Source organism: Dasypus novemcinctus, chromosome 3 (assembly GCF_030445035.2).
Source record: "Dasypus novemcinctus isolate mDasNov1 chromosome 3, mDasNov1.1.hap2, whole genome shotgun sequence".
NCBI classification, from domain to species: domain Eukaryota; kingdom Metazoa; phylum Chordata; class Mammalia; order Cingulata; family Dasypodidae; genus Dasypus; species Dasypus novemcinctus.
This window is the reverse complement of record NC_080675.1, coordinates 109472355-109616533: the sequence shown is the minus strand read 5'-3', so window position 1 is coordinate 109616533 and position 144179 is coordinate 109472355. Positions and strand designations below refer to the sequence as shown.

General features: G+C 40.1%; 1 long non-coding RNA gene across 5 annotated transcripts; it reads right to left on the bottom strand.

The window, feature by feature from the left end:
- Positions 1–64453: 64453 nt before the first annotated feature.
- Positions 64454–135002, bottom strand: LOC111766206 (uncharacterized). Of its 5 annotated transcripts, XR_009185063.2 has the most exons (7): positions 134421–135002; positions 115841–115963; positions 83839–84189; positions 82021–82162; positions 72950–73092; positions 68704–69006; positions 64454–65481 (listed from the first exon to the last, which is right to left on the bottom strand). It is a non-coding gene; the product is annotated as an uncharacterized lncRNA (long non-coding RNA). The 5 variants fall into 5 exon arrangements; XR_009185064.2 differs by lacking the exon at positions 82021–82162; XR_009185065.2 differs by lacking the exons at positions 115841–115963; positions 134421–135002 and adding an exon at positions 106183–106320.
- Between the last annotated feature and the right edge of the window lie 9177 nt (positions 135003–144179).

The window sequence follows — 144179 nt, the reverse complement described above, 5'->3', positions numbered from 1 at the left end:
CTACAACTTATTTAATGCCTTCCTTTGGTTCTCCATTTTAAACCAGTTTGCCTACAAGCCCCCACACAACATAATTCTGAAAGGGAAGGTGCCAGGGCACTAGAACTCTCTGTATCCATGTCACATGCCCAGACTTGTTATATCTGACCCCAGTTGGGAGGGCTGGGGCACAGGACAGGAACTCATTAAGCCACTCTTTCAAGCCCTTTTAGCAGCCATCAGCTCTGCCCTCGGTGCTGGCAGCCTTTGCCTTCTCCTGCCCTCTCCCCTAGGGAGTGCATGGCAGTGACAGAGAGCTAGAGAGCTGGGAGCTTCCCGGGTCTGCACCTCTGCAAGCAGCATTCCTATCTGACCACACCCAGCTACTTGGGGGATGAAGAAAGAAGGCAGTGGGCAGAGCCAAGATAGATGCCATGGGAGTACCCTTCCTGAGGGTGGTCACAGGCCAGGATACCCTTGCATAATTAACCTTTACCCATGTTTTTACCTTCCTACTTCTTGCTACTGAATTTCTCTTTACAGGTTTGTGTTAGAATGCTTTGGAATGTCTTAAAAACTGTGAAAATGGAAAGTGCCTTTGTCTAACAAAGAGGTTATTGCCTCAATGTCCCAAGGCCTGTTAGCTAGAACAATTAATCGCTAATCACTTAATGGCCTTTGGTTGGCTGGTTTAACTGGGAGACTATCAGACAGTTAAGTCATATAACTAGGATGGCTTTAAGGATCTCTGTAAGAATAGGAAGAAGCTTTTTTCCCCTTCTCCAAAGAAGGAGCAATATTCAAGGAAGGAGCAATATTTGGCTTGGCAACTTCAGATTGAAATCTATTCAGCCTGTCTCCCGAGTTCAGAACAGCTCCAGAAACACCCAGCAGCAGGGGCTCTGTGATTCCCTGGGGTGGTGGGATTCAGAGAGCAGCCAAATGTTTCCTGAGATTTAACTCAGGAACTTCTGTTTGGATAATCATGTGGTCAGTCTCAGACCCTGAAATGTCTGAGGTGCCAAGAACCAGAGCAGTAAACGAATGGCCCCCATTCCTTGGGCCCATCCATTCAGAGAGCAGCCAAATATCCCCCAAGACAAATGTCTCAGGCACTTTGTCTGAGCCACTGCCCAATCCCCCACCTGCTCGGCTTGGAGACATTGGTCTGATCACCAGAGGAAGCATCAGATATCCCCCAGGACCTAGGTCACCCACAGAAACACCTGTAGGCCAGGCAGGCTCTGAAATTTGAAATTCTCAGGATGCTAGGACAGAGCTTCAGCTCCAAATTACATGGAGTGGTGAACATTTGAGTCAGACTAAGACTCTGGGATGCCAGAATGGTTGACTAAAAGGTGCTTCCTCATTCTTCCTAGAATAATAGACACAGCCTCTAGCATACCAGCAAACTTCCTATCAGCGTCTCTTCTCAGGAATCAGGAAATTCTGCCTACTGTTGGTCCACATGGCCACACCATAGCCAAGAGCAGCCTCTATGAAACCCTGAATTCCAGTTAAACCAGTTTAAGAAAAGAGAACAGATAGAGCTGAGGCCCAGAAACCTCATGTCATGTCTCCTTAAAGAAATAAGGAATATACCTCAAGCTTCTCAGTTTAAACTCAGTTGTGTCTATAAAAGGAATGAATAGTGATCAAGATAAAGAAACCTCATGTGCCATCAATTAACATCCAAGAGTTCCTAGAAATGCTAAAGGTATAAAATTCTCTCTTCTGTTTTACTCTGTGCTTAACTTTGTGTTCAACTTTGAAATCTGTGCTTAACTTTGTCAGTTGCTTGTGCCTAGGAAATCAGATTTGGGGTTCACCTGTTACAAACTGGATAATGGTGAAAGGTAACCTAAAGATGAGTCTTTAAATGTCAATACTGTCTTGTGAGTGGATTTAATGTACAAATCACAAGTGGGATTTATTTAATGGCTAGAAAAGCAGAGAAACTTCACAAAGTTGTTACTAATAAAATTTTTGTGGCTTAGTTAATAAAGGTATCCAGTTCATCTTAAAGTAAACTTACTAGAAACTGTAAGAGTTAAGATCATTTATAGATGTCTTTATATTATAAATATAACTGAAATTATATTTGGGTAGATTTGGCCTAAATCTACTATTGTAAGGGTAAAATCTAAACTGACCTAATCTTTGTTTATGGTTACTTCAAGCCTAGCCTCACCCCTTGCTTTTGCTTATGGTTATTTCATAACAGTTTCTGTCCTTATGGCTCAGAGGAAAGCAAACTTGAGACATCTCTATCACCTGTCCTACTGGTATTAATAACCCTGCTTTCTCTCATGGCTCCAAGTATGGACTAAATTGCTACCTGGTGGAATTCTTGACCCTCAGGGTTGAACGTCCACTATTCCAGTCCAGCAGTTGCTGGAGTCCTGTTATCTCTGAGGACAGGGTAGAGAAGGAGGCCTCCTGCCTTGACTGTCAGTGTTCCTAAAAGTGGCAATTCATGAGAAAAACCCTGAGACTTTGATAGCATGAATATAAATAACATTAGTCTTGCTCATCCAAAGTCTGCTAGAATCAAAGTGAAAAAATAAAGTTCTGAAGCAAAGGAAAATTGTATGAAAGCATTGGGGACATTTTGGTTATAAACCATTAATTAAGGAACAAAATCCTTGTGCAAAATTGCATTGTCACAGTGCAAATTAGAGTAATTAAAAGGGGACTTCAAAAATTTTAAATATTATCTTACAATTAAACTTATTTTGTAAGAGAATGAAGATTATAACAGTGAGTCCTGTTTCTATATCAAACTTTATTCATGCCTGCTTACCTCTTCAGTAGATAAATTCATACATCAAGATGATATCAAATTAACAAATGAAATTCTAAGTTCATATCTAATGATATTAAGTTAAAGAAATGTAGATCTGCCCTCTTTTAAATGCATAAAGTAATTCCATTGGTTGCTAATTGTAATCTAAGGTAAATTAACCAGTCTATGTAGTTGTGGTTAATTATAAAAGTTTGTAAGAGCATTTTCCAAACTAAAGCATTTAAATGGCTACTTCTAAGAAGCCATTATTAAGTAGAAACCTAAATTGATATTAATGGTAAAAAGTAACTTAATAGCAGTGAAATCTATCTGGAAGCCACCTCAATCTGCATATTCAAGTGGTGGCAATGAAAAGTTACCTTGATTCCATTAGGAATCTTCAGTTTTCATTTTAAAAATTAATGTCTTCATGGTAAAAGTGTAAAAGTAAGAAGCAAAGTACTAAAAAGTTCATTTGATATGTAACACATTGCATTGGAAATGTTTAAAAAGTATATAAAAATCAAGAGATAGACTTCAGGATTGTCAGACTCTCTTGTGCCATCAACCCAGGCCTTCAATACACTGCAAGTTGCCTCTCCATTTGAGTTATTGGCTAGGTTGGTCACTGACCCCTAAAACAATAAAGGCATCTAATACATCCGCTGGTTGTGCACTGAAGTCAATGGAGACTATGTTGCAGTTTCAAACTCCTGCAGCAGCCAACAATGGCTCAGTACAGCCAAATGTACAGTGGATATCACTTCCAAACTGGCACTGTTTCATAGTGCCAAAGGGTGCCTTGCACCAGGCCGGTAGAATACTGGAACCCACCTTCCTAGCTTCTCTCTAGGGTCAATGGTACTAGAACTTGCTGGCTGTGTGAAGGCATACCAAGTGGAACAATGACTACCAAAGTACTCTGAGTAGAACTTGAACACAATTGGCATTATGGCCTGCTCCCATGGAGAGATAACATGTAAGGTATTGCAAACCTGGAACTTGAATCTATTAATTGCAGCTCAAAAAGAAATGTATGCATTGAGTAGTATATTAATTAGTATTAAGTACTGTACCTATATCCTATTCTAGATATATGCCTGATGATTATAGTGATATCTTTTCTAAATCATATGCAGAAGGACATTGAACATGTTAAAAGTCCTGTTAAGCTTCCTTTTCTAAATAGTTAATGAATATGCTTAACCCAGGTCTCCCTTCTGGCCTTTATTAAAGTTAAAGGAATTTCCAGTTTGTTGCACTAATCCAGAATGAAGCCAGCTGCCCAAGAAAGTGCCAGCTCACCAGAAGCACCTGATGGGGTGTATGAATGCCAGTCATTGGAAGGCCTGAAATACCACTTCAAGAGAAAAAGTTAAGTAGTGTCTATGTCAAAATCAGTTGTTCCCTCTAATTTTAGCCCAAATGCCTATTGCTAGGGGGAGGGCAAACCAGACATCCCTTTGAGAAACCTTGTCTCTTTTCATCTCTTTAATTTAACTAAAAAGAGCAATGCTTCTTCCATTCCACTGAAGGAAGAATACTGTTTCCCATCAACTTTGAGGAAATGCAGCCTTTACAGGAACCTGACCTTTACTACTTCTGTGGTCGTATCCTCTTAGTGTGACCATATATTTTCAAAATTCTAATTAAGCTTATTTCTTCCAGAATCAACATCTCATTAGCCATATGGGGACTTCATCCAGCTTTGCCCAGGATGCCAGATCCATCTTCCTCCAACTGAGATAGAATAGCAGGAGGGTTTTACGCCATGTCAGATAGGACCTACTGCCCCTAACCAGCAGGAAGTAGCTACAGAAAAATGATCTTCTCCCTTCAGCACCCCTTTAAGATTAAAGGTGTAAACTCTCTGAGAGGCAAATAAAGCAGGCTAGTAAGATAGGGAATCAATAGACAGACCTGGAACCTGGCAGAGAGTCCATGTGGACATCAATAACCCCCAAGATGGCTGCTGGAAGACCCCCCATCCCCAAGATTCTGCCATTCAGAACAAAGGCTTCTTATGGAAACCAGGAGAAGCCCCAGATATTCCCCAAGGACTTTATCATTGGACCCTCATGAGGGATTGATGGGTGGGGTAATCAATCAAAACAGCAAACAGCTGGAACCCCTCCCCTGCCATTAGCAAAGGGGTGGAATAATTAACAGTTCAAAAAGGCAGGCACAGAGCCTAAGTGCACTTGCTCTCTCATGTTCTCGTGCCTCTGGACCCGTTCCTGCCCTCTGCACACCACTCTAACCATTTTTCCCTTGCATGTGGCCACACAAGTAAGACCTGGGCATTTATAACCTATAATGGGAAATTGTAGTCTTTAAATCAGCCCTCTTTATCACTTTTCAGGCCCTTCCTTTCTACCTGGGACCCCTGATTTGTTATTTTCTCCCATTTCTCGTCCCTTCTTACCTGAATAAATTAGTGACCTAACTCACCTAATGTGCACTTAAAATTAATTCCTGTAGCATAGTCAAAAACCTAAATAAAATCCAGTAACATATTCAGACATCTTTGTTCTCTGCATATAAAAGGTAGCAAAGAACATTGTAAATTTGTAGCTCTTATGCCCATCACAACTCCACCCACTGTAACTATACACAGTGGATATCTCTGTAAAACTGTGAGCTGGCAGCAGCTAGAAATACCTTTTTGGATAGCCAACTATATCTGCCGTACTGCCTTACCAACTAGATTGTCCGTTCTACATTGTCCTTAACTTTCACACCCAGCATCGTGCCTGATACAATATTAGGTACACAAGAAATGTAAGTGACAAGGGAATGATTCCATTCTGATTCTTTGATCTACTCTGTTCCCCAAATTTGTAGTTCAGTTCAACCTCTGTTTTTTCAACATGTGAAAGTTTATTGGTCCATATCAGAATCACAGATAGGGGACAAAGATTAAAGAAATATCAGTTATAATCAATAGCAAAACAATAGGCCAAATTGTATGAAAGGATTAGAGTCACTGGAGTTTGTGCTGTGGTATTGTATCCATTGATCAACACCATTTGCGTATGTACAATATTAGTTGACCTTCATAATAGGAATTCTTATTTTAGGTCTTAATAGAATTGGTTTCTCTTAAGAGAAACCAATATGATTTCTCTGACTTAAAATGGTCTTGAAAATTTCCTTATACACACTTTTCAAGGATTGTATACCATAATTGAGGTTTGTGTGTTCAAACAAGTCTAGGAGATATGAGAGATGGGAAAGTAAAACAAAAGAAGGAGGCTCTGCTCAAAAAGATTATAGGATTAAGATCTAGGCAGTGGAGATATTTCTAATAATGACCATGCATGTTGGGAAATGTAGTAGAATGAAAACAAATAATGAAAGGATAAAGCATCATAAAAGTTCCATATAACACCAGGGTATTGGATGGTCAACAGGGTTGCTAAACTCCCCAAGTTAGAAGAATTATCTGGGAATTGGAAAGAGGATGACATATTAAGACATGTGTTCCCAAAGTAGAAAGATTACCTCCTGCTTATGGTAAAACAAAAGCTCAAAAGCAATAATGGAGATTATTTTACTCTTCTATTAATATAAAATATTATACTATAATGTTGAGTCCTCTTTCTTGCCTAGAAAATTCCCTAACAATAGGAAGAATAATAGGGACTAATTAACATTCATTGCATGCTAATTATGTGCCAGACTCTGGACCAATAATTTTTCCCTTTTTTATTTTGTTTTATCAGGGGTTTTTAACAAGGGGTCCATGAGCTTGAATTGAAATTCAAAAAAAACATTCTTGTGGGGACATATTGGTGCAGGTGTGATATATTTATTAAATAATATACAGTATGGTGTGAACCTAGTAAGGAGTCCATGGTTGTCACCTGACTGGCAAAGGGGTCTGTGGAATATTAAAGTGTAAGAACCCCAAGTTTAAATTAAGAAAGTTGGCATAACTACTGCTTAATATTCAGATGTGAATAGGATTTTTTAAATGTGGTGTTTTTAATATGATTTCTTCCCAAAAATTTTAAGTTATTTCTGTCTGAAATTAAGTGATCAAATGTACTAAAGGGAAAAAAGTAAACATGCAATACCAATGCCGACCAAACAACTGTTCTGTTCCTGAGACTGAGTGCATGGTTAATATGCATTTACTTATATAACCTCTCAACAGCCTTTTCAGGTAGGTGGTACTGTCTCCATTTTATAGACCAGGAAACTGAGGCTCAGAGAATAAGAAACTTGTCAGAAGTCACAGAATTCATGAACAGCCGAGGGATTCAAATATATTTCTACTTGATTCCCACCCAAGCTCTTTCTTCACACTACATTTTACATGGACTCAGAAATAGTGATAATGGTGCTGCCTTCAGGTTTAATGGGAAGGTAGGAATGCCTTTTAAAAGAAAAGTTGAAACTGTAGGCTCTAATCCATGATAGAACAGGAGTGGAGTTAGTAGCTCAGAAGGGGAAGGGCTGAAGTGAATAGACATGCTTATTTTCAAGATCAGAAGAAAAAAAAAAAAAAAAACAAGGTTAAGAGGTATTCTGAAAATTCTGAAGGTACATATTTATAATTTGTCATAGAACAAGAAAGAGGGCTTATTTCCAGCATTGCTTATTCCATCTTGTCTATGCTTCTCTAATACCTCTGAACATAGAGATAGATTTTTTTCCAGTTCTTTCATATATGGTTCAAACAAGAAATTAGTTTGTGGTCAGCATATTTAATTGGTAGTTACCTCTGCTAAAAAGTACATAAAACACACATTCTTCAGGTCCCTGAATCTGTCCATCTTCCTTTATTTCAAGACTATTTAGTCTTTTATCACTTGCCCCAGAGCCATTGCCAGGAAAACTGCCTATTTCAGGGCCCGTTCTGGGTCAACCTCCTGGGCTACCTAGGAGGGTTTTCTACCCCAGATGCACATTAGAACAACCTAAAGAATTTTTTAATACCTATTCCCTGGGCCCTATCCCAGAGATTCTGATTCAATTGGTCTTATGGGATATATCCTGGCACTGGATTTTTTAAAATAAAAAAAAACAATTTTTTATTTTAATATGCAGCCTAGATTGAGAATCACTGATCCATTCCCTCTGGTCTCTCCCCACCATAGACACATACTCTCACCATCTAATGTCCAACTTGCTGGGAAATGCTAGAAATTAATGAGGCATCAATTACCCCCTCTACGTGACTATTCCACCTTTCCCTTTTATTCCCCACATCTCTCTCTTTTGCTGAAACACTTCAGTCAAAAACCACACTTAAAAATTCTTACAGGCATCTAGTTCAAAGCACCAAGAAATACATCGCTTACGTGACTCTACTTATACTCCAACTTTTGCCTGTTTTCATAATATTTTTGAGTGGCTTAAAGGAAATTTAAACTCCCAGGTATCTTTGAAACACATATCCAGATCATTTGGAAACTTGTTTGATTGTTCCATGGACTTAATTTCCTGGTGTGGGGATATCGTAGTTAGGAACTTCCATTCAGAGAGGAATGTGATAAACAAAGCTTAACTGCCTCAGCCTGGCAGGATGGACAAGGTGTCATGATGACAAGCCACTAGACATAACCAAAAGGAGAGAAAAAGATATCGCAATTGTCAAAATCACGTCATCCCCACCATCTGTAAGTTCTCTGTGGTAGTCACTGTGCTACATGATGGGATCTGTAGAGTCAGCATAAGACAGAGCCGCCACTGAGAGAAAAATCAGGATCTTGATGGAAAGTCAATATATAGGGGAGCAGATGTGGCTCAACTGATAGAGCATCCACCTACCACATGGAGGGTCCAGGGTTCAGTCCCCAGGGGCCTAGTGATCCGTGTGTTAAGCTCACCCACGTGCAGTGCTGCCTCACTCAAGGAGCGCCGTGCCACACAGGGGAACCCCTGTGTAGGGGTGCCCCACTCACAAGGAGTGTGCCCCACAGGGAGAGGAGCCCTGTGTGAAAAAAGCACAGCCTGAGCAGGAGTGGCACTGTGCACACAGAGAGCTGACACAACAAGATAACGCAACAAAAAAGAGACACAGTTTTCTGGTGCCACCTGATAATGCAAGTGGATGCAGAAGAACACAGCAAATGGACACAGAGAGCAGACAATTGGGGGGGGAGAAAGAGGGGAGAAATAAATCTTTAAAAAAAAGTCAATATATAAACATGAAATGATAAATACCACCATATGCTAAAACCCAAATTAATGAAGAAGGGTGTATTAGTTAACCAAAGCAGTACTGATGCAAAGTACTAGAAATCTGTTGGCTTTTATAAAGGGTATTTATCTGGGGTAAAAGCCCTAAAGAGTCCAACTCAAGGTCACTTCCTTAATAAACTCTGTTGCCACATGTTGAAGCAAGATGGCTGATAACATCTGTGAGGGTTCAGCCTTCCCCTTCCATCTTCAGGCTCTGTGGTCCCAGCTTCTTCAAATCTCAGCTGGAGGCTGGGATAAAGCTGTCTCTCTCCATGGGGCTCATTTCTTTCTGGACTCAGCTGCTCAGTTTTCTTCACAAGGTCAGCTGTAAACTACCAGGCTCATCTCTCTTCCCAGGGCTCCAGCATCAAAACTAAGCTCTTGGGAAGCAGCTGTGGCTCAATCAGTTGGGCTCCTGTCTACCATATGGGAGGTCCTGGGTTCACAACCCAGAGCCTCCTTTTGAAGGCAGGCTCACCCGCACACTGGATGAGAGCTGCCTGGCCCGCAGATGCCATGGAGAGATGACTCAGCAAGGTAAAGCAACAAAAAAAAAGGGAGACAAGCAAAAAAAAAAAACACAGAAGAGCGCACAGCAAATAGACGCAGAGAGCAGACAACACTCAAAAAGTCACAAGGGGGGGGAGATTAAAAAAAAAAAAAGCTCTCTCCTCTGCTGTGTCTTTTCTCTTTGTATACTTCCATGTGAGTCTGCTTTATCAGCCCACCAAGGGGCTGCAGCTCAATACTGAGTTGCACTCTAATGACATGGTTGAATCAAAACCCTAATTTTAACATAATTTAATCAGACATCTCAGCTTTAACTAATACAATCAAAGGGTTATCACACCCACAGGTTTACAAACATAAACTATTTCTCTTTTTGGAATTCATAAATAATACCAAACTGCTACAGTGGGAGAGAAGGGAATATTAATTGAATACATATCTTGATGCCAGCACTTTCAGCTCTTTTTCTTATTGAACCATCTGATGACACAATTTTCATTTCAAAGATAAAAAAACTAAGGTTTAGAGAAGTGAGCCTAGAGTCAACACAACAGAATGGGTAGAAGATCCAGGTTCAAATCCTGTCAGCATTATTACCTACAAGCAAAGTGATTACAGGCAAGTTCTTTTCTTTTCTTTTTTTTCTTTTTAATTCATTTTATTTTTTTAAAATATACTTAAAATTTTTTTCAACATACTTAGATTGCATAAATGTTACATTAAAAATGTAGGGGATTCCCACATACCCTACTTCCTACCCCTCCCACACTTTTCCACATTAGCAACATCCTTCATTAGTGTGGTACATTTGTTACAATTGATGAACACATATTGGAGCATTGACACTAAGTGTGGATTATAGTTTACATTATAGTTTAAACTCTCTCCCTCACAATTTTGTAAGTTATGACAAGATATATAATGGCCTGAATCTGTCATTGCAACATCAGTCAGGGAAATTCCAATGTCCTGAAAATGCCCCCATATTACACCTATTTTTCCCTTTCCCTCCCCTAGGCACTTCCAGTGGCTACAGCCTCCACATCAATGATAAAAGTTCTTCCTTTGCTAGAATCACAATAGGTCTATAGTAGGATAATAGCAAGTCTACTTTAGTTCATCGTTCATTCCCCAATCCTGATGTTTCTGGGATGGTGATGTCTACTCTACCTCTAAATGAGAGAGGGCTTAGATCCCATGGGGAAGATGGATGAGACCACCTTGCTTGCAGTTGTAGATTCTCTCTGTTCCTTGGGAGGGTTGTTGTCCATCATCATCTCCTTAGTTGTCCTATTGAGATTCAGGATGGGTAAGTTGTTTTCCCCATCCTTAAAATGTAAAAGTAATAATAGTCCCTTTATGGTTGTGGTAAGAATTAAACAAAAATGTAAATGTAATATAGCAACCACCAATCATTTAGTAATCTCTATCTAAATAGTTATGGTAACTGGAATTTACACACGATAACATAGCAAGAATCACAGACAAGAAGTGAACTCTAGTCTGTGAAATGATGATTCCCTTTCCACAACACAAGAGACAGAGACCAAAAGAGTTCAAAGGAAACAAAGACGAGATAAACTGAGAAATTCAGAGAAGACTCCAAAACTGAAGAAGTAAGAAGTTAGTTGGGTTTCAAAGAAAGAATTAAGCATAGGATCTTTATGTTCTTTCCTTGGGGGCTGGGCTAAAGACAGAAATATCACTTTTTGGCAGCCAACATTAAAGACAATATCTTAATTATTCTTTGCTATACACCGTAAATCTCAGCATGACATTAAACAGCAATGGGAAAGAGCAGACAACAAAAATTAGGATGGCACATTCACTAACCCCAACCCCAACCCCAAATCCCTCTGCTAGATCCATTAACATACTAGCCCTTTGTTCTTCAAGTTCTGGTCACTCTGAGCCAAACCAAGGCCAAGGACGAGCCTGGCCAAGGCAGAGACCAAAGCCCCTGGAAACTCTTGACATCTGTGAAGTCTTTGAGTGAAAGGGCACATATTGAAGTAAGTCTGCTCTTTCTGCTACCTTCCAAGGTACCTGAACCACTCCTTTCACTTAATGAACTCCACATGCTACTACGGCTATTTATAGTATCAACCCGGTGTGTGTTTTGTTAAAGTGTCTAGATCATATTTCTTAGCTTTGCAAGTTTATTTCCTACAATCAGCCCATTAAATGTCACCTTCCCTTCCTCTTCCAACACATTCTTGGAAATCCACAGTCAACTATACAAACAAATGTAGTGATTATCAAAATATTGTTGAACCATTATTTGCCCTCCCTGTTTTCCTTTTGCTTCCATAAGCATGAATTTCTATAGCATCACTCTTCCTGGAAAATTTACATCTACAGGGTGATCTGACAGATGCCCAAGTATAAAGACAATTCAGCTGAAGGGGCAGGAAAGGAATTGCCCAAGGAGATCAGCAAGGTTACCAGCTAAACCTGCTCCTGCAAAAGTTTAGGCCAAAAAACACAGTGGAAAGGATAAATTTTCTGACCAAATAAAGTAGGAGGGGGCAACATAAAAATGGGAAACAAGGAGAAAACAGGGCAAAGTGGCTAACCAAAAAACAAAAGATTTGCCTGCAGAAAACAGAAACTAAAAATGAAGAGAAGCTAGCCTCTGCTGAAGCAGGAGAGAAAAAGCCATGTTTGACTGATATTGAACTCCATATCTTATCAGCACTCCCTGTACCTCCTTTATGGTACAATCTAGAGGAGAATTTTTATCAACTGTTTTAAAAATGCGAGTTTTTTAGTAATTCTAGAAACACATTTTTGAGGGAATTCCACCTCATCCTGTTTTTTCAAATAAACATATTTAGATAAGTACAATTTTTTTAAGATGTGAAATCTTGTGCCTCTTGTATGTTTTCCTGTACAACCAGAAAATTATGGGATATTGAATTATAGGAATCTTTGACTGTCTTAGGTGTCAACTTACCTTCCATAGATTGGGGTGGGGAAGAGTTTTTAAATATGAAGCATACTAAATGGCAACTTAGAGGCACAGTCATGCATTTAGTATGTCATAAGCATTTGAAATTACTTTTTTAAATTTATTTTTAATTGTATTTTTTTAAGATACATAGATCAAAAAAATGTTACATTAAAAAATATAAGAGGTTCCCATATACCCCACATCCACCCCATCCCTCCCACATCAACAATCTCTTTCATCACTGTGGTACATTCATTGCATTTGGTAAAAACATTTTGGAGCACTGCCGCACCTCATAAATAGTAGCTTACATTATAGTTTACACACTCCTCCAGTACATTCAGTGGATTATGGCAATATATATAATGTCCAGCATCTGTCTCAGCAATATCATTTAGGACAACTCCAAGTTCCAAAAATGCCCCCATATCACATCTCTTCTTCTCTCTTGCTGCCCTCAGCAACTACCATCGCCACTTTCTCCACATCAAAGCTACAATTTCTTACATTACTAGTCACAATAGTTCTATAGTAGAATACCAGTAAGTTCACTGTAGTCCATATTTTATTCCTCCATCCTGTAGACCCTGGGATCGTGATGTCCATTCCACCTCTAAATCGAGAGGGGGCTTAGATCCCACATGGTTGATGGATGAGATTCTCCTGCTTGCAGTTGTAGGCATTCTTGGTTCCCTGGTGTAATGGTTGACCATCTTCACCTCCCTATTAGCCGATCTGGGTAAGTCCAATGAACTGGAGAGTAGGAGTTGCAACTCTGCTGATTCTCAGGAGCCAGCTGGCACATGGACAGTCCAGAAATTCAAATCTGAGTATACACCTGTGGTTGAAATTACTTTGATTCCCATGTTGCTTTAGGTAGAATTGCTTCCTAAAGAAAATTCTCCCTGATGTTGGCTCTCCATGTTAGAATCATGTGCTATATGTGATATCTTTAGTCCTAACAACTTTGCTAATGTGCTGTCTTAAGATGTGTTAGGTAAAATAAAATGGCCACTGGCCTTAGCCATTGTGAGAAAGGAACTGTTCCCAACAAGGAATTTTCCAGAAGAAAACATTTTACCTGCTAGGGTGTTCTGAGTAAATGGAACAATGGAACACCCTGCAGAAATGCATTTAAGGAACACACGATGATAAACCAGTGGAGAGAGCTTATGTGAATGGACAAGCCTACCGTACTAATCAATGCATATCTGCTCCCTACTTTGTAACACCCCAACTTTGTAAAATGGAAACTTAAGTTTAGCCAATCAGAGTATTTCCTTACTTGCCTCCACATTTGCCCTATATTAACTCTTCTCCATATTTAGGTTGGAGGTTGCCTGATTCATGAATTGTAAATGGCTCAAATAAAATCCCGTAATTAATTTCCTGTCTAATATCTTTAACAGATATGACAACTTATCAATATTTGAAGATATTGGTCCTTTGTATCCTCTTAAGGACAATCAACCTCCACATTTTAAGCTGGAAAATCACTGGAGTAACTGTTTAGAAAAGAGTTACAACTGCATGGCATTTTAAATTTGGGTGCTTATATTAAAGATTATGTACAAATGATCATAAGATATGTATATTGATCCTCAGACAAAAAACAACTCTCAATTATTAAAAAGTTCCATGTGCTTATTAGGATTATTTCCATCAGTTTTCTTATCTTAATAAGAAATTAAGAATAGGATTTCCCAGAAAAGCTTACCCAGTGATGGATAAGTTTTTGTTTTTGTTTGGATTTAGTTTTCAGATAACATTGAAAAGTTACTATATCCTAGCATTAGTGCCCTTTCTTATTTAATGTTTAATATTCTCCAGATAAGAATCCTGAGTTAGGTGTTAAGCCATTTTACAGAGAATAAAATGGGGCTTAAGGAAATAGAGGAACTTACCCAGGGCTGCACAAGTAGCAAGAGCCTAAGGAGGAGCCATATCCACTTGAGCCCGCCTGCCTCTAGGGCCCAAGCATAAAACTTCCCTCACATATATAATACTAGATATAATATAATATAAACAGCTTTTAACCCTGACTGTGTAACCAAGAGTTAAGAATTAGCAAATCAGGAAGATGGCATTGGAGTAGGTCCACAGGACTCAACTCTCTTACAAAAATAACAAAGGAAGGGCAAGAAGCTGTCCAAAGGAGCTGCTTTGGGGACCTGCAACCCAGAAAGTTCTGTACAATGTTCAGGAGGGTGAGGGACAGAGAGACAAAGAAGTTGAAATGAAAACTGCAAGTTGCCCCACAGCTGGGAACAACACCCATGCCACACCTTCAAGGTGAACAGCCCAGGTAAAACCCATGGCTCACTGCAGCCAACAGAGAGGGAAACAAATGTCTTCTTCCCTGGAAGAGGGAGGGTGTGGTGGAGGGTGGAGAGTGGTTTCTCTGCACTGAGTTTGGTCAGCAGAGCCAGCTTTGAATTCCAGCTCTAGCCAATCCAGAAACACCAACAAGCGGAGGCTGAAAGAGACACCTCTGCAAGGAAAAAAACAAAACATTTTTTTGGAGTCTCTCATGTCCCAGGTCCTCTTAGATCTGGTCTTCATCCCATTAGTGGATCCATGCCCCTGTTTTGATGAGTTAAGCTAGGCAATTTTTTAAATTTAGAATAATTAGGTGAAACAAAAACCAAAGTAGAGCGGTGAAACAAAATCAATAGGCAAGTAAGAGAAATTAACAATCAGAGTAAATTCACCAACATAATCAGATGCCTAGACATCAGCAAAAAATTACAAACCATATTAAACTTGAAAATATTGCTCAGTCAAAGGAACAAATCAAAAATCCTTATGAGACACAGGATTTAAGACAACTAGTCAATGATGCTCACACAAATCTCCTAAATTGATTATAAATAAAAGACACGCCAATAGGAAAGGAAGAAGCAAAACCTTCACTATTCACTGATGATATGATCTTATAAATAGAAAATCCAGAAAAATCCACAACAAAGCTACTAGAACTAATAGACGAGTTCTGCAAAGTGGCAGGCTACAAGATTAATACACAAAATTCAGTTGTTTTCTGTACACTGTTTTTGAGCAAAATGAGGGGGAAGTTGGGAAAAAAACTCCACTTACAATAGTGACTAAAAGAATCAAATATTTAGGAATAAACTTAACCAAGGACAAAAAGGACCTGTATTCAGAAAACTACAAAATATTGCTAAAAGTTACCAAAGAAGACCTAAGTTAAAAATGGAAGGACCTTCCGTGTTCATGGATTGAAAGACTAAATATTGTTAAGATGTCAATTCTACCTAAACTGATTTAGACATTCAATGCAATCCCAATAAAAATGCCAACAACCTTTTCAGCAGAAATGGAAAAACCAATTATCAAATTTATTTGGTAGGGTAAAGGGCCCCAAATAGCCAAAAATGTTGTTAAAAAGAAGAAAGAAGTTGGAGGACTCTCACTCCCTTACTTTAATATCTATTACTTAGCAACAGTGTTTAAAACTGCATGGTACTGACAAAAAGATAGACATATTGACCGATGGAATGAAATTCAGAATTCAGAAATACACCTTTACAACTATGGTCAAGTGATTTTTGACAAGGCTGGATCAGAATAGTCTATTCAACAAATGGTCCTAGGAAAACTGGATATACATATCCAAAAGAAAGAAAGAGGACATTATACAAAAATGAACTCAAAACAGATAAAGGACCTAAATATAAAAACTAGAACCATAAAACTCCTAGAAGAAAATGTAAGGAAACGTCTTCAAGATCTTGTTTTTTAAGGAGGTACCAGAGATTGAACCTAGGATCTTGTACATGGGAAGCAGACAATCAACCACTGAGCTACATCTTCTCCCCAATGAGAACTGGTTTTTCTGTTTGTTTGTTTTGTTTTCAGGAGGAACCGGGGATTGAACCCAGGACCTCATACATGGGAACCAGGTGCTCAGCCTCTTGAGCTACGTCCACTTCCAGGTCGTGGTTTCTTAAACCTTACACCCAAAGTAAGAGCAATGAAAGAAAAAACAGATAAATGGGACCTCCTCAAAATTAAATAGTTTTTTGTTTAAAATGATTTTATTAAGAAGATGGAAAAGCAGCATACTCAATGAGTGAAAATTTTCAGTAACACCATATAGGATAAGGATTTGCTCTCCATGTTATATAAAGAGATTATATAATTCAACAATAATAAGACAAACAACCCAATTAAAAATGGGCAAAAGACTTGAACAGACATTTTTCCAAAGTAGAAATACAAATAGCTAAAAAGCACAGGAAAAAGATGCTCATCATCACAAGCTATTAGGGAAATACAGATTTAAAAAAACAACAAGAACTACAAGTGCTGGAGAGGACGTGGAGAGATGGGAACACTCCTTCACTGTTGGTGGAAATGTAGAATTATGCCCTCTGGAAAACAGTTTGGCAGTTCCTCCAGAAGCTGAATATAAAACTGTCATATGTATTCCAAGTATCCTGCTACTAGGAATATATTCAGAACTGAAAGCAAGGATGTGAACAGATATATGCACACCAATATTCATAGTGGCATTATTCACAATAGCTGAGAGATTGAAACAATTCAAGTGTCCATCAAGTGATCAATGGATAAGTAAAATGTGGTATATATATGCGTGTGTGTATATATATATTCCACACAATGGAATACCATTCAGCTATAAGAAGAAATGAAGTTGGGAAGCATATGACAACATGGATGAATCTTGAGAACATTATATTGGGTGAAATAAGCCAGACAAAAGAGGACAAATATCTTTTTTTAAACTGGTAATAAGGTCTATAGTTTAAATTATGGCTTATACTTTGTACTGCACAGTTTTATAGGATTTGACAAAATGGGTAATGGCCTGTATCTGTCATTTTAATACCATGCAGAACAATTCCAATACTCTAAAAAAAAGCCCTATGTTCTAACTCTTTTTCCCTCCCTCTCCTCTCAGAACCTCTGATAATCACTATCCTTTTATCAGTGTTACAAGTTCTTCCATTAGTACAATAATAATAAGTCTACATTGGTCCCTGTTTCCATTCCCCCTTACATTTGTTCATTCCTCAAACTTTAGGATTTGGTGATGGTAATGCCTGCTCTGCTACAAATTGAGAGGGGCTTAGCCCTTATGGGACAGATGGAAGGAACTGTTTTGCTTGCAGTTGTAGATACCCTTTGTTGTTTTTTTTTTGAGATGGAGGTTGTCCATCCTCATCATTTTGTTAGTTATCCCATTTGAGTCTGATGACCTAGAGAGTAGGTGTTGGCTACAATTCTGTTGAGATTCAGAGCTGAACCAGTATATGAGCAGACTGAAAATATAAGTCTCTGGGACACCTATTTTATTGGTATCATTCTAATTATAGGTTCAAATTAAAAGTGTAGAAGAGAGGAGTCTGGGCAAGATGGCGTCTGAGTGAGTGCACCTTATAATCTCTCCTACAAAGAAGCGGCTGAGTAGGGTTGGAATCCTGCTGGACCAGGTTGTTTCAGGTGTTTGAAGGGCAGGAGGTGTTTGGATATTGATTTAGTGGGACGGTGACAGAGAAGATTCTTGTAAAAGATAGAATTTTGAGTCTCTTTCACGGAGACCGGGGCTGCGCACAGGATGTTACCCCTTGGGGCTGGCAGCCCGGCGGTAGCAATTCCTGGAGTCTTTCCTGTGCTGGGGAGTTCCCAAGCCCTGAGTGGGCTATTTGGGGGCTTGCATGGTGGGAGTTGTCTGGAACTCGATTTGGTGAGACAGTGACGGAGGAAATTCTTGCGAGATGTGGAATTTTGGGTTTCTGACACGGAGATCAGAGCTTCCGGCTAGAGCCCCCCCACCAGGGCAGGAGGCCCATCTGCAGCAGTCCCTGAACTGTTTGTAGTACAACAGCGCCCCCAGCAGGCTGTTTCAGGGGCTTGCAGTGTGGGAGGTGTCTGGAAGTCAATTTGGTGACACAGTGACAGAGGAGATTCTTGCGAGATGTGGAATTTTGGCCTTCTGACACGGAGGTCAGAGCTTCTGGCTGGAGCCCCTCCCTCTAGGGCTGGAGGCCCATCTGCAGTGGTCCCTGAATTGTTTGTAGTGCAAAGGCACCCCCAGCAGGCTGTTTCGGGGGCTTGCAGGGCGGGAGGTACCCTGAAGTTGATTTGGTGAGACAGTGAGAGAAGAGACTCTTGTGAAAGGTGGAATTTTGGGTTTCTGACACAGAGGTCAGAGTTTGCGTGTGTGACCCCTCCCCCTAGGGCTGGCGCCCAGCTGCAGGGATCCCTGAAGGCTGTGTTGTGCTGCGGTGCTCCCAGGCTCCCTGTTAACCGGATGCGTGGCTCCCAGGTCTGTGTCCCCTAAACCCTGGTGGCCCACACTCCAGAGACTCACACCTCTTGAATCTGCAATATCACAGACTTCCCACCCCTGAATCCACCACGCCCTGAGGTCCATCTGAGGTCCTTCATTGTCCTAGCCCTCGGTGTTTGTGGTTTTTTTTTCTTTCTTTTTCTCTTTTTTCTTTTTTTTTATTGTCTTGGTTGCTAATACTGCATTATCTCCTGGTCTTTTCTCCCATTGTATCCCCCAAGGTCCTTTTTTGTTTATTTAGGTGTGGTTTTTTTTTCTTTTTTTCTTCTTCTTCTCTTTTTCTTGCTTGTTTCCCTCCCTTATTTTCACCCATCCCCTTTTTTTTCTTCTCTTTTTTCTTTTCTCTCTTTTTCTTCTTATTTTATTTTATTTTATTTATACAATAGGTGCTGCAGGGAGCACCTCACATTTGCTGTGTTTCCTCATCCTCCATTTCCTCGTTTCTGTGTGAATTGATTTTGGCCACCTACACTATCCCCTTTCCCCCACATCTTGCTATCCTCCACCATCTACTGTCTCTCTTACATTCCACCTCCCTTTCTTTGGTCCCCAAATCATCTAACTTTTAATTTCTAATACCTTTGTTCTGTTTTCTGTCTTTTATCCACTCTTGATATTATTGTCTTTCTTTTCTCTTTCCCTCTCTCATGAAAACACTGGCTTTTTAATTCATACTATATTCCTCCCCATATTCAGTTGACTATCTCATTATAGGTTTTCTACTTACTGCTAAGGAACTGATTAAACCCGTCAAGATAAAATGATGACCAGACAGCAACAAAAAACTACAAACCAAACCAATAATCAGGGAAACATGGCCGAATCCAATGAACAAACTAAAAACCAGGAAGGGGAGCAGAACATCAGACAAGTAATTAAAGATCTCAAAACATAGAGTAGAAACCAACTTAATGAAGTAAAGGAAGAGTTTAACAATATGAAGAAAACACTTGGAGAGGAAATTGCAGACATACGCAAAAAGATAACAGATATGATGGGAATGAACACCACAGTTCAAGAAATCAAAAATACACTCTCAGCAAATAGGAGCAGATTAGAAGAGGCAGAGGAGAGAATTAAAGATGTGGAAGACAGTACATCGGAAATCAAACAGATAGTAGAATTGATCGATAAAAAGATAGAAAAAATCCAACTAGGACTTAGGGACCTGAATGACAAATGCAAAACGCACAAACATACGTATTATAGGCATCCCAGAAGGAGAAGAGAAGGGAAAGGGGTCCAAAAGAGTGTTGCAGGAAATAATGGCTGAAAACTTCCCAAATCTACTGAGAGAGACAGATGTACATATCCAAGAAGCACAATGCACCCCAAACATCATAAACCCCAACAGGCCCACCCCAAGACATATACTTGTCAAATTATCCAATGCTCAAGACAAAGAGAAAATTCTAAAAGCAACAAAAGAAAAGAAACCATTACATACAAGGGAGGCTCCATAAGATTAAGTGATGATTTCTCATCTGAAACTATGGAGGCAAGAAGGCAGTGGTATGATATAGTCAAGGTACTAAAAGAAAAAAATTTCCAACCAAGAATACTCTACCCAGCTAAACCAGCATTCAAAAATGATGGAGAGTTCAAAATATTCACAGATAAACATAAATTGAAAGAGTATGCCAACAAGAAACCTCCCCTTCAAGAAATACTAAAGGGAGTTCTGCAGGATGAAAGGAAAAACAGGAGAGGCAGAGTTGGAGGAGAGTGTAAGAGCAACAAAAAAGACAAAAAGAGAAGGAAACAAACAAACAAAATATGACAAACACAAGTCCAATCAAAATATGGCTAACATAAATAATTTCTTGAAAGTAATAACACTGAATGTCACTGGATTAAACTCACCTATCAAAAGGTCAGACTGGGACATTGAATAAGGAAATATGACCCATCTATATGCTGTCTACAAGAAACACATCTCAGACCCAGGGATTCATGGAGGCTGAAAGTGAATGGTTGGAAAACAATCTTACAAGCAAACAATAACCAAAAAAAGGCAGGAGTAGCTATATTAATATCAGACAAAATAGACTTTAAATGTGAAACAATTGTGAGAGACAAAGAAGGATACTACATATTAGTTAAAAGGACAATCTCTCAAGAAGAATGAACAATCATAAATATTTATGCTCCTAACAAGGGTGCCTCCAAATACGTGAGGCAAACACTGGAAAAACTAAGTGAAAGAATAGATTCCTCTACAATTATAGTGGGAGATTTTAATACACCACTATCAACTTTGGACAGAACATCTCAAAAGAGAATCTTAAAGAAACAAAATATTTGAACAGTATATTAGAGGAGCTGGACCTAATAGACATATACAGATCATTACATCCAAATACAGCAGTATATACATTTTTCTCAAGTGCACATGGATCATTCTCCAAGATAGACCATATGCTAGGCCACAAAGAAAGGCTCAATGAATTCAGAAAGATCAAAATCATACAAAATAATATCTCTGACCACAGTGGAGTGAAGCTGGAAATCTGCAAGGGCCAGAGGCCCAGATTTCACACCAAGATATGGAAATTAAACAGCACACTCTTAGAAAAACAGTGGGTCAAAGAGGAAATCTCAAAAGAAATTAATAACTACCTTGAAAGTAATGATAATGATAACACAACATACCAAAACTTATGGGATGCAGCAAAAGCAGTACTGAGAGGGAAATTTATAGCCATAAATTCATACATCAAAAAAGAAGAAAGAGCAAAAATTTAAGAACTAACTGCACATTTGGAGGAATTAGTAAAAAACCAACGAAGTAACCCCACAGGAAGAAGAAAGAAAGAAAGAACAAAGATAAGAGCAGAACTAAATGAAATAGAAAATAAGAAAGCACTTGAAAAGATAAACAAGACCAAGAGCTGGTTCTTTGAGAAGATCAATAAAATTGACAAACCCTTAGTGAGACTAACAAAGAAAAAAAGAGAGAAGATGCAAATACACAAAATAAGAAATGAGAAAGGAGATATCACCACTGACCCCGCAGAAAGAAAGACTATCATAAGAGGATACTTTGAAAAACTATATTCCAACAAAAATGACAATTAGAGGAAATGGACAAATTCCTAGAAACACATAAGCAGCCTATATTGATGAAAGAAGAAACTGATGATCTCAACAAACCAATCACATGTAAAGAGATAGAATCAGTCATTAAAAACCTCCCAACTAAGAAGAGCCCAAGGCCAGACAGCTTCATAGGTGAATTCTACGAAACATTCTGGAAAGAACTAACACCAATCCTACTGAAACTCTTCCAAAAAATTGAAACAGAAGGAACATTGCCTAACTCCTTCTATGATGCCAACATTACCCTAGTTCCAAAGCCAAACAAAGACACCACAAGAAAGGAAAATTACAGACCAATTTCTCTAATGAACCTAGATGCAAAAATCCTCAACAAAATACTTGCTAACCGTATTCAACAACCCTTTAAGCAAATTATACACCATGACCAAGTGGGAATCATTCCAGGTATGCAAGGATGGTTCAACATAAGAAAATCAATCAATGTAATACACCATATAAACAGATTGAAGGAAAAAAATCACATGATTATACCTATAGATGCAGAAAAAACATTTGACAAAATACAATACCCTTTCTTGATAAAAACACTCCAAAAGATCGGAATAGAAGGAAAATTTTTGAACATGATAAAGAGTATATATGAAAAACCCACAGCCAACATCGTTTACAATAGTGAAATCCTAAAATCCTTCCCTCTAAGATCAGGAAAAAGACAAGGATGCCCACTCTCTCCCCTTCTATTTAACATTGTCTTAGAAGTACTTGCTCGAGCACTGAGGCAAGAACCAGATATAAAAGGCATTCAAATTGGAAAGGAAGAAGTCAAAATTTCATTATTTGTGGATGACATGATTCTATACATAGAAAACCCTGAAAGGTCTACAACAAAGCTTCTAGAACTCATAAATGAGTTTAGTAAAGTCACAGGTTATAAGATCAATGTGCAAAAATCAGTAGCATTTCTGTATACCAATAATGAGCAAGCTCAGGAGGAAATCAAGAAACAAATACCAACTGAAAGCAGGAGGATTGCATCCAATATCCATGTGGAATCTAAACCCCCTCTTGACATAGATGTGGAATGGACACAACCAAGCCAAGGTCCACAGGAAGGAGGAATACAGTATGGATTAAAGTGGATTTAATGATATTCTATTCATGAACTATTGGGTTAATAATCAAGAAAATGTGGCATTGGTGTGGGAAAAGTGGCCATGGTGGCTGCTGGGTGTGGGGAAGGGGAGGAAGAGAAGAGATGTGGAGGCATTCTTGGGACTTGGAGTTGTCCTGGGTGGTGCCTCAGGGACAATTGCCAGATGTTTTATGTCCTCCCATGGCCCACTGATGGAATGTGGGAGAGTGTGGGCTATGGTGTGGAACATGGGACATGGGGTGCAACGATGCCCGGAGATGTACTCACCAGATGCAATGGATATGACATGATGATGGGGGAGAGTGTTGTGGGGGGAGTGGTGGGGTGGGGGTGGTGCGGGCGAATGGGGACCTCATATTTTTTTAATGTAATATCTTTTTAAAAAATGAATAAATTGAGTAGAATTTGGGAAATAAATAAATAAAATAAAAGGTAAACATAAAAAAAAAGATGAAGTTACTACAGTCTATGTGGTAACGGATAGTTATAAGTAGTTTGTAGAAGCATTGTTAAACGGAAATATTGAAATAGCTTGTTCCAGGAAGTCATTATTAAATAGAAACTGAATTGATGCTAATAACAAAAAGTAACTTCATAACAGCAAGAGGCCAGTTTGATCTGAATATTCAAATGGTGGTGAGGAAAGATAACCTTGATTCCATTGGGAATCTTCAGTTTTCACAAAATAAGGGAAAAATTGTTTTTCCTGTACTGCTAATTAAATTCCTTTTAATTAACACCTTCATGGTAAAGGTATAAAAGTAAAAAGGAAAGTTCTCAAAAGTTACCTTTATTTGATATGTTCCACATTGCATTTGAAGTGTTTAGAAAATGTATAAATGTCCAAAGGGTTACACTATAGCACTGTCAAACTCTCTTGTACTGGCCTTCACTTCACTGTATTTGCCTCTCCATATGAGTTATTGGGTAGGTTTTTCACTGACCCCTAAAACAATAAAAGTATCTACTATAAAAAAAATAAATAAAAAGAAAGAAATACCATTTACAATAGTAAATTAAAAAATCAAATACCTAAGAATAAATTTAACTAAAGATGTAAAAAAGTTATACACAGAGAACTACACAAGACTTCAAGGAAATCAAAGAAGACCTAAATAAATGGAAGAATATTCCCTGTTCATGGAAAGGAAGACTAAATATTATTAAGATGTCTATCCTACCAAAACTGATCTACACATTCAATGCAATCCCGATAAAAATCAACACAGCATTCTTGATGGAACTAGATAAACTAACTATGAAATTTATTTGGAAAGGAAAGAGGCCCTGAATAGCCAAAGACATATTGAAAAAGAAAAATGAATTGGAGAAATCACACTACCTGACTTCAAAACATACTACAAAGCTACAGTAGTGAAAACAGCATGGTATTGACATAAGGAGAGACATACAGACCAATGGAACCTAAATTGAGAGTTCTGATATAGATCCTCATATATATAGCCATATAATATTTGATAAAGCCACCAAGCCCTCTCAACTGGGAGAGAATCGCCTATTTAACAAATGGTGCCTGGAGAACTGTATATCCATATGTAAAAGAATGAAAGAGGATTACCATCTCATACCTTATACAAAAATCAACTCAAGATGGATCAGAGAACTAAATATAAGAGCCAAGACCATAAAGACTTTTGAAAGCAGTGTAGGAAAACATCTACAAGACCTTGTAATAGGAAATGGCTTCATGAACTTCACACCAAAAGCACGAGCAGCAAAAAAAACCAAATACATAAATGGGACCTCCTCAAAATTAAAGCCTTCTGCACCTCAAAGGAGTTTGTCAAGAAAGTGAAAAGGGAGCATACACAATGGGATAAAATATTTGGTAACCACATATCGGATAGGAGACTTATAACTTGCATATATAAAGAACTCCTATATCTTGAAAATAAAAAGATAAACAACTCATTTAAAAAATGGGAAAAAGATTTAAACAGACACTTCTCCAAAGAAGAAATACAAATGGCTAAAAAGCACATGAAACATTGCTCCAAATCTCTAGCTATCAGGGATATGCAAATCAAAACTACAATGAGATACCATCTTACTCCCATAAGATTGGCAGCTATGAAAAAAACAGAAGACTACAAATGCTGGAGAGGATGTGGAGGAATGGGAACACTCATCCATTGCTGGTGGGAATGCAGGAGGACCCAACCATTCTGGAGGACAGTTTGGCGGTTTCTCAAAAAACTAACCATAGATTTGCCATATGACCCAGCAATTCTGCTGCTGGGTATATACCCAGCAGAACTGAAAACAAGGACACAAACCGATATATGCACACCAATGTTCATAGCAGCATTGTTCACTATGACCAAAAGTTGGAATCAACCCAAATGCCCATCAACAGATGAATGGATAAATAAAATGTGGTGTATACATACAATGGAATACTACTCTGCTTTAAGAACAAATACACTACAAACACACGTGATAACATGGATGAATCTTGAGAACCTTATGTTGAGTGAAGCAACCCAGGCATTGAAGGACTAATACTACATGACCTCAATGATATGAAATAAGTAAGCCAAGCAGCATCAGAGAGCTAGAGACTGGATGATAGGCTTACAGGAAATCGGGGGGTAGAGGAAGGATGTAAGCTGACATCTACATGGGTGAAATCTATGATAACCTGGAGGTAAGTATGTGTACAAGGAAGGGATAAAATGGGGGCAAGGGGTTACCTTTGGGTGGGGCTTTTGGGGCTTGAGGGGGGCTAGGGATGGGAGGATGGGTAATATTGCCCAAGAAATTGGTGGGAGGGTGGGGAAACATACAAATATAGGAGATTGTCAGGTGTTCGTTGAGAGTATAATGCTGAGAAAACCTTTTCAAAAATATAATAAGGAAAGTTACCTGTTTAAGATATTTAAAAGGGATAATTTGACACAGGACAGACTCCTAGGGAATATGTGAATGCTCATTTTGCTAGAGTGGGTTATATCATTGGGTAGAGACCCATATAATGAGAGTGAAGGTATACCCACATCATGGGGACTGATGCCATCAAATAGAGGGAACTGTATCTCTCAAGAGAAACGGTGGCTCCCAGGGCACTAGGGCATTTGAGCACATCAAGCCTCAAAACTGTTACAAGTATCTCTGAACATGGCTCTTCAAGAAATGAAGATTGACTGTCACTGTGGGCCCTAAGGGGAGGGGGAAATAGGTATCGAATAGATGGAACCAATGTAACTGTGTGGGCAATAGAAGTGTTTCACAAGAGTACACAAGGATGGATATAAGACATGTAAAATTACACCAACAATATATAGGGGCTGATAGGCTAAAATGTAAATCATAATGTAAAACATAAGATAACTAAAAATTTAGAAAATTGTATAGTCTAAAATATAAACCACAATGTAAACCCAAATGTTACCTTGTTTGAAAGCTATTGTCTCAATATCTGTACATCAGTTTCAGTAAATATGGTATGAATATGTTAAAAGATTATTGCTGTGGAAGGGAAAAGGTTTTATGTTGGATATGTGGGAGTACTGTATATTGTATATATGAAATACTGTGATCTAAAACTCTTGTGAAGATAAGCTTAATAATTAGAAAAAAGAAAAGAAAAAGATAGGATGTAGAATTTTTCCAAATTAATATGTATTCTATATCTAAACTTTAAACTCATTGCCATATTCCATTTTACTATTAAGGGAACCTGGCAATACATTGGGCTTCACTTTTCAGGAAGTTTTGAATCACAGAGAGGTTCAACAATGGCAGTGGAGGAATACTGGTGTGGGATGTTATTGACAGGGGACACATGGTTGGCAGGGAGTTCTACAGGGCATATATCCAGGGTACATAAAAATGTTTGGATATTTTCATAGTGGATACAATTAAAAACAACTACTGATGGAGTGCTGAGTTCCTAGCCAGGGGAGCTCTATCATAGTCCCTAAAGGAACAGCAACAATCCCCCAAGTGCAACAGCAAAGACCAAAAAAAAAATGAAGGTCCAACAATGAGCCCCTAATACTAATGACTATGCTTGTGAGCCTGTGCCCCTGAAATAAGAACAAGGCCTAGAGCAGCAGTGTACCTAAGAGTTACCTTAGCTCAGGAGAGCCTCCCTGTTGCTCAAATGTGGCCAGTATGGAAGCAAAACTCAGCCTGTAAATTCGTTGCCTTCCCCCCAGTGTGGGACATGACTCCCAGGGATGAGCCTCCCTGGTGGTGAGGGATTACTTCCAATTACCAGCTGATGAAGTAACTAGAAAATGACCTTGAATAAAAGGTTCAACTCAGACCAGCAGAATATCTCTGTCTACATATAATAACAGGAGTTAAAAATGCTTTTTGACCTAAATCAAGGGGGAAATGGAAAGGACAAATGAGTTTATATGGCTATGAGTCTCCAAAAAGAGCTGGGAGGTTATCAGAGGGGTTGCCCTTATGCACACCTGAGCAGAGTCCCAGAGACAAATAAAGTAGATACAACCCCAGGTATTGGTTCTTCTGAGGGCTACAGAGACCCACAGGTTTTATGGTCATGGCAAATGGAGTTCAGTGCCATGTCAGTCAGCCCTTCTTTGGAGTTGGTGTTTCCGTGTGATGGAGCTGGACTCAGATGTGATCTCTTTTCACAAGCCTTTCATGCTACTTTACCAGAATTGTAGTTGGTGCTGGGGTATAATATATACCCAGGGGATCTGAATCTCTGGACTTACCATATGATAGCCAGGCCCTGAGACTCAAGAGACTTCAGCTCCTACACTATGGTTTATTGGACTTACCCCACTCAGCTAACATGGAGTTGAAGAAGGCCAACCACCACACCATGGAGTCTAGAGTGCCTCAACTGAAAGTAGGAGGATTGCACCCAGCATCCATGTGGAATCTAAGCCCCCTCTTGACATAGATGTGGAATGGACACAACCAATCCAAGGTCTACAGGATGGAGGAATAGAATATGGATTAGAGTGGACTTAACTGATATTCTATTCATGAATTATTATGATTAGTAATCGAAGAAAATGTGGCATTGGTGTGGAGAAAGTGGCCATGGTGGCTGCTGGGTGTGGGGAATGGAAGGAAGAGATGAGATGTGGAGGCATTTTCGGGACTTGGATTTGTCCTGGGTGGTGCTGCTGGGACAATTACTAGACATTGTAGGTCCTCCCATGGCCCACTGACTGGAACGTGGGAGAGTGTGGGCTATGATGTGGACCATTGACCATGAGGTGCAGCGATGCTCAGAGATGTATTCGCCAAATGCAATGAATGTCTCATGATGATGGAGGAGAATGTTGCTATGGGGGGAGTAGTGGGGTGAGGGGGTTGGGGGGCATAGGGGAACCCCATATTTTTTTAATATAATATTTTAAAAAATGAATAAAGACACACACAAAAAAGCCATAAAGATCAATAAGAGAAAACTACAAACTTCAATTTCAGCTGAACTAGAGACTAATTAGTTAGATTATGATACAGCTACATAGTGGAATACTATGCAGACATAAAAAAGGAGGAAGTTCTGTATCCTCATAACTTTAATTTTATTGACTTTATTTTTAATGAGAAAAGCAAGATGAATATAAGAGAAGTTTAGCTTTCACATGAAAGTGGCATGGAATTAGGGAAAGAGAAACTAAAATCAACCTTGTGGTTTGTTGCATCAACCACCCACATCCTAATAGGGGAACTAACTAAAATCAATTCTGCAGTTAAAGGAAGGAGGGAAAAGGGCTCTAACAGCTCTGGGACCAAGTTTGAAGATGGTGCTAAGTTTGAAGGTTGCACCAAGTTTGAAAATGGTGCCAAGTTTGGTAAATATATGGGTAAAAATACAGTGGGAGGAGACTCACATGGGTTAGTTAGCTCTCTCAGACAGTCTGTAACCTCTGGAGTACCCAGTCTATGGAGAAACAGGAGAGGAATCTGAGTGCCAGGCTTAGAGAATAAATTCTGCTGCGTCCTACCATGCAGGGTGCCAAACTCCATATTCTCATTGCATACCCATTCTTGTGAGATCATTAATAAAATTATTTTCTCCTCCAAAAAAAAAAAAAGGGTAGAAGAATCATTTGTAAGGAAATTATAAATGAGTCTGTTACAAAGGGAAAATAGATTATCATATATTCCAAGATAAGGCCTACCAATGGGGGTGCTGATTTCTTGGGGGGGTGTGCCTTTGCCTCTAGGGTCTGGATGTCTCTAGAGCCCTTGGGAGCAGCCCTGTTTGGACTTCATTTACTGTAGCAGTTAGTGAAGGCTGCCTGAGATGCACAGAAACATAACCTCAGAAATGACCTTCTAATTCACTTCGCAATCACTTAATCATAAAAACTCTTTTGTGGTTAATGTTCCCTCTTCTGGTCAAGGTCTTTTTCCAAATGCATTACTGGTTGACACTTGGTATTAATCCCTTGGTGCAAGGGAGGCTCATCCCTGGGAGTCATATCCCACACTAGGTGTAAGGTATTTGTTTGTTCGCTGAGTTTGGCTTACAGAGAGGCTGTAAAAAGGAGTAAAAAGGAGGTTTTCAGAAGGTAACACTTAGGCAATAGTTATTATTAGGTTAAGTTTTAATTTTATGAGAATAAGGTTCATAACTACAAGCATTAATATAGAAGGCTTGGCATATTGTTTTGTTTTCTTTTTATTAGGCACTGCCTATGTACTCTAGAGATTCTTGCCACTCTATTTGAGAATGTAGCAGGACTCCCAAGGATGAAAGTTTAATGTTTTGCTGGTTATTTTGTGGGTCTCCACCCACTGAGATAAAACCTTATGACACAAGAACACATTCATATTCCATAAAAGTTTATCCTTCCCCACACCACCAACAACCTGCACCAGTGACCTTCCCCTGTCATAGATACTGAAGAACACCTCCACAATTTTATTCTCAACCACAGTCCTCATCCTGCCCAGAGTTTACTTGTTCCTTCCTCCAGTCCTCCTCACAGCTCCAAGGAAAGCCCAACCCATCCTCCCACTTACACTCCAGCACCATCAATCCCACTCACACAGTCACACTGCCACACCACCTTACTATAGATTCTTCCCAGATTGAGCACCAGCTTATCACTGTCTACTCCCTTTCTAGCTCCTGGTAACCTATCTTCCAAAACCTACCTCTGTGCATCTGCTCAATATGCTTACGTCATATCAGTGAGGTCATATATTTGCCCTTCAGTGACTGGCTTACTTCACTCAACATAAGGTCTTTAACATTCATCCATGTTGTTGCATGTGTCAATACTTCATTCAAAATAAAAAATACTGTATGGTCAATATTTACAAATATTGTAAATGTGTGGAAATGGATAGAGTTGATGGTAACACATTATTTTGAGTATAACTAACACTGCTGACCTAGATACAACTCACAAGGACAGTATAGGCAATAACAAGACAGGCATAAGGCAGGCAAAATAAAGACAGTACTTAAGAGAGCCATTCTTTTGCCTTTTTTTTCCTCTCCCCTCCCCCCCCACCCTGATTGTCTGTTCTCTGTGTCTATTTGCTGCGTCTTCTTTGTCCACTTCTGTTGTTGTCAGCGGTATGGGAATCTGTGTTTCTTTTTCTTGCATCATCTTGCTGTGTCAGCTCTCCGTGTGGGCGGCACCATTCCTGGGCAGGCTGTACTTTCTTTCGTGCTGGGCGGCTCTCCTTACGGGGTGCACTCCTTGCACGTGGGGCTCCTCTATGCAGGGACACCCCTGCGTGGCAGGGCACTCCTTGCGCGCATCAGCACTGTGCATGGGCCAGCTCCACACGAGTCAGGGAGGCCCAGGGTTTGAACTATGGACCTCCTACATGGTAGATGGACGCCCTAACGACTGGGCCAAGTCCACCACCCATTCTTTTGTCTTATAGGCATATTCATTAATTACTTAGAAAATGAATTAAGTTCACCAGGTGTGGCAGTTTGATATTATTTATGAACTTTTAAAAAATTAATAGATTATGTTTGTAAATTGGTCTGTTCCTATGGCATGATAACTCTTTGATTGCATTAGATTCAGCTGAGAAGCTTAGGGCTTTGATCCAACCATGTCATCTGAGTGTGACTCAGCACTGAGCCCCAGCCCCCTTTGGCTGATAAAACAGACTCTGACATGGAAGTAAATGCATGGAGAAGGAGAACACAGAGGAAGAGAGACAGCTCATTAGACAGAATCCTCTGACCCCAGGAAGAGAGATGAGCCTGATAGTCTACAGCTGACTTGTGAAGGGACCAGAGCATCTGAGCCCAGAAAGAAATTAGCCCCAGGAAGACCGATGAGCCTTATGCCAGCCTACAGCTGAGATCAGAAGAAGCTGGGACCACAGAGCATTAAGAGGAAAAAAGAAGGCAGAACCCTCACATACAATGCCTGCCATCTTGCATCAACACATGGTAACAGACTGTGGGTGAGAAAGTACCTCCTATGGTACCTTGAGTTAGACTATTTAGGGCCTGGTAACTGTAAACTTCTATCCCAAATAAATAACCTTTATAAAAGCCAATAGAGTTCTGGTACTTTGCATCATCACCCCTTTTGGCTGACTAATATACCTGGATTTTTAACATGTTCAATATCCCTCTGCATATGATCTAGAATAGAAAAGATATCATTATAATCATCAGGCGTATAGGTACAGTACTGTAGCAGTTTGATATTATTGATGAATTCCAAAAAGAAATATTGGATTATGTTTGTAATCTGATCTGTACCTGGGCATGATTGAGTTATGATTAGGGCATTGAGTCTCCACCCACCAAGGATTGGGGACTCACAGATAAAAGGCATGGCAAAGAACAGAGCTGGGCATTTCTGATGTTGGAGATTTGATGTTTGAGTTTGATGCTGAAGACTTAAGCTGGAGCCCCAGGAATTCAGCACACAGAGGAAAGATAAGCCAGCCCCAGAAGTAAAGGAACCTTGAACCCAAAGAAGAGCAAGCCTCAGGAACGCAGGAACCTGGGAAGCCTGAACCCTTGCAGACATCGGCAGACATCTTGCTCCAAATAGACTTTGGTGAGGGAAGTAACTTATGCTTTAAGACCTGGTATCTGTAAGCTCCTACCCCAAATAAATATCCTTTATAAAAACCAACCAATTTCTGGTATTTTGCATTATCACTCCTTTGGCTGACTAATACAAGTATACTTAATACTAATCAATGCCCAAGTTCCTCTTTGAGCTACAATTAATAGATCTAATTTGCAATACCATACATGTTATCTCTCTATGGAAGCAGGTCATAATGCCATTTGTGTTTGTTTAAGTTCTACTGACAGTACTCAGGTAATTGTTTTTCCAGTTGGTATGCCCTTCACACAGCCAGCATGCTGCAGAACTATTGACCCTACAGAGAGACTAGGAAGGTAAGACTCCACTGTTTCACAAGCCTGATGCATAGCACCCTCCAGCACTATGAAATAGAGCCAGTTTGGAGGCAATGTCCATTGTACAGCTGGCATATCAAGCCATTACCAGCTGCTGCAGAAGTTTGAAACTGCAACGTGCTCTCCACTTTAGGAGCATGTAGTAGAAACCTTTATTGTTTTAGGGATCAGTGGCCACCTAGCCAATAACTCAGGTGGAGAGGCAACATGCAGTGTACTGAACTCCTGGTCTGAATGCACAAGAGAGTTTGATGATATTGAAATCTATCTATTAATTTTTATACACTTTCTAAACACTTCCAGTGCACTGTATAACATCAAATGTTTAGTACTTCACTTTTTATTTTCCACCTTTATCATGTTTATATTAATTAACAGGTGTTTTACTTTAGCAATACAGGAAAAATTACATTCTCAATTATTTTATGAAAACTGAAGATTCCCAATGGAATTGAGGTTGTCTTTCCTTACCACCACTTTAATATGCAGATTTAGGTGACCTCTGGAAGTGATGGGTGTAGAATGACCAAATCCTGAAAGTAAATTGTTTCTCTCACTGTTGCTAGAATACAAAGGAAAAATTTATGTGTAAATTACAAGGCAATGAGATGCAACCCTCTCCTGATGCCAAATTCTGGTTCCTGTGGTCACGAATATACTGTTGAGGCAATGAAGTATGAAAAACAGCTTCAATGAGTTAGCTGGACCTGCACAGAGGAAGTCCCTTGCTGTTCTCACTTCAACTTGCTTAATTAGCATAGTAAAATTCCTATCCAGGGGTGGAGTTATCTGCTCGTTTTTTGATCATGCAAAGCATGTGCAAGTGTGATTTCCTGAACATACTAATCATACCACTTTATAACCAGCTATGTGTGTTCATCCATATGCATAAAAGCTAACGACTAATAAAAGCAAATGCTAAGTAGTAACTTAGGTATTTAAGCAAAAGTAAAACTGCAAACTTTAGACTGACCTTGGCTCCTGTCTGCAGACATAATGAACATAAGTTCTGCCTAACTCTTGTGTTAAAGTGGTTATCCTCAAAGGCCCTGCTTTGGGGTCTAACAACAGGTTTCCCTGTTATGAAACTACTAGTTGTTATTAATATCAATTTAGGTTTCTAATTAAAAATGACTTCATAGAATTAGCCATTTAAATGCTTCAGTTTAGAAAATGGTTTTATAAACACCTTGTAATTAACCATAACCACATAGACTAGTTGCTTTACCTTTAAATAAGCTTATTAAATTATAATTAGCAACCAATGGAATTTACTTTATCTTAATTTCATTAAACATGAACTTTCACCTTGAAAGATGAATAGATGGATCTGGAACCTGGCAGAGTCCACATGGACAACAGTAACTCCCAAGATGGCTGCTGGAAGACCCGCCCCAAAATTCTACCACTCAGAAGAAGACTTCCTCCAGAAGCCAGAAGTCCCAGATATTCCCAAGGACTTTATCATTGGGCATTCCTGGGAGATTGATGGGAGAAATAAGCAATCAAAATGGTAAACAGCTGGAACTCCTCCCCTGCCATTAGCAAAGGGGAGGGATAATCAACAGTTCAAAGGGGCAGATACCAGGTCTGAGCTCTCGCTCTTGCTCTCAAGCCTCTGGATAACGAATCTGGCTGCATTTTCCCCTGCTTGGATCACTATGCAAGTAAACCTGGGAATCTATAACCTAGTATAGGGAATTGTAGCCTGTAAATCAGCCTGCTTGATCACTTTTCAACCCTTTCCTCTCTACATGGGACCCCTGACCTATTATTTTCTCCCATTTCTCATCCTTCCCTACCTGAATAAATTACTGGCCTAACTTACCTGCCTATGCTCTTGAAATTCATTTCTGCAGCATAGTTAAAAACTTAGTCAAAATCCAGTAACAATCACATGGCATACCAGTCTGGCAGCTGACAGGCCACATGCACACCAGGTTGTCAGGCAGAGCCCTGGGAACTCTTAAGTGTCTGCACCCACCCCATGACTATCCCCATGCCCAAATGAGTGCAAAAAAAAACTACCATGCCTGGAGAGAGAAAGAGAGATTGAGGAAGAAGTAAAAAGCTTTATACTTTCATGCCTTTTATAATAGTTATTTTTCTTGTGGCAACATATATGCAACCCACTGTCCTCCATGCCAAACTACTTTCATGTGACAATAATTGTGCTACCGTAATCACTATCCATTTCAAAAGAGTGTTCATCACCCTAAACTGAAACTCCCCATTAAGCAACAAGTCCCCATTCTACTCCACCCCCACCCCCAACTTTTAATCTATTTTCTGTCTCTATGAATTTGTTTATTCTAGATATTTCATGAGTCAATCCTTTTAATTGAACTTTTTCCTGCTTTTTGAACAAGAAGCCCCACATATTTATTTTCCCTGGGCCCCACAAATTACATAGCAGATCCCATATATCACCTAGCACTGTGTTAGTAAGTGCTTAGCAACTGATAATGGTTGCTTTCTTCTTACTAATAAATGCTTACACAAAATGCAATAGCTTCATAACGTAAAGGGTTTCCAAAAATATTTTGACATCTACAATCTCATTTGATCTCCTGAGGCAGGTAGGCTATGGCTACTATGTCCATTTTTAAAGTGAGGGAACCAATTCAGAGAAGTCAGGACGTCTAAAATCATATGGCCAATTGGTGGCAAGGCAGGGCCTGGAACCAGATGTTCTGACTTGTAGGCCTGCGTTTTCTCCAGAGTGTCTGCCCGATGGTGACCCACAGAGCAGCTGAGCCACCCTTTCCTCACTTTTCAGAGGGAGGAACCAGAAGCTCTGAGCCATGCTGTCTTGGAAACTCTGCCGGGTGCCACGACTACCAGCATTTGCCCTGGTCACTGCAATAAGGACTTCCACCCTTGCCCTGAACTTATTTTCTTTCCCCAACCTTACAAAACCATAAAAATCAAAGATGACTCCTAAGAATCCAGGGAGTCAACTCTGTTTAAAAAATAACAACAAACAGCCCAAGGCAGCCGGTGACAGGACCACAGAAGAGTTGTTTCTCTGCTTCTGTTGACTCAGGTCTGTTTACCTGGCTCCATATTTCCAATTTCCTTGCCTTGGGACTTCTGTAGCCCTCAAATTTATGCTCTGGGCCAACGGGGGATTTATGTCCATTCATCACCCATCCCACCTCAGGGCACTGCACCTCTTCCTGCAGCTGTCAAAACCACCCACTGGGACTAGGCAGAGTGTCAAGCAGTTCACTGGGGGAAGCGCCTCGGAAAGAGTGCCCAGTTCTGGCCAAAAGTTTTCGCCCAGTTGCCCAAGGCCTGGTGATAGAAATGCCAAATAAATGTGCAGTGAAAAACAGAGGTTGGACTAACCCAGAGGGCAGGGTGGGGCAGCAATCACAGACTGGGATTAGAGCACTGAGGAGGTTTGGCAGATTCCAGGTTCCTGAATTTGCCCTGATGTGCCCTGGCCTTGGAGATGCTCATGGTACATGGAGTCATATTCCCCAAAGTAGTTGTTGCTTAAAGCAGAGGTGTTCTTTGGATTGGGTCAAATCCAGTAGTTGGATTTCTTGAGTCCTAGGAAAATGCTTTTTTAATTTTTCAAAACTAACTTTGACTTTCATTTTGGGAATGTTAAATAAGATAGGAATGTAGATTCAGTAGCTAAAATGAGGGGACTCAGGCAACCATTCCCCTTGGTTTTTAGCTATGAGATATACAGGTTGATAATAATAGCTATGGATATTGAATGTCAGTCATTTTCCATCCATTGTATTTGCACAAATTATTTGCATATACTATTTCTAATCCTCACAATAGCTCTCTGATCACATTTATTATTATAGAGTTGTTTTCATTTTATTCGTCACATTTTTATATTTTAAAATATCATTTTATATTTTTATTTTTATTTTTCATTTTATAGACATGAAAACAATGTAGCATCATTTGAACCTTGGCAAAATTCTTCTTCTAAAGCAAGTTCAACTCATGTTCTGTCCATTAGCCCTCTCGTTGCTCTATGCCATGGGAAAGAAGAATAGTGGCCACTCCTGACATCATGAGGTTTTAACCAGCCAGCTTTGCAAGAAGATAGCCAGTCTCTAAAATGGCTAGGGCTTCTGGGCACTGTTTTCCAGAGTCCCAGAGAAGCCTGTCTATGGATGAAAGACATGAAAGGTAACCATCTCCATAACTGGAGCATAATGTAGGCAAATGTTGCCAAGTTGCTATTCTCAAGTTGTTCTATTGCTTATTTCTTCTCCTTCTTTCCACTTCTAACCATTTTTCTCCTTATATCAGCATCTCTTCTAGTGACCCACAAATTGAAACTAAAGAGAAAAATTAGAGTGACATAATTCTGTAAGTATGTCTGCTAGGATTTGGCCAATAGAGAATGAGAATAAAGATTCCCACTGCCACCACCACTACTGCCAGGAAAAAATTTCTCACTATGAGGGCAAAAAGAAGGCAGGTTTAAAGTTTTCTGGATCTTGTTAATCCTTGCTCTTTCCTTCCTCATCAGCTTGGACAACTGAGATTTTGATAAGCATGTTGACAGTCAATAAGCTCAAACCCCCCTGAAAAAGGCCCTTTTGACAAATGATTTAAAACCCCACAATTTACATGAAAATTATTATTTTTTATTTTCATTGACTTCATAATGTTTAGTTTCTCCATCAATAAAAGAGGACTCTAATTTAATAAATATTTATTAAGAGGTTACCATGTGTAGCCATTTGATATGGTTATGAACTCCAAAAATAGATATTGGATTATACTTGTAATCTGATCTGTACCTAGGCATGATTAAGCATGATTGAGTTATGATTAGGGTGTTGAGTCTCCACCCCTTGGTGGGTGGGGACTCACAGACAAAAGGTGTGGCAAAGAACAGATTTGAGGGTTTCTGATGTTGGAGTTTGATGCTAAAGACTTAAGCTGGAGCCCTGGGAAGTAAGCTCACAGAGGAAAGAGAAGCCAGCCCAGGAAGAAAGGAACCTTGAACCCAGAGAGAAGCAAGACCTTGAAAGGGAGGAATCCAGGAAACCTGAACCCTCACAGCCATTGGCAGCATCTATCTCCAACAAGTGAAAATAGACTCTGGTGAGGGAGTAATTTTTGCTTTACAGCCTGGTATCTGTAAGCTCCTACCCCAAATAAACACCCTTTATAAAAACCAACCAATTTCTGGTATTTTGCATCAGCACCCCTTTGGCTGAATAATACACCATGTAAAAGACGTGATACTAGACATCATAGGAGGACACATAATGAATGAGGTATGGGCCCTGACCTTCAGAGGATCATAGTTCAATGGGTAAGGCTGATACCTACAAGAATGATTGCAAGACTGGCATGACTATGTTCAGGCAGTAACAGAAGCCCACACCAAGGTTTTTGGGCCCTCCAGGAATGATCACACTCACTCTGATCACCCTGATTACCAGGGTTGGGTTTTTAGGAGGTGATTGTGATATATGTGAAAGTGCAGATATGGATACAGAGATTTTTTTGTCATTATTCTTCTTATAAAACATAGTAGCAAAGACTGTGGCCTCTGTAATCAATCTGTCTACATTGGTTGCCCTGCTATATCACTTACTCCCTATGTAACCTTAGGCAAGTTGCTTAAACTCTTTAAACCTCAATTTCCTTGGCTATAAAAAGGGGATAATAATAGTATCTACCTCATATGTTGTAAGAATTAAGTGAGACAATATATGTAAAAGGATTTCCACATTTCCCTACACAAATCAAGGCCACAAAAATGTATTGATGTTATTATTCTTTATCTTTACCAACCTAGAGGTGATGCAAATCATAAAATTTATCATCACTTGGTCCTTTGTAGGACTTTATGCAAAAGGTTAAAAGTCATTCTACATGAGGATGGAGGAGATTGTTGTTATGGGGGGAGGAGTGGGGTGAAGGGAATGGGGGATATATGGGGACCTCATATTTTTTAATGTAATATTAAAAAAATAAAGACAAAAAAAGAAAAAAAAGTCATTCTATACAAGTGGATATTTTCTCAACTAATGTTCTTTGAGCAGCCATTCTATTTCCTGGATACTCTCATATTCATGGTGAAACAATGGATGGGCTTTGTACCAAACAAGTTGTACCTTCTTACTGGAACAAACAGCTGAAATACACGTATATTACAGTCTTTTCAGAAGAGAATGAATAAAGTTCTTTGGTGAACAAAATGGATTAGAGTTGTATGTTTTTGAAAATCTTTTTCTTTTATTTTTAAAGAATTTTTAGATTACATAAGTGTTACATCAAAAATATAGGAGATTCCCATATACCACCCCCTTCCCACACACACACATTTCCCCATTAACAGCATCTTTCATTAGTGTGGCACATTTCTTGCAATTGATGAACATATACTGAAACATTGCTACGGTTTACAGTTTACATTATGGTTTGCACTTCACGCTGTAAAATTTCATAGGTTTTGATAAAATGTATAAAGGCCTGTATCCATCATTGCAATATCATGCAGAACAGTTCCATGCCCCAAAAATGACACATAGTCTTCCCTCTCTCTCCCCTCACAATATCTGGTGACTACTATCTTTATATCAATGTCACAAATTCTTCCATTACTAGGATAAAAGTAAGTCTACTTTGAAACAAAGCTGCATTCTCTCTTATGTTTTTTCATTCCTCAATCTTAAGGATTTGGAGATGGTGATGCTCTCTCTGCTTCTGATTGAGAGGGGGCTTAGATCCCATGGGGTAGATGGATGGAACTGCCTTGTTTGTAGCTATAGATACTTCATGTTTTTGGGGATGGGCATTGTCCATCATCATCCTTTTGTTAGTAGTCCTAGGTGAGTCCATTAAAGAGTTGCATAATTTTTGCAATTAACTCAATCAGTATAGAGAAAGGAACAGGACAATTAAGAACAAAATTAATTACTTGGATAAAACAACTTCTTGTTCTTCACTTTGCCAATATCATTGAAGTGGCACAGGGTACTCAATTTTTGAGACAGTTTTCTATGGTTTTCAATTTCACCAGGTAATTGCTCAACATGCCTCTCAAGTAGGTGACCCAGTCTTAGTGCCCCTTGCTCTGTCTTGTATGGGCTCAACTTCTCCCCACATCCCACAATGCAATGCCTGGCACTGCCCACAAAACAGGCACATACCTGCTCAACTTTCTTGAAACAGTAGCCAGCTTACCAGATTTGAGCTTTAGAATAATTGCTCTTGTGTGTGTGAAGGACACATTTGGCATTTTAGAAAGAGAGGCTAGTCTGCCGTGTGGAGAAAAGTTTTAAAGGGAGAAAGCCTGGATAAGGAGAGACCATTGAGAAGGCATGGTGTAAGATATGATAGGAACATAAAGTAAGGGCCTTGATAAGAGACAAATTTGAAAGATTCATACTATATAAGCAATGAGCCATGGATGAGTGAGATGGCAGGGGAGGAGATAGTGTGGGAGAACCCACAGGGTTCATATATAATAATAGGTTCCTCTCTTGGAAGAATCCATATGTGATGGGGTCATCAATAAAACCAGGAAAGGTAAGAGAAGAAGGAAGTCGATGAAGAACAATTTTAAAATCTCAGAATATGCTGAGTTTGAGGTGTAACAGTCACATGAAAGTATCTAGTAAATAGTTTAATGTATGGATTGGGAGACCAGAGGAGAAAATGGGCTGGAAATACAGATTCTGGAGGCAATGGAGGCTGTCTGCTACTATCATAGGTAAAGAGTGGCTAGAGAAAGGGAAAAGGGCACCTGAGAAAGGGACTGAGACCTAGAAGGAGAAAGATAAGACAGAAAAGGTACTGAAGCCATGAGAGGAGTTAAAGGATTTTGTGCTTAACAAGATTCTTTCTGGACATAATGTCTTTGGCTTAAAGATTTTCTGCAGAAACTTTCTGCTAAGGATCCCTCTGCAGTCTGGGAAGGATAACATATTGTCTCCTGTTTGCCACACAAGCGTGTATGAGTTCATGAGAATAACTAAAACTTATGGAAATAAAGCATAGATTGAAAGACCAGACAAGAAGTTTACATGTGAGAGGAACAGTTGAGAAAGGGTTCAAGCATGGGAAACAACCTGAAGGAAAAAAACCCACCCTGTAGAAAGCAAATGCTTTGCCCTCAAAGAATTGGTCATAACTATCTACTCCTTAAGTGTGGGCTGTGCACAGTTACTTCCAAAGAGTTCAGTATGAAAGGGGGAGGAAGAGTAACTTTAGAGCAGAAAAATCTTACAAACACTACTTCAGTCATGTGATCAAGGTCAACAACAACAGAGATAAGTCAAGTTAACACTATTACTCTTGATGAGATATGATGAGAATAGCGCATTGCCTCTGTAGTCTTTCTCCCAAATACCCATAGCCCCAGTCTAATTGTGACAGTTTGAAGCTGGGTGGACCCTAGAAGATCCTATCCTTCAAGCTAATCCATTCCTTTGCATGTAAACCTATTGTATGATAGATAGGACCTTTGATAAATTACTTCATTTAAAGACCTTGATTAGATTGTAGGACCCAGGGTGGCTCTTAATCCTCTTTCTAAATGAGGAATGAAAAGCTGCAGGGAGAGAGGGAAGCCTCCAGAAGTTGAAATCCACAAACCAAAGACAGAAAGGTCACCGATGGAACAGCCCAAAGCTGGGCAATGAGACCCAGAAGAGTGGGGTGAGATCAGTGGTCATGCCGTGTGCCTGATCGCTTGCCCACAGCTGCGGCACTGTGAGAAAGCATCTCTGATGATGCCTTGATTTGACACTTTCATGGCCTTGGAATGGTAAAAGCAAACTCATTTATGGTATATTGTTTTGGCAGCACTTAGAAAACTAAACCACTAATCATGAGAAAATATCAGACAAATCCCAATAGAGAGGCATTCTACAAAATACCTGACCAGTACTCCTTAAAACTGTCAAGGTCATCGAAAGCAAGGAAAGTCTGAAAACTGCCAAGAGTTTTTCAGCCAAGAGGAGCCTGAGTAAGTATGATGGCTAAATGTAGTGTAGTATCTTGGATGAAATCTTGGAACAGACAAAGGACATTAGGTAAAAGTTAAGAAATCTAATGAAGTATGGACATTAGTTAATAATAATGTCAATATTTGTTCATTCATTGTGACAAATGTGCCACACTAATGTATGATGTTGATATCAGAGGAAATTGAGTGTGAATTACACAGGAATTCTCTGCACTATCTTTGCAACTCATCTGTAAATTTAAAACTATTCTAAAATAAAGTTTATTTTTAAAAAATGGCATCATGAGGGTGCAGTCATATCAGGAGAGCTAAGGAACCATAAAAGAAAGTCAGTCAAGGTAAACTTTGCCTGCACTGCAATTTTTTCAAGCAGTCAACCCTGGCAAGGAGAATTTTCATTAGGAAAAAAATGCAAAATCAAATGGCCAGTATTCATCTCCTTCTGGGAAAAAAAAAAAAAAAAAACCATAGTGAGTAATTTGATACAGTGCCAAGGTCAAGTCTAGTATTGCAACACGTTACCAGTAGGTATATTATGGCCAATAATACTGAGAATGATTGTAAATATTTTCATCTAATATATAAGTAACTTCACTAAGAGGTTAGGAGATCACAAGAACTAAAAATCTACTCCCAAAATGGAGAGAGCTATTGAGTACATATTCCAGTTTGTTTTTCAAGTGGCCATGAGTCTGTTCTGTCACGAGGATCAAAAACAGCCCAAATACTTACCTCTCATCCCTCCTTGTTTTTGCATTTAGGATGGGACTGTCAAAACATGACAGTTTTAATTGCATTGTTAAAGTTTGCATCATCTTTTTTTCCTGTAACTGCCTCCAGCTGGCGTCTTGGCTGCCTCATTGAAAAAGACAACTGGACACCTCATGGAAAAGTCAGAGAAACAACCTCAGAAGCAATTCTGTTTGGCAATGCTGAACCAGGGCTCTACCGTTTTTGTTTTTGATTTTCTTTGTCATTGGTAAATCAGAGATTCACAGAGAGGTTTTTGTATTTCCAGATGGGATTAAGTGCTCAAAGTTCATAGACCATTAGATCTAGGAGGAATCATATGGATTCTCAATCCAATGCAATTCCATATCCTAAGGCAAGGAAATAGAAAAATCACACAGCTTGACGTAATCAGGATGGAAACTAGAACCCTGTTTCCTGGCTTCCAAAGAAACAAGGTTGACTTGAAGAATAGATTTGTTTTCCTGAGCCCTTGAGCTAAGAACCGGGAGAGCTTATTCACTATGTACATATCACTGAAAAGAGTTTTTCTGATGACTGACTACTGCAGGCATTCCTGCTGTATCTGAAATGTTCAAGACAAAGATTGTACGAGAGGGAGATCAACCACAAGGGATGGGGGATTCTGGCTAGGGGATGACCATACCATAGGCAGCTGAAGTATGAATTGGGCAATCTATGTGTAAAACCAAAATCCAGTTCTTGACTTCTGAAGCGCCAGTGACTCTATCAAATGGCATTCTAACCACAGAGTCATCTCCCCCAGCTCCTCGGTTCGGCACAGCAGTTCTTACCATTAATTCTTCCAGGTCTGTGAAAAAGTAAGAGAGAGCAGGTCAGAGGAAAAGATAGGTCATCTGGCCAGTTTAAAACCCATACTAAGATCTCAAATCTCAGCACTAATCCATTTGCCAGCTTTGCAGGTGGAGTGTGACATGAATTAGTGTGTAGTCATGAATTACCAACTTCCCTAAACCCAGGACACAGTTTGCTCCTGTTGATTCATCAGTTGCTCTGGTCACGGAGCATCCAAGTAAACAAGTATTTTCAAGATTTTTAAAAACTGCATTAATATCAAGAACTCTTGTAATATTAAGATCCTAGGAGGAATGCATGCCTTTCTAGTTCCCTTTTTAAATCTTACTAAATGTATTTATAATTGGCCAACTTTGTTTTTCTATCATACTTTTCTTTCTAAAAATATACAAGCATATGTTCTAATTAAGTTCTTATGTGGATTGTGTTAAGTCTGTGGGTTTTGGTGACTGCTAAAGTGCTCTGTGGTTTTATTCTTTTATTTCAGGAAATATTTTTTTCCAAGCAATCCTCTCTGTGGTTATATTCCTATATTCAGGGAGCTCATTTTGTTGGCTGCTACTCTTGTTCATTTTTCTCTTAACTGGAGAGGATGTGTTGAGAATCCAGTTCTTGGCTATAAAAGAGGGAGACATCTACCCTCTACAATAACAAATATAAAAAGAACATACAATATCAATGTTGTGTCCATTATCAATTTCTCAGTGGATTGTCTGTCTCTTGTCACTCATAGTTGGGGGGTTATCGACTAACTCATGTGGAAATATATAAAGATCACAACTTTCAATTTTAGGTTATGTGGTCTCAAAACACTGGTAAAAGCTTTAGGGCAGTTCTTAAACCTTCTAGATTTTTTATCTATTTTACTTAATCCTAAATTTATCAATTCACATATACAGATTCTCAATTTGGGGTTGCTGAACTCTAATATCATGAAAGTAAGGATGAAGTTGTGTTCACTATCCCATTCCAGGGCTTAGCTTAGACACTGGCAAATGTAGACATGAAAAAAAAAAAAGAGGGCAGGAGAGGAGCATTTAAGGAAAAACTGAACTATTGAATATTGTCATTACACAAATTCAAGCTATTCCATACTTGGTCTTTCATTTCTGCTTTTACCTGGCCCTGGCAGGTCTCGATGCTTTTCTAAATGCTTTTCAATTCCTTGAGATTGGGGTAAATCCATTTTTCATTAAGTTTAAGCCTCTTAAGTCTCTACTTATTCATGTCTTTGATCAACAATTGATAGAATCTGTAACTTCACCAATTTTGCCAACCTTACTTTTGTTTTTTTGAAAGAAGCTTTGGATTACATAAATGTTACTCAAAAATATATAGGAGGATTCCCATATACTCCACCCTCTTCCCCTCCCACATTTTTTGCCATTGACAACATATTTCATTAGTGTGGTACATTTCTTACAATTGGTGAACACATATTGAAGCCTTGCTACTAACCATGGTCTATAGTTTACGTTATAGTTTGCACTTTGCACCATACAATTTTAAAAGTTTTGACAGAATGTATAATGGCCTCTATCTGCCATTACTATGTCATGCAGGACAATTCCAATGTCCCAAAAATTCTCCATGTTGCACCAGTTCTTCACACTCCCTCTCCTCAGAACCTCTGGTGGCCACTGCCTTCATGTCAATGGTACAAGTTCTTTCATTGCTAGGATAATCATAAGTCTACTTTAGTTCATAGTTGCATTCCCCCTTTATATTTTTTCATTCCTCAATCCTGAGTATTTGGAGATAATGATGCCAACTCTGTTTCTGGTTGAGAGGGGCCTAGATCCCTGGGGTCAGATGGATGGAACTGCCTTGCTTGCTGCTGTAGATACTCTCTGTTTTTGGGGATTGGCATTGTCCATGGTAATCCTTTTGTTAGTAGTCCTGGGTGAGTCCAATGAACTGGAGACTAGGTGTTGCAACTCTGCTGAGATTCAGGGCTCAACCGGCATATGAACAGACAAAAGATTTAAGCCTCTGGACATATAGTCAATAAGCAAAGTGCTATATATATAGACTCACATAAAAGGGGCAGAAGAGCCCTGTGTAGGAAAATTATAAATGAGTCTAACTCTGTTATATTGGGGAACATATATCCCAAGGTAAGGCCCACTGACAGGGTGCTGAATTCCTGAGATTGTTTGCAATGCCTATAGAGTCTAGATGTCTCTAGAGCTCTCAGGAGCCCCCTTGATTGAGGCATTGTTTTCTGTGGTAATCAATGAAATCCTCCTGAGACATGCATAAGTGTGACATCTAGAATGACCTCTTGATTCACTTGAAATCTCTTAGTCATAAATACTCATTTGTATTTAATATTCCCCCCTTTTGGTTACGGTCTTTTTCCAAATGCATCACTAGTTTGTGCTTGGTAATAATCCCTTGGTGCCAGGGAGGCTCATCCACAGGAGTCATGTCCCACACCAGGAGGAAGGTAGTGCATTTATATGTGGAGATTGGTTTAGAGAGAGTCCACAATTAAGCAACAGTGAGGCTTTCAGGGGTAATTCTTAGGTAACATATAATACTAGGTTAAGTTTCAATTTCACAAGAATAAGGTTCATACATACAACCATCAATATCAAGGAGTCAGCCTTACTTCTATTATATCTTTTTGTTTGGTGGCCAAGGTTACCCAGAACTTTGAATGGACTGATGGACATGCTGAGCTCTCAGGACATTAAAGTGACAGTGCAAACAGTGCAGTGAGCAGACAAGATGGTAGAAGAGGGAACAAATCATCATTATGCGAATAGTAGAATTAAAAGAATTTCTCTGTTCAGTGTGCCTAAGTCCCAGTGAGTGATGAGGGGCTTACCTAACCATAGCCCCATGAAGCCACTAATTTGCTGGCAAAGGGAGATTTCTATCCAAATTGAAGAGTTTGTGGAATAGAGAATTGGAATGTTGGTTTATAGCTCAAATCTTCCTCCCATTATCTCCCAGAATAGAACCCCTCAAATAAGTTGAGAGTTGGTAACAGAAGCAAAAGGATTCTGCTCCCTAACTAATATCTATTGGGTTAATAGTAGGGTGACCAAACTTCCTAGTTTGCCCAGGACTGTCTTTTAGGTCTGAAAGTCCTGCTTGCCAGAGTTTCTTCAGCCAGAGCAAACCAGAGAGGTTGGTAACCCTAAAAGAGAGAAAAAAAGAGTGTTGATATTTTAGACAACTTGATCCACACAAGCAAGAAAATTTAACAGCTATGCTGTTGGATTCAGCCCATCATAATGTTTATAGTTCATTTGTGTAGTTTAGCAGGACACAGAAGACAATGAACATGGGGATCTGTATGTGGAGAAGTTGGGAAGAATACAAGCACCTTTCTTTTTATGAGCTCTGGATATTTGGAAGATCCTCTCATTTGGCCTCACTCCTGAAAAAGGGAGAGGGAAATGGAAATGGAGAGACGGTGTAACTTGTTTGAGGTTTCACACAGGTAGCAGGAGACAACAAATGATCTCAGTTCCCTGAATCCTAAATCAAAATGCCTCCTAAAAATGAGCACTGTGAAGTGGTGTGGATTTTTAATGCTTGGGAAAATCCTACCTGGCCCAAATTAGGAAGGAATTGAGATTGAATATCCTATTTCTAACCCCTTAAACCCTAGTCTTGGGAAGTGGGATTTGGCTATAGGGGTAGCATATGTAGCCCCCTCCCCAATCCTGCCTAAAACAGGCTCTGACTTAAGTTTTAAGTCATTTATTGGCTCATCATAAGAGCTGATCATCATCCTACCCTCATCCTGAGACCTCAAAGCCATAGGTTGTGTCACCGGAGCAGAGGCCTCTGGGAATTGGCAACCTGTGGAGACGTCCACCTCAGTACATGGACATCTACCTTCTTCTCCTCCCACCCAAGTCTAAACTCTGGATGCACCAGCATGCCGAGAGCCAGAGGCCATGCCTCCAAGCCAGAGATGGTTTCCCTGCTGAGTCCTACTCTGGGTCACAGAGTCACGGCCAGTCAAGCTGTGTGGGGTGAGCATAAGCCTCTCATATGACTTCCACCAGAACCTCCCAGCTGGCTTGCAGATTGTTTTGCTTCAGACTTCCACTGGCACATTATTTTTGCTTATCCACGTTTTCAAGCAACTGATGCTGAGGAGGGCACAGTGTACTTCCTCAGGGATTGAGCAGAAGTTTTCTCCCTCTGGAATTCACTTCCAGAAGTAGCCAGTTCTCAGGGCCCAGCCCAGAGTATCTGTACACAAAGCCATAAGGTGGCAGCCGTGACACTGAAAGGCTTGAAACAGGAAGAAATCAGAGTGTACATGGCTCTTGGCAGAAGGCAGCTTCCTTATAATGTAGGCAATATCAGTAAGTCCATTAACAAATATTTTTAAAGCTTCCTGTATATAGTATATATGTATATACTGTATATGTATATAGAGTCACAAAACCTTGTACTATGAACTAAACTAAAAGAAAAAGAATTAGACAATGAATACCCCTCCTTCAAGGGCTTTTGAGTCAAACTTTAGGGAAATCAAGAAATAGCATAAAAAAGTACTTGAAAATAATGGCTAGATGAGAAGTAGTGTAGGTTGACTTCAGGAATTGAGATGCCAAACAACATAGGACGAAAATGACAAATTGAACCTACCTCAGATGTAGGTCGCCTGCTCCTTGGGCCCCCAGAAAATTCAGTCCAAACTAGGAGGTGCTGTGTGTTCCACTAAGCATTCATATCTCTGCCAGATCCTTCAGGCTGCAATCTGCTTTTCCAGAAGACATTTGAAACTGAGATGAGGCTAGAATTTTTCACAGAGCAGAATCTGTTCATCAGTCCTTCCTCAGATGTGCAAATTGAAATAGGGTCATTTTACTTCACACACAACTCTTGTATAACCACCTTTTTCATTTGCTCAACACTATTATATGTTTATACCCTGTGTCAGTTTCTTTAGATGTAAAAAGACTAAATTCTTTTTTTTCAAGGAACTTACATCTAATCCTCTGCCACCAAGGTTTCCCTGCTCCAAGATTATAAAATCTTAAAATGTACTTAGGTTAGGCTGGGGGGTAAAGTGAGAGTAAGGTGAGGGTGAGTGAGGGTGTCCAAGGAGACAGACTGCTGTAAGCTCTAGACCTTCTCCTGCTCTATATCACACCAAGAGTTGTGAAGCCTCTACAAAGCTAAGTCTTCTTACTAATATGAATGTGTGGACATCCCTGTAGGGACAGAGACTAGGTTGTGAGATAAGATAGGAGGCCAGAATTCCATCCACAATTCTGTGATTTGTTCCCTCAGGGAAGAATTTTCAATGAAGATTGCTGCCCAGTTTAATTGAGGAAATTTGAGTTCCAATACTATCTCTGGGCACAGGTCAGTACTTTGTATATGCTAACATTTATAATGATGATGATGGTGGTTATCACCTCCATCACATTAACTAAAGGTAAAAACTAAATATTGAACTCTCCTGCCCTGATCGTCTAGGACTCCGAGCTATGGCAAAACTATCACTGCCCACCTGTGAAGACTAGGAGGACAGAAATGCCCACTACACACTTGGACACCAGGCCTTTCCTTCAAGCTACAATTGTGATTATGATGCCTGCTTGTCTATGGTCCTCCATGGAGCTTTGGGATTCCAGCCATCATATGACATGTTCTCATGTGATTGTTTTTTCCATCAGGGCACTAATCCTAGTTTTTAACACAGGTCTGCCAGAGCAGGGCCATGTCTTGTTTTATTCAGCACTGTATTTCCAAAGCCTTGCACAGTGCGTCAGGGAGAGAGTATTCATAATATGTGCTTAATACATATGTGTTGAATTAATAAATAGATGAATGAACAAAAGAATGAGCTTCTCTAGAGAAACACTTCTGCAAGAAATGCAGAAAGAGTGATCCAGGATAAAAAAATTAAAAAATAAAAAAACACAGCAGAGAAATAGGCTCTGTTTCTCATAGAAAGCTTGGCTTGGTAAATGTAGTTGATCAGAAAGGAAAACACCCAAACATGTGCTAGTGAGGAGTGGTGAGCTTAAAAAAAAACAAAACAGCCAAGCCAAGGGATCTTGGGGAGCCCCCAACTCCTGTGAAGAAGCCACAAAGTAACTGCAAGAAGAGCAGATGGGATGAGTTTAGACCCACAGAGGCCCCAAACCAACCCACCAACCTAATGACCGCACACACCATACCCAGCGTACTCACTGTTTTTGCCATAGGCATTGGCCAGACCAATTTAGGAACAAGAAAAAAGCAAAGCAGTACTTTTGCCAAAGTCCCTGGATTTCCAAGCCTTGTGGTTTCCATTCAGGTTATTCATAAAGGATTGTAGGCTTCCATTACCTTTGTTGTTTCAGTCTGTGGTAAGCCCAACATAAAGCAAAACCTCAAATGCTCACCAGCTAAAACTGTTGAAGGAACTTCTGTGCCTTGGCCTATGAGCAGGAAGGGCAGGGCAGGGCCCTTCTGCTGTAACCCTCTTGCTTCCACTGCAGGCTGGGTGGCCTCAGCCAGGATCTTTGCCTCTCACTTCCCCTGCTTATTGGTCTGGAAAAAGGGAAGCAAATTTTACCACGAAGACCCTCTCCAAGGGAAGTGGTGTGATGTAATGAACCTTTGAAAAAGTGTTAGCTTTCAACACCTGCAAATGGTCCATTGGTATTTGCCTTGTGCCTCAGACTCCCCACATTTCTTGCAGTTGCAAATAAACTCCACCAGAGCCTCCATCCTGTGAACCTTAGGGGCGGGGTCTTTTCCCTTAGGCTCCTTTGTCCTTGAAATGATCATCCTGCTTATCTGATAGAACTAAGGGTGGACCACCCTGCTAGACTATGCATTCTCCCCAATGGAAAATGGAGGAGTTCTTTAAAAAAGTCTCAATTTAAGTCTATCATGGATATTTTTTTTTGTCAAATACCATCAAAAAAGAGAGGAAAGAAAAAGCATTTAATCTGTGCTCCAGGTCATTGTTTCCCAACTTTGTTGTATAATGATATGTGCCTGAGGTCCTAGATGTCTTCCCTTTTGCCTATATTAGGTACATGGTGGACACATCTTCAGAAGTCTCTAATCTTACAAATGTGTTCTAAGAGTCCCATTCAGAAACAAAAAGGTTTTGTGGACATTGCTTTAACCAAATCTGAGACTAATGAGGAATGGTTAAGTAAATGATAGGGAATCAACATGATTGTGTTTTAGGAGAGTTTTCAATGACAGGTAAATATTTATGATACGTTAGGTAAAAAGAAATCAGATTTAAAAGTTTGTATATGGTATGATCTCAACCATATCCATAATTAATAATTAATTTGTTAAGACGATATGCCAACACTAATTCCCAAATATAGTAGAAATTTGATTCAATAGACCTTGAATGGGAACTCAGCAGTCTTAAAAAAATAGTACAAGAATATATGAACAAGATACTTAGAAAAATTGAGAAATATACATTTTAAAAAGCATATTCTCTCACCACCTGAAATCCTCTTCCCAAAGGTAATCACTCTTAAGAGTTTTGGTTATAACCTTTTCCATAAATTGATATATATGTAAAATTTATGTAGGTGCATATATTTGTATGTGGTTTTTTTTACATTAATGGGATCATATCATATGAATTGCTCCATTTCTTTCTTATTTTCACTTAACAATATTTCTTATAAATCTAACCTGTCTCTCTAAGCAGAGAAATCTACCTTATTTGTTTATTTTATTTTAAGAAGTCTCAGGTATTGAACCCAGGACCTCATACATGGGAAGCAAGCACTCAATCACTGAGCTACATCTGCTCCCCAATGAGAGTTGGGTTTTTTAGGATTTTTGTTTGTTTTATTCTTAGGAGGTACTGGAGATTGAACCTGGGACCTTGTACATGGGAATCAGATGCTCAACCATTTGAGCTACATCCATTCCCCTTATTTATTTATTTAAGATTTATTTTATTTATTTATCTATCCCCTCCCCCTGTCATTTGTGCTCACATCTGCTCTCTTGTATGTCTGTTGTGTGCTCATCTTCTTTTCAGGAGGCACCAGGAACCAAACCCAGGAACTCCCATGTGGGAGGGAGGCACCCAATCATTTCAGCCACCTCCGCTCTCTGCTTATTGGGTCTCTCATTGTGTTTCCTTGTTGTGTCTCTTCGTTGCATCATCTTGTTGCATCAGCTCACCACACCAGCCCATTGAGTCAGCTCACTGTCTTGCTTGTCTTCTTTAGGAGATACCGGGAACTGAACCCAGGACATCCCGTGTAGTAGGCAGGCACCCAACTGTTTGAGCCACATCTGCTTCCCCCTCTCATTTATTTTTAACTGCCATATTAATCCACAGCATAGATGTGCCATAATGCATTCATCCATTCCCTTATTGAGATGCATTTGACTTAGTTCCACCTTATTACTACTATATTCTTGAGCATATAAACAATTACATGTTCAAAGGTATCATTCCCCAATTACAATGAACAACATTTACAATGAACCTCCTTTCACACTTAGCTTTGTGCACATATGAAAGTATTTCTGAAGGTTAGATTTCTGGTAGAAATCCTTAGTTAAGTGTCATATACATTTTTAGAACTGCTCTAATTTTTAAAAAGATTTTAAAAGCTGATTAGAGGTTACAGAGGACAAGAACTGAGAAGCATCAATTGAGTATGGCAACATGGAGGTCATCAGTGATTTTGACAAAGTTTTGTTGGGGTGATAGAGAAGCCTGACTGGATTGAGTTCAAGATAGAATGAAAGGAGAATAAGTGGAAAACTGCTAGACTTTTCCAAGGATTTTTGCTGTAAAGGAAAATAGCTCAAAGGGGATATGAATCTTCTTTCCCTTTAAATAAGAGATGCTTGAACATTTTTTAAAAGTTCTGTTTTTTAAAAAGTCATATATATTTTAATTTGTGATTGATGCTGCCAAATTGTCCTGCCAAAAAAGTCTGTATCAATACACTCTCCCATCAATAGCATAAACATGTTATGTTAAGAAAAATTTCTTCCCCATATTTAGAAACAAGGCTTTCTCCCAGCTTATTCCAAATTAGTCTGATTTGGATATCATCAAGACAACTATTAAAATAAATGCAAACACAGAAACTATCATTAAATACATGGTCCTATGTCCCTATTAAGTCCCTCGAAGCAAGATGACATTTCAGTAAACTCAAATATTCAGAAAACGCGGCTGTGGTGGGAATGACTCTACCATTAGGAATACTTAGCTTTTGAAGAATTGGGATACAATAATTAACACTTCAGTTCTAAAATTCATGATTTTATAGTTCTTAAATGATTCAGAATTTTTTTCCCAATACCTCAAAGGAATATCTAGCTACTCGCATTTCCTCATTGTTTGTGTTTTGCATAAATGGGCAGAACCTTGCATCCTGATGATTAAAAACACCTGAGAGACTTGCAGCCAGCTTAACTTCTGTATGTAGGATAAAGTAGTCACAAGAAACCTGGCAAAGCCTGGAAAATTAGGAGCTGTGCATTGACTTCATCTCCCAACCCCTCTCCACTTAAAAAAGACCCCATTTCTCTGATCCTATTTACCATCAAACTTCTTGAAAATGATGCCAATATACTTGGTGTACATTTCTTCACTTCATATTCACATCTAAATTTTTAAATTTAATTATGCAATAAACTGAACATCAGAGATAAATAAAACAGACACCCAGCTTCCAGATTTAACAAATTTTATCATTTCGTATAATTTGTTCCATACTTTAAAAAAAAAAAAAAAAGAAGGCATTACTGTTGAATCTTTCATCTCTCAATCTATTCTTCTCCCTTCCTCAAGGCAATCTCCATCCTGAAGTTGGTATAGTATCTTTCTGATCCATGTTTTATACTTTCACAGCATATGAATATATCCATTTGCAATAAGAAACATTATTTTGGGCATTTTTCAATTTACATAAATAGTATCATGCTACATATGTTATGCAACCTGATTTTTTACTCAAACTTTTTTCCAGATAATTTTTCCAATGGTGATAGTATCAATTCTTTCATAGTAACTTTTGCATTTTATTCAAATGAATGATTGCACAAATATATAATTATTGGTGCATTAAATGACATTTAATCAATTTCCAAATTTTCCCTATTACAAACTTTCTAGCTTTTATGGCTACTTTGAATGGGATCCTATATATTATTGTCTTTAAATTGTCATCCATTTGTATATAGGAGTGACAGTAACATCTTAATGCTACTAGTTTGTAGATTCTTTTCCATTTTCTATATAAAACATTGTAATATCTACAGATAATAAAATTGGTTTTCCTATACCAATTGCTATACTTCTTATTTCTTCTCCCCTCTCTGCATTGTCTTGAGGTCCAGTACAGTTTTGAACAGAAGTGCTAGTAAAAACTACTTTTGTTGGGTTTCTGACTTTAAAGAAAATGAGTCCAACTTTGAGTCATTAAAAATGATGTTCGCTGAAGTTTTTAATGCTGATTCCATTTCTTTAAGGTTAATAGTTTAAAATTTATAGGTTTCATCATATTTTCTATTGAGTAAAGTTAATAAATTATATTTGACTATAAAATTGTACATATTGTCCAAATTATTGTCTAAAAATTCAAATAATGGTTTCATTATTGTTTTTAACATAAACACTATCTAGTTTGTTTGCATTTTCAGCTGTATGTTTTCTGTTTTTCCTGATTAATTTTGCCAGTTTATCTACTTTATCAGTCTTTTCTAAGAACCACCTTTTGGTCTTGTTAATCTTCTTTGTTGTTTCTTAGACTTCCATTTCACTGATTTTGCTCCTATCATTATTATTTACTTCTGTCTACTTTTGGGGGTTATTTGTTGTTGTCCTTCCTAACTTTTAGAATTAAATAGTTAACTCTTTTTTTTTTCAGTCTTTCTTCTTTTCTAAAATACACATTTAAAGCTATAAATATCCCTCTATCACTTTAGCTAAAAGCCACAAATATTGTACTAAACTGTATTTTTATTGCTGCCATTCAGTTCTACATACTTTATTTTTTCCATTACAGCTACTTCTATCACACATGAATTGCTTGTAAATTATTTATTCTTCAAAGAGGAAAATCAAAATATTGATCAGATGGAAACTGATTCTACAGTATTTGTTTTATCTTTTGTATGGCCTGGTATGTGGTTGATTTTGAAAAAAAAATCTAATATGCATAATATAGGTGCAGGACTCTATTTGCTTTCATTAGATCAAAATTTTATGGCAGATAGTGATTCTTAAGAATCAGGTTATATACTCTTCGTTCTTTTTCCAGGTTCCTTGCAGCTAGGCTGGGCCAGGTGACTACTTTTAGCCAATGAAATGCTAGCATAAGAACCATGTGTGTGTTCCAGGTTGAGGCAGTGAAAGCCCATGCATGCTGATTTCACTTCCTCTACTTCAGAAGTCACATTTGTCCCAGAGAGTAGAGCTAAAAGATAGTGATCCCCACTAGCTACTATAGAAACACACACACCCTAGTCTCTTTTGGATGAAGCACAAGTGAGAAATAAATCTTAAATATTAAGTCATTGAAATGTTGCCATCAAAATGTTATTGCAATTAGACCAGGGAGCTGAGGTGGCACAAGAGATCGAATGCCTCTCTTCCACTCTGTAAGGTCCCAGAATCGGTTCCCAGTGCTGCCTAAAAAGAAGACAAGCCAACACAGAAGAACACACAGCGAATGGACACAGAAAACAGACAGTGAGTACAGCAGAACCCTTCCTAACCTGATGAGCACAGTTTGTTAACAGTGTTGTTCAGAATTTTCCTGTTCTTACCAACTTATTGTTTACTTGATATATTAACTTCTGAGAAAGGTTATGTTAAAACTGTTATGTATTTGCCAATGTCTTTCTTTAATTTTGTTGATTTGTGGCTTATATATGTTGAATGTGTGTAGGTTCACTATAAAATCTTCCATATGAATTATTTTTGTATCATTATATAATGACACTGTATCACAAATAATGACTTTTATCTTAAGCATATTCTTTGACATTAATCTGACATTGATGACATTAATATAGTTATCCTAACATTATTTTAATTAATATTTGCCTGCTACATCCTTTGCATGATACATGTGTATATATATATACATGTATATTTTCATATACACAAACACATGCAACACATTCACATATATTTATATAGTTGTTATATAGACATAACTCCTTTTATTGCACTTCACATTATTGCATTCACAGATATTGTATTTTCTAGATTGAAGCTTTGTGGCAAACCTGCATTGAAGCAAATCTATCAGCATCGTTTTTCCAACAGCATGTTCTCAAGTCTTGAAATGCCCTATCTTTTTTTTATTTTATTTTATTGTCTTTATTTTTTAAATATTACATTTAAAAAATATGAGGTCCCCATATATCCCCCACCCCCCTCACCTCACTCCTCCCCCAATAACAACAATCTCCTCCATCATCATGAGACATTCATTGCATTTGGTGAATACATCTCTGAGCACGGCTGTACCTCATGGTCAATGGTCCACACCATAGCCCACACTCTCCCACATTCCACCCAGTGGGCCATGGGAGGACATACAATGTTCAGTCTTCCTATCTTTTTAATCCACAGAATAACTCCACTCTTATGGCACTGTGTGAATTCCAAGATGAGGTCATAGAAGCTTTGCAGCTTCTGCCTGGATCTCCTAGAACACTCACTCACTAATACTACAGAATGCAGCCACCATGCTGTGAGAAACCCAAACACACGCGAAGATTAAGTTTAGGAAAATCAAGTCAACAGCCCCAGCTGAGCTCCCAGCCTGCAGCCAGGATCCACTAGCAGCCATGGGAAAGAGCCATATTTGATAACCAGACCAGTCAAGACTTCAGATGACACCAATTCTAATTGCCATCTAAGTGCAATCATGAGATTCCTAACATAACTTCCAGTTGAGCCCAGTCAACAGTGGAACCATGGGAGATAATAAAAAATTGCTCTGTTAAGTCAATGATTTTTACAGTAGTTACACAACAGTTAGTCAGAATAGTGTTATGTAATAGATTCTCAGAAATTATTTGTTCAGCTGGAAAAGTAAATGACACTTCATAGGCCTGAAAGAAACAATTGAATAGACTGAGGTTAGAAAGTTCCAGCCACTTGTTATTTACCCATCACACTTTGGAGTTAATTCTCAAGCAGAAAGGCTGCTCCTCAGTATTGGAGCCCTTGTCAGCCTACCTCAGACACTGAAGTGTCTGCTTAGTAGGCTGGAGAAGGCAAATGTCAGACTGGAGGAAGAGAAAGATATTCTTAAATGGCCTTTTTGCCTTCTTCACTTTCTAGAGAAATGATTAGGTAAATGCTCAGTATTAACTTCAGTAAGAAAGAGCAGTTCCACAAAAAGAGACAGATGATTTATGGAGAAAAGTCTTTTATCTACCACTCAACATTGCATGACCATCATTCAGCTCATGATTCCAAATGGACTATGAATGAAAATGAGGTGGTGTGACTTTGATTTTCTCCATGTAGCTGAAACACTAAGTTTGGTCTCGTTTTTTTTTTTAGGACTGATGAGCTGAGTAACTTCCATTTGCCCCTTCAGATCCACTCTCTGCACTGCTCCAAACCCAGGAAGCTGATATGTATGGACTCCATCAATCCATCATCAATATCTGCCTTCTCATTGGGTTTGGACAATGAAAGGCTCTAGCAAGAGCTCAGAAGGCCAGAGGAAAGTGAAATCAGGGTATTTTTCCTCTGGCTCCCTCCCTGGGTTGTCACTGTTGTTTGACTGCCTCCCTCTGTAGGTCACCAATTCCTATTCTGCAAACTTGTCCCTACAGTTCTTTCTCTGTGGCTTCCAGGAACCAGTCCTTCCTTTGCTCCTTTAGGCCTAGATGTGGTACTACCCACAACCATTGTTGTTTCCCCTAAATCTTGCACACATCTTTTTTAAACTCTTCCAATAACCCAAACTGAGTGTGCCAGACTCTGACTGATACAGATGGAGTCTACTGCCGTGCCATTCTTTCCTACCTCCCCATGACCAGAGATATTTGCTATATGTATGGGGGGAGGGCAGGAAGAGAAGGCCTGGGAGTTTCCTGCTACACCTTTAGCAAGATTCTTTGAGCATCCCTTACTTGGAGATTCACAAGTAGGGTCCCATGATGTAGCCAGACCTGTCACTTTAAATAACAGACCACAATATGTAGACTTCAACCCACATAAATGCTACAGACTATTGCCTCCCCCCAACCCCTACAAGAGGGAAGTGGATGAAGACTGGGTCCAGCTGAACATAGCAAGCAAATTTTAAAAAATTAGATTCCTAAATCTGAAGCAGTGAGGCAACAAGTGGGATCTAAGAAGAAGAGCCAAAACAGAGAAATAAGGGAACTTAATAAATGAGGTACTTCAAAATAGATAGAAAAGAATTGAGCTGAAAAATTCCTAAGCATTGTTTTCTATTATTCCTGGATTTACGTATGTAAATATAGTATGTTCAATGGGGCTGAAGAGACAGGTCAATGTTTTCCAAAAATTTTCTAATTTCCTCCTTCTTGCAAATACAGAAGATTTCTTTAAAGTCTCTCCTTAACAGTGGTTTACACACTGAGCTCTAGAGAGCCCTATGTTCCATAAGGAGACTACATGGGCCTCTGGGGGCAAGGGAAAAGTTGAGCAGGTGAGACTTTAAGTCAGTCACTGACCACAGTCCTGTCCACTTAAATTAGGTCTTTATTTTCCAAGTTGGGTTCTGTAACCCAAATGTTTCATTTCTAAGAAAGCAGGAAGGGAGTCTGTTACTTAAAAAAAAAATTTTTTAAGAAATGAAATCCAATGTTCCTCTTTCTTCCCATCAATGAGCTTACTCTTATAGAGTGTATATTCTTAAGTATTAAAGACCATATGCTTGGGAAGCAGATTTGGCTCAACTGATAGAGAGTCCACCCATCACACAGGAGGTCCAGGGTTCAAACCCAGGGCCTCCTGACCCATGTGGTGAGTTGGCCCATGTATAGTGCTGTGCCACACAGGGGTGTCCTGAGTGAAAAAACCACAGCCTGCCCAGGAGTGGAGCCGCATACTGGGAGAGCTGACGCAGCAAGATGACGCAACAAAAAGAGACACAGATTCCCGGTGCTGCTGACAAGAATGCAAGCAGACAAAAAAGAACACAAAGGGAATGGACACAGAGAGCACACAACAGGGGATGGGGAAAGGGAGCGAAATAAATAAAAAATAAATCTTAAAAAAAAAAAGACCATATGCTAGATTGAATCATGTTCCCTAACAAAAGATGTGCTTAATCTTAATCCAGGCTCCTGTGGGTCTTAAACTTTTTGCAAATACAACACTTTGAAGATATATCATCAGGTAAGTATAGACTCATTTGTAAATAGGATCTACATAAAATCCTATTTAGGTGTGGCCAAACTCAATTACATTAATTTATATGACTGGAGGCCTTATAAAAAAGAGTTAAGGGGAGCGAATGTAGCTCAAGTTGCTGAACACCAGCTTCCCATGTACAAGGTCCTGGGTTCAATTCTCAGTACTTCTTATAAAAAAAATGTTTAAAAGAAGTTAAAGAAAGTCACTGGAAGTAGTCAGAAATTAGTGGAAAAATGAAGAGCAGACACAAGGTCAGAGAGATTGCCATGTGATGGGAGGCAGAGATGCAAGCCAAGGAACACCAAGGATTACAGCAAGCCAGCACCAGAACGCTGTAGACTTTAGGGAGAAAGCATGGCATTTTACCTTGATCTTGGACTTCTAGCCCAAACCATGAACCAATAAATTTCCGATCCTAAGCCAATTAGTGTGTGGTATTTGCTGTAGAGGCTCTGGCAAACTAAAACAGACCATCTCATGATTCTTTTTTACTTACATGAGTGATACTCATTACATTTAGTAAAAGTCACAAAACTACTTGAGGTTGAGCATCTCAAAGTTAAAGCAATTCTAGTAGTCATCTCCTGTAACCTTCCATTTTGTCAGAGTATTACTGACAGGGAGACAATTATCCTCGGTTTGAATACCTCTAAGGACAGGGCTATTTATTTCACAAGAGCAGCCCACCTTATAGTCCATGACTCCAATAATTAAAATGACTGCAGTTATGTGGTCCCAAATTTTATCTCTGTGTGATTTGAGTCATATTGTCCTTTAAACATGCATAAAGTAAATCTACATGACAATCTTTCCAATGTTTAATTCAGCTATTAAAGAGTAGTAACTCTTTTCTCCAATCTAAAACTTTCATCTAAGTTCATTATCCTTATATGAGTCCTTGTTTATCCCTATCCCCTTTAAGAAGTAAAGTCAAAACTGTATTAATTTAGATGTACTATGACCAAGAAAAGTAGAACTAACATGGATACAACATTAGTGTTAGGAGAGCCTTAAATGCTATTACCTTATTTTTAGCAGCCCCAGCACATTGAAATTTCATTTATGGTTTGTGGTAAATGCCAAAGTCTGCTTTTAAGCCGTATTACTCCATTTTGTTCTTAGCTATGATATTTTTGTTTTTAGTATTTTTGTCTAACTGTAGGTTTCTATTTCATTCTATCAGTTTCAGTTCATCACCATAGCATGTTGAACTTTTTAAAGCATTTTTGTGCTATTATGCAACATATTCAACACAGTTTTGTGATATTCCCATAATTAATAAAAAAGTGAATTTATAGTGCTTTAGATCAAATCGTGTGAAATCCTGAAGTTACCAGTCACTGCCTTATCATTCTAAACAACTGATTAGTCAAATATATTAGAAAATAATAAGTAATACCCTCCATTTATTGTTGAAGGGCAATGAATAAACAAACCTTAAATTTAACCAAGACTGCATTACTTTATGACACATAAAGGGAAGATGATGAGGACTCTCTTAAAAGCTATGAAGAGTTAGAAACCTTTAGGCAATGAGCTGAACTAGCCTTGAGGAACAGGCAAATACACGATCAGAAGTGTGTTATTTCCAGGTCTTGGGAAATGAGAGCAGCAGGTCAAAGAGCAAAGAATGCTGCCTTGATCCTTTCTGATCCACAGAGCTCAAGAAAACAGGAAGGCTAGATCAAACCAAAGGACCAGCACTGGGTGGGGAGGGGAAGCTAAGAGATTTTTCTCTCAGGGAAAATAAAATGGTTTGCAGCAGGTCAACATTCCCACTGATAATAAACAGAAAATAACTTTTGGGGTCCCTGAAGATATCGATGACCTCTAAGGCCCTTGTAGCCCTGAGTTTTAGGCTTAGATGAAGGGGGAGAATAGATAAAACAAGATGAATTACATATGTGAAAGAAAAAAGAGGAAGATAGGGATAGAATAAACTTGTTTGTATGCGCCTCTTCATGTGTTTTCCTTCTTTAAGTGGGTTTCCCTCTGCGTCCCAAGGGCCCTTACAGGTTTGTTTTGAAGGAGAGGAAGAAAGACAGACCATATCTGCACCCCCACAACTTTCATTAGTTCATCTACGAATTGACTTTACCTTAAGTGCCTTTGTCCTAAGACGGATCAGTGCTCCTTATTATGACATTGGTCTGACTTAAAGTAAAAAGATTTCTCAAAACTGGCTATGGAAATTCCCAGTATTCCAAACTTGTAGGCAAAGAAATTTCAAAGAAACAGTCATTCCACTCCAGTCCTGATTCCAGTCCAGGCCTAAGGCCCACTGTGTGCATGGCCTTGCCCTATCACCACACCAATCACTCGGAAACTCCATCACAGCCCGAACCTCGGCTGCAGCAATCCATTTTTGGCTTTTCTAGGGAGATGCTTGGAAAGGGCAATAAACCTGTTTCTAAAACTGGAATGCAGTGTAATAGGCCACCCTCTTTTGATAGCCATTTGATAGTGTTCTCTTAATGGTAGCAGTTTCTACAAAGCTTGCTTGAATTTTCTTCCAAGAAGCAAAATAAGTGTGTAAACAGTATTTCTGTGTCGTAGCAAAGTCACAATTTTCACCTTCTTTCTTAATCTCTTTCAATTCAATCCATCAGGGATTTTTTGAGCCACTGTGAACCTGAACAGTGGTATTTTTTTTTCTTTTAAAATACAACTCAAGGATCCAGGAATCAGGGAGTTACTATCTGATCAAAGAGATGGCACACACAAAGATGAGAGAACTTGTGGGAGAGGGAAACACAAGGCAGCAACAGTCTGAGAAGTGATGGCCATTTTTCCTTGTGGGTTGGAAGAACCAGCGACTGCTTTATGAAGGGGATGACATGGGATCTGGAGTTGAAAAGAAGATGAACCGTGCTGAGTGAGAGTATTTTGAGTATAGGAAAAGTAGATGTACAGGTGTGGAAAAGGAAGAATTCAGAGCATGTAAGGGAGCAAGTAGACTGGCTCACCTGGAGCACTGGGTTTTCTTTGATGGAAACCCAGACATTCTGTCCAGAGACACAAACTGGGGTGTCCATGCCTCAGAAAGTGCTTTCCTTGTGGAGAAAATAACTCATGCAACCTCTACCCATCACTCCCACCACCATAAAGTAATCAAGAACAGAAATTAGGAGAAAACAGCTCACTTCCTCATCCTTTGCTTAAAGCACCAATTTTCCATGGACGATTTCATAAATTAAAAATTTTCCTCTGCTAAGGAATAGACAGGTTTTCTTAATAAACAACAAGTCTCCAGCTTGAAGGAAATCTTCATGTACTCATGTACTTAAAGAGATCCTACTCCATCCCCCAGTGTTACTGGGGGCATCCTTCATGGATGAGAATGGAAAAGCAGAGCCCCCCATGACCACAGACTAATGTTACCTGCTCTGATTTTTTCTAAATTGCCAAAAGCTTAAGCCAAGAAAGATTAAAAATGTGCAATTCTCTTTTGAGGTGATGCCATAGGTACAAAGCTTCTCTGTCTGAGATTTGTGAAGCTGCTTGTGCATTTGACTGGCAGCCAATTGTAAGCCAGCTGCTGAAAACCCTTTCTATATATCCATGCCAACATGTGTGCATGGCATCATTGTGGACAAAGCTGGTAATCAAGAGCATCCAATGTAAGGACAGTTGCATCATAGAGTAAACACTGGGCTAATATACCGGCACAGTCCAAGACTTTCCCAAAGAAAGCTTTCAACATACATCATCATGAGCATTAGACAGTGCTCTATTTGTAGTGCTTGAGGTTTTCTCTTCCCCATAGATTCAGGAAAGTATTCTCTGGTGAAATTCAGTTAATATCAAGGTTCTAGAAGCCTTAGATTCATTTTTCCTCCATGCTGTGGGAAAAAAAGAGCAATTTCAAGTGGTGATTTTTGAAGATTCTTTGAGTCTAGCCCCAACCTACTAATGAAGTAATGAAACATGTTTCTCATTGTGTCTCTCTCTCAAAAATAATGGTTCCCTTCTCATTAAGTCCCGTTCCAAATCTTTTTCTTAACTACTTCCCAAAATAAACCCTCCTTGGCAACCTGGTCAAATCACAATTTCCCAGACACACTTATCACTCCAGCCTCTATACCTTTATACTTGCCATTCCTCCTGGCCTGGGGTTCCTTTTCCCAGGCTCTCTGGCTGTATAAATCATACCTAACCTTCAGACCCATCTCAAATGACTCTTCCTCAGAGGAACTTCCCTGATCACCACAGTCTAACTGAAAGGCTTTTGCCCCTTAGCTACTACCCTCCCTTCATTGAGTGATACTGTTTTCGCACTGTGTGTGACACTTTACCTTATATATTTAATTGAATTGTTATCTATGAATCGACTTCCTAACTAGTCCAAAAGCTTCTAGAGAACATGGACCATGTTTCTTTGAATTTAATCTTCAGATACCCACTGGTTCTTCCAACTAATGTATATACAATTTAAGAGGCAATTTATTTGAAATTTGGAGGTTTCCTTGATGAAATCAGCTGTAACCAAAATAACACTTCCCCAGCCAACCAGGACACATGACTAGCTTTTATGCGTGCAATATTCTTTTGATTTCTTGCTGAACCTAAGACATGTTTTAAGTTGTGATTCAGAGCTAGTGCACCACAGCTGAAACCTAAACAGATCCTGCCATTGACTGATATGATGGTAGATGCCAAATGAGAAAGAAAAGAGGAAAACATATTCCCAGGCAGAGGTGAGGAGATAGAGGACATCAAAGGTTACTCCAGAAGAGGTTAACCTGGACATCAATCTGCAGTCTGTCCAGTTCTAGCTCTGCCCCACTGAGGTTTTGGGGGAAGACTTGATCAGGATGAGCAATAGAGGAGCTACCAACCTGCTCCAATCTAACTTCTCTGCTTGCAGCCCCTGCAAATCCTCCTTTGGGTGACTCTTGCTATTTGCATTTCATGTGATGTGCTCTAGGCCTCATCACTTCTTTGTTGCAGGGCCCTTAATCTTTAGCAACTCAAAATTCTTTTTTTAAAAATTGAGATATAATTCATATACTATAAAATTCAGCCTTTCAACATATACAATTCCATGGTTTTTAATTTATTCACAATGTTGTGCATCCATCACCACTAATTCTAGGACATTCTTATTAAACCCTGTGGTGGTTTGGAGCTGTATGTGTGCCCAGAGAACACATGTTCTTAAATTTAATCCATTCCTGTGGGTGTAAACCCATTGTAACTAGGACCTTGTGATGAGATTACTTCAGTTAAGGTGTGTTCTACCTCAATCAGGATGGGTCTTAATCTTATTACTAGAGTCGTTTATAAGCAGAATAAAATTCAAACCCTGAGAAAAAAAGTCACAGGGAGCAGCCAGAAGCTGAAATTAAACTATCCCAGAAAAGAAGGGAGAGACCAGGAAATGCCACATGTGCCTTTCCATGTGACAAACTGAGGACCAAGGATTGTTGGCAGCTAGTCCCTTGAAAACAGCTTGATTTGGATTTTTCTTTTAGCCTCAAAACCGTAAGCTAATAAATTCTCATTGTTTCATCTGACCCATTTCTTGATACTTGCTTTGAGCCGCCTAAGAAACTAAAACACCCCCAAAATAAATCCCTATACCCACGGGCAGTCACTCCCCATTTCGCCCTCCCCTGACCTCTCATAACCATAAGTCTATGCTCTGTCAGTATGGATTTGCCTATTCTGGACATTTCATATAAATGGGATTATATAATATGTGGCCTTTTTTTGTCTGGTTTCTTAGCATGTTTTCAAGATTCAGCCATGTTGTGGCATGAATTGGTGTTTCATCCCTTACAATGGCCGAATAATACTCCATTCTATAGATAGAGCACATTTTTATCCATTTATCAATGACAGTCATTTGGGTTGTTTTGACATATTGTCTTATTATGAATAATACTGCTAAGAACACTGGTGTTCGATATTCTGTGTGGACATATGTTTTTAATTCTCTTGGGTATATATGTAGAAATAGAATTGCTGAGTCATATATTTGGTCACTATGTTTAATTTTTTGAGGAACTGCCAGACTGTTTTCCAAAGTGGCTGCACTGTTTTACATTTCCACCAGCAATGTATGAGGGTTCCTTTCTCTCCACATTCTCACCAGTATTTCTTATTGCCTGTCTTTTTTATTATAACCAACCTAGTGTGTGTGGAGTGGTATCTCATTATGCTCTTAATTTGCATTTCCTTCATGACTAAAGATGAATATTTTTTCATGTTTCTAATGGCCATTTATATATCTTCCTTGAAGAGAGATCTATTTCAAACTTCTGTCCTTTTTTCAACAGCATTTTTTTATTAGAAAAGCTGTAGGTTTACAGAAAAAATTATGCATAAAATTCAGAATTCTCATTTACCACCCTTTATTGACACCATGCATTAGTGTGCATTACTCATTTTTTAATTTTTTTTTACTTTTTTATTGAGTTATAAATGTTCTTTACATAGTCTCAAACTTCACTTTTACTTGCATTTTAATCAACTGATAATCACAGGAATTTCTTCTTATAATACAATTGGCAGAATATTGACTTCCTGCAGTGCTTTTAAAGTTAGAATAGCCTTTGTCCTGCTTGGCAATGAAGCTTTCTCTCTCAGTATTTTCTCTTATGTGCATGCTTTCATCTGGCTATGTTCCCTGCTTCTTTCTAAGAAAAAGAAGGTTTGAAGGCTATTTTTGGAGGGTGAAAAGTGTCATTTCTTAATTGGATCTGTATTTGTTTGTATTGATGTGTAACAAAGCACCACAAATTTAGTGACTTAAATCAGCACATTTATCATCACAGTATGCATGGGTCAAGGTCTTGGCATGGCAAAGCTCAGTCCCATGCTCAGGGACTCACAAGGTTGCACTTAGCTGGGTTTCAATCTCATCAGAGGCTTGACTAGAAAAGATCCTCCTTCTAAGCTCCTTCAGGTTGTTGGCAGAATTCATTTACTTGCAGTTGTAGAACTTGCCTCTGCTTGCTTCTTCAAAGCTAGCAAGAAAGAAAGAGGCTTTCACCTCAGGGAGGACTCCAGTCCCCCTTTTAAGGGTTTTCACCAAGTTAGGTCAGCCTCACGAAGGATAATCTCCCTTTTGCTTCATTCAAAGTCAACTGATTTGGAACTTTAATTTCATTTGCAAAATCCCTTCTACATTTGCTATATGCTGACTATAAGCAAGTTAACAGATTCTACCCACACTGGAGGAGAATGGATTATACAAGAAAATGAGCCATTAGGGATCATCTTAGAGGATGTCTGCCACAAAATACAAGCTGAAAAATAAGAAAAAAGAAGCACCATGAGGTTAGCATTAGGGTTATGAGGTTTTTTTAGGTAACATTACACAGCGTTATATAGTTTTCCTGGTTAAAACAGCTCCAAAGTTGTTCCTCTTTTACCATTTTCACCCAGTAACATAAAAGCTATAAAACAAATATCCGTAAATGACAGTGTAGGGCACCATGAAAATATTTTATAGCAGTCCTAAATACTATAATGACCTGACTGGCACTACACATATTTTCATCAGCCCTTATTTTCTATAATTATCACATTAATAGTGATAATGAGTTACTGCACATATAGTGCTTTCTGTGGTCCAGTACATTATGCATATTAATTTGTTTAATACTTACAATGAATCCTAGAAATAGGTGTTGTTATTATTATCCCTGTGTTCTACATAAAGGAACTGGAGAGAGAGGTCCAGTGATCATACCATAAGAAGCAGACCTGGGATTGGGCCCAGGAAGTCTGTACTATTATCTACCTTGCTTTCTGCCTATCAAAGAGGTGAAGCTTAACCCAGCAGAAAAAGTGTGACTCCGGGGTCATCAGGCCCCTCATTCCACACAGAAACTTAGGTCTGGACTTTTCCACTAGCTCAGTGGTGTCCATGAAAACAGGCATCAACAGAGGGTTTACAGAAACCGACAACTAAGAAATACAAAACCAAAGAAAAGAACGCAGTTGAGAATATTAGCAGAGCACCTCAGAGGTCCGTTTTATAAGCCAGCTTTTGTCAGAGGATAGTTCTGCTGACTCAGCCTGTAGTCTTAATGTACAAGTACACAAAGCATCAAATCATTCGTTTAACTGGTATGTTATATTTTTTAAAAGCCAATTATGTTAGGCGCTGTGCTGTGCTCTGTGAGCACAGTGGAGAAAAATGTCACAATTTCCTCTACATGGAGATAACATTCCAGTGCGGGGAAGTCACAAAGCCGAAACAAGTGAACATACATAAAAGAAGAGGGAGTAGCAATGCTTCAACATGGGTTAATTGTAACAAATGCAGCATATCAATGAAAGATGTTATTAATGGGGGAAAGTGTGGGAGGGGAGGGGGTGGGGCATATGGAAATCCCTTGTATTTTTGATGTAACAGTTATGTAATCTAATCTTTAAAAATAAAAATAAAAACTAAAAAGGTTGAGCACACACAAGCATGTAGCAAAAGATATGAGAATATGTGAGACCTGCATCTCAAAGCTGAATCCATAATGCCATGTGTGTTAGTCAGTCAAAGGGGTGCTGATGCAAAATACCAGAAATTGGTTGGCTTTTATAAAGGGTATTTATTTGGGGTGGGAGCTTACAGATACCAGGCCATAGAGCATAAGTTACTTCCCTCACCAAAGTCTATTTTCACGTGTTGGAGCAAGATGGCTGCCAACATCTGCAAAGGTTCAGGCTTCCTGGGTTCTTCTCTTCCAGGATCTTGCTTCTCTCTGGGTTCAGGGTTCCTTTCTTCCCAGGGCTTGCTTCCTCCTGGGCTCAGAGCTTCTCTCTTCTTGGGGCTGGCTTCTATTTCCTCTATGAGCTTATTTCCTGGGCCTCCAGCTTAAGGCTTCAGTATCAAACTCCAACATCAAAAACCCTCTACTTTGTCCGTTGCCATGCCTTTTATCTGTGAGTTCCCACTCCCACCCACCAAGGGGTGGGGACTCAATGCCCTAATGACATTGCCTAATCAAAGCCCTAATCATAACTTAATCACACCCGGGTACAGACCAGATTGCAAACATAATCTAATATCTTTTTTTGGAATTCATAACCATGTAAAACTGCTACACAATGTAAAGGTTCCAAATATTTCAGAAATGATCAGCACTTTATTTTCAAAATTTGAACTGTATAGAGAAGCTATCCATTTGCAACGTGATTGTGTTGCTCTGGTTCTCCAGCACAGCTTCCTCTGAACTTCTTTTAATTGTGGCTGATGCTTCTGGTTGAATTAAACAATCACATTCACATGTATGTATGTGTTTATGGGACATTGTTACAAACCAATGTCTTCCAAAGAACAGAGAAGCAAATCCTGCAGGGAGGATCTTGAACAGAATAGAAAATATGCCCTGCTTAAAAAAATCATACTGATTTGTGTTTAATTCCAAAATAAATATATGTTTATATTTAAAACAAAAAGGAATTAGGGTAGCCATAAGTGGTACATCAATAATAAGAGATGATGGTCAGGACTGCTACCCAGGGTTACTTAGTCTATAGAAAAATTGAAAACATGCCAATCTGTCAAGTGTTATTGGCATAATTAATACTTTTGATCTTGGGAGAAGAAATACCTACAAGGAAACTAATTAGGTGGAGCAGCTTCCAACTGGTTGCTGAATTCAAACAGGCCCTTGGGCATCTTCACCACTCTCAAGGCCCTGCTTCCACCCATTTCTGGCTGATTCCACCCACTAGTCCCTTTATTGTGATCGCACATTGTTTCAAATAATCACCAGCCTCCAGGGTGAACCCACTGGAACTTGTTGGCTCCAAGATTCTTCTCAGTCACCCATTCCAGGAGTCCAGTTATCTCAGTTCTACTTATTAGTCCTTGCACAGGACCTGGAGTGTGAACTCTGACCTTACAGGGTTCATTTCCTTCCATATGGGGTCACTTGAAACTGACATTTCTGAACATCTCGCTTCTTCTCCTGTGCAGGTCGAGAGCCATCTATTACACAGGCCACATTTAGTGGGACCTATAGGAGCAGAACTGGACTTTTATCCAACAGACAGTTAGGTGGGGTTATCTTGACCCTGAATTTCTAAACCAAACATGGCCATCCAAGCACCCTGAAGCCAACATTTGGTTACCCATACATTCACTGACAGACACAAAACTGAGCTTTAGGTTTTCCATTACCGTTAGGAGCAATTCTTCTGACCTCTTCATTCCCACACTGACTTCAGCATTTTGCCTTAGTCATACACTTTTGGCTTTACCTCTCATTTCTGGTCCTTTGGAATTGATAACAGATTTGGGCTTTCTGGATATTGACCCTCAAGCTCCCTTCCTCCCTTATCTAGGCTCAACCTAACCCAGCTGCTGCCCTTGAGAGCCGACCCTAGCTAGGGCCAGCCCATCAACTATCCCAGAATGGGCTTTCTAAGGTCATCTCAAAAAGTGAGGATTGAAGGCCAGAAGGTGAGAGATGGAGCCCAGCCCTCTTCCTCTGACACCTGAACCAAGAGGCCAAACCTACCTGGGTTCAGATTTAGAAGTATGAGTCTTACAGCCTGACTCTCCACAAAGTGTCTTCAGCTGCATCCTCAAGCTCCTCTTCAGGTAATTAGATCTAAGAGTGAGTGGTCCAGATTAGGTCACCAATGAGGAGGTCAAATAGTTTTGGTAAGTTCCAAAGTATACCTGGTAGCACTGCCTCACTCTCTCTTCTTCACGCCTCTTACCAGACTTCCAGATGCTACCCACTCCTCACAGTCCCATTGTGAGTGGGGCCAAATCGTGAGCAGTTAGCAGTCTCCTCAGATGACTCTGATCTGCTGTCCTGTGGGAAATTACCATGTTTAAAGGAAGATGGGAAGAGATCTGAGAAGCAAATAGACAAAAATCTTAAGTGGTCTCCTAATGCAATGAGAAGCATGATCTTCAACATGCAGGCTTAAATATCTCACCTCAGCTTATATTTTTGGAACAATTCCTCTGGGTAATCCTTTCAGAGGATAAAAGTTCCCAGGAACCCACACTGCTATTGTGGTACTTTCTTAAATGATTTTAGTCAGCAGTTATAAGACCTTGATTTCTGGTCTAGCTTTTCAAACTAAAGAGCTGCTCAAAACAAGTTGATAAACGTTCAAGGGACATGAAGCCTATGCCAAGAACCTTTGATTCCACTATAATAGGAAAGGAGTAGAGGGCTCTGTTTTTCTTCAGAATTCCTCAAGCTGAAGGCATCATCAATACAAAACACTTTGGTGGGGTCTTAGGCAGAACTTTCCAAAACAGAGCAATTTCCAAGTTATAAACATGTTGGCTCTTTGGAAAATGTGAGAATCTCTGGTCATCATCAGTTTATAATCGTTAAAATTTTACAAGTGAGGTTAAAAGGAAGTATTTTTGGTAACAAATTTCTCTAATCAAAATAGAGACAAAATTATCTCATGTTAGTCTGCATGACGTGAACAGGGTATGTTTGTTCTTTGATGGAAATTCTCTTTCACTCCCTCCCTTATTTTCTTCTAAAGAATAGTCTGCATTTTCTCTGATAGATCATTTTTATCTTGTAAAAATAAAAAAGTAATAAAAGTCAAGGTGAACACCAAGACAAAAAATGGGATAATAGTCTGGAAGACTCTGAAGCAGATCCTTGATCATTGGAAAATTGCCTGTTTTCCCTGGATACTATCTCCATGCCAGCAAGACCACTTCCCCGCCAACCCCGTGAGCTATCTGCTTGGGCCTTGCCCATGTTAGATGAGGAGAAAGAGGAAGCAGGCCCTAGTATGTGGTCACCCCACACCTGTAAGTAATCCTCCTTTAAAGACTCCCCTTCTTCCATCGCCATTCCCTCCTGCCCACCCTGCCTTGGTTTCCGCGCTGTGAGAATGCAACCTTTGTACAGCAGATGTTTCTATTCTTCCTGCTCTTCAAAATTTGCCTGTCCAATGAATATCTGGTTTGTGGATTATTTTGTCCCAGACATATCCATTTGCATTTTTCCATGATGATTCGCATTTCATCCCTGCCTTTCCCATTTTCCTAACTCCTTTAGGTTATTCCTTTGTCACATTTCTCCATTTAGAATCATCTGTGAATTTCATTTTCAAGCACTTCCTTACTCCCTAAGGTCGTTAATAAAGAGGTCTGAGTGAGATGGGAGTACAGGCCAGCTTCCCAACCCACCCTGGAGACCACCCTCCCCAGCCAGCCCAGCATCCTGAAAGGATGTTTGCTTCCACCCAGCACATTTTTCCATCCACATGACAGAATGGGCAGCCAAGATGATCTGCCTTCATTTATGCCACATCTCAGGACCCTTTATAAATTGCTAAACTTCAGAATTCATGGATGGAACATCTGTTCCTGTCAGTTTTTATGCTGGCGTTAAAGAAAAAAGAATGTTTGCCTTTGCCTTAAAAGCCATGTGGGAAATTGTTGTCAATTTAATATGCACAATTTGGAAACACAATCTTCCTTCCCTCCAACCTTGTGAGGAATTACATTTCCTTCTACATGCCCAAATTGTTCAGAAGGCTCCCTTCATTCTTCTCTTTACTGTCATATAAGACAAGATAGCTCCCCTTCAGGATAGTCAGCAGAATACCAAAGCCATTTAGTCCCTCCAAAATTATTTGGAAATTTAGTCTGTGATGTCTTTCTCAAGCACTGAGTTTCTTACATCCCACTTTAAACAAATGGAGTTCTGTTGATCAAGGCATGGCTTTGACAACTGACAAAGCCTAATTCCTCATAGATTAACATAATATTTGTGAATGAAAGGAACCCTAGAGAGAGTTCTTCTGTACCTACTAAACCATCTTCTGCCACTAACTAGCTCTGTGAGCTTAGCCAATTGCTCAGCCTGCCTAAGGCTTCTTTCAGCTATAGATCTGTAATTCTACCTGAAAAAGTTCATGGAGTGCAGAAAGGAGTGTTTTCTTTCCAAGAGATGTTCTCAGTGCAGAAGGAATGGCTGCAGGACTGAGAGCTGTAGAGCCCCTCTTTAAGATCTCCAAGTGCTGCTTGAGCATTTTTACGATGTCCGGATTATTTTCATAGAATCATGAAGTGGATAGAATCAAAGTCAGCCCTGGCCAAAAATGAGGTAACCAGAGTTTGTCCCTGTTCTTCACACATCAGCTTTATAAGTTACTTGCTCAAGTAGCTCTCACACTCCTCTTCCTGGGGGGGTACCTATTCTATGACCCAGTCCTAAACCCCTCATTCAGATGCTCAGAAGTGATGTACAATGTCATCTCCCAAGTGTACTTTCATTAATTTAAACATTTAAGGAAAGAATTCCTTAGGATAGCATTTCATCCATTCATACTTGAAATATTGAGCACCTACTAAGCATCAGGCACAGTGATAAAACTTGGGTATTCATGCTACATTACTGGAATTGTAGTTGGTGTTGGGGTTTAAGATATATTTAGGGGATTTGAATCTCTGGACTGACAATATGCTAGCCAGGCCCTGAGCCTCAGCAGACTTCAGCTACTACACTCCGATTTATTGGACTCACCCCACCCAGCCAAGATGGAGTTGAAGAAGGACAACCACCACACCGTGGAGCCTAAAGTGCCTACAACTGAAAGCAGGAGGATTGCATCCAGTATCCATGTGGAATCTGAGCCTCCTCTTGACATAGAGGTGCAATGGACACAACCAATCCAAGGTCCACAGAGAAAAGGTGGCATTAGAGTGGGAAAAGTGGTCTTGGTGGCTGATGGGGATGGGGAAGGGCAGGAAGAGATGAGATGTGGAGGTGTTTTTGGGACTTGGAGTTGCCCTGGATGGTGCTTCAGGGGCAATCACTGGACATTGTAAATCCTCCCAGGGCCCACTGGATGGAACGTGGGAGAGTATGGGCTATGATGTGGACCATTGACCATGAGGTGCAGAGATGCCCAGAGATGTACTTACTAAATACAATGGATGCGTCATGATGAAGGGAGTGAGTGTTGCTGGTGGGGGAGTGGTGGGGTGGGGGTGGTGGGGTTGAATGGGACCTCATATTTTTTTAATGTAATATTTTTACAAAATGAATAAAATTAAAAAAAAAAAAGAGAGGGAGACAATACCTGCACTTAAAGAGTTTACACTTTTATCAGAGTCAGACAAATGAACAGACAACTGTTATATATTTACAAACGTGGCTTCATAGGATGATCACATGGTTTCCAGTACAAATCAGGACATGTTTTAGAGTAAGGTGGGCAATATTAACTCATTTGCCCAAAGAAATACATAAACAGGTCTGTCATAGGCAAACCAGCACATATGATCACCCTACATAAAGAGAAAGGCCAACTATTACACCATCTTATATCACTATTGAGACTGGGCCACTCATTATTCAGGTAAGACCCTCACCCCAGAGAATCAGGTGATACATGAGACAAGATTAGCAACAGTTTGAATTCCTTTTACAAGTCACTGGTGATGATTATTTAAAGCTTCCTGTTCTCACTGTCTTCCTTCCTTCCCTCTCTTCTCTTCTCTTCTCTTCTCTTCTCTTCTCTTCTCTTCTCTTCTCTTCTCTTCTCTTCTCTTCTCTTCTCTTCTCCTCTCTTCTTCTCTCTCTCTCTCTCTCTCTCTCTCTCTCTCTCTCTCTCTCTCTCTCTCTCTCTCTCTCTCTCTCTCTCTCTCTCTCTCTCTCTTTCTTTCTTTCTTTCTAGTGGATCCTCATTGAAATGGTTATCAGCAGACTCTTAACATAAGAAAAATACACACAATTTAGGTGTCTATTCTATGAAGGAATAACTTACCAGTCCTTTACAAGATTTCTGCTCCTGGGAATCCAGCAGCCTGAACTCTTTTCGAGTATCTTCAGCACACTTTTTTCTAGTATCTTCAGCACATTTCACTGTGAAGTCCTTAGAATATTGTCCATGGAGTCAAGCCCTGAAGACTGAATTATAAGTAAGATCATTTTAAAATAAACTTCTCCATTCCTTCAGGTCTTCCATAATGGCTCCAAATAATAGAAAACTTAATACTATATACCCTTTCATAATTTCACAAGTTTTTAGTGTAGGAAATTATGTCTCCATACCATTAGCCCCAAGTTTTAGTTTCCTAGGCTGCTTAAAACAAATACCATGAAATGAGTTGGCTTAAACAATGGGAATTTATTAGCTTACAGTTTTGAGGATGGGAAAATATCTAAATCAAGACATTCTTCCCAAAGACTGGTTGCCAGCGATCCCTGGCTCTTCTGTCTCATGGCAAGGCACATGGCGGTGCCTCCTGGTCTCTCCCTTCCCTTCCGAGTTTTGTTGCTTTCAGCTTCTTGCTTCCATGGCTTTTTTCCTCTCCATATATTCATTCCATTTATAAAGAACTCCAGTATAGGATTAAGGCCCATCTTGAATGAGGTGGGTCATACCTTAACTGAAGTAGCCCTCATCAAAAGGTCCTACTTATGTGGGTCTACACCCACAGAAATGAATTAGACTTAAGAAAATGTTTTTCTGGGGTGCATATAGCTTCAAACCACCACACTCCACTGTCTGGACCTCGAAAATGTTCTTTCTATATACCAATACATTCAATCCATCACAATATCCCAAAAGTCTTATATAATTTCAGTAACCACATAAGTATGAAATCTCATCAAAATCAGTTAAAGGCGTGGTCTGTCTTGGGGCACAATCTCCTCCATCTGTGGACCTGTGAAACCTAGAGAGGAAGTCATCTGCTTCCAATATAAAGAGGAGGCATAGGCATAGGATAAACATTCCCATTCCCATAGGGAGAAATTGGATGGAAAACAGGTATCACAAGTCCCATACAATTCTGAAACCCTTCAGGCATACTCCATTAGACTTCAAGTACTGAGAGTCACTTATGGAATGATGTGTTGTTCTCCTGATGGAGTGGCAACTCTACCCCTTCCAAGTGCTTGCATAAAGGCCATGCTCTCCCTGAACATGAGCGGTAGAGGCTCCACATTCTTCAACTATTGGGGTGATGGCCAGGCTCTTTGCAATCCCCAGGAAATATGCTCCACCATCTCTGAAGACTGGGGCAACAGCATTCTTCCTTAATATAAGGGTGGAAGGTCTGCCTTCTCTAAGCTACAGGGCAGACTCAACCTTTCCATGCATAAGGGTTGACCTGCTCTCTTGACCTAAGATGATGTCTTTTTGGTCCAGACCTCAGCTTCCATGGTTCTTCCCTTGAAGTGATTTTTTTCCTTCAGTTTGTCTCTTTTCTCTCCCTTTTAATCCAGGCTGGCAGTGGCTTTGTTCATATAGATCTTGCACACACACACACATAACATACTGGGATCCAAACCATTAGAAAAAAGAAATTTCCACAAATCTTTCCTGTACAATGCATCTCTAAACCTGACTTGCACTGAAGTGGCTGGCTATATCCATGTTGCTACATGGAGCACTAATCTCTAGGGACTTGCTTTCCAGAAGCCCAGAGTTTTCCAAACCTTCAATCTCTGGTTTATTTTTACTCAGGAGTTCAGTTCCTAGCTTAATTCTTTCCTCTCACATTTTACCATAAGCTACAAGGAGAAATCAAGCTGCACTTTCCACATTTAGCTTAGAAATCTCCTCAGCTAAATATCCAAGCTCATCTCTTTCAAGTTTTGCCTTCCATCTGGCATCCTCATTCAATTTCACCAAGTCTCTACCACTTTAAAACAAGGATCTTCCAGTTTCCAATAGCACATTCATCATTTCTATCTAAGGCCTCATCAGAAGTACCTTTAGTATCCATATTATCTACCAACAGTCTCTTCGATCTAGGCCTTTTTTTTTTTATCAACCCACTCACCATTTTTCTAGTCTCTACCCATTAACCAATTCCAAAGCCATTTCCACATTTTGGTATTTGCAGTAGCAGTACCTCACTCTCCTGATACCAAAATCTGTTTGAGTTTCCTAAGCTGCTTAAAACAGATACTATGAAATGGTTTGCCTTAAACAATAGGAATTTATTAGATTACAATTTTGAGATCAAGAAAATGTCCAATCAAGTCATCACTAAGATGATTCTTTCTTCTCAATGACCAGCTGCCAGTGATCCTTGGCTCCTCTGTCTCATGGCAAGGCACATGGCAGCCTCTTCTGGTCTCTCACTTCTCTTCCAGGTTTCATTGATTACAGGTTCTTGCGTCTATGGCTTTTTTTCTCTCTCTGTCTCTTCATTCCATTCATAAAGTACTCCACTAAGAAGATTAAAACCCATCCTGAATGAGGTGGGTCATAATTTAACTGAAGTAGCCTCATCAAAAGTTCCTACTCACAATGGGTTTACACCCAAATGGACTGACTTAAGAACATGTTTTTCTGGGGTATACAAAGCTTCTAAACATCAGTTCAAGGTCTTTTTGTCAGGAAGGTAGGTCCAGGGATGGAAAAAAAGCTTTTTGGATATATGTTTATTTGTGATCAAGATGCTCTCTATAATGATTAGTTTTAGCTGTCAAGTTGGCTTGGATATCATACCCAGTTATTCAATCAACCACTAATCTAAGTGTTACTGTGAAGGTATTTTACAGGTGTGGTTAACATCAATATTTAGTTACCTTTATTTTATTTTATTTTTTAAAGATTTATTTTATTTATTTCTCTCCCTTCCTGCTCCTCCCCCCACCCCTTCCCCTCACCCCTTCCCCCCACCATTGTCTGCTCTCTGTGTCCATTTGCTTGCGCTCTTCTGTGTCCACTTGCATTATCTGTTGGCACTGGGAAACTGCATCTCTGTTTTGTTGCTTCATTTCTGCATCAGCTCTCCATGTGTGCAGCACCACTCCTAGGCAGGCTGCACCTTTTTCATGCCAGGAGGCTCTCCTTATGGGGTGTACTCCTTGCTCATGGGGCACCCTTATGCTAGGGCACCCCTGCATGGCACGGCACTCCTTGTACACATCAGCACTGTGTGTGGGTCAGCTTACCACTCTGGTTGGGAGACCCTGGGGATCGAACCCTGGACCCTCCATATGGTAGACAGATGCTCTATCAGTTGAGCTACATCCATTTCCCTAGTTACCTTTAAGTAAAGGTGATTATCCTCGATAATGTAGGTGGACCTCATCCCATAAGAACGAAACTGGGGTTACCTTTGAAGAAGAAATTTCAGCACCTGCCCATAGTTGCCAACCTGTCAGCCTGCCCTACACATTTCAGACTTGCCTAGGCACAGTCTACAATCATGTAGGGTAATAACTAGAAATATATGTATCTTCTTCCTACTGGTTCTTTTTCTCTGGTAGAACTTTAATTGATATACTCTCTTTCCCATGCCCTATTGCTAAAGATATGGAATCTCTCAAAAGAGTTTAGTCCTTAACCTTACCACACAACATACTTTATAAATATAATTATATTCTAGCCCTCCCTGAAATTTTCTTCCCCAAATAAGTGAAGCTTGATGGCCTGGGTGGACTGAAGCAGAACCAAGAAAGCCAACTGTCTATCGAGCTAAGCCCTGCACACAAGGGTCACCTTCTTCCTTCTAAAGGTGTAGTCACACCTTCGGGACTAAACAGACACTGTGGTCCATGACCTCAGTCCTTCCACAGCTGCATCATCATCCAGAACAAACGTCTACTCTGTTGAAGGAAATTCACAATGTGGGTCTTATCCTAGCTCTGTATTTATTTTCCCAAGTCAAAAATGTAAGAATCAAATCAACATATTGTTTAGCTGATATATAACCCACAACTAAAAGAGTCAAATATAAGCCTAATTTGAATTCCTGTCCTCTACTGTGAATAACTGGTGAGAAGGAAGAGCAGAAAGGACAACATTAGGCTTAGAACATTTTAGAGAGAATCCTAATCAAGAACCTTAGAGTTCCCCCTAAAGTAAGGAATACGACAAGTGTCCCCACACTCACCACTTCTATTCAGTGTGCATCAGGGATCCCAGCCAGCATAACAGGACAAGGAAAACATATAAAGAGTACAAGAATTTCAAAGGAAAGAACAAATTTGTCCTTATCTGCAGAAGATAATAATTTCCTAAATAGAAAATCCAAGAGATTCTACAGACAAAAATACTAGCATAAGCAGAGAACAACAATTATTAGTATTTCTCTATCTCAGCAACAGCAAATTAACAAGTGTAATTCTAGAGAAAGACTATCTTCCCAACCGCAACAAAAACTATAAGGTAGCCAGGAATATATGTATTAATAACAAAAGATGGGCAAAATTTTATGGAAAATGTTTTCAAACATTTTGAAATACACAAAAGAAGATCTAAATAGCAGTAATAGTAATAATAAATAGTAGGGAAATTTTAACATCATTATATTGACAATTTTGCTCAAACATATCTAAAAATCCAATCCCATTCCAAAAATTACCTTGACATTTTTTTGGTGAACCTACTAGAGCCAATAGTAAAATTCATGTGAATGAGTGAAGGTTCAGGAATAGTCAAAATAAGTTTTTAAGAAAAATAATAAAAAACAATTCTTACTATAATGAGTTATCAAGAACAGCTCTAAAGTTATAATAAAACAGAATTAGCACAGCACATTAATGGAATAGATCCACATATAGAGAGAAACTACATGAAGAACAGAGGAGGCAATACCAGTCAATGGAAAAAGGATAAGCTATTTAATAAATGATGCCAGGGCGGCGGACATGGCCCAGTGGTTAGGGCATCCGTCTACCACATGGGAGGTCCATGGTTCAAACCCCGGGCCTCCTTGACTTGTGTGGAGCTGCCCCATGCACAGTGCCGATGCGCGCGCAGAGAATGCTGTGCCACGAAGGGGTATCCCCCGTGTAAGGGAGCCTCATGCGCAAGGAGTGTGCCCCATAAGGAGAGCTGCCCAGAGCAAAAGAAAGTGCAGCCTGCCCAGGAATTGGTGCCCCACACATGGATAACTGACACAACAAGATGACGCAACCAAAAGAAACACAGATTCCCGTGCCACTGACAACAACAGAAGCGGACAAAGAAGACGCAGCAAATAGACACAGAGAATACACAACTGGGGTGGAGGGGGAAGGGAAGAGAAATAAATAAATAAATCTTTATAAATAAATAAATAAATGATGCCAGTACAATGGGCTATCCATATAGAATAAATAAATTAAAAATAGTTTCCTATGCAAAAATAAATCCTCCATGGATTAAAAAATAGAGATATTAAAAGAGAAATATGTAAATGTATGTCTTTATAACACTGTGGTAGGGAAAGATTTCTTTCATGAAGTTCCAGCAGTAAAGAGAAAAGCTGATATATTCAGCCACATTTAAGTTAAACACTTCTAGGTGCAAAAACAAACATGAATTTAAAGACAAGCTACAGATTGGGAGAAGATATTTCTAACTCTTAAAATCAAAACTGAAACAAATGAAAAAAGAAAAAAAAAATTTTAACTGAATTAACATCCAGAATATAGAAAGGTAATCTTCAATTCAATAACAAAAAGGGGCAAATAGGAAGTTTACAAAGGAGAAATCTGAATAGTCAATAACAATGAAAACATTATTTCATACACATCAGATTGGAAAAATGTTAGTCTTATTATCCACATGCTCATAAGTATATGGAAAAAGAAAAAGCCATATAGTACTAGAAAGAAGAATTTCATATTATTTAGAAAAATTGAAAATGCACATACCCTGCCATCAAGTAATTTTACCTCTAGGTATTTACCCTAGAGAAACTCTCACCAATGTGCATAAGGGAACTTCTATTCACTTGGTCCTTGCAATGTTGTTTACAACAGCAAAATGTTAGAAACGGTCTAAATAGCCATCAACAAAGAATGGATAAATTGTGGTATATTCATATAATTGAATACTAAGTCACTGTTCAAATGAATGAATATTAAAATGAATAATTTCGTAGATAGTAATGTGAGATAAATCTAGAAAATATAAAGTTGAGAAAAAATATACTTACAGTATATCATTTATGTGCATTTTTAAAACTCAAAACAATACTATTTATATTTTTAATGGGGATGCTTTATTTTTAAAGAAGCTTTAGATTACATAATTTTTACATTAAAAAATATAGGGGGATTCCCATATTCCCCACCCCCTTCCTCTACCGTGCTTTTCCCCATTAACAACATCTTTCATTAGTGTGGTACATTTGTTATAATTGAAGAACATGTATTGGAGGATCTGGGACCTGTTTAGTGAATAGTTGTTAAATAAATCAAAATGACAGAATGATGTGAACTGAAAGAAAGGAACATGCTGATGCTACTGAAAATTAAGGAAGGGTGGCAGCCTCCGAAAACATTTGTGTGTTCATGAGTATGTGTGTGTTGTAATAGAAGCTGAAACAAGAGTAGTCATTCTGATCCATCCAAAAGAAGAGCACAGGTAGTCATTTCTGAGAGTTCCCTTGGTGGAATTTAAATTTAGCATCTTCTAGAAAAGGTCAATTAAGTCTCTATTCAGAAATCAGCTGTTCACTATTACACCTTGAGAAGTTCAATGGGCCCCATAAGACATTTGCCTTTCAACCTCAATAGAACTAAGGAAATGGGTAGTAGCTCTTAGAAGTCACATGGGCCTGTACCAACAAATATTAAATTTGGGTTTTAGAGTAAGCCAAGGGTAAGTGATGGCTTTATACATATCCCTGATTTGACTGATATTTTAGCCTTCTCTGCCATACCCCAGAACTTTTATAGTTCATTTATTTGTAACTTGTAGACAGTTTATGCCTCAAGAACTTCCAAGGATTTCCTGAGACCCACTTTTACACAAATGTCTTTGTCACTCACAGAAAGCATGGCTCCTGAAGCTGGTTAGTGATCTCAGCAGTCAGGTCTCTCAGGAAATTCCAGGTTACCCACAAGTATTTCAGGAGTCCTGGAAATTCTCTAATGGACTAAGACAAACACACAGGGCCATGGTTTAACGGGGCCAAATTGGGCCAGAGGAAGCAGAGGTATTTACTCCACTGGGTCCCTATGTTGGCTAAGGATCCAAGGAGGAACCTCACACAGTCTAGCAGCATTTCTTTGGTGTCCAGCAGCTCACTCTGAGGAAGAACTGTGTTTGTTTGGTTCTCTCACATCTGCCTAGGGGCTCCAGCAAGCCTTTTTGGTATAAGTCAGAGCTCACAGCAGGCAGCAAGAGTCAACAAGAATCTCTTGGATCATCTTCTCACCACAATTCCTCCCCACCCCCAGCCTAAATGCATACCTAGGGAAGAAGGTGTCTGGAGGCCAGGAGAGTGAGAGACAAGCTTCTCTCACTGTTGGCTTTACCTCTAACCACAAGAAAATTTTCCACCGTTTCCATTATTTCTGGCATGGAGCCATACTGTAGAAAGGCAGACTTTCTTTCAGGTAAGAGGAGAGATGGAGAGTGGTGAGGGAGTAAGTGAAGCAGGATGGAGGGAAGGAGAGTGGACGAGCAAGAAGAGAGAAACAAAGGCAGGCTGAGAGAAAAGTAGTAAAGACTTCCTGTTAATTAGCAGGACCAACTGTCTGGGCAGGTCTCTGAATAGCAAAGTGTGTATGGTGGAGTTAGGTTTGTATATTTAATTGTGAATCTTGTTCAGTCAATGCATATTGACTTAAATACACTATAGTAGAAATTCCTTTTAATTTTATGTCACTCAAAGTGACTATTAATATTCATCATGGGCGGGTGGGTTATGGACCTTAAATTTGCTTGATTCATGGTTAACTGAAATCCGGAGATTTTTCCAAATAGCTCCAGAATGCAGGTCCCACCTCCCCTCTCCTAAAAGTAATAAATAAACACATTTGTGAACACACTGTCTTGTGGGTACCCAGTTAGACTGTAGGTTATGTTCATTTCTGGATTCACTGATACAGCTGCTCACAGCTTTCTCTCCTACTGCAGAAAACATTAGAATATAAAAGAGAGAGGGTGGCTGATTTATAGGGATAACTTGCAATCCTCTCTGATTACTTTTTTGTTTTCCAAAAGTAATCATTCATACACTTTGCTAGTTAGATTACTAATAATTGAAAATTATTTGCAGATCTAGTAACACAGCTATGATTTAAGATCTGCAGCTGACCTTCTCAGATGCTCCAAGCATAAATGTTATTGTGTCTAGACACGGGGAGCACAATGAGATACTTTCCCCCCACTCCCAACAGGTACTACAAAATACAGGAGTAATACCACCCTGAGAGTGGTATTTAAATGTGTTAGAAAGTTGAGTTAAAGCCTCTGCAGGATACAATGCTTATGGAAAATAAAATCATAGTGAATCAGAAGATATAAGCAAAATTCTGGGACATGCTGTGCCTTGAGAAGAAACATAAAAGGAAGATAGAGAGAAATTCAGGTAAAGAGAGGGGGGGAGGAGAGGACAGTGTACCAAACATTTCTATAGACAACAAGGTAAATATAACAGGAAGATAAAATTTCAGAGGAAAGAGAAGGAAAAGCCGGCAAAGCAAATAAGGATATGGAGACTTGCTCCCTCCTGCCCTCAATGAAAATAAAATTTTCTTCAGATCATAATGTACTGCAATCTTTAAAATGGTAGACTTCTATGGGGGTCCTCAATAGACATCCCACCTACAGAGTTCAGGGCAGTGCTCAAGATCACCCTCATTTCTGATACCATCTGCAAGTACAAGGGTCCCTAAGGCCATTCTCAGTTTCAATAATTCACTAGAAGGACCCTCAGAACTCAATGAAAGCTGTTATACTCATGGCAGATTGTTCCAGCGAAAGAATACAGATTAAAATCAGTCAAGAGAATAGATTCATAGGGTAGAGTCCAGGAAAGTTCCACATGCAGAGCTTCCAGCTCCTCTCCCAGTGAAGATGTGAACAATGCTAAATTCTCTCAGAAATAACGTGACAATATACAAAAAGTATTGTCAAGCAGGGAAACTTACCCAAGCCATGGTGTGCACTTTTTATTGGGGTTCAGTCACATAAATATGGCCGAACACCTATGCAGGTATGTAGCCTTCAGCTACTTGACCTGCAAGTCCCACTCTAGATCACGTTGTTACTGTCCAGCAGGACTCAAAGCCCCTAGACAAACAAAGATACCCTTATCAAGCAGGACATTTCAAGGACTTAGAGATTACCTACCAAAAGGCAAAAGCCAGACCCTTTCTTGGCAAGGTTAAACTCTTTACCACACAGGCCCAGGCCATTCCCTGGCCATTATTGAAAGCTCTTGTACAGCAAAATGATCAAATTGGTCTGAGCATCTACATTTAGTACAGTATTTATATGGCAGGTATAAGAATAGTATCAGCATGAACATGCCTAACATTGGAGAAGCCAATGTGGGGTAGGCTAGATTTAAAGAAACAACTAATCCATCCTATGAAGCTACTACATATATTTTCATAATTTTGTACTATCTTGATTACTCATTTAGACCCTCTTGGTGTACTGCTATTTGTACCTCATGATAAACTTGTACAGGACAACTTAGCATAGAAATTAGCTAATGATTAACTAACTCCAGTTCTTCCTCATGCCTGTCATTTTCCATCAGCATTATATCCTGTGGAGGTTTTACCCAATTTTCTAATACATTTGACCATTAATATCAGTACTATAATCTTACCAACAATATCAGTGTTACACTATATAACAGAATGGTAGTAGATGTAGCTTGAAAAATATTAATAAAGGATTCAGAAGGCATTAGCACATAATAAGATTTCCATTCAGTCATTAACAATTAGTGAAGTTCATCATCATGTTGTATAGCCAAATTATCTCCCAGAGCAATGCCACTTATTTTTGCAGGCTTCCATTCTACCTTGTCAGGTTCCAAAAGCAGAAATGACCTGAGCAACATACAGCTTCACCCTTTCAGGCATCTGGTATAATTCAGCTAAGAGACAATATCATCCCTTGCTGAGCTCCTCTCAAGGCACCAATGTAACATTTGATTTCCCTCATTGCATAACCCACTTATGCATTCCTTTACCCTCAGCTATTTCTCCTCTCCATTTGTCATTCATTTTTACCCATACTTTTCCACCTTTGGAAGAGATGCTATGTTCAACCACTGTACTGTTCCAGATTGCTGGCAGCAGTACTAACCTAGAAAGTGCCTCCCCCTCAGTACACTCTGATTCATATAGGGTAGGGTAATATAGTTTCAGAATTAGTGGGCTATTTCAGCCACTAGGCAACATAAATGCATCCGTACTCCACCCCAATTTTGCCAAAATGGGTGAGGGTACAATCCATCCATCAAGCACTTAGGAATTCTGACATAAACGTTTAAAAATTCAGTTAGTTTCTTGCTTAAGGATCATCCCTGTTTCTAGTACCTACAGTTGTATCCCTGGTGCTGGGACCAATGTATCAGGAAAGAAAAAGGAAAGTGAAAGTGATGTAGGCAAGAATTGTATAGTCTACCAGCATTCTCCCCACTCTCTCTTCCCCAAATCCCCCAGAAAAGTGGGGGGATTTATCTAATGGGGACACTCCCTTGGCTCTCCTTATATTGGATGTGAGCACAATTGGTGAAAGAATGTAAGCTAGCCCTTCATGTCTTTATTTCCCCATTTTAGACAACAAATGTTTCAATTGCCTGTTTTGTTTATTTATCAAAGCATTACTCTGAGGATAGTATACAACATGATATGACCATTTGATGTGACCTCTTTACCCACTATAGACTGTCATGTGTTTCCTTTGTCTGAAGAAATGTAACATGGTGGTACAAATTGGTACAATACCTTCTGTTCCAGTCCTTTGATGGTATTTCAAATATTTGCATCTATCACTGGGTATGCAAGACTAATCCAGAGTAAGTGTCTCTTGCCATCAGGACTCATTTGTAGCCTCCCAGAACAATCAGCATCAGTCCAACTTGCCAGCTATGGGCAGGGCCTTCCCCAGGAATCTGCTTCATAGCCATCTTCAGTCTCTATCTCTCTTGTTGGCAGACAGAACAGTTCTTGCTGGCATTTTGTCCCTCAGAGGGTGCAAGAGGACTGTGTCTATTTTCGGCCCACCTCTGCATTACTGCAGCTCTCCCCTGTCTACTTCTTTCACGGACCCAAGTGGCCACCTCAAGTGAGAGGTTTCTGGAAAAGAGTATTAAGATCATCTCTAGGTTATTTTCTGTGTAGAGCCACTTTGAACAATCAGTCTTTTACCTATAATATAAACATTGAGGTTGTTTCTATAATTTTCCAGAAAATTTTCATCTAGTAAAAAAATACAACATAATGAAGTCATAAATAAGGCTCTGAAAATGTACATTGACATTAGTATCAGACTTACCAGTCAATAAGATTTTCCCTTAACTTCCTATAGCTACTCCTTTTGCTATTTAATCAGGAGTTTGTGGGGTGTTCCAAGGCCTGTCTTTGTAAACTCTTAAGTTCTTTAGGGATCCCATTGGTGAGAATTTCCTAATCTACCCAAAGGCCAGTCCAAGTTTGGGTTAAAACAAGGAAGAAAAAAAGAGAGGGTTTAACACCACCTCACAGAACAAGGGCCAAGCATGAAGAATCCTGGCAAATTAAACCAACAAAAGGTGCCGGCGCTAGCTCGGGGGCCAGAGGAATGTTTTAAACATAATTGGAGCCTGCCACCTTTTCTCTTGGGTCAGTAGACACATTCTGCCCATTGACAGCCAGTTTAATTATTCATTCTATTCATTTGAGTGTCAGCGAATTCTCTGGTGGGGATGAGCTCAAAGAATTGACTTAAACAAAAGGACATGAGGGGAGAAATGGTTTAAAAACTCTCTGGATAATTTATTTATTTAAAAGTCATTACCTGTTCACAAATGATGGCAACTTTCCCGCAATCCTCGGGGTTCCCTAGGCTCTGTTCTCAGCCCTCTGTCACTCACTCTGCATACGCTGTCTCACCGAAGGCCATATTACCCCAACAGAAAGCACCAGAATGAGAGCCCAGCAGGTTACAGTCCAAGCACATCTGTGTTGTTTACCAATGTATCCCCAGCACCTAGCCCGGTAGCACATAATAGACATTCAATAAAAATTCACTGAATGAATGACTGACTATTTCCAGTTGTCCAAACCAAGTCTGTTCACAAAACATTTCTAGGTTCAAACTCAGAATCTCCCTCCTTGCCCCTCAGATCAACTTCCCCTCATGAAACTATTCTACAACAAATCAAAATTTGAAACTTGCAGTCAACTTATGTTCCTTCTTTGAGCCCTATATTAGACACTACCAAGTTGTCTTCCAATGTATCTGATTATCTCCTTTGCCGCTCTGCCAAGAGCCAAGACCACTTACCCCACATATTTGTGCATGCATCACTTCAATCATTCTTAGAGCACTTTTATTATTCCAATAATAATAATAAACAAGCAAAACTCATCACCGCTCAATTCTATATGTGTCCCTGGCAATACACAGATATTCTTTTTCCTTCTCTCTAATATATTTGTATTTATATTTTGTAAAAAAGCTTATATAAGCAGTATCACCCATGTTCATATTTTACATCAAGTTCCACTATCTTGTACAGTCCCATGTTACATTTTTTAGCTTTCCTTCTGATAATATACGTGCCTTAGACTTTCCCTTTCAACCACTGTCATACCCATATAATAGCTCAGCTAGTTATAAATACCATGATGTGCTTTCACCATTTCTATTTGTTTCCAAAGACTTACAACCTTTTTACCAATTCTGCACAGATTAACCCTCAGCTTTCTACTCTCTACCCTCATTCTATTTTCTGGTGACCTATATTCTAATTATTAACTCCATGAGTTTGCATTATATATTTAGTATAGCTCTCCTTCTGATTTTGTTTTCTCCCTATTCAATATACCAAGCAAACTGGGACTGTATCTAAAATATTGCATTTGTGGCAGAGCTTCTTCACTTCCTAGGCCACAGTGGTTTCATGTTTGTGCTCAAGCCAGGTACAGAGGCAGGAGGGTAAAAGGAACAAGAGCTGAATGACTCTCTGGTCACTGATAGTCCATGATAACCTAGGAAAGTCACTTCACCAAGACCCTGGGAAAGTCACCTCACCTCTCTGAATCTCCACTGTCTCATTAGTAAAGTGTGAAGCTTTGAAAAGATGTTTTCCAAAGATGTGTCTGCACTGAATCCTGGGTATTCTGCCAACTCTACAAAATCCTCCATTAGTTTCACATTCCTCATCCCTTCAAGCTGTGCCCTCACCCCAGACTCCATAAGGCAGGTTAACTTCTACTCCAATCAGGCTTCGTTTTCAGCACACTATCTTGGCTCGTCCTACCTCTTCCTCCACATGATATGCCTTGTCCCACCTCCTTAGTCCAAATTCTGCACTTCCATCGAGGTCCAACTCAAGTGTGACTTTTATGAAACAACTTCCCTACCTACAGTGTCATCCCTATATCCCAAGTCCTTGTAACAAAGCACCACCTTGCCTTCCCAGGCAGCACTCCTAGAAAGGAAAGCCTCTGCAGGGAAATAATAATCAACTTCCAAAGGAAGAAAAGGCAGTAGATTCTAAGCCTTTAAAATTATCTAACCAGGTTAAGTATTCAAAACAAGCTATTTATCTAAGATTTCATGTATAAAGGATATGGGGAAAGAAGATATCCTCCTGGAAATTACTGTGCACAAATTCTTCTCTGCAACAATAGTTCATGTGTTGCAAGGGACCCTTTGATAAGCCACTTAAGGAGAGGGGAATATTTTAAATAGATGGAATTCCCAGAGACCATGCTCAAGTAACAATAGATGGGTTCCTAAATCCCCTCTAGAGATGGCAATAATATTGACTGGGACTTTTCCTGTTGTCTAAAATTTTTGGCATAGTCCCAGCTGAGAACAATAAAGAAAAAATAGTCTCACACTCCAAGGAGAGATGTTAAACATATACACCCAGACTTACTGAAAAACAGCAAAACGGCCCTTTGAATCTCACCTTCACTACATACCTGAAGCCTACAGAAGAGAAACTTAGAGGCAGATGTGAACTTAGAAATTAGGGCCTACTTCCCACTTACAGAATTACAAGTCTGTAATTTCTGTCTGGAAAAAAAAAATGAATCAGAGTAAAATAGGTAGCCTCTGATAAGCAATAGGCCAAATAGGATAGGATATTGTGTAATAACAGGGCTTTGGAATCATGTGGCCTGAGTTCAAAGCATAGCTCTGCCATTTACTGAGTAGGGAAACTCAGGGAAGTTACTTGATGTTTGTGAGCCAGTTTCCATATCCTTAAAATGCAAATAACAACAGGACCTACTTCACAAGGTTATTGCAAGGGTTTAAAAAGTGATGCTTGTAACGCATTTAGCACAGTTTTTCCTTGGTCAATGAATGTCGCTATTATTATGTATCAGACATTGAGCCCGCCAATAGCAGAAATAGCTCAGGAAGTCACTTTCTTCTCTAGAACACAAATATTTACCCTTAATATGAAAAATTCCTTTCCTGTTCCATATGAGATTTTGCTTCCTGAGTAAACAGCTATAAATCTCAAATACACATCTGGATGGCAGTGGCTAACAGAGAGTCCCAGTAATGAGCATGCAAGAATGATAAAATAACATTTTTGCACAATTCTCCCTAAAAGTTCATAGCTGACAGGGGTGCCCCCAGTGGGAAAATCACCTGATCCTATCAATGAGCTCTCCATTTCCTCATAATTGTTGTCTGAAATGGTCTAAATCTTAGGTGACACAGGTGGCCATGTGAAGAGTCACAAAAATAAAACTCTGAGTGGAGGAATCATGGGCTCCTCCAACTACACTCTTAGAAAGGTAGTCTATGAAAGGCTCTATGGACACAAACGGCTTTGCTCTTGATGATGGCGGTGTCCAGGGCCCCTCAGTTCAGCATCGAGGCACACAGAGCCTGCACACTATGTTTCCTTATTACCAGTAGCTCCCATTTGCCTGGGTCAGAGCACAGTCCTCTTGGTGCCTGGGGTACACAGGCTCTGTCTTTTCTGACTTAACTGATCTTGCCACAGATGGTTACTGTGACCTTGGATGTCTTCGAGCCAGGCTCAAACCAACTGAACTAATTGGCTTAGACATTCTCAGGAATGATTCAGCACCCGCACCCCTTCCTCCGCAATAACGACACCCTATTTCTAAATCAGCCTATGGGAAATGTACACGGTCAGGGTCATGTTATTTACATGCAAATAGGAAAGGAAAATCCACTCCAGCAGGCCGCCTTCTAACTACAGGCACCAGAAGAGGTTATAAATACGCAAGAGGAAAACCCAACAGTCTGTTAGCTTTAACTCAGGAAGCCTAGGAAAGGGGAGCCAGCTGCACTAGCAGTGACAAAAGGCTTTAGCAAAACCCTTTGGCCCTTGGTATCAAATGTTTTCCTGAAGCTAATTTTTCAGATAGCAAATTCTGCCTAGCATTTTCTTGCTTAAACCCAGGATGGCTTACAAAATAGACATAAGTATAGGCATTTTTTATCAATTTACATTTTAATCACTTCTCAGTGCTGCCCTTAAGGCAGCAGGAAGCCCGGGGTTGGTCTCCAGGCTTTCTCAAAGCTTTCTCTGACCTCCTTAACAACAGGAAGTTATCGGTAAAAACCCACCCACCACCTCCTCCAAGGTGAATTTCAGTGTGTTGCTCAGCTCTGATGGCTTTAGATCAGGGCCCCAAATCCCTCCATCATCATCTTTCAGCCCTAGTTACAAGTTAGATTTTAAAATTTTAAACATTTTATTTATCCTGCAGATTTGAGCAGTTTATTAGCCCCAATGGGAAGGAATAAGAGCTCTATCTCACGGCATTTCTCTGAAACCCAACTGCATTGCAGAATGTTGGGAGGAACGTTGACCCACAGCACCATCTCCTGGCTATATTGGGGTGTTGCACTGAGAAAGGTTCAGGAAACAGCAGAACACCTAACTTGGAGCAACTTTCAGGCCATTAAGGTACACCTAGTCATCACGGATGTCAGTGAACTATACCTAAAAAGTGAAAGTTTGAGTATATATAAAAAGGACTGGAATAGAATGTGGAAAAGTGGAAACAGATGTAAAAAGACAGCAACCAGGGTAGCTGATTTCTGGTTCTGACGTCACTTGATGTAACATTTGGTATATATATAGTAAGTGGGGACACATAGGTAATCAATAAGTGGTTGTTTGCATGAAATGTTGACAGACCTACACAAAGGATTAATCCACATCTCACTGTAAAATGGTGTATCATTCCCACAGAAAATATTCTTCCAAAGGGAAATAAACCAAGTGAACCTACAACGTGGTGACCACTATCACGGCTGCCTGACAAGCTATTCTTTTTCTCCTCCAGCTCAGCAGTAAACATTTGACTAAGGGAATCCTAAACTGAGGTCCCGTTAGAGTTTTCACCCCACATCATTAACCTCTAGGAGTTTACCTGCCAGTCACACAGTCCCCATAGCAGTGGTTCCCATAGCAGTGGCTTACACAGTACCCAGTGGAGAGTTTTCTAAAAACAGATTCCCAGACCCTACTCCCAGATTGATTGCAACAGAATCTCTCAGGCAGGATTCCTGCAAATTGCCAGTGAAAATGCTCCAGGTGATTCTAAATACAACCAGTCTGCTAGCTTGCAATTGGGACCTGCTATAGGATCACAGCTACACTTCACTGAAACAGGGACACAGACTCAATAAAATCCTTGTGTTGTTAGTCCTGCACTACCTAGGAAAGGTGTGGCTTCAGCTCCAGATCATCAAAAGCAAACCTTCTTCACGGCAAAAGTTTGCTCACAGTTCACACATTTTCTTTGGGTAGGTCATTCTGAAATGAGGAAATAACCCACTTTATATAGTATCAAGGCCACTTTTCCCCCAAAACCATTCTGCATGGACTATGAGGATCAGGGTCATTTTAATGTTGACCAGAGTCTGGATACAGAAAGAAAACTGTCTTGGAGAATGCGAGTGGTGCACACTCAGTTACCCGAAGGGGAAAGCCCTTCTAGGCCGGAGAACTGTCTGGGTGCCTCGGGAACATTGCAGCAGGCTGACAACTCCTAGTGGAGCAAGACTGGAGGCCGGATGATCGCTTAAACGCAATTCTAGCAAACTGGTAGTGAATTAATAAATGCCAAAACTAAGGTGGGAATTGAAAGGAAGCCTATTTTCTTCAAGGTGATGCATGAATCTCGCTTCCAAGAAAGGGCCTCCCGAAATCCCCGTAGACAAAATTAGTCTATCCTGACCCTTGATCCTTTATACTATTCTCTACTACACCCCCACTGGAATGCCCATATCCCACATTAGAGTCAATCGTGTGATGTCTATCCCAACTCCCTGTCCAAAAGCTTCCAAAACATCAAAGGCAGCACTGCACAGTCATGTACCCTCACCTCTGCATGCCCTGATGCACCTAGAATAGGGCTTTGCCCAAAATGGAAGCTCATAAATGCTAGTTGAATTCTTTCAAGAAATTCAGTGACTATTTGGTTAAGGAACAAGAATGTATTGTCCTTGAAAGCGATTAAAACCAGCACATTGTTTTAGACAGGTACTGAGATTCCTAATGACAGAGATTACAGGGAGGCTAACAGATGGCCTTAGCAGGGCTTGCTTCCAGTGCGTTCTGGAATCCTTTGGGTCATGACTCCATAGCCATGACTGAAAGAGGACAGTCTCCCCAGAGAAACCTTCTCACCTGGACATGAAGCATAGCAGGGATTATGAGACTCCAGGAAACCTCTGGATTTCTCATCATCTGTTTGAAATCCTCAGAACTCAGCCAGCTGATAACCCAAAAGAAGGGTGTTCATAGGTGTTAGGAGATCTGTGCGGTTCCCAAAGAGGGAGAATGTGACAAAGGCCTTGAAATGGAAAGTGGAAATCATGGCCTCCTGTAGGCTAAATTGTTCTGAGAGTCAAAGAAGCTCAGCAGGGTCTGTTGGATGATATATGAACACTTCCTATGATTCTGCTTTTAATGGTGCTAGAGGGGAGGGCAAGAGAGGAAAGGAAGACTACTACAACCAGGAACTTCAGACGAGGGCAAGACAGAGGAAGACTTCTTATAGCAAGAAATACTACTGTTTTTTTTCCTGACATGAAAATGTTGAGTAACTGAACATATACATCACTAGTCAATTTCACTATTTTCATTTATTTTATAGCTTTACTTTCAAGAATCTCTGCAAAGTTTTAAAATATTTATTGTAGTCTCATTAATCATTCAGGAAGCCCCTACTCTGAGCTCTATCTTAACATTCAGATCAAGAACCACAGCTCTATAAAACAGAATGAGCTGATTCCCCTGCACTAATGAAACATAGATTTATGAAACTGTCAGTGAGTAAATAACATCACACAGCCTTACAGTCTGATGCAGTCAAAATAGGACAGTATAAAATAAGATCTACATTTGAAGCATTTACTTTTAAAAGATAATCTTAGTTTGTTAGTTTCAAAACAGTCTCATTCATTAAAAATTCATACTATAGATGTACCCCTTCCCAGGTCAAGCAAACCTGAGGTATATAAAAAGTTAGATTTATATCATCTATAAATTAGGGAGTGGTAGCTCTGTTTAAAAACTTCCCTTTTAAAAGAGGATTTATCACGGCTTCTTTGAAACTGTGAGCTCATTTTATGATTTGAAAGCAATTTTTAGCAATTAAGAGCATGCTCCAGCTAGTCCTTGAAAATTGGTAGGGGCCATGTTTCCTATCTTTTTAAAGATTTAAATTCAAATATAATAAAAATATATAAAAGTGCACAGATCATAAACGTAAAGCTTGATGAATTTTCACAAACAGAAAAGAACTGTGCAATTAGTATACAGATCAAGAAGTGGAACTTACCAGCACTTCAAAAGCTCACTTCACACCTCCTTCAGATCATTACTCACCTCCCAAGGGGAGCCTCTATCTATCCTGACTTTTAACTACATAGTTTAGTGTGTCCATTGGCTACTGCTGCATAACAAACAACAACAAAACTCCAGTGGCACATAAAATCAAGAGCTTATTACTCACTCCTGTGCTGGGGCTGGGGAGGCAACACGGCTCATCTTGGCCAGGTCCTCGCACGTGGCTAGTGACGGGTGGCCCTTCTCCTCTGGCAGGCTAGCCAGTGCAGAGTCATGGTGATATGAGGATAAGAGAATAGGCAGAAGTATGCAAGACCTTCTGTCTATGAAAGATGGGATCCAACAGAGCACAATTAGGGCGAAGCTGGTAAAGTGAGTAAGGCAAATATAGGTCAGATCCTGTTTCTACTGAATTTTGTGATATTTTGTTCACCATGGATTGACTTGCATTGATTTTTATTTTTTAAACATTTTATTAAAATCTTATTTATCTTGATTACTGAGATTTTTGACACCCTCTTAAATCTTGTGCCCAGGAGTGCAAGGCACTAGTTCTGGCCCTGGTGGGGAAATGCACTCCATCTCTGGTGAGAGAGATTGTTGTCACATGGCAAAGGCATGAATGCAAGGAGAGATGAAGAATAGGAGCTATTTATGCCCTCCAATCTACCACAGCTTTGGTCATTTTTGTCCTTCACATAAAAGGAATCATATAGTATATTCCTTTGACTCTGACTTCTTTCCTTCAATTTTGTATTTGTGATATATATCCATATTGTTATTTGTAGTGGCAAAACATTCATTCCTATTGCTGTATAGCATCCCGCTGTGCAAAGACAAGACAATGTTGATGGGTATTTGGATAGTCCCACTTTAAAATTATTATGAACAGTACTTTAAACAATCTAGTATAAGTTTCTGGTGAATACTGATAGGCATTTTTGTTGGGTAAATATCTAGGAGTGGAATTGCTAAGTCAGAGGGTATTCATATGTTCACTTTAGCAGATACTACATTTTCCCAATGATTAATTCCTTTGGCCCTATTTAAAGTCTTGCTATCTGGAGTATAAGTCCCTCTAGCTTTGTTCTTCTTTTTTTCAAGATTATCTTGGCTAGTCTTGGCACTTTGCAATTCTAAATGACCTTTAGAAGGAGCTTATTGATTTCCACAAAAGAGGATAAAAACTTACTGGGATCTTTATTAGGTTTACTTTGAATCTATAGACTAATTTGGGGAAAATCAACATCTCTATATTATTCCTCCATATCTTCTCAATGTCTCTGTAGCAATTTGGCATTGTTTATGAAGTCCAAATATAGATGTTGGATTATATTTATAAAATGGTCTATTCCTCTAGGTGTGATTAAATTATGATTAGGGCTTTGATTGGGCTGCGTGAGTGGAATGTTGAGTCGGACTCACAAAGAAACCACACCACAGAGAAGGGAGCTTAGAGTTTCCATGCTGGAGCCCCAGGGGGTAAACACATGGGAGAGGAACACAGAGGGGTAGAGACAGCTCCACAGACACAGCAGAGGCCCCGGAAGAGAGATGAGCCGTTTACCTAGTAGTTTACAGCTGACCTTACGGAGAGAGCAGATTAGCTGAGCCCGGAGTGAAACGAGCCCCAGGAGAGAGAGGAAATTTATCCCAGCCTACAGCTGATATTGGAAGAAGCTGGGACCATGGAGCCAAGATAGGAAGAGGGAGCCTGAACCCTTGCAGACATCGGCAGCCATCTTGCTCCAACACATGGCAATAGGCTTTGGTGAGGGAAATATGCCTGTAACTGTAAGCTTCTACCCCAAATAAATACCCTTTATAAAAACCAACCAATTTCTGGTATTTTGCACCAGCACCCCTTTGGCTGACTAATACGGTCTCATAACTTTTTATATATCTACCTTGCATAAAATAGGTGGTCAATAAGGCATTAAATACATAGTCACCACATGCATTATTACAAAGTTTTAGGCCAAATTCTATTTTTCTGCCACACTAACCTTTTCACAACCTCCCAAGCTCATCCCTCACTTCCACTCATCTGAGTCCTTGCCTGTGTTCTTCCTTCAGCCAGGAGAAATTCCTTTCCTGCCTTCTATCCCTCCCTCCTGACAATCTCTAATGTCTCTCTCGTTCTCTTTTTTTTAAAGATCCCTTCCTTCCTTCCTTCCTTCCTTCCTTCCTTCCTTCCTTCCTTCCTTCCTTCCTTCCTTCCTTCCTTCCTTCCTTTCTTTCTTTCTTTTCCCCCCTTCCCTTCCTCACACCCTGGTGTTTTTGCTGTCTGTATTGTCTTCTCTTCTCATTTTCTCTCCTCTAGGATTCACCAGGATTCAATCCCGGAGACCTCTGATGGAGAGAGAGATGCCTTGCCAATTGTACCACCTCAGTTCTTGGTTTCTGCTATGCTTCACCTTGACTCTCCCCTTGTCTCTCTTTTGATGCATCAACATCTTGCTGTGTGATTCACTTGCATGGAGCACTGGTTCACCACATGGGCACTCATGCGGGCACTCGTGAGGGCACTGGTTCACAATGTGGGCGCTCGTGGGCACTGGCTAGCCATGCAGGCATGCTTTCTCTTCTTTTATACCAGGAGGCCCCAGGGATCGAACCCAGGTCCTCCCATATAGTAGGCAGAAGCTGTATCACTTGAGCCACATCCACTTCCCTCTAATGTCTCCTAATAACCCACCTTGATTTTCACTGGCTCAGCAGAGTTAGCCAGTCTTTCTTGTGGTCTCCCACTGCATTCCCATTCACCTGATTTTAAATCACCACACTGTATTGTGATAACCTGATCCCCATCTGTCCAGTCCATTAAAGTAAGGACCAGAGCTACCCCAGCACTCTGTAGATATTTGTTAAATAAATACAAAATAGCTATTCCAGTTTTTGAGTTGTTGGGATTAAGCTGTCTGCTGGTTGGTCTGACAGTTTATTTTTTTGTGTGAGGACTTCATTTTTATTTAACTATAGTAAAAGGGAAAAAATTAGTGTTATAGATTTTGGCAAACTGGCACACGTAAAACTGATTTTCATTTGAAAATACTCATTTACACTCAACCTTTTCCCAAAAAAGATTTGAAGCAGATGCGCTGTTTGGCCTAACTCAAGTCACAGCTTCTAAGTTAGTCTAAAACAAAACCATCACTCCAAAATTTTTTCAGTTACCAGTAAGAAGAGCTCATGAAAAGACAGTTGAGACCCCACTGTCCACTAGATGGCTGTTTCATTCTCAAGATGATCAGCTTGGCAATGTCCCGCACTGTCATTCAAAATTACAGGGTAGGCAAGATGGACTTGTGGGGTGAAACTTAACTAGGCTTGTTGGCAGAAAACGAAGATCAAAAATCAGCCCTGAAGAAAATGCATTTATGGGGAAAGCAGCTCAAGGAAAATGGAAAAAGATGAAGACCTAAGATAACAACATAATGGAAAGCTTTAACAATCAGCTCTTCCCACAAAGCAACTAATAATTAGCCATGATCTGTCTAGATCAACTGCCTGGGAGGCTTTGGGGACCAGAAGAACAAAATGCAGCACCCAAGGAAGAACAGCAAGAGGAGACTGACCACCTATGTTGAAGATTCGTGAGTAGATTCCTCACTGTGACAGAGGCAGGTGCCCAGCCCCATTGGTGAGGCGGGCCACCTCCAGACCCCAGCTGGAAGTAGAAGCTATCTTTCCCAAAATCAGGGGAAAGGAAGTGGCCTGGCACCAACTACAGCTGATGGCTGGCAAATTCAGCTACCTGGATTCCAATCTTGAGCACAGCTAAGATTTCAACCTGCCCAAACCACCAAGAAGCCAGCAGCATTTGTGCTGTCTCCACCCCTGGCAGGACTGGAAGCAGGAATGACTAAAAACACACCAGTTCCCCCGGGGCAGTAGGGAGCAGATCCAGCACACGAGTTTGGAAAGTCACTGCTTAGTCCTCCACACCCAGTAGGAGTGGAAATTGGCTGCAGTTTGAACACTTTCTCAAGGCAGAGCAGGCAGATTCACATGGGCCCCAATGCCCCCTGGAAGGAGGGGAACTGTGCACTCTCTGGAGGACAAGGCAGGTAGATCACCCTGCCCACCTTGAGGGGCTGCTGCACACTTGGTGCCCCTGGATGGAGTGGTGGATTGCACTTTCTTGAAGACAGGGCAGGTGGATTCATCTCATCCACCTTAAAAGGGCTGCTGCCCACTTGACCCCAACAACCCTTGGACAGAGTCTCACACTCTTTTGGGCAGAGCATACAGATTCACCCCACCCACCTTGAACAGCTGCTGCACTCTCATCCCCAAGGTGCCCCAGGAAAGAGAGGAACCAAGAGCCATCTGATCACTCTCTAAGACAGTACAGGCAGAGTCGCCTCACCCACCTGGGGTGGGGGTGTCCAACACAGGGGGTGGCATTTGATTAGAGAACTCAGATCTCAGGGATTAGAAGCTGTGTAACAGTTTCTTCCTGGGTAGCCTGGCAACCTCAGTCCCAACCACACCTCACCAGAAACTAAGTGAGCGGAGAATTAAAGGCACAGAATAACCTTACTATGGCAGCAAGGAACAACTGGATAAAGAGTGCTACCTCCTGGGTACTTTAGGAAAGCCTACATTGGGGGAGACATCAAAGAGAAGATTGGAGGCCTTTATGGTCTCTTCTCCAGAGCACACTGGAACCAATCTACATTTTCTTCTTAGGTCCCTTGAGCCTGTTCTCAGGGAATTGAATGACAACAAGAAATGCACAAACATATGCATTAAAGGTATTCCAGAAGGAGAAGAGAGTGGGAAAGGGGCAGAAAAATATTTGAGGAATTAATGACTGAAAAGTTTCCAACCCTAATGAAAGATGTGAATATCAATACTCAAGAGGTACAATAAACCCCAAACAGAATAAATCCGAAATAGACATACTCTGAGACACCTACTATTCAGAATGTTGAAAGCTAGAGATTGAGAATTCTGAAAGAAACAAGAGGAAAACAATTCATCACATGCAAAGGACACTCAATAAGACTAAGTACCGATTTCTCATCAGAAATCATGTTGGCAAGAAGACAGTGGTATGATATATTAAAGGTTCTGAAAGAGAAAAACCACCAGCCAAGTAGTCTTTATCTGGAAAAACTGACCTTCAAACTGAGGGTGAGTTTAAAATCTTCACAGATAAACAAAAACTAAAAGAACATGTCACCAAAAGACTAGACTTACAAGAGATACTAAAGGAAGTGCTGCAAGCTGAAAGGAAAAGATAGGAGAGGCTTGGAGAAGAGTGTAGAAATGAAGATTATTAGTAAGGCTAACAAAAAAAGTAAAAAGACAGATAATAGTAAGATAGGTTAATGGAAAATCAAAAGATATAACTGACAAAGTAAGTAATGCCTTTACAGTAATAATATTAAATGTTAATGGATTGAGGGCCCCAATCAAAAGACAAAGAATGGCAGAATGGAAAAGAAAATATCAGCCATCTATATACTGTCTACAAGACACTCACCTTACACACAAGGATACAAATAAACTAAAAGTTAGAGGTTGGAAAAAAAGGTATTCCGTGCAAACAGTACTCAAAAAAGAGCTGAAGTGATAATAATAGTGATAATAATATCAGACAAAATAGACTTGAAATACAAAACTGCTATAAGAGATGAAGAAGGACATTATATATTAAATAAAAGGAGCAATTCACTAAAAGAAATAATAGTAATTAGTATTTATGCATGTAACCAAGGTGCCCCAAAATACATGATGCACACATTTGCAAAACTGAAAAGAGGAATAGATGTCACTACAAAACAGTTGGAGACTTCGATACAACACTCTTATCTTTGGATAGAACAACTGGACAAAGGATCAATAAGGAAACAGAGAACTTGAATAATGTGATAAATGAACTAGAGCTAACAGACATAAATAGAACATTACACCCCAAAACAGCAGGATATACATCCTTCAGAGTACTTACAGAACTTTCTCCAGGATAGACCATATGTTGGGTTACAAAACAAGTCTGAGTAAAGTTTAAAAGATTGAAATTATATAATACACTATCTCTAATCATAATGGAGTGAAGCTGGAAATCAACAACAGGTGGACAAAGGGAAAACTCACAAATATATGAAGAAGGAGGTTAAACAACACACTTTTTTTTTTTTATTATACAGTCTCTTTTTATTTTTTTGATAGACTCTTCCAGAGTTAACTACTTTGGTTTGTAGATGATGAAATGTGTAAAGACCCACTTCAGGCAGCGGACTTGGCCCAGTGGTTAGGGCGTCCGTCTACCACATGGGAGGTCCGCGGTTCAAACCCCGGGCCTCCTTGACCCGTGTGGATCTGGCCCATGCGCAGTGCTGATGCGTTCAAGGAGTGCCCTGCCACGCAGGGGTGCCCCCCACGTAGGGGAGCCCCACGCGCAAGGAATGCACCCCATAAGGAGAGCCGCCCAGCGCGAAAGAAAGTGCAGCCTGCCCAAGAATGGTGCCGCATACACAGAGAACTGACACAGCAAGATGATGCAACAAAAAGAAACACAGATTCCCATGCAGCTGACAACAACAGAAGCAAACAAAGAAGATGCAGCAAATAGACACAGCAAACAGACAACCAGGGTGGGGGGGAGGAGGGGAGAGAAATAAATAAATAAATAAATCTTTAAATAAAAAAAAAAAGACCCACTTCAAATGCTTGCACTGCTATGAACATGATCTCTCCCTTCAAATCAGAATTAAGACTTTTGGTTCTTGATTTTATATTCCAGTCCCAAAAGTAGGTTAACTGTAGACATAGTTATCTGAAGACAGTCTAATGCTGCATAACAGTTATGTACAAACAGGCTCTAGCTTCTTCAGGAATACTACAGGATAAATTTAAATATATTAAAACAAGAGGCATTCTCTCAAATGAGTTTAAATGCATTTTTATTTTTAGGCAACTTACATGACATTTTTTTTCTTAAAAGCAATGCCTCTGCTCCAAATAAATCAGGATCACAATATATGATGAGTTCAAGATATCTAAGTCCTGGTTATGATGATGGTGATAGATCCAAAACAACTACCAAATTTGTTAACATTTCTCCATTTCTAAACCATCCTTAAAGAAAATCATATATGGGGTCACACCATCCTCACAGTAGGCCAGGAGAGCAACCATACCATCTGGATTCACCTTTTCACCAATAAAGAACTGATAGTTGTTGAAATTAGCAAGGATGTACTTGATTTGTTCTGCAGCCCCTGTCATAAAAGATTTTACTCTTTCTGATCTCTGTTCTTCAAGTTTGCCTTTGATTGATTTCATGCAATCTTTCATGTAATTCTTGTAAGCTTCTTTTGTGAAGCTGGTTTCCTGCAAGTGATGGTTCATGATAATACCTACACAAGTGGTAACTGTGCTTTCCATACCATCACCTCGGGGCCTTCAGAGGAGGCATTTCCGCCAATAAGCGCATCATCATTGCTACCCTCTGTCCTACTGACCATTTTCCCTCCCACCTCCAGGTATAGGCCTACTGAGCTCTCCTGAATCTTTTAATTGTCAGAGAACATCTCATCATGGCTGATGAAGTCCCAGTAGATGCTTGTGATGGCGGATGGAGGGAGGTGACAGGGGCAATGGTGTGGCTGGAGCCCCCGGCACAGGGCCAGCACAGAGCAGAGGGAGGGGCGCTGGTCAGTGGGTCAAGAAGAAATCACACGAGAAATCAGTGAGTATCTTGAAATGAATGGAAAACACAACATATCAAAACCTATGGGATGCCATAAAGGCAATGCTGAGAGGGAAATAATAGCCCTCAATGCCTACATTAAAAAAGAAGAGCTAAAATTAAAGACCTAACTGAACATGTGCAGGAACTAGAAAAAGAATAGCAAAGGAATCTCAACATAAGCAGAAGCAAAGAAATAAAGACTAGAGCAGAAATAAGTGAAATTGAGACCAACAACAACAAAACAAACAAAAAACAATAGAAAGAATCAACAAAACCAAAAGTTGGTTCTTTGAAAAGATCAACAAAATTGACAAACCCTCAGCTAGACTGACAAACATGAAAAGAGAGAAGATACAAATAAAATCAGAAAAGAGAGCGGGGACATTATTGCTGACCACATAGAAAGAGAAGAGATCATAAGAGGATACTATGAATAACTGCATGCTGACAAACTAGACAATGTAGACTAAATGGACAAATTCCTAGAAACACGGTACAACCTACACTAACCCTTGAAGAAAAAGTAGACCTCAACAAACCAATCACAAGTAAAGAGATTTGAAATAGTCATCTAAAACCTCCCAAAGATGAAAAGCCAAGGATCAGACGGCTTCACAGGTGAATTCTACCTATCATTCAAAGAAGAATTAATATCAATCCTGCTTAAATTCTTCCAAAAAAATAGAACAGGAGAGAACACTACCCAACTCATTCTGTGAAGTCAATATCACTCTAATATCAAAGCCAAATAAAGATAACACAAAAAAAGAAAATTATAGACTAACTTCTCTAATGAATATAGATGCAAACATCCTCAACAATATACTTGCTAATCAAATCCAACAGCACATTAAAATAATTATACATCATGATCAGGGGTTTTATCCCAGGTATGCAAGGATGGCTTAACACAAGAAAATCAATCAATGTAATACATCACATTACTAAATTAAGGAAGAAAAATCATAAGATCGTCTCAGCAGAAAAGGCATCTGACAAAGTCCAACATCCTATCTTGATGAAAACTCTCCAAAAGATAGGAATAGAAGAAAATTTACCAACATGATAAAACGCATATATGCAACACCCACATGCTAACGTTGTACTCAAAGGAGAAAGACTGAAAGCTTTTGCATTGACATTGGGAACAAGACAAGGATGTCTACAATCACTACTGTTATTCAATATTGTGCTAAAAGTTCTAGCTGGAGCAATTAGGCAAGAAAGAAAAATAAAAGGCATCCAAAGAGGAAAGGAAGAAGTAAAACTTTCACCATTTGCTAATGGCATGATCCGATATCTAGAAAATCCAAAATACCCACAACAAAGCTACTAGAACTAATGGACAAATTCAGCAAAGTGGCAGATAAAAGATTAATACCCAAAAATCAGTAGTGATTCTGTATACTACTAATAAGCAATCTGAGGAAAGATTAGCAACATGCTAAATTAAACACATCTTCAAAGTCAGTGAGAAAAGAACAAGAAATGTCTATTCAAGTCTTTTGCCCATTTATTAATTGGGTTGTATTTCTAAGGACTGGATTTTTTAAATGCCATAAACTCTTTTTATGCCACAATTTCTTTCCTTTCCTAGAACAAGGAATGTGAGTCCCAGATGAAACAAAGTACGAAGTATTAATAAATCCAACCTGCATGAATAAGAAAAGCATTGAGTCCTTCAATGCACTTGAGAAGACAGAAGCCCTAGGAAAAGCTGTCCTCCCAAAGTCCTGATTGCAAAACACAACATCCATTCACTGGCTTCCGGTAGGGTTTTAATTTCTGTACACAAGCGCTTGAGTAATCAAATTACCTGCTCTTCTTTTCACTTCTACTACCAATCCCACAAAGATTGGTAAGAACAAAGACACTTGTGTCTAGACTAAACTTCTAGATTCAGAGGACCCTGCACCAGCTGTGAGATAATAACCACCAGGATTAAAGTATATGGGGACAGGAAAGACCCCTGCCACTGCTGGAGAGTGAATTAAAAAACAAACCAAAGAAGAAAGGGCTGGAAGTAGACATGGCTCAACAAATAGAGCATCCATCTACCATATGGAGGGTCCAGGGTTTGATCCCCAGGGCCGCTTGACCCACATGGTAAGCCAGCCTACACCCAGTGCTGCTGCATGCATGGAGTGCCCTGACATGCAGGGGTGTCCCCATGTAGGGGTTCCCCACATGCAAGGAGTGTGCCCCACAAGGAGAGCTGCCATGCGTGATAAAAGAACAGCCCACCCAGGAGTGGCACTGCACACACAGAGAGCTAACGCTGTAAGATGATGCAGCAAAAAAAGACAGTTTCCCAGTGCTGCCAGATAATGCAAGCAGATGCAAAAGAACACACAGCGAATGGACACAGAGATCAGACAACAGGGAGGAAGGAGAGAGAAATAAATAAAAATAAATCTTAAAAAAAAAAGAAGAAAAAGAAAGGGAGAGAAAAGAAGAGCTAGTTCTAAGGAGCCTGGAGATTCTCCCCTAATTTCTATACTCAGGCCTTGTCCTGAGTGGGGTGGGAGGGGCAAGGAGGAAGGAAATAAGGGTAGGACTGGCCAGATCCTCTGGGAAGAGGAGGCGTTGGCATGCTCTACCCCAGCTGGAGTTTTCTACGTGGCAGCCCCCAGTCTGCCACCACTGGGTTATGGGGAGAAACGTTGTACAACCTCAAGGCAAAATCAGGTGGGTGGAGTCAGAAGCCACTTCCGGCTAACCCCTGGGAGTCAAGTTTTGTAATGGAGGAAATCCAAGAGTTTCCTTGGACCCAGTGGGGTCGGAAAATCTTGGCTGGAAACTGAGAGAACTTGGCAGCTCCAGGAGGACGCTTGGAGCACTGAAGAGGCGCACCAGAGGAATGGGTATGGCCCAGCCAGCTGGGGTGAGGGGCTGGCACTGCGTCTCCAGGGCGTCAGAAACGACAGGAAGTAGCAGAGTGTCCCTGTGCTTCCTGAAGGGGCTGACCATGTGCTAAAAAGCACACAGAGACCAGAAGGACGCACACCCTGCCTGCCTTCTGCACCCAGTCAGTCATGAGGGGGTACGTCACTTCTGGTGGCTATTGGGGAAAGTGGAGGGTCCAGAAGCAGGAAAGTGATGTTTGATTACAAAATACATTCCCTTTTGGTAGCTATTTGTTTTAGTTTTCAATTGAAGATGTAACAAATTGCTGCAACTTTATCTTAAAATACAAATTTGCTATTCCACAGTCAGGAGTGCCAGGGCTCTCACTGGGATAAACTCAAAGTGTCAGCAGGGCTGTGTTCCTTTGCAGAGGCTCTAGGGGAGAAGACATTTCTTTGCTCATTCAGGTTTGACAGAATTAGTTCCATGTGGTTGTAGGACTGAAGTCTCCCGTTTCCTGGCTGATTGTCACCTGGAGCCACCCTGAGCTCCTGGAGGTCCCTCTCCTGTCCTTGCATGGAACCCCTGCATCTCAGAATCAGCATCGGGCCACCAGGCCCTCCTTACGCTGTCATCTCTCTGACCTTTCTTCCACTGGGAAAGGTTCTCTACTTTAAGGACTCGTGTTTAGACTGACTCCACCTGGATTTCCGGGATAATCTCCCTATCTCAAAGTTCAGAACCTTAATCACACCTGCAAAGTCTCTCTTGCCAGGGACAGTGCTAGGTACTGATTTAGGATGCTGATAAAAGCATGTTGGGACATCTGACTTAGGACTTCTTTGTCACTGACATAAAATACATGGTAGATTGCACCTTCCTCCCCACCACTTCCCCACACCCGAGCTGTGCAAGCAGCCGCCCTAGTCTAGATACTGCTAGAAATTTCTGAAGAGGGTCAATCCAGTTTTCTGGGAAACAAGAGCTAAGCTCATGAAGGGACTGAGACAGGGAACCTGCTGGACCCAGGTTTAACCACAGCAAAAAGACCACCAGGAGCAAGTGAGGACTTGTAGCATCCCAGAGAGGCCCTTGAACATAGACACTGCCCTGCCTTTTACCCTGTGTCCTGACCTGGTTTCACCAAACCGCAGGGGACTAGAGAGGGGACTGCCCAGGGTCCACTTTGGCCTCCTGTCACTCCACATCATAAAAGAGAGGTGGGAAGAGGTCAGAAAAAAAATTGATTTATTTAACTGAAGCCCCTTCCAGCTCAGTTCCCTGACCCATATTTTGTAGCCCCAAGGCTGATGGGAACTACCAGCTTGCTAGAGTTTTTTTTTAAATCATAGCCAAACTGAGTCAGTGCAGTGGCAAGTTCTCAGCTGGGAGACCAGAGCCTCCAGTAGTGCCCTAGGTCCCATGGTCCTGCCCTGTGGTCCTTCCAGGCTGAATACCCTGTTTGCACATCCTGGCAGTGATTCATATAGCTGCATGCAGAGATTCCAAAGGCCTTGGCATGAGATGTGAAGGTGACAAATAAACCAAAAAAAGAGGTTATCAGCCCAGGTCTGACAAGCACGGGCTAGCACTTAGCTATCTCAGGCATCTCAAGCTCTGGGCTCCAAGCCAAACTTGAAGTGTGAAGGAAGTGGTAGGGTGCTCTGCCTTCCTCTGCTGAGGTATCCATATCTGGTTGGGTTTTTCACTATTTGAAGCTGAGAACATACTAAATGATATGGCCACACAGCAAGTAGCAGAACTGAAGGTCAAACCATGTCTAATTCTGAGGCAGCCAACAGAATATAAGAGTGTTAAGAGACCACTGGACAACTGGGAATTAATTTGGATCAGATTTCTAGACAGTTTTCAATTAATCAAAGGCAGTTTGTTAAGGTTATGATTCAAGGTTACAGTCTTGATCTTTTGTCCTCTTATCCTAAGTCATCAAAATCCCACCTGAAAATGAAGAACATTATCTAGATAGCTAATTGCCAGCTTATGTTTCAAAAAAGAAAAGTTGGCAGGGGAGGCCAAATGCAACATTTGTAAAGTTACTGAATAGCTGAAATAAGGAATCTGAATTGTCTTGGATTTCAGTGATAAATTGATTGTGTACCCAAGTTTGGACATATGTAACCCAGTTTGGACATTCTGGTGGTATGGACTCATAAATAAGAGCTCTTCAAGATTTGACTTCCGTTAAAGTGTGGCCCAGCTGAATCAGGTTGGGCTTTAATCTGGATTACTGGAGTCCTTGGTAAGCAAAGTGAGAGTAAGAGGAAGCCACAGAAAGTCAACAAAAGAAGAAAAAGGAAAAGACACCATCATGTGCAGTGCCATGTGACAGAAAAGCCAAGAAACCCCAAAGACTGCCAGCCAGAAGATACCAGAAGATACCAACACCAACCCTGGAAGGAAGTCAGCCTTCTAACCTCTGAAACCATGAGCCAATAAAGTCCTATGCTAAGCCAACCTATTGTATGGTATTTGTTTAGCATCTGGGACAGTAACACAACATCTGATAAACTTACTCATTTAGCCAATAAACTCTGTGACTAATGAGCCAAACCAATTGTTTCAACTGAATTGAATCATCAAGCCAGTAACTTTCCATTTGGAGTTCCCAAATCAAGCCTTAGAAAGGACCCTTTATTATTTGATCATTATAAAATTATCAAATCGCTAGTGAAAAGCGGTTGCCAAAAACACCCTTACTTCTTGGAAGGCTCTTCTACTTGTGCCCTATCCCTATACATTACTTGAGGAGATGACTAGGAATCTCGGCGGCAGTACTAGGAGCTGCCTGAAGATGGCGCTGGAAGGTGACGTTAACAAAGCATCCACCGCAACAATTTCAGCATCTGGCGAGAGAAAAGGCAAGTCCAGTCTTTCTTTTCTTCCTGATAAACTTAATTGCCTTGTGTCAGCTAATAGCATAAGACTTCATGGCACAGAAAGAATAACAAAATTATAAAAGGTATAATTTGGAGGCTTTGTCAAGAGCTACAATGATCACACTCTAATAGGTATAAATGCTTCAAAGCGCTAATGCTTCTGTGACAAGAGTGCCTGAAGGAGGAACAATGCCTGCATTAACGTGCAGGCTCCTGAGAGGAAAGAGCTTTTTGGTCGGCAATTATTAGTCTGCTATTCTTTACTTTAGAATATATCTATTTAATGGTTGCTTTTTTTTTTTTTTCAGGCATACTTCCCCTCCCCCCGCCCCGAGTTTCACATGTACCTTCACATGAGTAAAATATGCTTTTCACACTTTGCTGAATACAGAAGCCACTGCCTCTTAGAGAGTCCTCTCCTCGCCTTGCACAGGCTTTCTCTAACACTGGGTTTCTGAAGCTCCAAGAGGCAAACTAGTCTCATGTAGGCATTACTGTAAGGCCACAAGTTTGCACTTCTCTTCCCTACTTCTCAAACCAGCATCCCAAGTACATCCCACTTAACCCCGGAGGACTGTCCCACTCCTGCTCTTCCCTTTGAAATCCTATGAAAGTGTGTTCTTGCTTCCCTAGAGGGTAAGCTGCTTTTAGAATAGGAAATGCTAGCACTTCTATTCTATTGCCGTAACAGTAACAGACCTCATACCTCCCTTTTTGGTTCCATGCCCCAATATTTTCCTATTTTGGGCTAAAACCAGAATGCAATGGCTGCCCCATGCTGTAGTCCCCTGCTTTTAGGAAGTCCCAGGCATTGAGTGAAGGTTGTACTCACTCTTGTCTCATTCCCTTGAAGACCAGGTCAAATCCTTCTGGGGAGAGCTCTTTTGAGAAAGAGATTAGAATGTACCTTACCTACATAGTGCTCCCCATTCCAGATCTGAAAAGAAAATTGCTTTCTGCTCCCTTATACCTTCAGAGTCCCTCACCTGCCCTGGATTGCAAATACAAAAATGTGACCAGGGTGGAGATAGCAAGAAATGGCCTGCCAATAAACTGGTCTAGCTGCGCACCTTTCATAGCTTCTTTAGAAAGCTAAAGCTACCTGTAAGAAGAAAGAAAATCTTCCCTTTACCTTCTTTCCACCCCCACTGGCCTGACTTTCTACCAGCTGCCCCTTTGAGTTTCTTTCTCACAGAGTCAGTCATCCTCCCAGGGTTGTACCCAAAGGGAAATAGTTCAAAACGAGAGAAATCAAAAGACAGACTTGTGGAAAGAATAGCCACAAAGGAGGCCTAAGAAGCCACAGTGGTCCTAGTTGAGAAATCCACCAGCTCAGCACCCCCGGCTCTCTCCCTTAATCCACATGCATGTTTTGAGTGTAAACACATTCCCCAATATCTCTTCTTTCTAACCAATACATTTTGCCCAGACAAACTACCAGTTATTAAAGGGGTTCAATTGAATACCATAATCCACATCTTTAACATTATTTGGAAAGTCCTTTGGAAAAAAACATGGCCCATGGACTCCTATTCACAACCAGTTTCACAACAAGAAAGAGAGCAAGCACAACTTCACATCTGCTGCTAGAACGAATGAAATGGACTATTTTTCGTTACCTTTATGTTTGCAAACTCCTGGTTCTTCCAGAAATCTCCTAGTTAAACACAGGAGGTAAGCGTGGTACAGAAGACCCACAACAAAAAGGACCTATGTAACTGCACCCTAAATCAGCAATTTGGTATGCTCCCAAGCATCAAAAGGGGGCAATCATTGACTGCAGTTCCTCACATTTTCACTAGAGGGAGACCTAAAGTATTTGTTCTTCCCAGAATTTACCTAATGTTTATTAGGCCCAACTCCTCAAAAGGTATTGCTTGACTCCTTCGGAACATATAACTGTAACAGCCAGTCCCCTTGGAGTGCTTACTGCTCGGAGAACTTTATATACCATCTCAAGTAATCTTGGCACCACCAGAGATAGGAACTATTATTGATCCTATTTTATAGATGAGGACGCTGAGGTGCAAAAAGGGTAAGCAACTTTCCAAGTAAAAAAGTGACATCCTAAGAAATTATGCATAAATCACCATGAGAATACTGATGAGAAAACTATTGAATTTTAAAAATAGCAATAACTTATGTTTACTGAGCTCTATGTATTGAGCACTACGCCAAATGCTCCATGACCTTTCTCTGCATAAGCAGAGCATAAGCAGGCTCTAATATCGGGGAAAGTGAGCACATTAAAAAGGCCCTATCATTTGACTACTCCTATTGCCTCTTACTCTGACCACTGAAGTTTCAAATGCACATTAAACAGACCCATCTTTCCCACTTATCTTCTAATATCCTCGGATCAATAGTCTTACCAATAAGCCCGGTCAAGGCTAACAATTTGCCTCCCTCTCTCCTCCTCCCCACCCCCACACCTCCAGCAGTGCCACTAAGAGGAATTATTATCCCCAACCTAGAAATGAGGAAACTCATCTCAGAAAAGCTAAATAACGTGTGCAAGTTCATTCAGCTTAGAAGGGAAGAAGTCTGGGGTGGGGGAAGGGGTCTAAACCCAACATCTGGCTCCAGAGCAAACAAGCAAGGTTAGGGAAGGCAGGCAAAGCAAGCAGCACTGGCCAAGGCAGGTTGACTAAGAACTCCAGATAGATGGTTCAGTGCGAGCACAGGGCACATGGTGGGCAGAGGGACAGGACGTTGCAGCGAGTCAGGAAGGAGACTATATGCCAGGTGAAAGATGGCACTTTATCCTGTGAGCGCACAGTTTTTAAGCAGAATTTTTATGGTATCTGATCTGCTTATTACTAAGGTCCTTGCCCAGAATATTTCAAAATCATTTGCTACATTTGATAGATTAATTTTATGAACAAAATCTATGCATAACAGTGACTATCACCCCCATTGTATGGATAGGAAATTGAGGCAAAGATGTGCCAATGTAAACTTGTTGTCACCAGGTGGTCCATTTCCTTTAGAAAAAGTCTCTGTTTTCCCATAGCTTGTAACTGCTGACCATAAGGTTTTAACTGAACAATGTTATTTTAGTTTGCTTTCATTCCTTTACTTAAGTTTTGCAACATTGTTATAATCGGTCACCATGTCTGCCCCAATTGGCTTTTGTTGGATCTTACAGCTTATATTTAGTTTAGTCTCCTTACTTATTATCTTATGTGGATTAGTCTACTTACAGCGGTAACTTGTAATCATATGTATTGCCCTAGTTAATTCTTAATGGCCCATTTGTTTAGCTTATTTCAATTCCTTTACCAGTTATCTTATGTTAATTGAGTGATTTACAACCCTGCTGTGAACCTGTAACCCAAAGCTTACCCTGGCTGGCTCTTGTCAGTCCTCTAGAGCAGCTTCTTGGGCCCTGGCTAACACACAGCAATTGAACAATCAGTATCTCCCAGTGTCACTCTCTCTACCTCCCTTTGTTTAAATCTTATAAAAACCTCAGAGTTTCTCCAATTCCAGGAAAGAGATCTGAGGCTTGGCTTTTGCCTCCTGTTTCCTTACACAGCTCTCTGTAATAAAGCTCTTTCTTCCTTTAAATCCCAGTGTCACAGATTAGCATTTGTGCACACCAGACAGTGAATCCAGTTTGGCAACATTAGGACCCTAGACAGCCAGTGACAAAACCCAGTCTTCCTGCTCCTGACCCTGAACTCTGCCCCTACAGTGGCCCTAACGGTTTGGCCACAGGAACAGCACCAGCCTGGGCACACTTACCCTGACCTCTGAGCCCTCCCCACCGCAGCCTCATCAAACCCAGGGCCTGCTTGAGCTGAGTGGCCTCTGAGCACTGTCTCCCACGGTGCCGCAGCGGCGCTTCGGCCACGCTTGGTCTTTTCTGTGTTTGTAAGTTCAGATACTTTTCCCGTAGCAAGAAAGAAAATCCAGAACCCAAATGATTTTTTCATTCTATAGTCCTCTGAATTGTCTTTTGTGCTTTCCCTGTCCGGTTCAGTGTGAAAAATAATCATCAGCAAGCTGAGTATCTGAGTTTCCACAAGTTTAAAGCATTCCATTGCAGAGGACACCCTTCAGTTTGGTGTGAGCGCCCCAGCAATACCCTCTCACCCTGTAAAGCCTGTAAATCCTTGGAAGAATTCTAAGAACGTTCTTAAAGGAAAGGGTGGTCCAGAGGCCTCCGGTTGTTCTCTCTGGGCCCTTTGGCCTTGGGGGTTTGACGTATGAGTAGGGCCAAGGAAAGATGGTTTGGAGTGAATGGGGAGGGGGTGAGGAGTGGCGATCAAAGGACGGGAGACCCAGTCATATAAACCCTTGGGTAGCCAAATATATCACTTCTGGGGACAGTAGTCATCTCTGTACCAGGCTATAGCTCCAGCTCCAGCACCGGGGCCAATAAATGTATTTTGATGATGCTGATTATAACTTAAATACATCACTAACTAAGCAAGAGAGAAAGGTGGGGAGGAAGCAATGGAGACAAAATGGATCACTGGGAAAGTTAGCGATGCTAGGATGTTTGGTGCAGGAAAGAACGCAGCGCGAGCCACAGAAAGCTGCTGTGAGCGCCAGGGGAGACAGCACGCCTAGGACGGTGTTCTGGTCCCACTCCTAGCTGCATGAACGAGCGCCTGTGAGAACTGAGGGGTAAACCACTTACAAGCGCTCAGTCTGGTGCCTGGCACCTACCAAGTGTCCAATAAATGTTAGTTATCATTAATTAAAAGCCCAAGATTGTCCTCCCTCGTTCCAAAAAGTCTGTCACCTCAGTGAACTTTCACAGTTTTTCTTTATTATTCTTAGAAAAGATATTACGAAGTATATTTCTTTATATGTGTGTATATATATATATATACATATAATTCTTTGTTTACCACCAAACAAACCAAATCTATTCCCACATTCAGTTAATCAGTTCCTCATAAATAAAGTATAAATGACACAGTGGAACTGTTGCATGGCCTCCCCTAGCTTTCATCATTGTTTAACCAAGCTTTGTTTTGTTTCTTCTTTTTCTGGGAAGTGTTGTTTGCCTCAGGTTCCTCCTCCCCAGAGGCAGCAGCAGAGCCCCAGGGTTTCCACCTCACTAAGCATATAATGGGGCATCCTGAGGAGCTAATGGATTCCAGAGAGCAAGGGGTCACTTCCTCAGAACCGCTAGGAGTCTCCTGGTAAAGGGTGACAGTGCAGAAACCTCACTAATGCACTCTCTCCATTACTGTTTGTTTTCCCATTTTTCCTGCCTCCCATTATTACCTTCAATTAAGCTTTGCTCTTTAAAACCCTTTGACTGCCCCCGGGGTCATTAGTTTTCTTCTAGTGCTGTGGTCTGTAGCCAGAGCAGAATCTGGTACTTAGAAATCTCAAGGTTTGAGGCCAGATAATTTTTTAGACACTTCCTTAACATGGTTCTTTACCTCGAATATATTCAGCCTTGCCAAAAGCCACTGGAACATGGGACCTAAAGAAGTGATATACTGTTAAATAAATAAATAGTCACTAGTTTTATCTGTTCCCTGGTACCGGGGGTGGGAGGGCTGTAGTAGTAGTAAACCAGTAAATGGGTTTATTTTGCAAGAGATTTAGCAGCCGTGGATAGAGCTTTGCGTTTTATTTGGTATGTCATTTTAACTCATTTTTTCTTCTAACTATTGAAAATCCAGGCTACTTCAGTAGTCTTCCACCGACCAAATTGGGAAAGGGGTGAAGGTGAGGTGGGGCCAGATATGAGAGGACAACAGCCCTGTGACACTCAGGGAGTCTAGCTCTTGAGCCTTGTCTACTGAGGCTTTGGAACACCTTCGGTTTCTAACTTCCCATCCCATTTGACCATGCCCCCAGGCTGTGTGGCCGCCACCCAACAAAGAATTGAAGTCTGAGTCCTTCCTTATTCTACATAATTTAAAAGTAACTGCTCCTGTTTTGTATATACTGCATATACTGCCACCAGATGGCATCGAAAGTCAGTTCTCTTGGTGTACTATGTGTGGGGCACTTTGATAGGCATTAAGAATGTGGTGGTGAACATAAAAGACAGGGTTCCAACCCTCTAAAAATCTCTACTCTAGTAGGAATACGGACACTGAGCAGAATATTATGAACAGTTTAATGACCATGCTGGAGGAAAGTCCTCAGAGAATAATGCTGGGAGCAGGCAGAGACAGCAATGCTCACAGATAACCAGGCAAACCCACGTCTTCCACGCACCTTGCAGTTGGGCAGGGCATTGTAACTAGTTCTGCCCAATGGAATGTGAGCAGAAGTCACATGTGATGCTTTAGAGCCAAAGCAGAGAAAAATGAATATAATTTGCCCGTGCTTCTCTCTTCTCCTGCTTTGGTAGCTGGCAATAGGAGAAAAGGTAGAGGTTCAGCCTGGATGCCTAAGTGATGATATGGAGCAGAGCCTTCACCTCATCCCATACCACCTGACCCCCAAACCTCCACAACTCCTGTTGGATAGGCAGCATAAATCTGTACTGAATTACTCTATAGAGATATGGGGATTCACTTATTTCTGCTGTATAACCTAGTGAGTATGTTAGTCTGACAAAGGACTAACTTTCTGTTTGTGGAGATGGATCTTTTTCCTCTGAGTGAGCCTTTGTCCAAGAAGCACAGATTTCCAAGAGAAGGGGAAACAATCATAAACTATATTGCTACCTACAATACAGCCTGAGACCAGCAGGAAGCAAGAGAGACTCCCTAACCAAAGAGGTCACTTAAGGTTAGTTTCTTGGGAAGCAGATGTGACTCAACTGATAGAGCATCTGTCTACCATATGGAGGGTCCAGGGTTCGATCCCAGGGCCTCCTGACCCATATGATGAGCTGGCCCACGCGCAGTGCTGATGCACACAAAGACTGCCGTGGCACGAAGGGGCACCCCCACATAGGGGATCCCCACACACAAAGTAAGTGCCCCGTAAGGAGAGTCACCCCATGTGAAAAAAGCACAGTCCACCCAGGAGTGGCACCGCATACATGGAGAGCTGACACAGCAAGATGACACAACAAAAAAAGAGACGCAGTTTCCCAGTGCCACCGAATAATACAAGCAGACACAGAAGAGCACACAGCAAATGGACACAGAGAGCAGACAATTGGGGGTAGGGGAGTGGAAAGGGAGAGAAATAAATAAAGTAAATCTTAAAAAAAAAAAAAAAGGGAAACGGACTTTGGCCCAGTGGTTAGGGCGTCCGTCTACCATATGGGAGGTCCGCGCTTCAAACCCCGGGCCTCCTTGACCCGTGTGGAGCTGGCCATGCGCAGTGCTGATGCGCGCAAGGAGTGCCATGCCACGCAAGGGTGTCCCCCGCGTGGGGGAGCCCCACGCGCAAGGAGTGCGCCCGTGAGGAAAGCCGCCCAGCGTGAAAAGAAAGAGCAGCCTGCCCAGGAATGGCGCCGCCCACACTTCCCCTGCCGCTGACAACAGAAGCGGACAAAGAAACAAGACGCAGCAAAATAGACACCGAGAACAGACAACCGGGGGAGGAGGAGGAGGAATTAAATAAATAAATAAATAAATAAAATCTTTAAAAAAAAAAAAAAAAAGGCTAGTTTCTTACCATTTCCAGCAAGACACTAGCACATGATAACAGACTAGCAGAGTATGGTTCCAGCCAGGGGAGGGAAGAATTCTAGGCAGCTGGTCTCAGCAGGTGCAGGGGTAGCTTGCAGTCTGTTGCCTCAGGCTGCCCACAGAGATGGCCATGGGGCCTCTCTATTTGTAGCAGCCACAATCATAATGAAAGAGAGTGGTCTGGTATTCAGCGGCTAGGCTGGCCAGGCACCAGTAACACACCAATGGCTTTCTAATTTATTTTTTGAAACAATTTGTTTTGATATAGTTTCAAACTTACACACACACAAAAGGAAGAATAGCAGAAATAACACCCCTATAGCTTCACCTCTATTTACAAGTCCACTTAAAAAGGATTACTAAAAACCAATTGCTCTCTTTTATATCAAACATAGCTTTAATGCCTAATTCAAACTTCAATATTAAACCCAAATTTCGCAAGTCAGTTTTATATTTAAGACTTGCAAAATAGGACAGAGTACTCTTACATGTAAACAGTTCAAATCCATAAAGAAAACGTAGCACTCCTTGGAAAAATAAACTTTAGCCAGTTGATGAAAGAATTGAGATTGATAAAGATATGAAAAAAAAAAATTCACCTTTCCAGTAGTAAAAAATACATAAACTAAAACCTCATTTTCACCTAGCACATGGAGAAAATTTTAAATGAATGGTATTACTTGTGTTAGAGATAATATGAAGAAACAGGCACTGTCATACTCTCATACAGTATGGCCAGTTCTGCAAATCGATTCAGTATTCTGGATGGCTTAACTGGCAATAAAAATCAAAAGTCTTTTAAATAAACTTGCCTTTTAACACAGCAATTTTAATCCTAGGAATTTACCTGAGCAAAAGAGGTAAACAAGTATTCCTGACCCTTCCCCAAGAAGAAGGATATGCATTGCAGCATTATTTATGAGAGAAAATATTTTAAAAGTAAGGGATTTCTTAAGTAAATGGTGTTTCCATACAAAGAATAGCACTTATATAGCCTTTACTGAATGCCAGACTCTGTTCCTAAATCTTTGCATATATTAACTCATCCCACCTTCGCAACAGATAGGTACTTCAATTACCATCTGCACTTATAGATGATGAAACTGAGGTACAAATGTTCATTAACTCCCAGGTCATAAAGCTAATAAATGCCAGAACTGGGATTCACTCCCAGGCAGTTTGACTCCAGACTCTGCTCCCTTAGACATTACCATACAGCCTCCCATGCAGTGTGGAAGCCTCTCTGTGCAACCATTAAAGTGATAAAGCATATTTCTATTTATTGTCATGTAAAATGTTCATAATATATGAAGGAGAAAAGTAGATTATGAAGCATTATATACAGTGTGAAGTCATATTTTAAAAGAAATTATGTATGCACTATATAAACATGTATAAAAATATTCCTTAAAAGATTAGCGTTGCTGGGATTGTGGGGGATTTTTACTTCCTTATTATCTAAGTTTTCTACACTTATCATGCAATTGTTGTCAAATAAATACATTTAAATGACTTCTACTCCCCAATCCTCCGAGCTTCCCTTCCCTGCCAAGGATATTGATCCCTGAAAAACATCCTGGACACTAAACTCCATCTCAGAGTCTGCTTCTAAGAAAATCCAGCCAGTGACCCTTGGTATCAGAGAATTGGTCCAAGAAAGTAGGAGATAAGATGTTTTCAGAGCTGAGTAACGCATCACCCAGTTGTCAATGAGGACACCATCACTGGGGGTAGGTGGAGCACAGAGAGCCCCCTGGTCCAATTGTTAAAAACTTTCCCTGTGGAAAAATGGAATAGTGCACAGGTGAAAGGGAGGACTAGAGCTGGTGCTATGTATTTGGTGTTAGGAAAGCATGGAGAAAATTGTAACCGTAAGGACAGTGAGATAGGATGCCAGTTGCTAAACTCTACTAAAACCCTACAAAAGACTGTAGCTCAACAAAAGGCTCAGAGCAATTAATAGGCAATTGAAAGTCAGAGGACCTCCATGCAGGCAAATAAAGAGGCAGTCCTCACCTAAAAAGGGAGAGCAGGGAAAAATAAGTAAAACCCACGGTCAAATGAAGGTTAAATATTCCCAATAAAGGCAGATCTGTTAGAGCAACATCAGGGATTTGGTTGGGGACAAAATGAATATTGACCTATGAGATGGGACAATCTGGGTTGCATTCCCCCAAAACATTGAATTCCCAAGTTCCTCTAAGCCTTCTAAACCTTAAGAAGTGACCTGTCCCAGGAAGCAGATTTGGCTCATCTGATAGAGCATCCACTTACCATATAGGAGGTCCAGGGTTCAAACCCAGGGCCTCCTGACCCATGTGGTGAGCTGTCCCACACACAGTGCTGATGAATGCAAGGAGTGCCCTGCCACACAGGGGTGTCCCCCACATAGGGGAGACCCACACACAAGGAGTGCACCCTGCAAGGAGAGCCACCCCATGCAAAAAAAAAAGCGCAGCCTGCCCAGGAGTGGCTCCACACACGGAGAGCTGACATGGCAAGATGACACAACAAAAAAAGACACAGATTCCCGGTGCCACTGATAAGAATGCAAGTTGACACAGAAAAACACACAGCAAATGGACACAGAGAGCAGACAATGGGGGCAGGGGAAGGGGGGAGAAATAAATTAAAAAAAAAAAAAAAAAGTGACCAGTCCCCTTTTGTTAAAAACTAGGACTACCTCCTCTCTTGAAGACAATACAGAGAACCCCTCTTCCCCTATCAGGGGAGAAAAGGGACTATATCCCCAAAGGAGCCACAGGACCCACTTAGCATGCACACAGTGAAACTGGATTCTAAGAGTACCTGAACAAGGAGGCCAGAGCATGATACTGAATATAGAAAAGTTTATTGATTCGAGGTACTCCCCTGAGATACAGATTTTAACATTCCAGCAAGGCCCCCATGGTGCATACTCACTGCTAGGCTGGCTCTTAGATGCATGGCAAAAGCAACGGTCCCCACGAAGTGAGGCTGAAATACAGAATTACCACAGCAGATTCTGGAAGAAAGGCTTGATGTGGGCATGCTGGAGCAGATATCCTGAAAGAATAAAAGATCCACCAAATTATTATGTGCCACAGGAAGGTCATCAAAAGCACACTGATAGAAGGGACATCAGCATCACTAACACCACTAAGGAGATCACTGGTGGCTCTCCTTTGTAAGCCAGGGATTATCGTTCAAAGAAACTTAATGAACGAGGGGTTTGATTGATCTGGGTTGGCCACCTTGGTGGAGATTTCAAATTTCAGAATATATCAAGAAACTTAAAAGGGAGTTCAAAGAGGAAGAAAGGCACAGGTTTGGGGCTCTGATGGAACCTCAGGGGTTTCTTTATATAATTTTATCACAGGACTAGGCTAAAAGCAATGGGGATGATAGGCTCAAAACCCCCAAATCAAGGCCAAATAATGGTGCCTAACTGCCAGAAGTCAGATGACCCCATCATCACAATGAGCATCTAGGTTGGTACAGTCAAGGGGGCTTGACCTTGAGAGAATTATGGAGATTGTTAATAGAACACACACTTCCCTCAGGGCAAAGTGGATGGGCAGCTAACAGGTGTGCTCTTCAATTTACCATCAGAAGTGGAGGGCAGTTGCCCCAATAAAAATCTGTGATCCCTTGTTCAGTTATTGGACCTAGTCCAGGTCAGACATGGATCTCAAAGACGGAAGGAGCGGCTGACTCCCCAGAAGGAAGAAATTTACAAAAGAAAATATGCAAATGGCCAATTAGTACATGAAAAGCTGTTAACATCATTAGTCATCAGGCAAATGCAGATTAAAACCATGATGAGATATCACTTCATACCTGCTAAAATAGCTAATATCAAAACCATAGGCATTAGCAATTGTTGGTAAAAGGCAGAGCATTTGATTTGGGATCAAAACTCTACTGCATAATCATAGGATGGGAGACCTAGTCAAAGAACATGGTCAGAGGTTAATACTGCCCTCCCCAAGATCCAAAGACTGGTTTAGATTTTTGCATTTCTTTCTGTGGCTTATTTGTATGGGTTTCTTTTTTTGGTTGAAAAAACCTTTAATCCTACCATGAAAACATATAACCTGTAGTAGATTGAATTATGTTCCCCTATAAAAATATGTTCTTTCTCTTTCTTTCTTTTTCTTTCTTTCTTTCTGTAAATAGGATCGTCTAAAATACTATTTAGGTGTGGCTAAATTTAATAAGGGAGTCCTTAATTCATATTACCAGAGACCTTATTAAGATAGGAAATTCAGATGTAGCCAGCAGAGCCAAAAGTCGGTGGAAACTCGAAAGACAGACACAAGGAGAGAGCAATCTCCACATGTGACAGAGATGCAAGCCAAGAAACCCCAAGGATTGCTGCAAGCAAGCACCAGAATGCAACAGATTCTGAGGAGTTTGGACTTCCAGGCTCCAAAACTGTTGTTAAGTTAACCAGTGTGTGGTATTTGTCATAGCAGCACTGGAGAACTAAGACATAACCTCTGAACACATTTTGGTATATAACCTTCCAGACTTTTTCTATGCTATGCAAGCTGTTTAGCAACCACTTCTTTTTATATTTAATTTTAGATTTACAGAAATATTAAGATAGAGTGTTCCCATATATCCTACATCGAGTTTCCCATATTATTAATGTCTTACCTTAAAATGGTACATTTATTACAATTATGAACCAGTATTCATACATTATTAACTCAAGTCCATAATTTATTCAATTTCCTTAGTTTTTATATAATGTCCTTTTTCTGTTCAGGATCCCTTCCAAGTTACCATACTGCATCTAGTTGGGATATCTCCTTAGGCTCCTCTTTGCTGTAGCAGTTTCTCAGCCTTTCCTTGTTTTTGATGATGTTGGCAGTTTTGAGGAATTCTGGTTAGGCATTTTGTAGGATGCCTCTCTATTGGAATTTGTCTGGCATTTTTCTCATGATAAGACTGGAGTTATGGAGTTTGTGTGTCTTTTTTAAATTCCGTTTTGGATTGCTTGGAGAATAAACTTTAAAAGTGGTCCCAAATACTGACTGAAGAGAGCTTTTTCTGCTTTCTGGAAAACCTCAGTTTTTTGGCTTGTTAGTGGTTGAGGTAATGTTCAAATTCTGATAGAGTCAGAAATAGCAGGGGAAACCCTTGGGATATTTGCTCTTTAAAAAGACCTATCTTTGGGAAGCAGATATGACTCAAACAATTGGGCTCCCATCTACCATATAGGAGGTCCAGGGTTTGATGCCAGGGCCTCCTGGTGAAGACCTGTTGGCCCATATGGTGAGCTGGCCCATGCAGAGTGCTGGCCTGCGCAGAGTGCTGGCCCATGCAGAGAGCTGGAACAGCAAGATGAAGCGACAAAAAGAGACACAGAGGAGAGAGAGTAAGAGACACAGCAGATCAGGGAGCTGAGGTGGCACAAGGGAATGATCGCCTCTCTCCCACCTCTCTCCACATCCCAGGATCAGTTGCTGGAGCTGCCTAATGAGAATGCAAGCAGACACAGACGAACACACAGCTAATGGACACAGAGAGCAGACAACGGTGGGGTGGGGGGTGGGAAATAAAAAAAAAAAAGATCTATCTTTGCACTGCAGAAATTATGAAGAAACCTAGCTGGCTATTATTGTTATGAGTGAAGGGCTCCCTGCCTGATATACACAGAAGTCAATCCCATGACATTGGGATTCTGAGAAAAGACAAGACTTTTATTGCAAGGTCAACAGCAAGGAGACAGGAGCAAAGCTCAAATCTGTCTCCTTGATCCAAGAACGAAGGGAGATTATAAGATGGAAACAAAGGGAGGTGGGGATAGTGCCAGGATTCAGGTCAGCATATTCTGATTGGTTGTTAGTAGAAATATGCCAAGAGGAGTGAGGGGGTCTCAAGGCATAAGTGCTGAGCCTATGCACATGGGGCAAGTGCAGAGGCTCTATATAGGAAGTCATACATCACATGGCCAGAAAATGGCATCCTTAATATGATTGATGAGTGGGTGAAGATTTAACAGGACAGATGTCATTAGGTTACTTTCAGTCACACTTAGTAGGGAGGGTGTAAACGTAGTCTTGGGGAATTCCAGAGAACCAAGTTAGAGCTAACTGGGGCTGGGGGAGACTGATCCTCAGGGGCTCAGGTTACAGGGAGGCCAAGAAAGTATACAGTTACAACCAGGAGTATGGTTTAATGAATCCTGTTGGAAGGGCTTCATTATCATTTACTTTTATTTAATTAACATTTGTTTGAGAGGTACTACTTCCTCCTAATCCGAGGGCACTTAAGTCATATTTCCACTCAATAAAGATATTTTTCTAATCACATTATAATTGTTGCATTTTAATAAAATACCAAGGAGCAGTTCATTTTTATGAAAGTAATTGTCATTAAAATATTACTTATGATTGAGATTTTTATTTGTTCAACACAAAAGTGGAATCACATGACGGAGAAGGCAAATTTGTGCAAGCTTATTGACTAACAATAGAAAAGCTGGCAGCTACTCTTCTTGATATATGCTGATGGCACTTTTGTTGTCTTACAAATACCTCAAGTGGAAGAAATAAAAAGAATTTAAGAAAAAAAGTGGTTTACTATATGAAAAATATCTGAGTTATATATATATATATATATATATATATATATATAACTTATGCACAGTAAAACACACAGTTCAGTGATCAGTTCAACAAATTTGACAATGGTACCTCCATGTATCCACTACCCCTGAACAAATCAAGAAACATTTCCATCACCCCAGAAAGTTCCCTTGTACCCCATTTCCAATCAAATCATGCCCTCCCCAGAAGAATCCTTTTCATTTCTATCATCAGGAATTTGTTTTGCTCATTCTTGGACTTCATATAAATGCAATCATACTATTTGTAATCCTCTGTGTCTAGCCCTTCTCTTTTAACAAAGTATTTTGAGATTAAACTGCTGTAATAACAGTCCCAGATCAAAGATAATCAGAGGCCCAATGGCCTCCACACCAGGCAGGCCCATCTGTGATATATTATTCATCTCTGGACAATTTTCTTTAGGTGGGACACTGGGCTTCCAGAAGGGTCTGCAGACTATTTAAGACTAAGAACAGCTAAGAAAATTCAGGCCTAGAGAATATGCCTTTATGAGAAAGTATAAAGAAGAAAAAGAGGGACAAGAAAATGGTAATAGAATGTTAGGAGGGCTGTCATCTGAAAAAGGAAATAGATATTTTGTGCATAGCTCCAGAATTAGAACCTGTGGGTGGAAATTACTGGGAGGCAGTTTTCAGCTCTATATAACAAGGAACATCTTTCAACAATAGACCTTTGAGGTACCTTGAATAGTAGTAGTTTCTCATCACACAGATTGTTCAGAAAGAGGCTAATGGCTATTTGTCATAGATGCTGTAAAAGGAAATCCCCATTAGGTGGGAGAGGGCATTTTCCTATGACTTGTGGCTTTTATTTGCACAAAGCTGGGCTTTACCTCCACTCTATACTAATTGAGCAGTGTGGTTTAAAAAATTGTATGTAGTTCACATTCACAACAAGGTCACATCATTTTCACTCTGACTGACTTGTAGCCGACTACTGCCATGAAAATTTACCAAACCCAAGTATTCAGGACTCAGGGTGGATTTTGTATTCTTATTTCCAAAGCATTCTCTACCAGAAAGAGTGCTTCCCTTGCTTTGTTTCCCAAGGACCCGCTGGATAGGGTGGAAATATAATTTAAAAGATCTTCTCCCAACACAGAAAACCTCTCCACAGAGGTAGAAGAGAAAGAAAAGCAACTCTAATATTGAAAAAAGCATTAAACCAGAATGTGATGCGTCACAGGCAATCTGCTAGAGAGATTGTGAAGACAGGAAGAAAGCTCACCCCTTTTACTTAGTTAAGCAGATACAACCTTTACACACATGCTCTCAAGATATTTTGCATATCTTTATGCTATTGCAATTTAAGAGTCGGATGATTACTGAAGATAGGCCCCAGGAAATTGGGAGACTAGTGATTGCATTTCAAATAGACGGGCTCTCTGGTCCTGGAGGGAACATTTCTGAATTAGGAGTCTGGCTTATTTAGCATTTGGCCTTACAGTAGCCACAGCTAGAGGGCGGTCTTCACCCCTCACAAACGTGAGCACAGCATGAACAAGGGCAAGTGCTACCAAAGAGTTTGCCTTCTCCTCCTTCAAGGTCCAGCTCACAATTAAAATAAATAATCAGAGCTCTGTAAAGGTTTTGGCAAGTTGTACTCAGTGAGATGGATAAATACAGAAGAGAAAGTAATGAAAAGAGAGGAAATATTCACAAGGGAAGTGACTGTCCTTCAGGTAGCTGAAAGGTCTCCTTTAATTTACTGCACCTGCACCTGCTCTCCACATCTGCCAGCCCAGTGCCAGTTAGCCAAGGTGCAACCACCTGCTTTAGGTATCTGAATGCACGCTCCACTCCAAGCAACTGTCCTCAGAAGGAAAAAGCGCAGAAGAAATAACTTGATCATCATCCAGCAGGCCCCAAGTTGACTTCTTACCTTCTACAAATCCCAATTGTAATAAGTATCTTCATTCTCCTCATAGTTTATCCTTTGCATTTTCTTTCCCCCAGCTACTTTTTAACTCCAATCCATCAGAAAACTATTTCAAACATGGACACTGCACTGCTCCCACCCACACCCTTTTTTTCAAAACCAGTCTCTGAAAAACCTGCCAGTGAATCTCACTCCCTGACTCCACCTCTCACAGCTAGTGAACAGCCAGGGTAAGTCAGAGTGGCCTCCCTTGTCTAGTGCCTAATAAGCATAGAAGTCATTTTTAGGGATAGGTATGATGTGTCATAACATCAACTCAACAATAAACCCACTTAGTTTTCAATCTGTGGTCTTCAGGTTGAAAGCAGGAAGACTTCCTGATTACAACCCGAAGGTGCTCAATGAAAGAATGCATTTCCAGTGCGTGGTTCCAAAGGGACCGGTTGCGGCAGCTCAGGAGATGGTGGTTCCACCAGACTAAAGAAACGCTGACGAGACTCCTCCCATCCTGGACATTTGCAAGAGGTTCTGTCCCATCCCACACCCCTTCAGAAGAGGTAAATGGGGGGAGCAGATATAGTTCAAGTGGTTGAGTGTGGCCTGTTTCCCATATGAGAGGCCAAAGCTTCCATCCCTAGTACCTCCTAAAAAATAGGCTGGATGGAGCTGACTAAATAAGCATATGAATGGGCAAGCAAAATAACTACATTTTTCAGAGCTGACAGTCAGTCCACCCTTTCGCTCAGAGATGGAAAGAGGCTTTTTCAATTCCTCCCTATTGGTGGAGGCCAGAGTTGCAGCAAGAAGTTATTTCCTGATTTACCTTATGCAAGGAGCTGAATATGGATTTTTTTTTCAACGGTATCATTGGAAACCTAGTGTAAAACACAAATAGCTAGAATTGGCTTCATCAGTTATCACCTCTGTGACATTAACTGCCTGAACCCCACTTTTTTCATCTGTAAAATGGGCTATCAATACCTACCTTATAGCTTTTGTAAAGGATTAAAAGGATCTGATGCATGCAAATTGCCAGCTGCTGGTTGACATTCCTACATAAAGATTACCTTCTCTTTTGATTTAGTACAGCCAGCTGACAGCATTCATTTCAGGTATAATGTATCCCTAAAGCATGCCAAAAAATTGTCTCCCATATTTGAAATATGATGCTTAGACAGATCTATGTGCAACATGAAAATCCTATTCTTTTTAAAGTGAATTTTTTTTTTCAGTTATTTTTCTAGATTGTCTGGGCTACAGTCAAAAAGAGTTAAAGGAAAATTTTTTTAAGTGTTTTGCGGTTCCTAACTGCTGTTTAAACATCTGGGTGTTGTTTTTCACCTTTGAAGAAGACATTGACTCTGAATTTTACCTCTTCTAAGACATCAAATACATTGGCTAAAGGTAACACACATGAAAAACAAAAACCTAATTGAATAATTCTGGCTGGAAACTTCTCCTTCCTGAGAAACTCTTATTTTAATTTCTAAACATACTTGTAATGGCATATAGTTCCTGCCAGTGTTGACAGGGGATGAGAGAGAGGAAGAAAGAATTGTGTTTTGTTGGTAGGAGGTGGAAAGTAGTGGGAGGCAGAGAGGTCTATAGTCATCCCTTCGGGATGGATGAATGAACCCAGAGCCCAGGTCTTAGTTTGGGGGCATTTCCATGGCTTGCCTGTCTTCTGAGCAGTGACTCAGAGAGGCAGGAGGTATGGAGGACATAAGGTCATCAGCTAACAACTGATCAGGCAAGGTCAATTAGGTAGGCCTGCTTTCCCCCACTCCCCTTCTCCAATAAGCACATAACACTTACGCCCCCAACTGTAGCCTGTCCTTCTCTGACTTCTCTTTCAAAGCTGCTTTGGTATGCTTCGTAACTTGATTTCACTTCTAAAAAACATGTGGGGGAGGAAGCATGCAGAGGAATCTGCCCCAGCTCTGTGTCACAGCCCTTCCCCACTCCAGATGGCTTAGTTACAAAAGTTTTCATTCTGGGCTTTCAGGCATGTTTATATTCTGCTCTTGAAAAGCTGCTGTGCTCCACAATCCTTCTTTCTTGAGCTCTTCAGAAATACCTTCACTGCCTAATTAGGGGGACCCCTCATTTAACGTGCTCTCAGCCATAGGGCTCTTGACTCTGTCCTGACATCAGGTATACATTATCACTTTTTAATCCTCACCCTAAGAAGCACACGCTATTATCTCAGTATTTGGAAGAGAAAACAGAGATCTTACGGAAAGGATTATACTTTCAGTATAGAAACAAATCTGGTCTCCATTATGATGCCAATTCTACAACAATTTCTCCCTAAACAGAATTCTCAATTAAAAAGAATTTTAACTTTCTATCTTAGGAAAAAAACTGATACTATGATTTGCTTGTTTATTTATTTATTAGGAGGTACTGGGGATCCACCATGATTTATTTTTAAAGAAATGAGTTGACATTCTTGGTTGCCTACGCAAAATCTATTGTCACCTTCCTTTTTTTCCTAACATAACCTCACTTTTGTTTTTTATTTTACATAATCCATTTCTCTCAGGGAATGTCAATCCCACCTTCAGGTCCAAGATGGTCCAGATTGATAGAACAGTCCCCTTCCTCTTGTCAGTGATTGGTTCAGAAATGGGCATGTGACCCAAACTTGGCCAACAAGACAGGAGGAGAGATTGGATGGCATCTTCTGGAAATTTGTCTCTTGCTTTACAGAGAGAACCACAAATAGTGAGTCTCTTGCCCACTGAAAGAGAACAAGGAAGCCAACAGTCACATCTACTGCTGGCAGTCATTCTGCCATACCAAGAGTTGCTTAGGATAAAGCCAATCCTGTGAATGTCATAGAAGAAAGAAGGGAAGAATGAGAGGCCTTTATGAGGCATTGGTGCAACAAACCCTGAAGTCAACTCTCCTCCTGTGGACTTTCTGCCTTTTGAGCAAATAAATTTTTATATTATTTTTAGCAGATTTGAGTTAGATTTTCTGTTTGTTTTTTGTTTTGTTCTTGCAGCTGAACATGCCTTTAACTGATGCTGGGATTTGTTACATCGCCTATATCTGCAGAACTGACTACACAACTATCATTCCCATCTTGATGGAATCAATAAACAAAAGTCAGATTTTGGATGTGATAAATTTTGTGTGGTACATTAAATAAGGTCACAAATTCTTTGCCATTGGGAAACCATTGAGAGGTGGAGTAAATTTCCACTTCCCTTGAGTCCCATGACCTACTTTGACCAATGAAATGTAGTGGAAGTGACACTATGTAATCTTCAAGGCTGGGCCTTAAGAAATTTGCAACATTCATCACAGTGCTTGGAACCCAGGCACCATGTAAGATATCCAGCACCCTGAGGCCACCATGCTCTGAAGAAGCCTGAGCTAGCTATGATAAAAGAGAGAGAGAGAGAGAGAAAGGAGGGGAGACAGAGAAGGGGACAGACAGGCAGTGATAGCACTGAGGTGTGATAATATCTTCTTTTTTTTTTTTTTTTTTGGTATTTTAAAAAAAATTTATTTATCCCCCTGCCCCTTTCTGCTTGCTTGCTGTGTGCTCTGTGTGTCCATTCTCTGTGCATTCTTCTGTCTCCCTTTTGTTGCATCATCTTGACACGCCAGCTCTCCATGGTGCGTGGGCCGTCAACTCTTCTTGGGGCATGGACTGTCAGCTCTCCGCAGGCATGGGCCAGCTTGCCTTCACAAGGAGTTCCTGGGAAGTGAACCCAGGGCCTCCCATATGGTAGATGGGAGCCCAATCGGTTGAACCACATCCACTTCCCAGATAATGCCTTCCTGAATGCAGTCAAGTACAGTCAAGCAGCTGCCATATTGAGCCATACTGAGCTAAAAGAACCACTGAGCTGAACCGTGCCCAAATTCATGAATCGCAAATAAAGTGGTTGTTATTTTAAGCTACTTAGTATTGCTGTAGTTTGTTATAGTAATAGATAACTGAAATGAGAGGAAAATATGAACTTTCCATCTCAAATCTAACTAGAAACTTCAGTCAGGACACTATTCCCCCAAGAACCTTAATTAATTCTGGTTTTAAGAATCTGTAACCATGTAATAGGATGTATATAAACAGGTATGCTAATGCCTGTGAGTAAGGATAATGTTGCCCTATCCCATTCCTTCTCATTTTCCTCTACCTCAATCAAATATTGGGTTCTTATCAAAGTTTTCAAAAAGCTAAAGAATGACACTGATGTTCATAGTGGCATTATTCATAATTGCCAAAAATGGAAGCACCCAAGTGTTCATCAATAGATGAGTGGATAAACAAAATGTGGTATATACTCAGCTATAAAAGGGAATGAAGTTCTGATACATGTGACTACATGGATGAGCCATGGAGACATCTTGTTGAGTGAAATAAACCAGACACGAAAGGATAATTATTGTATGAGCTCACTGATATGAAATAATTAGAATAAGCAAATTTGCTGAGTCACAAACTAGACTATAAATTACCAGAAGCAGGGGTAATGGGTAGGGAATGGGAGTTAATGTTTAATTGGTATAGAATTTCTATTTGGGGTGACATAAAAGTTTTGATGTGGGTGGTGATGATGATAGCACAAAATTGTGATTTTTTTTTTTTGAGGTACCAGAACCAGGGATTGAACCTGAGACCGCATTTGTGAGAAGCCTGTGCTCAGGCACTGAGTCACATCAACTCCCCTGAGTTGGTTTTTTCGTTTGCTTGGTGTTTGTTTTTTTGTTGTTGTTGTTTATAGGAGGCACTGGGAACCAAACCAGGACCTTCTCACATGGGAAACAGGTGCTCAACTGCTTAAGCCACATCCACTCCCCTGAAATATATATTTGAATGTGGCTAAAAGGGAAAATATTAGATTGTATAGATGTTGTTAGAATAAAAATTTTTTAAAAATCATAGGTGTTTACAACATAAACTGTGAACCCTAGTTTGTAAACCATGAACTATAGTTAATAGCACATTTGTAATAATATTCCTTCATCAATTATAACAAATGTACCACACTAATGCAAGGTATTAATAATAAAAGGGGTAATATGGGAGCTCTGTATTTTCTGCATGATTTTTCTGTAAATGTACAACTTCCTTAATACTAAAAAGTCTCATGTAAATAAGGACAAGAAAAATGAAAGACTAAAGAGAGTTTATGGGCAAGTGTAATGGGACCAAGAGGAGCCCACTTTTCTTGATGTCATCAACATTCTTAGCATTTTCCATCTACATACACATCCCCTAGGTGGGAGTTCCGATTAGTTCCTAATCTCACTGTGTTTGGTTTGGCAGGACTGCAGCAATTGTATAAAACATTTGTCGCATAAAATAATCAGCAGAGTTTGAATTAACAATCAGTTTCATTTAATCTGAACTGACATTTTGAGCTAAATTTATTTTAACCAGGGATTTATGACAGGAAAGGAATAGTTCTAATTAAATAAGTATTAGCCTCAAACTGTGTGAATAATGACCACTTGGAAGTTTCCCAGTCCCCTAATAGCTAATTAACAGCTCATAACTGGGTTCCCTTTGTGTCCCAAGGCAGTGTGAAAAGAAGGTCTTGACTGATTAATGAGATCGGCTCAAACCGGTTTTTAAAAATGAAAATTGGCTTTAAGGACTCCAGACCTGCAAACCCACTCCACATGAAAAGAAGGGATTATTTTTAAAGCAACAGGGCAATCACAGTGAAAATAGGAAGAGCAGCGCCAAGGACATTGATCTGTTAACGCCTCCAGTGTCGCCTCTCACAACAGCCTGGACTGAGACAGGGCAGGGAACGGAGGGAAATGTTCTTTCTGCCTCACCATTGTCAAGTCACCATTGTGAGGTCTTGGGCTGGAAAGCCAAACAGCCCTTTTAAAGACTTTCTCTTCCTTTGTCATGTTTGTATTTCAGATCAATATTAAGATAGGCAGCAAAATTAGAAAGCAATAAATACCAATTTCCATTTCTGCAATTCCGTGTTAGAATAAGCTAGAAACCCTGCTCTCAAACAGAGGCTAGACTTGGTGTTTGTTCTTAAAGGAGATTGTGCTCAGTTTCCTGAGGCAATGGTAAGCCTATACCTGTTCACCTCCCACAGGATGCTTTCTCTGGCACTTAGAAAATGTTTAAAGATAGGCAGTTGCAGACTCCATAAATGCTATGCATATTTTCAGAAGCCCCTATGGGCTAGAGATAATCACACACCTTTTATGTAACTGATGGCCGTGGTTAGACTGGGTAAGGCCTACGCAGGTTCCTGCTTTTACCTGCCCTGGAAACTTTAGGGCTGATATTTCTACATAAAGCTAATGTTTATGTGCCCAGTAGAATTCCAGTCAGTGCATGGGAATTGCTTTCTCTCTTGGTGGGGAAGTGGGAGAGAGGGAGGAAGGCAGGGGCTTTTATATTGCCATGAAATTTAAATTCCTCCTCAGAGCCTCCAGTCCACTCCTACCCCCATTTGAACCGAGAGGATATTCTAAGGGCTGTCAAGGTGAAGGCCACAATTTCAGCAGTACTGACTCATAAGCCTTCATCCCATGGCTGACCCACAAGCAACAGATTAAGTTTAGAAGGTAGAGAAGGAGCAACTTCCTTTCTGAGCTTCTAAGTAAGATTTATGACCTGCCATATTCAGGAAATGGGGTGCTTTCTTTTAACCAAATAGATGGTTGCTGTCAAAAATTTAGGGATTAGAGGAGTGGATGTAGTTTAGTGGTTGAGCACCTGCCTCCTATGTACGAGGTTCTGGGTTAATTGAATCGTTATTTGATGATTTAAAGATGACATTTGAGGCTCTGTAGGGCTTTCAGTACTTTGTAATTAACCTTATCAAAAAATGCATGAGAAAGAATTAATAGAGAAGTGTGTGAGAATTTATAGAGAGATCAAAAGATGGGGAAGCTGATTTTGCCACCCTGAGCATGCTATGGCTACTCTGCATCCCAGAAAAGGATTCCTAACCTTCCAGTATCTTTAGGTGCCTCCTTACTATCTGAGCAAGGATGGAACCCTGGCAAGGTTACACCATCAATTGTTTTCCCTCTCCCTCCAGAATATCCCCTCTAATCTGTATTCCTTACTTTCTTCTCTCTGGATCAAAAATTAGATAAAAAATGAAGAACCATCAGACTTTGTATTGAATAACACAAAAATCAAATCCACATCTGTTGTTCTTTTACAAAGTGTTAAGAATATGGTGATACTGATACACAAGATAATCATAAATAATATAATGTATGTATGATAGTTAACAGTAATGTTGTAATATTTTTGCAGCAATGGCAAGAAGATATATCAGTTCTAGGAGACAACGATAGGGGATATAAGGGCTATGGGATTTTTCCTTTTGGAGTAATGACAATGTTCTAAAATTGACTGAGGTGATGACGGCACAACTCTGTGATGAAAGTGAGAACCACTGTGTGCACTTTGAATGGATCGTACAAAGCATGGGACCGTATAACACAGGGAATCCAGTGGTGGAAGATGGATCAGGTCAACAGGACAAATACGAGAACATTCTCTTGAACTTTAACAAATGTGTAATATAAATATAGGGTGTTAATAATCGAGTGGGTTGGGGAAAAATACACCACACGTAAGGTATGAGCTTTACGTTGCAGTAATATTTTAATGATGCTCTTTCATAGTTTGTAACAAAAGTTTCACAACAGTGCAAGGTGGTGATGGTGGGACAGTGTATGGGAACCCTGAATGATGATATTCATGTTTGCTTTTTAAGTTCACAACTTTTACTATACACTTATTATTTATGGATGTTCATGTATGAATGACATACTTCAATAAAATCTTACTTTAAATAAATGTCTGGAAAACACCTGGCCTCTATCTAAGTCTCACAAGGCTTAATACCAACTGATTGGTTTACTGCCAAGAAAAGTGGGGGCTCTCAAGAATTGGTGGTGACACACTAGGCATCAGTTAATTAACACTTCCTCAAGGTGACAGAAGTGCTCTCCTAGGGTGGAAAGAATTTCATTTTCTTCCTAAACTGCGACTTGGGGCTGACACTTCAAAATTTTCAACAGTAATTTGGGGGATGGGAATGTGTCTCTTCAGTCTTTGGAATCAGTTGGCAGCATATACTTCAGTACACTCAAGTGCAGAACTCTGCATTAGCTTCTCTTGGAAGATAAAGAAATAACAAGCCTGTCTGCCCTCAAGATGTTTATCAGGTTAGGTATTACAGCACAGATGACTCTGTAAAGGATGCAAATAAACACGTAAAAATTGATATCACTTTAGCATTGTTCATTCATGGGGTAAGAATGATCAAAGGGACGGCCACCTTTTAAATTTTAGCTAAAGTCTTCAAGGATAAGGTCATATTCCAACAGTAGGTTGGAGGAAGTGGTGGGCAGACATGAATTGACAGCAGAGGAGGGGAGTGGGAGAAAGTAAATCTTGTGCAAGAACTGGCCAGAATATTTGATAGAGTAAGACCATTTAAGAGGTCCACGGATTAAGAGATCAATAAATAGAGACTAAATCATAGCACCTGAAGTCAGAAAAGTAATGAAGAGAAGGACAAAAGTCACATTGCTATCAAAAATTGGAAAGGAAATGGGCAGTAGGGAGATAGTGAGTGAATGATCCAAATCCTTATCTGTCAGAAAGAAGATAAGTGAAGAAATCAAGAACTAGAAAAATCAGCACATGATTTAGTTATAGAGGTAACCACCAGAATAACTATAAATCACTAAAAGAAGGGGGCTAGAGGGAGGAGTCAAATAGAAATTGTTCTTTGTCATTTTGAATGTTCCTGTGCTGATTGATGTATATGTATTAGGTTGATGATTTTTCATGGATAGTGGCAGCTTCTGATGTTGCAAGTGCTTTAAGACACTGTAGCATGTTTTATCAACTCAGTGTTGGCCTTCTAGATAAGGCTGGGGTGGGACTGGGTGGGGGACCTCCTTCAAAAGTCAGTACTTAGAAAAAGAAAAGCTTCAGATGTTCTTTATAAAGTATTCATGCTAAACAAGTCCCACTCTACATTGCCTCATGACAGTAAATTTGGATGCTTTCGCTCTGCTTATTTCATCTTTAAGGGCTATGAGTTGTGACCAGAAAATAAAAGTGGGCCCTTGCATTTAAAGAAAAATATCAACAGCATTTCTGGAAGACTTGGAAATATTACCAGCCTGAAATTCTTTATCCTGATTGTTGAAACACTAAATCCAAAGTGAGTCAGAATTTTTCATGTTCTTAAGGTCCACAAAAAGTTAGTTTCCAACCATTTTCTTAGCTCCCTTGCCTAAGAGATCTAGAGGTCATCTGCTGTCTTTCCCTCTTTATGAAGATAAGCAAACTGGAACCTCCGGTTTGCCTTTTGACTTGCCCTAGGGCATGAGCGGATTAGTGAACCTGCCTGCCTCGTCCCTGTGCAGGGCTTTGCATGCTTCTATTTCTCTTCTCCCACCCCAGTGAAATCCTAAGTAAAAAGTTTTTCAGAACAGTAAAACATTAGCTTTGCCACAATAAAGAGATGAATCATGTACAAAAACTCTCTCCCACCATCCCTTCTCATGTTCTTCATCTTAGAGCAGCATTTTTGTTCTTTGAAGGAAAAACAGCTTTTGAGGGTTGGATATGCTTAATTCAGTCAATGTGGGAAGGGGGATGTGAAAAGGGAGATCTCTGAGGCAAATCACAATAAGAACAAAAGCTTATCCAAATTATGCAATACATTATAATTATGCTATAAAATTGCTCTTCAGCTGGGGGTGTCAATGGAGAGCATTACAATTTTTAAATAGTTCTGTTCTTGAAGGGAATTCACGAACTTTCGAGGTGTTCATGTGTGTGCATACATATGTAGGCAAACCATGGAACTATAAGCATTCATCCTGACTTCTGGTATACTTTCCTCCACAGCAAAAAACAAGAAGCAGCAATAACCTCCAGATGTACATGCAGTCATTGCCCTTTTGGAAAAATGAACTGCAGCTCTGAATTCAACACATCTGAATATCTCCTGGGCGCCCAAAGCCATCACGTTGAAATGCATTTGCCTTAAGCTGTCTGTCTACCTGCAGTTGAAACTGTGAATATAAGCAGTTGAGCAAGTTCCGAAAGTGAATGGAAAAGAATCCTAGAAACAAAGGGATCAAAGAACGAGAAAGTTCAAAGTATTGATGTTACCTAAGTAGCTGCCTCTCTGAGTACAGAACTATACAGGGTATTCTTGGAAGCATTAGAAAGCAAAGATTGGGGAACAGATATAGCTCAAGCAGTTGAGTACCTGCTTCCCATACACAAGGTCTTGGGTTCATTCCCTGGTACTCCTAAATTTAAAAAAAAGAATGTTATTAGATATGGATTGGGGAATTCAATGGTTTTTGCTACTGGCTCTTTCCTTGCCTATAATAAAAGAGTCATGATTTACAAAGATATTATTCTTAAGGGTTTTTCTGTATTTTTTTTAAGATTTATTTATTTTTATTTATTTATTTCTCTCCCCTTCCGGCCCCAGTTGTCTGTTCTCTGTGTCTATTTACTGCGTCGTCTTCTTTGTCCGCTTCTGTTGTTGTCAGCAGTGCAGGAATCTGTGTTTCTTTTTCTTGCATCATCTTGTTGTGTCAGCTCTCTGTGTGGGCGGCACCATTCTTGGGCAGGCTGCACTTTCTTTTGCACTGGGTGGCTCTCCTTATGGGGTGCACTCCTTGCGCGTGGGGCTCCCCTACGTGGGGGACACCCCTGTGTGGCACGGCACTCCTTGCGCGCATCAGCACTGCACATGAGCCAGCTCCACATGGGTCAAGGAGGCCCGGGGTTTGAACCGTGGACCTCCCATGTGGTAGACGGATGCCCTAACCACTGGGCCAAGTCCACTTCCCCTTTTTCTGCATTTTCAGTCCCTACCTTAATATATCCCAGTTTTCTCTTCTCTATTTAAACTTTGACTGAACAAACTATTTCTTGCTGTTAATATTTCTGTTTCTGTAGCTCAGTGGTTCCTATCCTGGCCTCTGGCCTCTGGCCTCACATTAAAATCCCCTGGGCATCTTCAAAAAACAAAAATATGCTCTAGTCTGATATATCTGGTAACAGATATAATGTGTAACTTCCCAGGATTTCAAATGAGGTTACCAACATTTGCAATCAGGAAAAGGGGCATAAGTGCTTGTGACAGTAGTCACTGTTTCCAATAGCATTTCTCTCTCTATCTTGATACTACCAATTGAGAATGAACTGAGTGCAGCATGGAAGAGCAGGAGTAAGTGGGGACAGAAGGCCAGGAGGACAGTGCTGAAGACCCAGGGGCAGCAGCAAGGCAGGGTGACCAGTGAGTGGATCATATATGTGAATGGCCAGGGAATTTACATGCTGGCATTAGAATTATTTTTTGGAAAGAAATGTCTGTATCTATCCATCTATCTGTATAGATACTTCTTTAAATATATATATTTTTTATATATACACATATAATTTCTTGGGAAGTTATACTGATCAGGGTTCTTGGTTACACTCAACAGAAACTAATGCCAACTTTAAAAAATGAATTTTTGGAAGGATATTGGGTATATTAGAGAATTGACAGGAAGAGTGAGACTAGGCTCAAAAAATACAAGTAAGATCATGCTATCTAAGATACTTTATTGTTGTCTTCACCTCTGGACAACGGCTGCCACCACTGCTGGTCCTGCTGCCACGGGACACTCACCATTACTATTGCTGTTGGACCCTGAATTCCACCAGCACTGTGAATAATCCTCAGTTGTGCCAAAAATTCTAGGTGCCTTTGCTGAATGCAAGTAAGAGACAGGGGCATCAATAAAACATAGACAATAGATAGAAAGTTCCTTGAGTTCAAGGAACATGCCATGTTCATTTCTCCACCATTGAAACACTGCCTCACATAAGAGAATGCTCTATAAACATTTGTGAATAAACGAAATGAAAATAAATAAGTTAACATGGCATGGTATGACATGATATGACTTGGAATGGCACAGCATGAAATGCAAGCAACAGATGATGAGAACCAGAATGTTACCACAAAATAATTCCTGTGCTAATAATTTTACTTCCAACCCTACAACTTAGGAGTTTCAGACAATGGAAAATCATTTAGTTCATCGATAACTCAGCTCCTCTGTGGTAAAATAAGCAAGCATAATAATTGCCGTGACCTGTTAGAAGGTTGTGTGAGACTAGAATAAATGTTTTGAAAATAGAAGTGCCATATTTTATAAGCTATAATTCTAAGGGGCTGTAGCAGTTTGATATGGTATATGAATTTTAAAAAGATATTGGATTATGTTTATAAACTGATCTGTCCCTCTAGGCATATTAGAGTATTGGATTAAGAGGTTTTGCTTTTACTTGATTAAATAATGATTAAGACTTTGATTGGGCAATGTCAGTAGGACATTGAGTCCCCCATCCCCTTGGTGGGTGGGGACTCATAGAGAAACTGCACAGCAGAGAAGGGAGGTTGGAGTCTTGAGCTGGAGCCCTGGGAAGTAAGCATACAGAGGAGCTTTGTCATGAGGAAAGAGAGAAGGCCCTCGGAAGAGAAACAAATTATTTGCCTAAGAGTCTATAGCTGGCCTTGTGGAGATAAAAGAGCAGCTGAGCCCAGAGAGAGGCAAGCCTGGGGAAGAGATGAACCCAGGAAACCTGAACCCTGGCAGACATCAGCAGCCATCTTACTCCAACATATGACAAAAGACTTTGGTGAGAGAAGTAACTTATGCTTTATGGCCTGGTAACTGTAAGCAACTACCCCCAAAAAATACCCTTTATAAAACCAATCGATTTCTGGTATTTTGCATCAGCACCCCTTTGGCTGACCAATACAGAGGTGTAAACAATTTCCCACTAAGAAATATGTCAGAGATTCTCAAGCACCTCTCCCCGCTCCCATCCTGTTTCCCAACTTCGTAGACCCAACCTAGAGAGGATTTGCCTGTCTTAATAGTCTACTTGCTGATTGCTTCTTTTCCATCCTCCCCCACCCTGCTATTTTTTGCTGCCTGTGTCTACTCACTGTGTGATCTGTGTCTATTTCTCTTTTTGTCTTCTCTTTTCATTTTTCTTCTCTAGGATTCACCAGGATTCAATCCTGGCAATCTCTGATTTGAAGAGAGGTTCTCTGTCACTTGCGCCACCTCAGTTCCTGGTTTCTGTGGCGCCTCGCCTTGACTCTCCCCTTTGTCTCACTTTTTGTTGTGTCATCATCTTGTTGCATGACTCACTTGTGCAGGCACTGACTCACAGCACAGGCATGTTTTTTTTGTTCCTTTGTTTGTTTTTTAACCAGGAAGCCCAGGGATCAAACCTGGGTCCTCCCGTATGGTAGGTGAAAGCCTCATCACTTGAGCCACATCCACTTCCCTGATTGCTTCTTTTTGGTTTTTTTTTTTTTTGGGTATCTTTTTTTGGTTGTTGTTAGTTTTTTGTTTTGTTTTGTTTTCTTCTTTTTGTTTTGTTTTGTCTTTTAGTTCTTCTTGATTGATTCTTAATTTAGTGATGCAATGGGGTTTTCTTGGGGAAGGTTCCTAGCCAGGTGGTATGGGCACCAAGAAAATAGCAGTGTGTGAGAACTGGAGCAATTTTTAAAAGGTTTTATTTCTCAAGGTACCTGAAAAATTTAACTCCTTAGTACGCTACACAACCCAGACTTGAACTGAGATACATGACCAGATAACTTGACTTCTGCAGGAGTAGGGGAAAACAATTTAGTATATGTATTCTATATCTAAAGGCTGCGAAAATCATGAGCTGGGGTTCCTTGAGAACAGGGAATATTTCTTGTTGGTAATTTTCTCCCCAGCCTTTAAGTAATTCCTAGCACATGATATATTTTTTAATAAATACTGCTGAATTAACTAATGAATAAAGAATTAACCATATGGGGGGGGTGGGGAGTGGGGCATATGGGAACCTCTTATGTTTTTTATGTTTTTTAATGCAACGTTCTTTGTGATCTATTAACTTTCATGAAAAACTGTAAAAAAATAAAATAAAAGTAAAAAAAAAAAAAAACAATTAACCATGTCAGTATATACATGGTATGACCCAAACCAACAAAAGGCAGTATAAGTAAATGCATGGAAACTGCTAAAGAAAGGGCTAATAAATGAAGACAAATAAGAAAACAAAAATTTAGGGGGCTACCCTCCCCACCCCAACTCCCACTAGTCTCAGTCTAATCTCACATGCCACTTTGAACTGTCACTGATATCCCCATACATTAAATCACTCTCTAAGCACTGACTTAAAAAGGAACAATATTCATCTCACCTCTTCCTGGGGAAAAATTTGAGTACTGTCCTTTGCCCAGGTTTTCAGAGAAGAAAAATGGAATTATTTGCAGAAGATAGGACATTCGTCATGACATCCTGAATTTGTATTTTACTTACACTTTTTCCAAGTGTGTTTACCACACCATTTCTTCTTTTTAAGATAAGAGAAATATTTATTTAATAAATTATATTTTGATATTTAAGATATTTTAATTACCATTGTTTTGAAGTATCATGAGAAAAACAGATACAGAATTAAAAATTACCGTTAAAAATTTGGCTTGTCCTCCCCAATAGTCAACACTTTCCAGGACTACTATGCCATACTGACCTACAAATTTGCTAGAACATAGGAATCCTTGTGTCTAGCCATCTGTTTACCTACCCAGCCATTCTCCTCCATTAGTCTACCACGAATAGAAATATCCTTGTTATTCAAAGAGTGACCAGTAACATCAGCATTGGGGAGCTTATTAGAAATACGTAATCTCAGACCCCAATCCAAACCCACCGAATCAGAACATTTTTATTTTAACTTGATCCCCGGGTACCACACCATTTCTTAACAATCCTCATAGAAAGCCTTTAAAGTAGGTATATTGCCCAGTGAAGAGGCTTGTCCACATTGGCACATCATTATGGGTAGAAAGAACCAGTGCAAGACCCCCTGTCACCACGGTGAGGGTTTTTCAACCGCCGTCAGTCATTATGCATGACTTGAAAAGAGACCATTATTTCACTTCTGTACATACTAAAGGGCTCAGGCGAGTTTGTCCTGAATCATTCCAGGTGTGAATGCATTTAGCAAGGTGCAAATGCCGACACTCAGGCCAAGAAATGGTACTTGCAAATAAACTGAACAGAAAAATGCTATTTCTGAATAGCTATCTTGGGGAAGGGAGGCCAAACCAAAAGTAATTTTCCAGGTTTTGTTTTGTATATTTCTTGTCACCTTCATCAGGTGAGACATTCTGTACTGCAGAAGGAGCTGGGGGGTGGGGGGGAAGGAAGCAAGGAGGAGGGGAGACTGACAGCATACGAGAATAGAACATTCTAATTAAGAGCTATAAAGTGAGAAATCTGAAGTGCTTTTAAGGGGGAGTAATCTGCCTTGAAAAGAGATGTAAATTGGAAAAGTTCAAAGAGGAACAATAATAGATGGTGCTGAGACATATGTTTTGTTCACACACATCAAACAGAAATATTGGCCGTTCAAATAAACTTTTGGACACTAATTTTCCCTTAATTCATATGACATGAAAATAGCATTGTGCATAAAGGAAGAAAGATCTAAATAAAGCATATAACCAATTCTTCAATAGAGACAAACAACACGGCCATCTCTGCTGTCAAACCTTTTTTTTTTTTTTTTTGAGGTACCAGGGCCATGGATTGAGCCCCAGACCTTGTGGGTAGGAAGCCAGCGCTCAACCACTGAGCCACATCACTTCCCCTGAGCTGTTTTTTTCATTTGTTTGCTTGTTTGTTTCTTTGTTTTTGGGAAGCACCAGAGACTGAACCTGAGACCTCCTTGTGTGAAGCAGGTGCTCAACCTGTTGAGCCCCATCTGTTCCCTCAAAGCATTTTTAATAAATCTGAGAAAATAAGAGAAGCACTTATGAAACTGAACAATTTAAGACAATGAATAAACAAGCACTTTGGGTATAGACAGCGACTAAGGCTTTGCAATAGGGGGTGCATATACCTTGAAGGGGGAGGGAGGGTGACTCTGAGATCTCTATCAGGCCCTGTCAGACTGTCAAGTGTCCTAAGGGAAGAGTAAATTTGCACAAGGAGGAAAAGTTGATAGTGGCTGCTTTGCTTTTTAATTCTTGTGATAAATTGGATCTGTCTTTCCTTAAATGGAGGTATCAATTAGTTAGCAAAACTAGATATCATAACCCCACAAAATGGGCAAACCCCATGAAAGGTTTTTATTGTAAAAGATCTATGGATTGAAAATGATATTCATAAGGTAAGAACAGATTAACACCAAGAAAATGGCAGGGCTGACATTTCTACCTCTTCTGGTAAAAGCTCTTCATCAGCTTCAATATGAGACAAATATAAGGATGATCTTTTCAGATCTGATAGCATGTCAATGAATTTTTGAAATTATCAAACAAAAACATTTGAAATATGGATTTACATCCATTACCATTAGCAATAAAACATGTCCTTAAGCGAATATTGTTCCTTGAGTTATAAGCTAATAATGGCTTGAAGACATCATAATTAGTATATTTTAAAATATCATTAATTTCATTTTTGTCTTGTGTTTAAATTTTTCTATCATTTGTACATAATATTTTAGAGCAGTTGTAAGTATACATATATTAAAAACCAAGAAATATAAACACTGGAAGACATGCTTCAAAAATACTCCATAGATAAGAATATGCAATCAGAAAAGCAGAGATCACTGGCTTAATAATGAAGCAGCAGAAATTCAGAGATAGGAAGTTTCATAGAATATGGATCTGAAAGACAGTGCTGGAGAGACACAGTAAGTCCAAATGAAAGAAAAAAGTGTTAACAAGAGCAAAAAGAATGTTAGATAGCAGATCTGACTGGCAGATGGCCTGGCTTTGGGGAGGAATAAAGGAATAATAGTTCAGTTTGGGACATACCTGCCTTCTAAATAAAAGAAAGCTCCTAGATTCTATTTCCAGTTATCCGCCACCCCTTATCCTCCACCGCGTCTTCCCCGGGCTTCTGCTATCTCCTCTGATGATGAGCCCCCAGCCATTTCTTATCTCTCTGCCTGCTTTTTCAGGTGTCTGCTGGATATCTCTTCATTTCTCCCAGACCTCTCAAATTCCACAAATTGTAAAAGGCCTACCAACTTGAAAGAACATTTTCACCAATCTCTATCTTCAAACATCTTACCCCTTTGTATTCGACTCAAGTAAAAGGATCAGTTGAAGTGGTTTCTATTTATTGCCCCCAAAACTACCTTTTTTAAAAAAACATATTTTTAATGAGCTAAGATCAATTATTCACTCAACAAATATTTATTGAGCACCTACTTTGTGCCAAGCACAAATGGAAGCACATGGAGCATATTGTGGAAAAAATACACAAAGATCTCTGCTGCAGAGAAGTAAAAACAACTAAGTTTATAAAATAAATAAATCTGCAGGTAAAATGAAATGTCAATGGTCTACCTGATCTTGGAAACTTATCTGAGATATTTAGCAGCAACATCTACCACCTCACAGGACCATTGTGCTATGTTTTTGGAGTCAAATGGTTCTAGGTTCAAATCTCAGCTCCATCAATCTTGTTCAAATTATCTGAAGGAAGCCTGTTACCTCATGCACAAAGTGAGCATAAAAGTACAAAATTGAGGGAAGCAGTTGTGGCTCAACTGATAGAGCATCCACCTACCATATGGAGGGTCCAGGGTTCTATATCCAGGGCCTCCTGACTCGTGTGTTGAGCTGGCCCATGCGCAGTGCTGCTGCTCACAAGGAGTGCCGTGCCATGCAGGGGTGTCCCCCGCATAGGGGAGCCCCATGCGCAAGGAGTACACCCCGCAGGAGAGCTGCCCCACACGAGAAAGTGCAGCCCGCCCAGGAGTGGAACCACACATACGGAGAGCTGACACAGCAAGATGATGCAACAAAAAAGCAACAGAGTTTCCCGGTGCCACGTGAGAAGAATGCAAGCAGACACAGAAGAATACACAGCAAATGGACACAGAGAGCAGACAATGGGAGGGAAGGGGAGAGAAATAAATAAAATAAATCTTAAGAAAAAAACAAAAAAACAAAATTGAGGTATTGCAGGTTTCTATGAAATAAAATGTGTCAGAGACTTACACATAGTTGGTGCTCAATAAATGTTAGTTTATTTGTCATTAATAAATATGTCCAAATTGTCTTCACTGAGAAAGTATATGTGTGTGGAGATTACATAAGCATCAATCGAATTGAAAGGAAAAGGGTTGGGGGGCCTGAGGGAAGGAACCCTAGCCAGCCACTGCTGTCTCCTCTTTGGAAGCTTCTCAACTTCCAAGCCAGAATGCATTTTTCCTGGACTCGCAATATTGTTTACACATCATAGTGATTTTTACTGTGGTGAATTTTGTTTCTTCATCTCTCTACTCTTTGAGGGCAGTGTCTCATCATGCCTGTATCCCCATCAATATCCAGTGTGGTAACCCGCCCCCAAACATTGGCCTAAATGAATTCAGGTAGCATTTGAACATAATCAGTGAAATGCCCTATTTGTTGTGTCCCAGAAAGACATTTTTATATGATTATAGGAGTGGACTGTGGAATAATTACATTTATTTTTATCTAGAAAGGGAACTAAGAAAAGAGAAAAAAAGACTTGTGGTCCCTAACCTCATGAAACTTTCAGCCTACTGATCTATCAAGCCTTGAACACAGAGCTACAAATTTAGTGTAAGGCAGGAAATAATGAGGAGCCCCTGATTCCATCAATATGTAAATCATTTCATTGGGATGGAAAAAAACACTAATTAGGGAATTAGACGCCAGAGCTAAATGTCAACCAGGTCATTGACTTACAGTGTACTAATCTCTGGCGATGTATTTAACCTTTCTTACTTAAATTTCTATTCTGTAAAATGAGGTTAGACTTCCTGCTGTAAAAATGATGATTCTATGATTCAAAAATAAACAAGGCAATATTTTCCATTTTCAATACCCTCTTTTTCCTTTATTAATGTTGTCACACTTACAGCCTTTGAAAATATATTTGGTCTTGGTTATTTTTACAGTGTTTAATGCTTGGGTGGATCTGTTCCCCAGACACAGGCAACCTGTTTCTGTTTACTTTATCTCCTTTATAATGTCCAGTATCTGAGCAGAAATTCTTGCTTTTGTCCCAGACCAATTCAGAAATGCACCTCTGATTTTATGCCAGAGAGAGAAATAAAATACTGCTCCCTGTGACTTACAGATATTTGAACCTTATCTACCTAAAAATTTGTCTTTCTGGGCCTTTCCACAAACAAAAGCACAAGTTCATAGGCAGCATTTCCTTAACAAAACAGGTGTGGTCCACCTTCTTCAATGAAGCTCAAAATGAGATTCCATTCTGGTCCCTGGATGTAATTTAACTGCACAACAAACAACCAAGGTCAAAAGACTGTGAGATAGTCAGTAGTCCTCTTCACCAAGTTTGCTACCTTTCTGCCTGCCTTTTGGGTACATTGTAGGATTGCACTTACTGGTCACCTAGAAATTGGATGTGGCCATGAAATAGCCAATAAAGAGAAGTGACTCATGTCACTTCTTGGCCCATCATTTAATTGTGAAATCATTTAGTCATGAGCACTCTTTCCCTCTGCCTTGGTTACCAAACTTATTTCAGATACTAGCTGTTATGTCAGACTGGCTCATGAAGTAAAGATAAAGAGTAAATTATCTCCTATACCCCCAAATAGTCCCCTTTACCAAACCAAATTGGACATGTAGCATGAGTGAAAAATAAACTTTTGTTTAGTAAAGCCACCAGCATTTTGGGATTGTTTGTTACTGAAGCAGAACCTAGCTTAACCTGACTGATAAAGACAGCAAATATGGGCTCTGACCATTTCCCACATTCTTATAATCTCCTGAAAGATGGTTATGCAAGGGTCCCCAAGCAAATTTTACAACAGGATAGAATGTCAGTTTCAGATAAAACACATAGACCTTTTTTTTTAAGAAGTACCAGAGATTGAACCTAGGAACTTGTATATGGGAAGTGGGCACTCAACCACTGAGCTACATCTGCTCCCCTACATAAACTCTTATAACTCAGTTGGCTTGATCAAATTTGAAGTATTAAAAAGACTCCATCATGTGAGGGCCCTTGTTCCAGACCTAAATGATCTGATACAGGAGCAACTAGCTACACGTGACTCTTGAGCACTTGAAATGTGACTAGTGCAAATTAGGAACTAAATTTAAAATTTTATCTCATTGTAATTCATTTAATATTAAATTTAATGTAAAACATCTTGTTACTAGTTCTTATATCACTTATATTGTTTATACATTAAGGTGATAACATTTTGGGTACATTGGGTATATTTAATAAAATTAATTTTACCTTTTACTTCTTCAAATTTTTGAAGTGGTTCCTAGAAAATATATACTGATATTTGTGGTGCACAATGTTTTCATTGAACAGTACTGGTCTAGAGCCTAATCCTCTGAGTTAAAATTCTTTATTCAAATCCTGCTTCCATCTTCCTGTCCCATCTAGAAATATGCTTCAATTTCTAGAGAAATAAGTTTTTTCTATTTGGCCCTAGAAATCTCATTAGTAAAGGTTGAAAGGAGCATCTCTCTGCTTCCCTAACCCCTTAAGAACTATTCCCTAGGAATTCTATCGTGTGGGTCTCCTCTCTGAGGCTGGTTCTTTGAGTCCTGCCATAGGTCCTCCTCCACCTTTTTCTTCTTAAGAGTGTTGCATCCTGATTTCCTATTTCTCCGTGTCTCTGACCTTTATTCAAAGCTCCTACCTGGATTATCTTACTTTATTCACACTGGCATGCTGACTCTATCACCATCTTCTCTGAGACATCTATGCAATCTTCTCCTTAAACAGGGAAATTACTATGGACTACATATTCACTTATCCATTGTTCTTGGGCTCCTGGTGCAATGTAGAAAGAAGAGTGCCTGCCAGCTCACCACTGGTTTTAAGGAGAGAGGACATTTATTCTCACCTTCTTATGAAGAGATTTGACTTAAGCTACTGCTTTCTTTGGATGACTCTCTGAAAATAGGTTTCTCTTGGACAGGTTTTTTCCCCTTAGAATGGTGTCTTTGTTTGGCAAGGTTGCTGTAACAAAGTACCAGAGACCAGTTGGTTTAAACAACAGGAATCTATTCTCTCAGTTTTGGAAACTAGAAGTCCAAAATCAAGGTGTTGGTAGGATCATGCCTTCTTTGACGCTCGTAGGGTTCTGGTGGGGGCTTGCTGGCAATCCATCACTCCTCCTCTGCCTCTGCCACAGAGCTAGCTGTTTTGCTCTCAGTCTGCCTCCTACTACCATGTCCAGATATCCTCTGCTTAGATGGGCTCCAGTCATACCGGATTAAGTTAGGCCCATCCGGATTCAGTTTGACCTCATCTTCATTAATAACATCAAATATCTGACTTACAAATGAGTTCACATCCACAGGACCAAGGATTAGGACTTGAACATGTCTTTGTGGGGTGCATGATTCAATCCATAACAAATGACTAGTTAGAGAATAAAAGACCTCTGTTGGACCATCTTAACCACAAAAAGCGACACTCCAGAATCTGTCCACAGATTTCTCTTGAAGTTCTTACAGCCTCTTGCTCTCCACTGTGAGGTTTAGAGATCCTAGTTGGTTTAGGGCCTAATCATTGGAGCAAGCCTGCAGTATCTGTCAGAGCCAGGGAAGGTATTAACAAGATAAAGCCTGGGTCCTTTTATTACCCTTCTTTTCATCAGATATTAGTCTGGCCTTTAGTGCTTGGTTTCCTAGTCAGGGGCTGCCCCTCTGAATGTCAAACAGCACAATCTTAAATGGCAGGTAAAATTTCCCCATCCCCCAATCACGGCCTATAGCCTACTAAAGACCCACTGACAGTGTAGTAAGATATCATTTTAGGAGTCTGCAAAGATCAAACAATTTTTCTACAGAAGCTCAGATGCCACAGAAAAACTCCACCCACCTCCCCAAGCTAACTTCCTGACCCCAAAACCCAGAGTCTAATTGCTGAGCCAATAGCTTTAAGTTTGGGGTTTTGACAGCTACAGAAAGCCTGGTGGCAGCTAAGTGGCTTCAGACAAGAGTAGAGGAGAGTACACAAGAGGTTCTGCAGTCTTATTTTAATCTCTTGGGGTCTTCTAATCTGCATGCTGCTTTGTATACATTTACAGTTTGAATGCCTGCTAATCCCAACCTAACTTCAAAGTTAGTCCCAAGGATTAAAATCAGGGAATTGCTTATTTTATGAACTGATCAGCAAGGCAGGATCTGAGTCCTTACGTAGTCTCTGTACCAACCTGTGGGTCCCAGAATGCAGAGGCTGACCCAGGGCAGAGATCCAGACCACAACAGGAAGCATTGATCTGTGAGCCAAATAAAATTTTGAATGTAAATTAAAAAGTGAACTAAATGGATGGGTCTTTTTATGTTGGACGGTATCACCAAGTTCTTACCTAAGCTCATGATCTGACCTCATGCTACTTTGAACCTCCATGCTTGCGGGTAGAGCTATCCCGGAATGCAGTGGACTGATGGATGGTCTGGGCCTTGATGGTTGCATATAAGTACACATTTCACTCAAACCAAAGTCCTCTGCTTTTCTGCAGAGTGTGGGAAGACAGGTCATTTAACAGTGAAAGCATGTGTAATGCATGTGCAGGAGTATAGATGCTGTATTTTTGCTTATAAGACAGGTGGCTACTCATATGGTGTGATTTTAGAATCCAGAGCACAATCTCTGTCCACACTACCTTCCACCCATAAATCCCTGATACCAGAAATTCTCCCTTA